The sequence below is a fragment of the Tachypleus tridentatus genome, chromosome 13, assembly GCF_004210375.1.
Source record: "Tachypleus tridentatus isolate NWPU-2018 chromosome 13, ASM421037v1, whole genome shotgun sequence".
NCBI lineage: Eukaryota > Metazoa > Arthropoda > Merostomata > Xiphosura > Limulidae > Tachypleus > Tachypleus tridentatus.
Window position 1 is genome coordinate 198734202 of NC_134837.1, and position 107383 is coordinate 198841584.

A 107383-nucleotide genomic window follows, 5' to 3' on the forward strand; every position below is an offset into this window, starting at 1 on the left:
AACTAGCAGTTTGGAAGACTCAAATGTGCTTTGCAGTGTTCAAAGAGAATGGAAATATAGTCTCCAAATTTATTTTGAATTACAAGGACAACGTGTAACAATTTATACAAAATCCGTTGAAGTGCTTATGGTTCCATATTGTGGATTTGCAAACTAATGTTCATTATCGTCGAAAAAAGCATACACCATTGACTATGAAGCAAAACTACATTTTGTGTTTTCTAGCATTCATTTTTACATCTATCAGGCTGCTTATTTGTAAGTAGAATGAAGTGAACTTCCTCATTTAGAAAGATCCAGACTAGCTGTTAAAATGGCAATATAAAAGCCACGTTGGTACGATCCACGGATCGACAATATTTTAAAACAGAATCTTAAGGTTTGTACATCTTTAACCTAACGAAGTACCAGTTGATGAGGCTAAAGTAAAGCTACATTTATTTATTGTATTTGTTACTAAATTACACAGATCTCAAAGAAAAGACTAAATATCTTTATTTCGGTTATAGGTCTTTTTGTTTTTGAATTTCGCGCAAAATTACTCGAGGATTATCTATGCTAGCCGTCCTTAATTTTGAAGTAATAAACTAGAGGGAAGACAGCTAGTTAACATCACCCACCGTCAACTCTTAGACTACCGTTTTTCCAACAAATAATTAAACTAAAAGTCATATTTTTAAGCCCCCATGACTGAAAAGGAAAGAATGTTTGGAGACGAGATTCGAACTCTTGATCCCAGGTTACCAGTCAAGTGTCCTAACCACCAGGCCTAAAGCAATGATGCCATCATTATCCGGTATTATCATGTGACCCCCTACCCCCAGTACTAACTGCGCCTGACACTGGATTTCTTCGGGGGTTAGATAAAACCTCGAATATAAGAATAAATTATAATAACCGAATTTACAATTTAGTCGGACCCCCGCTTTATTATTTCTTTATGTTTATCTCTTATGAATGAAAACAAACCACCTGGGCCTAACATACAATAAAGTCGGATAGACATTCAAATTTATTACTTGTGTACGACACTTTTCCAAACATCGCCTTAACTGATCAGTGGAAATACACTAGTTTTAAAATAATTTGTTTTGTTGTTAAGCGCGTAAACAAACAATAGTTTATTTATGCTGTGCCTACAACAGGTATCGAAACAGGGTTTTTAGCCTTATAAGCCTAATCACCGAGCCACCAGAGAGCTTCGGAACAGTTGTTTCAACCCTTAACTCCGAGGTTTGAATATCAAATACGTTATGTAAAACACTTTATTGTATAATGTACTTACGTTTTTATATGTCTAAAGTGCGTGTATTAAAATATGTTCATTGATATATTTTATGATACTAGTAATAGTCGGTACAACGATAGGCTTAGCTCCCTAACCGTGCAACTTTTCAATTACATGGAACATCTATTTCTTCACACTAATTAATAGCAATGAAAAAAAAAAACACAAACAAATATATACTTGTAACCTTTCCACTCAACCTGAACCATGCATGTCTTCAGTTAATTCAACCACCAACCGTTTTATTATTATGGTCACGTTGTTGTGAAATTAATGGTGTTCTTGTAAGTATAATCTTCCCCGCAGACAAGCAATTAGTTTAGGCCTACTACGCTAAAATACTAGTCTCATTTCGTCGCAATGAGCCGGAAAATGATTAGAATTTAGTTGGCACTCCGACACAAACAATTTTATCACTAACCACTGAACCTTTGAATTATCTATGTCCATACAGCTTGTATAACAACCTACTCACTTTAAAACCTGTTCAAGAAACCGCAGTGATTGCGGCCCTATGTTCCTTAAGGAATTGAGTGGCAAAATAATAATAATAATATAGCTTGTATTTCATTTATTTATAATTACTCTACTATCAGTTAAGTTCATATAATATACCCGAGTCATAAAGATACAAATGATATACTATCTGCAGTTTTATAGCATCTACACGTCATAAAAGATATGTATTGCATGTGTATATCTTCATTTTTAAGACATCATTTTAAAGGTGAATTTCATTAGTTTCATATGCAGCATTTGAAAAGTAGAAGTTATTACTATAATATCCATTGTTTAAGTTTCTTTAGCAAATTCACACACTTTAGTTATTCTAGAACAATATTTTAAAAAGTACAGGAACGACGTACCAGTCCACTTCAGCCCCACTACACCGCTGCTGATATTGAAGTGGTAGACTGGAGGGAAAACAGAAAATCAACGACGTTTACTGCTAATTCTTATCTCAGTGCATTGTGGAATATGACAGTCGTTCCTATAATGCACATACGACCACAAATTACAAAGCACATTTTGCAGTAACGAGTCATGAACTATGATTCCTCGAATTCACGATTTGAGGAACCTAACCACCAAGTCTCGTCGGCTGTTGGTTTTTCATTTTACTACAAATAATATTTCAACAAACAAACTAACAAAACATTCATCACTTCTGAGTTGAACAGTTTTCTGAGATAAGAGCAATGTAACTAAACATTCGTTTCTCTTTCACTGTTCTTCTTAATATTAAAAATGAAAAAAATTCTCGTCAAGGTGGTGTGACTTTATTGGTTTCGATTTTAAAAAAACTACATATTTGTACTTGTGCAAAACTATGTTTGTCAGGTTCGGTCATTGAAAATTATTATACAATTTTATCAAAAAGTGACTGAACTTTGGAAGGTGTTTAGAGCGGTATTATATCCATCACATGAAATAATAGTCACCCCTAATTTAAGAGCTGCAGAATGAAGAGTATCTGATTAGGTAACAGCACCTACTACCTATGCAGTCTCTCTTAATAAAATGGCGGAAATCACTGTCATCGTTATAACTACCTACAACATATTAAAGACACATGTTATTTCGAATCTTGGAATAACCGATCGTTACTTAGCCTGACATGTTAATCAGTAGACGGCGTATTGCTTGACAGAACATGAAGTTTTTGACCTCTTCTTTAAACCACATTGTATAGATTAGAAGCATCTATCTCTATCTCTACCTTAATTTATCAATATATGCTGAATTTAAAAACAACCGTGTTCTTGGATATTATGCTTGTATTATCATCTAGTGCTAGATTTTGTAACCTTTCGTTTTCCTAAAATATAAACTATCGTATTATGTGAAATCTACAGCTTTTTAATCGTATTAGCATAAGTGAAAATGTGGGGGTAGTAAATATATACAATAAAAAATAGAAAACATATGTAATGTTAAACTGGTTAAGAAGAGTCAAATAATTCTGTTTATTTTACACAGTACCTACAGAAAGACTTAAGTACATTATTTTAACATATTTCGTGTTTATTGGGCCTGGCATGGCCAAGCGCGTAAGGCGTGCGACTCGTAATTCGAGGGTCGCGGGTTCGCGCCCGCGTCGCGTTAAACATGCTCGCCCTCCCAGCTGTGGGGGTGTATAATATGACGGTCAATCCCACTATTCGTTGGTAAAAGAGTAGCCCAAGAGTTGGTGATGACTAGCTGCCTTCCCTCTAGTCTTACACTGCAAAATTAGGGACGGCTAGCACAGATAGCCCTCTAGTAGCTTTGTGCGAAATTCCAAAAAAATCGTGTTTATTGAGAAAGATTAAACGATTACACGAAACAAATAGACCACATGGGAGTACATTGTTGTCACAAAGGCCAATTTATCCAACTGTTTTCCTACTCAGGGAATTCAATTACGGCTAACCGAATTCATACGTACAAAAAGAGAAACTAAAAACAAACAATGAAATTACAAAAAAAAGTTTATTAAATAAACGCGGCAAAATACTTAAAGCAAAAGGACAAGTGTTTATCGTAGATTCGTATAGAAATGATGAGATGTTTGAGAACCCGTTATTAGTATTTCTTAGCAGTTCAAAATTAAACATGCAAGTTAAACCTTAAATAAAAAAAAGAAATTCAGAGAAATCTAAATGAAAAAAATCCAAGTTAAGCTTAGACTTAGTAAAGCTGTTTTCCAAATGCTTAATTTCTAGTTAAACTAAACAAACCGATTCCCTCGAAAGCCAGAATTTGCGACCCTCCAATGTCAGGCTTATACGTAAAATGTTTGAAACGACAGAGTTCTAATTTGTGTGATCAAAAGGCAATACACTGGCTAACGCACAATCAGCATGCTTAATGCTACGGGGTCACGCGACTATTTGAAGCCAAAAAAAAATTAAAAATCTAACGCTTCATCAGAAGAATGCAAACCGTGTATAAACCGTTTAGTGGCTGCGTTATACGTATACACTACTGTCCAAAATCTTTAGGCCACTGAACAAAGAGAAAAAATATGCATTTTTCGTTGTTAGACTCAACCACTTATTTGAGTAGAGCTTCGAAAGATGAAAATAAGAAAAGAGAAAGTAAAAATAAAAAACATTTTTAGCATTTAATAGGGAAAATGTGAACACTATAAAATTAGTTTAAATAATAGCTGGTCAAAAGTTTAAGACCATACTGAAACGAAGCGTTAATCGGTAAACACGTAACGAAATTTAGTCATTTGTGTTCAAGTATTAGCGTTGTCAACATTTTCCATTAACATCTCCTGTGTTACATTGGGTAAAAACATGCCAAAGGCTAAATAGTTGACAGAGTTTGAACGTGGCAGAATTGTCGAGCCGCAAAAGTAAGGTCTCTCTAAATGTGCCATCGCTGATGAGATTGGGGGTAGTAAAACTGTTGTTGCATATTTCTTAAAAGACCCTGAGGGATACGGAACGAGAATTTCAAGTGGTCGGCCAAAAAAAATTTCGACGACGTTGAGCAGGATAATTCGACGGGTTGTTCGGCAAGACACCAGCCGATCTTCGAACCAGATTAAGGCCCTTACGGACGCAGAATGCAGCTCAAGAAAAATAATACGGCATCTACGAAAGAAAGGCTTTAAAATCCGCAAACATCTTCAAAGTCCACGCCTCCTTCCACACCACTGAAGCTCGGTTACATTTTGCTGAGAAGCACCAAACATGGGACGTAGAAAAGTGGACGAAGGTTTTGTTCTCTGATGAGAAATAATTTAACCTGGATGGTCCAGATAGCTTCCAACGTTACTGGAACAATAACGATACCCCACCGGAGACATTTTCTACACGACACAGTAGAGGAGGTCCCATCACGATATAAGGTCTTTCTCCTTCTATGGAACAATGGAGCTTCATGTTATACAGGGGTGTCAAACAGCAGCTGGCTATACTGGCATGTTGGAGAAAGAATCCTTATTGACTGAAGACCCTGGCTTGTGTGAAAATGACTGGATCTTTCAGCAGGACAATGTTGCAATCCACAATGCCCTCAGGATAAAGGACGTTTTTATGGCAAATAACATGATTTTTTTGGACCATCCAGCGTGTTCGCCCGAACTGAAACCCATTGAATATATTTGGAGGTGGATGGCAAGGGAAGTCTATAGAAATGGACGTCAATTCCAAACAGTGTATGATCTTCGTGAAGCCATCTTCACCACTTGGAATAACATTCCAGCCAGCCTTCTGCAAACACTTGTATCGACCATACCAAAGTGAATGTTTGAAGTTATTTGCAATGATGGCTGCGCAACTCACTACTGAGACCTCTTGTTGGGCATTTCCTACCCTGTTTAGGACTTCTTTTTGGTATGGTATTAAACTTTTGATCAACTAGTATTTAAGCTAATTTCATAGTGTTCACATTTTCCCTATTAAATGCTAAAAAGGTTTTTATTTTTTATTTTCCCTTTTCTTATTTTCATCTTTCGAAGCTGTACTTAAATAATTGGTTGAGTCTAACAACGCAAATGCATATTTTTTCTTTATGTTCATTGGCCTTAATATTTTGGCCAGCAGTGTATAAGTACAATGTTTTACATCAAAAAATAGGGTGTTCAACTGAACACCCTCGAACCCTCCTGAGGAGGTGCACGAAAATTCCGTCGAAATACATTTGCTCAAAAAGAACGGTAAACTCCCAAATTAAAAAACAACAACAATAAACTATTAGAGTTTTACAAGTGCGATACTGACAAAGACCTATATTCTTAAAATGTTCTAAAATATGAAGTTTGGTCTTATACATGAAAACAATGCTATACACAAAACTAATTTTCCTCCTGGTTTTACTTTCATCGAGCATTTCGAGTATTTAGTATAACTTCCTGAAGGACATGGCCGACTCTAGATTTTACTCAATTCGCCGATAAAAAACAAAACAAAAAACTATATTTCCAACTGCGTAATCTCTCTTGTAAGAGAGCACAGATAACGATCAGTTACGAAAGCACCGTGTCTTATAATAACATATTTAATAACATATTTAAATGTATAAATATACTTCTGATTGGATTCCAACCTATAGCTATGGAGTAATGTGTTCCAAGTCACTGGAATTACGATAAGAAAGTAAAGAACACCAAAGCAGACAATTTTTTTTCCTACTTCTGAAGAAATCCGAAAGGCAATTTCAGAACAATGGGATCATGTATGCTTTACTCAACCAAAGGAACAGAACTCATATGGATGTGGCCTGGAATTATGAATATTCATTCTCACTTCCCATTTGAGTGAGCAAAGATAATTCCACTAGCCCCTAGAACTATGGAGAAAACATGGAACACAGTGCTAAACCAAGGAACCAGAATGGGACAACTATGTGTTTAGAACTGCGAGGATCTCTCCCATGAACAATCTACAAAATCAATATTAATCAGAAAAATTGTTCATGGATAACTTAATGTCAAATCTGAATCAATGTTACGAGTAGACTCCTGCATAGGCTGGTACCTCTCCTACTAACATCAGAGAAAAACATCCAGAGATCTAGTTAAAAGAGACACCAAGTTCGCCTTCTTTTCAACAATGGACATATTAACTCAAACACCTTAGAGAAAAAGCCTCTGATTTAAGCTTAAAAGTCAAACAATTGTGAGAAGAGGCTTAAATGTTTGGTGTGCTTTTTTGTAGATTATTAAAAATAATGATTGGGGTGTTCAGAACTGTGACAGGATTGGATAGTTATCATGTTCATGTTCGTTGAACGGTGTTTTGGTGTAATAAAAAAGAGCGGTAAGGAGAGACCACATGATATTGACATCATTATTAAATTACTTATTTTCTAATCTCTTACCATGTTACCAATATGTTTGAGTATGATACTGAAAGATGTACAGTTTTCAAGTACCGGATGAAATAAGTGGTAAAAATTTATAGAAACAGACCTAAAGCCAAATTCTGAAGCTAGTAGACTTCGTCAATATTGAAGACCAGACGTTACTAAAACATTTAGGCTAAACAGAATAACAAAACACACTAATACGATTGGTGTCAAAATGTTTCAACCTGTTGTACATGAAAAACAGTAATGTGCTATTATATCACCTACTTTTTTGTTATTTTTCGCGACATACCAAAATTATCAAATGAATAATTTTATAGCTATTAATTATTTATAATATATGATTAAAAGTAATATATTTATTTTAAAAAGAATAAAATAAACTAGTACATTACTTAAGCCTACCTTGTACGTTGTACAAAGAACAAGCAGTATTTTTAATGATATAAATTATTGCATAATAAAATTAAAACCAAATATTTATGGGATTTTGAATCCGTTTTACTTCATCATATAGTAACTTAAATTAATTTAGGAATATGATTAATCTGATGATGTTTTGTCACGTTCTTTATTCTGTTTTGTGTTTTTATAAAGAAGTAAAACTTATAGTGATTAGAGTGCATTTAACAGTTGGATACTGTGGCTGTTAACAAGAGTATAGTCGCAAACTTGACTGTCCCAGATATTCGAACAAATGTTTATATCATACAGAAAAGTTTAGAAATTTTAAAATTCACACCTTAGCTGGGAAATATAACTGACACACACAAAAATATTCGATTGTTTTTCATCATTCGTATGGGTTTAATTTATCCTTCAGAGCTTTCTTATGGAACATTTTTACTGCCAATTTCAGAAGAAGAAAAAATTTATTTTCTGGCCTACTACTACGGATTAGTTATACCATCTCCTTTTATTTCACTTCAGCTTCCACCAGACGTTTCATTTCCATAAACAAGAATAAAAAAAGTTATTCTCTTGAGTTTCTCGTTATGCCTAAAATGAAACTAATGCAAACTTAATTTCTGTTGTTGATATCAATCTACAAAAATGTTAGCTCTAAAATAACGAACTTATAATTTTGTTGCTATGCGTGAAGTTGCACAATGACCTATCTATACAGTACCCACCATAAGATTAAAAACCGGGTTTTAGCGTTATAAGGACATAGACTTACCACTGACGCACTGGGGGACACGAATTTGCAGAAGTCATGGAAATAATCCCAGATAAGAACAAAATGTTACAGTTAAACATAACAAACATCTGAATATATCAAAACTTGAACAGTAAAGAATGAATAAACGAATCAATGAGATATGTGTGCTTCTGCTACAAATTATATCGTTATAAGAATGTAATATACTGCAAAACACACTTGATGTCTTTTCTAATTCAATATGTAGTATCTATTTTGTTTGTTATTTACATAATTTAGTTGCGGTTTCTTGTTTATTAATACCAAATACAAATATGTTCTTAATATCCTTCTAATGAAAATGTGCATAAAGATTTTTTGGTACATGACTAATTTTGTATCGAATAAATTTTTTTCTTGTGAAAAAACTAGAACATTTACAATACAAGTTATTATTTTATAAATATACGGAGTCCATATTCCACATCATTTCATGCCAACGCTGGCTTTCATATTTGTGAGCACCTATTTGTTGATTGGAAAAATAATTCAGTGATAAATTTAACACACAATTATCTGATCTCTGCAACAATTACGGAACAAGCATTTGGCCCGGGATAGCCAGGTAGGTTAAGGCGTTCGACTCGTAATCTGAGGGTCGCGGGTTCGAATCCCGGTCGCACTAAACATGCTTGCCCTTTCAGCCGTGAGGGCGTTATAATGTTACAGTCAATCCCACTATTCGGTGGTAAAAGTGTAGCCCAAGGGTTGGCGGTGGGTGGTGATGACTAGTTGCCTTCCCTCTAGTCTTACACTGCGAAATTAGGGACGGCTAGCACAGACAGCCCTCGAATAGCTTTGTGCGAAATTCAAAAAACAAACCAAACAAACAAGCATCTGGAAGGACAAGTGAAGTGACATCTAATGGCAGAATGAAAGATATAATACTTTGTGTGAAATTAAAACAAACCCACTTTGTTTATTGAAGAAAACCGAGGAAGAGACGATAAGCAAAGTTGATGCAAAAAGGTTAAAGCATGGATGAACTTCAAATTAGGGACGACTAGTGCAGATACCTCTCGTGCACCTTTGCGCGAAATTAAAAAAAAAAAAAACAAATAAAAACAAACCGTGAAAATATTTGTATAGAAGATAAACCAACTCTTTACCAACGAATAGTGGGATTGAAATTCACACTATAACGCTGCCACAAATCAAATGAAAGGGTGATAATATTTGGTGAAGAGATTCCAAATCACAATCTGCAGGTCGTGTCAAAACAAACATATAAATGAAATAATTGTTCATAACGGTATTTCACGATCGAATATATCCTGTCCTATGTATAATCTGTAGCAATAGAAGCTATTGTAATTCAATCATCAAGGTTCATGTAGTTATGAACAATTATGCCATTTCATTTACATGTTTGTTTGTTTTGAATTTCCTCGCAAAACTACACGAGGGCTATCTGCGCTAACCATCCCTAATTTCGCAGTGATACCCTTGGGTTACCCTTTTACTAACGAATAGTGGGATTGACAGAAACTTTATAACGCCCCCATCGCTGATGAAGCTGTTTAAAACAACTGCTGGTAATTTATATATATTTTTACCACACAAGCTGGTGTAATTAAAATATATTATTCTGATATGTTTTCAAACTTTTAACATTCTATTTTCAGCTAAAATCTATAATAAATTGGTAACATATATTACAAAAATGATTCACCACACAGTTATTACAGAACCATGCCCAACATTTGAAAAAAAATACATTTTAATACATATATGTGTATATACATCTCTTTACAAAACTGAAAATTTTACAATGTAACTTAAACAATTGACATATATCTTCAGTCTACCCTTATTATGAATTGTTTGCTGTGATGTTACAGCTGAATAACAAATTACAATGATGTTGTCTGATCGTCAAGGCCATTGCCCAGTATGTGTGACGTAGAATAACCTGGAAGACAATTTTTTTGCAGCACATTGAAAACAAGCATATTTGCTTAGGCCTGCTTTACCAATAAATTCGACAATCTCATCAGTATTCTAGGCAATGTTTGAGTTAAAGTTAGACAGGTTTGTACTTTGTATGTTTATTGGCACGAACACATGATTGTGGGCTGTTATATTTTGAAAAACTTCTAAATATTACTGATATATAAAATGACATCCAAATCTTCAACATGTATTAATTGATCAGATTTGGTAAAAATAAACACAGATGAAGGGAGATTATATGAAAGTTATTTATTGGTGAAATTGTGCAATAGATAAACCGTTGCCCTAAGAAGTGCAAGATATTTTTTTTATTTCTTTTTGAATTTCGCGCAAAGCTATATGAGGGCTATCTGCGCTAGCCGTCCCTAATTTAGCAGTGTAAAACTAGAGGGAAGGCAGCTAGTCATCACCACTCACCGCCAACTCTTGTGGTACTCTTTCATCAACGAATAGTGGGATTACCGTCACATTATAACGTCCCTACGGCTGAAAGGACGAGCATGTTTGGTATGACGGGGATTCGAACCCGTAACCCTCGGATTAGGAGTCAAGTGCCTTAACCACCTAGCCATGCCGGGCCATGTGTAAGAGGTTTACATCTGTTTTCCGAGTCATTTAGTTTCGGGATACAAATGTTGGTCATATTCACTCCTTTGAAAAAAAAAACAACACCCTAACGTGGTGTTAATAATTGTTAAATGTGCAACATACACACACAAGTGATATTTTGCAAAACGAACTAAATAACATCGTAATATGAAATTAAATACGTCATTACAGAACTGAGTAGATACTGTGCGCTATTAAAAATAGAGTTTATAACAAGCAAATAATAACTATACTGAACACGTATTCATTATAATTTGCCCAGAAAAAAACCCAACAAAACAATGAACCAATGGAATTTATAGTATATTTATATTTTATTACACTGCATAGAAATATACTTTTGGTCTTTTAATATACAAAATATGTTTTTTAATGTATAATGATAAAGTTCATGCACCAAATATAGAGGCATTTTAAGAGAAATATGTGTATGATACACATGTGTCTATCTCTTGGAAGCATGTTAGGATCATTGCTGAAATGCAGAAACCTGAGAATGTTCACAAATCATTGCCTTTGCTGTACCATGGAATATGGTACTCAGACCAATATTCATTAATATTTGTCTTTGAGTTTAGTCCCATGTCTCGAATCATTCAAAAAATACTAACAACTCCTGAATAGTAATATCTGTCATTTTTCTAATCTTACTTTTCCTTTTTTTCTTAAGATTTAGATGTGCTCCTCTGTCATGTGCATATCTGTTGGATTCATTACAATCTCATGAATAATTATGACAGGAAAAAAAAGTATAAGAAAATCCAAAACATTTGTACATTGACTCACTCTGTGGGACACAGGTTCACTTCTCTGAAATGGTGGTAATTGCTTCTGTGATACATCACTGTGTTCCTCCCACAATCATATTTCACTGCAAGCTATAGCTCTTTCCTGTGGTAGATCTAATGTGGAGAAGGGTAGAGCACCATCTAGGGATGCAACATTAGTTTGTCCTACTGGTTCTGGTTCATAAGATTGAAATGCCAGATCCTGATCCATCCATGAAACAGAATCAAGTTCTGCTGGCTCAAGGTAAGAGACAAAACCAGGATTACGTACAGTAGTATATCCTGCAATCAGAGACGCAGCTCCTCTGCTAATGCCTTCCATCTCAGAATCCTCTGTGCCCAGAAGCTCTTCATCAGATGGAGAAGACTCTTGATAGATGTACATCATCTCCTCAGACTTGGGTCTTTTCATTTTCTTCCTTTTGGCAAATACCTTAGGAAACATGCCTGCCAACAAAAGCATAATCACTTGTCTAGCAAAAATAATTATTCAAATGCTTTTACACAACAAGATATACATTATAAAATATTATCATTTAATTCTGTAGGGCTTTACAGTTCACAGTGTTCAGTGGTCTAATTTTACAAAATAATGGAAAAACAGTATGGTGTACAACTTCCATTAATAAGTAATATTTTACTGTCAAATCCACTTAAAATCACCTACAACAGAAATACATGAACTCCCTATTTTAGATTTATAATAGAAGCCCACATGCTGCCATTTGTAATATTATATTTGCAGACCCATTGAAATGAAACTGATTTTAATACATTAATCTAGAATTTAAGAAATCTCAAATATTTTGTGTGAAATACAAAGTTTATACAGAAGATATTACTTTCATTACACTTTCCTACTTTTTAAAATACTAAAGAAGTAAAAAGAAAAACTAATTTTTGTTTGAATGTGAATGTTATTTCAGTACTTTTTGAAAGTAATAACATGTAGTTTATCTTTCACATCTAACCATCTGTTGCATTACTTCATTGTTAATTATTAATTGCCATTACACTACAATAACTGGTATAGCTTTTATGTAGATCTTGGAATTTCCCATGAAAGGTAACATGATAAAGTCTCCGTATGAAAAAATATAAACCATTCAGTTTAAACTTAATTGTCCCTTTGTAGAATTAAAACTATAGCGTTCGTATTGACAAATCATAATGTAAGTTTATCCAACAGACTACGTAATATTGAAACAGTCACTTAAAATGATTATCTAGTAAATAGAATAACTCATGTAACTTACTTGCTATTGCAGTTAGTTTTGCTAGAATAAATCTTTGATCAACATAACTATCATAGCTTATGTTAAATGTCCAGGTGAGATTATGCTTACCTTTTACCAAACCTTTATATCGTATTTTGTTTTGTGAAATGCAGAGACTTCTAGAATTAATAAGTATTTCGTTTGCAATGATTTTCAATCCCATACTCCAAGTTCAACAGAATAGCATATTCGCATTATCAGAAATACAGAAATTTCTTCGTTTTCGAAATCTAGAACAGAATTACCCCATAATAAATTCTAATTGTATGTTTTCAATAAAATGAATAAATATAAACTTCATATTTCATCTTAGACATAACGATTAACCTAAAGCCAATTCAAAATTAGAATTTACTATAATTTATAAATTTATTATAAAATCGTATTAAATAACTGTGAAACAATAATCCCATAAGGATTTCACCTAGAAGCTAGAAACGAAAAAAAAATTTATAGAAAAAGAACTTACTTCAAAATCGATGTAAATGTTATTATGTTATACCTTTAAAAATAACGTTTTCTTGTATGTTCCTTTCCTTGGTACTAGCAGTAAGTGATGTAACACTAACAGATCAAGATGACAAGATTAAGTCGAGCAGAATTCATCGACACAACTTCAGAATTCCATCAAAAAACAGAGTTTGTTTGGCGCAAAGTTACACAACAGGCTATCTACAATATTTTCATCACGATAAACCATACTCAACACGTTATTGAGGGTTATAGAGAAGAGAGAAGCATCGAGTAATATTATAGAAATTTCTAACAACAATGTGATCCAGCAGATCCCAGTATACGAAACCATTTTTAAAAACTGGTAAACATTATGAAAAGAGATTAAAATGAACGTGTGGTAAGACTACAGGAGATCAAGAGGTCTTTCGATGAGTGATATAGAACTGATGAAGAAAAAGATGCAGAGGCCCTGTTTTAGCAGGATACGAGTTAACTATAAAAAGTACAAGTTTTTGTAAGGTGGGTATTGCAAGACATGAATGATATGATAAAGTCAGAATTCAACAAGGAGTTGGCTCACGGACAGAATTGGCGTAATCCCAGTAGGATAACAAGGAACAAAGATAGCTAGAACAACATCATGTTAAGTTAATACTCCTGGAATGCTTCCTAAACCTCTTCACAAAAATAGTTTGTTTGTTTCGAATTTCACGCAAAGCTACTCAAGGACTATCTGCGCTAGCCGTCCCTAATTTAGCAGTGTAGGACGAGGGAGAATGCAGCTAGTAATCACCACCCACCGCCAACTCTTGGGCTATATTTTTACAAGTCGCACGCCTTAACACGCTTGGCCATGCAGGGCCCATATCTATTCGGACACCAACTTTATCGATTTCCAGGACAACAGTGATGCATTTTATTATGATCGACTGCTATAAAAATTACGTTATCTTGTGAGAAAGATGTTTCTTCATTCGTTTTATTGTAATACTCTTTCTGCCAGTTATAATTTGATTTATGTTTTGGATGCAAGTTTAGTCTTAGAAAACTTATACAATATTACCGACGTTCTTAATAGTTTTTGTTGTATGTAATAATATAAAGCTGTTTTAATTTCTTTATTGCGCTTTAATTCCATTGTTTTAATATATTTGACAGCCAGATGTCAGGCCAAACAAGCGGTATTTCAAAATGCCGATAAAGAAGAGTGTTTCACGCAGATATTCGAGTACGCGATTAAGATCAATTTTACGTGGTTATGAGAAAAACATAAGGCTTAATAAGCAGTCAGAAATATTGGTTTGTGTTTTTATACTTCAATATCGAAATTTATATGTTATTAAATGTAATTATATCAAATCTTAGTTTTCCTAATAAGTTGGAGTAAAATTGGAATGCCAACGTAAACAATCGGTCATAAATTAACAGTTATATTAAATTACTTAGTATTATGAGTATAGAATATATATATGTGTGTATATATATACATATGCGCGACAGTGAAGTTCTTATGAAATTTGTGATGGATAGATGCATCAAAGATTTAATGGTGACAACGTTAACTGTTATATCTAAAAATATCTTTCGACATTAGAGAAATTTATTATAGTTAAAATAACGTAAAAGTTATTTCCTTATTTTAATTTAGAAGTATCAAGGGATGTAGGTGAAAGTTTGAGATAGGTTTTAAAACGTGTTAAGACAAATACCTCTTTCGTTTCCCACGAACTATCCATGTTGTGATAGTTGTGGTAGAAGTTTATCGGCCAATTTCGGTCAACAACTGCCCACCTCTCCTCAAATTGTTAGAAGTAGTTTTTGAAATATGTATATAGACAAACAAAATAGCTTTTTGTGTATCTGAACACATTTTCAAAATCACCTGTGACACATTGGAGAGTCTCAACTTGACCTACAGAGTAGCTGTCTATCTAAACTGGCACAATGACAGAGAGTTCATAGGGACACAAAATAGGCATTTCTTTTGTACATTTTAAAAGCTACCTCAGACTTTCACTGATTGCTGTAGTAGTAATACCAGTTTGATATCTGTTATTACTGTTAGTATTAGCAAGTTGTTAGATCTGTTGTCAAAAGTCATGCAAAAAATATTTTTAGAACTGTCATTCTGAAATTCATTTACCACCTCAGGATATGATTGTCATGTCCATTGGACATTGAGACATTGTATGTACAATTTTCATTGTGTTGATACATCAACACTTCTATCATTAATTTTATTGTACATAATACTGTTCATATGAGTTTCACATTTAATTCATATTTCTGTTACTTATTCAGTCTTTCAGGTTTTTATTGTCTAGGATCTTCAATAAATTGTTAGTAAGAGTCTAGTTGTAAGGATAATGTTCTCATGGAATTCTAAATATTAGAGAGAAATAACTGTAAGCTTTTGAGGTTAGTTTTAAACTGGTTATTAAGCAAGACTTTTCCATTTGAGAGTTGTTAACTCGTGGAATGGTTTGCCAGACTATGTGGTGTATGCTAATAGATGTTGTGAGTTCTTCTGGTATTATTTTTGGCTGCCCTGCACCATAGTTAATTTTACTGATTATTTATTCAGAAGACTACCCCTTCCTCAAAACTACTATAATGGTATTTCTGGGATATTTTAGTGACAGTTCTGGCATAGTGCACAGGCTAGAATCATTCCATTGGTATTTAATTATGGATTATTATTATACTTTTAGACAAGATTTTTGTCCAGTATTAGTAGCTCGTTGTTAAATTTACAGGTTTACAAATGCTAAAAATTGGGTTTGATACCTGTGGTTGGTAGAGCACAAGAAACCCATTGTGCAGCTAAATATCTTCTGTTTTTCATTTTAAATGCTTGTGTAGGTTTCTGATTTTTTGTATTTGAACAGTTTAACTGCTACTGTGTATTTTAATTTTCAAAAAGCCTTGGATAAAAATCTTTAACTTCTGTCTTTATATTTAGGAAATGACATTAAAAATTTGTTTTTATTTTGCTTTTTGATAACCTGTACTTACATATTAATGGAAATATTTAAATGAAACTACAGTGAAGAAAACATATATTTTTCTCCAGTGTTTATGATAAACAAATCAGAATTAATCTAATAGAGACCAGTAGAAACAGCATTTCCTGTGCCATTTAGTTAGTACTACCTGTTCCCTAGTGGCACAGTGGAATGTTTATGGAGTTACAATGCTAGAAACTCGATTTTGATACATGTAATGGGCAGAATACAGATAGCATTGGATAGCTTTGTGCTTAATTCCAAACAAACAAACAAACTAGTTAGCACTAACTGTAATACATGATAATGTGAAAATAAATTTGGGCAAATGAATAAAATACAGCAAGAAGTGGCTTGTCTTAGTTGACTTTGGCAAATATATTTTGAGACATGGAGAGTGGCTGAATTATTTTGGGAATAAGAGACTGACAGTTGAATGTTCATGAAGTTTCTAAGAAATTAAGATTATAAAAACTTAGTTCACTGGTAGAAAATAAAGAATAGTGATGTATGTGCATTTTATTGACTGATATAATATGTGGTAGATGTGTTTTTTAGAGGTCTAATATGGTATCTTTTTTTCTTTATTTATTTTAGAAATTTAGATACCTGTCTGGATGGTAATAATCTAGTTTTGTTGAAATCAGTATCTTGGGAAAAGATAATTAATGTTTTTTTTTTAGGTGTTTTTGTCATACATTCTTTTCCTACAAACATTGGGAAGAGAAGCCCGAAACCAAGCATTGAGCCAACGTCGGAAAACTGTGACTATGGATCATGTTGAAGAAGTTATACAGGTGTTTATAAAAACTGATTTAGGAAGCATCTAATTTTATTCTTGATGATGTGAAACCCACTTGAAATAAAAATGTATCTCAGAATGGCTGGTATGGGTATTAACACTTTTATTGATAAGCAAAGAACAATGTTTTGATTTTTCTAGGTCATCTTCAGGTTAACCTAGAAAAGTTAAAACGTTGTTCTGTGCTTACCAATAAAAGTGTTAATACCCATACCAGCTGTTCTGTGGTACATTTTCATCTCATTTTATGTTTGTTAAATGTGAATTTTAAACTTTTTACAGAATTACTTTTGGTTGTCAAATATCTGAAATTTGGTAAGCCAGTAGTAAGTTTTGAGCCTGGATCATATTTAACTTAAATAAGAGGCAGGGAAGACCATTCTCTTCTTGCCTTAAAGAGATTTCTAACCCAGTTTTAATTATTTTGTACATTATGCATCGTAAACATGAACAAAACACTTACACATACATGAACTAATTATGTTTGTTTCTATATTATTTAGAATTGTATAAAATTCATGGAAATTTTTTAGTGTTAGTTATCTTGACAACTGAGAATCTAAATTCCTTTGCACTGCTATTTTAATTTAGTGTTTCTTTATGGTATTTCTTTGTTTCTTGGAAATTAAAATGCTGTACTAGTCCTTTCTGTGATTTTTAATTATGGCATCAGTTTTGTTGTTTATAAAGAAAATCATCAAAGCTTCCTATTCACCAAGTCATTTTCCCAGTGCCATAGCGACCTCACATGTACAATTTGGGAAGCTTTGGATATGAAGTTTGAGCACATAATGCTGGATGTTGAGTCTGTTATATGTTTTCTAATACAACAGGACATCTGTATGAAAGCCTTTTTGTGTCTTTTATTTCTTAAGATTTATATGTAGCAATGTATTGCCAGTTTTGAGAAATGCATGTTGTAAATATTAAGTATCTTATATAGATAAATTAACACACAGTGGAAAACTACTTGATTCTTTGAGGCTGTCTCTTCACCCCCATCCTTGGAAAAAGTAAAAACTTCATGAACTATTTCTTTATATTTGAGGAAATAGTATATTTTATTTTCAAATTCTTATATAAAGCATTTGTTTCCATTGCTGTCAGTTGCAAGGCTTTCCACAGACCAGTTACCCTGTTAGAAAAGTAAAACTGTAATAATTGGAGCCCAGCTTGTATTTTACAAATGGTAAACTTGTGCCCTTACGTTCTCAGAACACAACCTAAAGAAATGAGAGTCAGCTTTGGATTCTGATATACTGCTCTTTAATGTTTTGGCATAAATCATAGTACTGTTTGTTCTTATCCTGCATATGTCTTCGAAAATATTTGACAACCCAGTAGACAATTTGATACATTCATAAACCTTAATATAAATACTGATTGTGTATTTATTCTCCTGTATTTGCCTTTTCTTTACTTTTCATGTTTATTTTCTATTTAACAATACTGAAATCTGTGCTTTGTAGATGCTTTAAACTTGTTTGATATCAGTGGATCTAAATATCTCACTGGCATGTGATTCTTGACATAATGGTTGTTCTTGTTTCCATGTTAAATTTTCCTTACAGTTTATTAGTAAATGTTTTGTTTTTAATTTAAACAGTAGACTATGAAAGTTTAAATAAAATTTAATTACCTGTCAGTTTCACATGAAGAATAAGAAGTCTCATTCACACACGTCACCATCTCAGTACAGACTCTTTCCCAAACAACTTTATAGGCTACATCAATAAAAATTTCAACAAAATGTATCTGTTTCAGTGAACTGTTATTTTCCAAAGCTGTGAGTCATATTTATGCTATCATATACAAACTTACAAATCTTGAAGAAATAACCAAAATAGGCTTTCTACAGGTTCACCTTCAATATGTTTATAGACTTCTAGTGAGAATTCAAAATTTATTGAAGTCTAAAGGTTAAATATAGTTCTTTCAACAGTCTTATCATTTATGAATTCTGTTACCTGACATTGTTTTGACTGTTAGAAGACTGGAAGATAGTTTAAGAGGTCACTGATGGACAGCTGAAGCATTGTTTGACATACACAAGTAAATGATGTGGTCCAATCCCCTAATATATTTAAAGTAACTAGTAAAAACAAATTATATACTGTACAAGTGTAGGAGACACTTCAAAAGAAGTTAGTTAAACAGTGAAATTACTGATTTTTATCCACAAATTAAGTGATTGTTTTCATTTCTTGTTTAATTATTACTAACAGAGTTTGGCAATTAATAGAGTATGATAATTGATTTATTCTTGTGGTAATTAATCTATTGATTATATTCAGCTTAATTGATTATTCATATATGATGGTTGGAATAATAAAAAGCATTGATAATTGGAAACAATAATTTTAGTCAGTTGATTGTTTTCATGAGTTGTGAAACTATCTCAAATTAATTGAAATAATAATGAAATTATTTTGATTATTTGGGTAGTTGGAATATTCAGAAATGCTAATTTTGGTTGGTGGTTATTATTGAGATATTAATTTATCATTTTATATGACAGGTATAATCAATGTTTATTAGTAAAAAATTCATCAGTTACCTAATGGACTACTCTCGGAATGCCCAAATTTGTATTAGAAAATCAAATGTTATTCAAGAGCACATACTGTATGTGCTTAAAATCTTTTACACAAGCATTGGAAAATTATGTTAAAGGAAGGATACTGATTTTGTGATGAAGATTTTGCACACTGATTTAAGTCTTAGGGACCCTATGTAAACTTACGCTGGAGAGGATATTGAGAAATATAATTGAGGCTTTTAAGAATGTTAGAGGTTTGGAGTGAAAATTCAGATGACATTTTCATTAAAATCTACAGGCAATAAGACTAGAGAACAAAAAATTAGAATCTAGAAAATGGAAGACTCATTTTACTGACATTTTATAGTGAACTTAATTTAGAAATGAGTGTTTCTTCAGGTGTGGTAGAAGCTGAAACAGCCTGGCCAAGAGGTTAGGGCACTGGATTCGTAATCTGAGGGTTGCAAGTTTGATTCCCTGTCATGCTTGCCCTTTCAGTTTTGGGGATGTCATAAATTGACAGCCATTTTCACTATTTGTGGGTAAAAGAGTAGCCCAAGAGTTGGCAGTGGGTGGCGATGATTAGCTGCCTTCCCTTTAGTCTTACACTGCTTAATTAGGGATGGCTAGCACAAATAACCCTCGTGTAGTTTTGCACAAAATTAAAAAAATAAACAAGAAGCTGAAATATTGAAAGAATTTAAGAGGAAATTGGATAATTATTTTGACATGGGAAGACAGGTTTCTGTACATAGTTTAGAGTAGGGTGGTATTAAAAAATGAGATACACTAAAGAGACCAATAGGGTCTTTGTTATCCCTTCAGCTTCATTATATACAAATATATAATGTTTATGTAAAAATTCAGCGAGATATCGGCTATTGTTTAACTTCATTTTGAGTAGCTAAGGAGTTAGTGTTTGCTGTTAACAATTGAGATAAATTCACTCTAGATTGCAATGTTAAATGGAAACCAAAATGAAAACAATTATACACTTGATATTTATCAGAGTTAGTAAGCTTTTTTCTGGCTGTATTTTGCTGGAAGAGTAATGATCTGGTGTATGTATAATATATTTACTTTTTAATTGAGGCTACCTTTATAAGATAGTTTTATCAGAGTTAGATATGTTTAGAATATGGAAACAGAAATGACTTAGATACTTTTATGGGATTTATGTACGTTTATAATATGGAAACAGAAATTCCTTTTAGTAGAGAATTATATGGGATTTGGACATGTTTTAGAAGATGGAAGTGCATTCTATTTTTTATTGCAGGATTTTATGTAAATGGTTGATGTTTTGCCTAGGTGGTGGTTATACAGTATGAGTGGCACCATGCAATGGATGTTTACTGTAGGTGTTGTGATAGGGCACATGTAATTGTCACACTGTACAGTGAAGTTTTATAAAAAGGGAAGCATTTTGAGTTAACTTAAGATTTGTTTTTTATTATTAAACACCATACAAAGTTTAATATACATTACAACCATGAATTATCTTTGTGAAAAACATTGCAATTACAGTAAGCTTACATTTCCTTATTTCACACACTTTCTAGATTTAATAGAATGAATAAGCTATGTAACGAGTTACATGACATTTACATTTATGGTAGGGATCAGCATGGCCAGATGGTTAAGGCACTGAACTTGTAATCTGAGGGTTGTGGGTTTGAATTCCTGTCACACCAAACATACTCACCCTTTGAGACATGGGGGCATTATAATGTGACGGTCAATCCTGCTTTTTGTTGGTAAAAGAGTAGCCAAAGAGTTGGTGGTGATGACTAGCTGCCTCCTTCCCTCTAGCCTTACACTGCTAAATTAGAGACGGCTAGTGCAGATAGCCCTTGTGTAGCTTTGCGTGAAATTCAGAACAAACCAAATGTTTATGTCCACTTTTAATTTGGTTTTATTTGGTTAATTTTACATTTCTTACTGTAACTGTTGAAGCCTTAACCTGTTTGCTACTTTGTGTAATAACTTGTATTTTTGAATTAATTGAAAAGTTTAAGAGCAGTTTGAAACCAAAACATCAGAGGACAGTTGTTAAAATATATTTCTTTAATAAGAACTCTGTTGTAAATATGTAATCTTGTAAAATGTAAATTTCTTAAGTGAATTCCAAATGTTGTGAGCTACAGCTGGGTAATTAATGGAATTTGCTAATCACTTTATTAATGCATTCATTAACTGGTTGCATTAAATTGATTATTCTCAAACAAGATTTTGAAATGTAGAATAATCAAAGATAGTAATAATTAGAAACACTAATTCCAGTTTATTATTTATGTAACATTGGTCAGTCACAATCTCAATGAAGTGATTACATTACATGATGCTAATTGATGCTCATAGATAATGAATAAATATTTTAACCCTATGATCTTCAACAAAAATTAAAAATGCAATGAGTTTGACATTCTAGCCTAGGTTATTAACTTTGTCAGTTTCAGTATATTTTAAAACTAGTACACAATGTCAGTTTTATAAAATCATCTTAATAAACAAATGACACAAAGTGCATATGGTACCAATTGGCATGTTTTCCCCCTCACCAGACATTTGCATGAACTTTTATATTAGACATGGTCATCCAGAAAACTTGACCAAAGGCTCTTGGTCTGGCCTAATGTGATCATGAGATTTAGTATAAAAATTTGTACATCATAGATGATGGTCCAAGGATTTTTTTTCATTACAGTGTCACTGTTAAAAGTTAGTTGTTGAACTATGTTAATTATATCTGCTGATTTTTAATATCAAGATAAAAATCTGTCTTGCACTATCAGTTTAACCTGATGTTTAATGTGTGAAACTAACTTCAAAACTGTCCTATTACATATGTTTTGGGGATGTGGGAGAAGTTGCTTGCTAAAGAAATACAGAATGAAATATATTCTATGATCTAAAAATGGATTTGAGGGAATTATAAGACATATGTAATTGATTTTACTATTTCTAACATATCTTAACCCATAAAACTACCATTAAACAAGTTTCCTTTTTTAATTAATTTTGTGTAAGAGTAAAAACTTAAATGAAATAGAAAAATGTCATTTAATTTTGTGTTATTTTGGTTCAAAATGTAATTTTTTTATAAACGTATGCAAATATGAAATATTGATAAAGATTACTCACTCACACTGTTGTATGTTGTAAAGTTACTGAAACAGAAACAGTACACTTGATAAAAATAATTCTGTTTTTGTCACAGGAATTTTAAAGTTGCTGTCTAAAATATAAATGTTGAGAAAGAATTGACAGTTTTACTGAAGAAAAATAATTTAAGGCTACCAGACATGAAACAGTTTCTTTTTGAATAATCTACATATTTTGTCAGTAACAAAAATACACACATGGTATGGATTAAGAACAGGCCCAGTGAGAGAGCAAGAGTTTACCCAGGGTGCTGGAGAAGGTAGGGAGATGAATGATTAAGAGAAGTGGGGGTCCATGAAAGCACTAGACACCACCTGATTAATAGATTTAATCTGAGAACACCAGGCCTTTTATGGGTATCTCCCAGTTTCACATAGCTGTACAATAATACTTTAAATAAATTCTTTATCTCCAAAGAGGGTGTAAAGTTCAATTGATAGTTTTTGTAATGATATTTTGGGGTTCTTTGATACTCAGTGTCAGAACCTTTGCCCTTTTTGAGGTACATCAATGACATAGTTGAAGGAATGGATAGTAGGCTGTTTGCTAATGTTTGTAAGGACTTGGATTACTTGGCAAGTAAATGGCAGGAGATTTTTACTTATAATAAATGGCAATATAATGCATGTTGGTATCCTAATTTGAATTATGAGTACAATTTTGATGAGAATAAACTTTAAGTGTTATGGAAGATCAATCTCTTGGGCCATTCAAGCAATATGTTATTACTATTGGCAGGGCAAATAGGATTTTATGGTTTATCTATAGAAATACTGAAAACAAATCTGAAGACATAATTTCACTGTTTAGGCCAAAGTGGGAGAATTGTTTCAGTCTTATAGTGTCCCCTGCTAGTACAGTGGTAAGTCTACGGATTTACAATGCTAAAATCAATATTCGATTCCCCCTGGTGGACTCAGCATATAGCCTGATGTGGCTTTGCTACAAGAAAACACACAGACAGGTGTATGCTACTTACCTCAGGAAGGGCATTGAATTATTGACAAGGGTGCAGAAGAGGGCTAATAGGATGACCATTAGTTGTCATAGCAGGACAGGTTAAGATCTCTGAAATTTTCTTTTTAAACAAAGAAATCTGCTTTAAGTTTTTAATTTGTGGGAAGGCTTTCTAAATATTTGAATAATAACAGCTGACTATGAGTGTTTATTTTGATTTTAAGATTTAATTTATTGGTCAGAATAGTCTAGATGGACAAAGAGGTCTTTTATTGTCCTTAAACAACATGTATGTGTACATTTTAGTTTAAACTTTTCATGTTTTTAATCCTGTAATAATTTTATTAAACATTCTGCATAAAGTAACCAATATATGTAAGTTTTACTAAAGGTTATAGGTGATTTAACAACACATGTATGTGACCTTTTATTAATTTTATTTTTCAGCTCGTCTTAAAAAAAATGAGGGGGTAGCAGTTATAGAACACTACCTGACACCATTAAAGAGAAAGAACAATACACACCCAGAACTTGGATGATAAATGAAACCTACAGTTATATATATTTTTAAACTTTAAGCCACAGGTTCACTTTAAACTGTTCAGTATATAGTTATGAATACCAGAAATAACTATCACAACAGGCATTCTTATAGTGATTTTAAAAAAAATTGTATACTGAAATTTGTTGCACTTTATTTTAATGACTGTTAAATAGAAGATTTCTAATTTGTATATAGTCAGTGGTGTAGTAAAACCACTTAACTGTACAAACTCATTCTCTTTCTATTGTAATATTGTCTTGTGAAATGTTTTAATCCAATCTTTCCTTTGGTTTAATCAAGAAGCCATTGTAAGCAGAGACAGCAAAGAACCAGCATAATAGTGTAAAAACAACAATAATGATGTATTTATAGAGAATTATGTTTAAAACTTTTAAATGTCTTAACTGTAGTTGAAAACATTTATTTAAAAAAGTGGTAATGGTTGGAGATGTACAGGCATGGTAGTGAAAGGTTTTATGTCACAACAAGTAAGACTAAATAAAAAGAATTGGGTAGAAGTGATTTCCTGCATTATTATATACAGTTTTGAGAGCAGTCATATTTGACAAATTACTTGTGTTAATTGTAGTGAATAAAATTATTTCTCAATGACATTTAGAAGCTTTGCACTTCAACTAGACTTACAAGAATCTAACAATTGTTGAAGCACAATTTAAGTATTGTTATTATGTAAATCAATAAAAACATAGTAATGTGACAGGTTTAAATAGCATCTTTATTAGGTTTGGCACGCAACATGGAAAACTAAGTGGTTTGGAAAGCAAGTACGTAGACTAAACCTTTACAATAAAACATGCTAGTTACAGAGAATCTGCCATTTCCCAAGACTTGGAAGGTGACACAGTGGGTGTGGTAACTTCTTTATTACTGGTGGTACCTCAGAGGGAATTAATCATTTTTATTGAATACTCATTCAGAGGGCAAATCTTTTGATGAAAAAATAGTCTCTAACACAAGCTTGTGCTATTAAAAAAACAACAACAACAAAAAGTGTTTCCAACACATTTGTTCTGAAATATCATTAAGGTGAATATTTTCCACACTGGTTAGTATGAAAATATCACAAATACAAAAACGTTTTTTTTCTCTCACAGATTTAAAAGTAAACTGTTTTTAAACACAAAATACAGACTGACAGTGCAGTTTAGTTAGTGTAAAATAAGCTGGTAGATATAATGACAAAAACATTAGGAACTGACCTTCAATATGTATTAATAGTAGAACAGGGAATATTCTGTGGACAAAGCCAAAAATGTTTACTTTGTAAAGTAAGTTTGGAACTCTTTCTTGGTAAAAAAGGTGCAAGTTCAAGTCAGTAAAGTTAACTTACAAGCTAGGAATATTAAAGTGTTTGTGTGTGAAAAATTGTTGAAATAATTCTGGTAACATGTAACAAAAGTAACATGATTGTGATTTGACAAATGTATGATCAAGACTTACTCACTGCTAGATGAAGGAAAAATTTCAAATTTCTGCAGTTTCACAAGTATTGTCTGCTTATATGGATTATTAAAAAAACTTGTTACATATCTTTTCTCCTCTAAACTAGTAAGGCCTCGAACAACCATGCCACATACAAACTTAAGGAACTTGTACTTAACATTATATGGGCATAATTTTAACTTGAAACTACACTTGTATATTAGGCACAAAACAGTGAGTTAATAGGTTCAGAAATGTAATTTACACTCATTTTTAATACATCTATTACTGTTCATCACATCTGACTGATGAGATAATGAAGTAGAAATGTTCGGTTTATTTGAAAATTCTCAGAATTTAAAAGCAATTTTTATGATGTTTAAAAAAAGGGGGAACTGAAAGATTTATTGTATTGATGTAGTAAAATTACAACTTTACTTTGGTGTATTAGTCACAAATATTACACTGGCTAGATTACGTGTCTAGCTTACGAGGTATTAAAAGACATTTTAAAACATCTGAGAAATCAAAAATGTAAATACTAATCTAGTTTATAAGTAGGTTACATAGTAATATACATGGTAGAAGGTATTATACAAGAGGTTTATAATTTGTGCTTTTAACACAAAGTAGTTCTGAACAAACATCTCATGGACATGTCAGAGTTCGTCATTAAACTTATGTGTGTTGTACAGGTGTTCTCCAAAGTCTGTGGCTTCACTGCCAACAAAGGTGTCATGGTGATCCAGTATTTCTTGAATAGATAGTTTTCCATCATTATTATCATCAGATTCTTTGATCAAGTGAACTGCCTCATTTTCAGCCACTTCACTAGAAGTTGTAGATCAGATAGGATGAGAATATGCAAGAAACAAAATCATGTTTTATATATTTAGAAACTAAGTAATTGTTGTTTAAAAACAAATAATTCATCCCATGATGGTTCTACAGAAAATATTTTAGAGGTCAGCAAAAAAACCATGCAGTGTTCGATTACTACCACTTACTATACAGCCAACTACATAAGACATAAAGAGGAGGACACTGATATTATTAAGAATAGAAATTATAAAAATTATGGTTTATTATTAAAACTCATCATGAACTGAACAGATTAAGAACAAACATACAACTAGATTATAAGGATAACAACACTATGTCTTAAGATCTTAGAATATAAAGTGAATAATCTACACCTAGAGGTCAGAAATAATATAAAGCAACTTTATACCCTAGTACTTTTCCTGTGATTTACAGAGAATATAGCAAAAGAAAGGTGACATTTTTCAGATCAATTACTTATTTCTTTTGGAATTAAAATGAACTTTGATTTAAATTAAATGATGTTATTTTGGTTGGAATACCATTAGAAATACACCCCTCTCTCCAGACATCTTAGTGTTTCTCTGACAATCAGAAAAGTATTCTTATACCTAGGTTCTTTAATATTGTTGTCTAGAAGAAATAGACAAGTCATACAGTTTGTCTTACAATTTCACACAGAAGCCAGACTAAACATTTGATTTTTAATTTTTCTTCGAAGTTTAAGTTCAGTTGAACCATAAATGTAAGATTTTCTTTATAATTTTAAAGTAATCTGAGTAATACACAGTGAAGAATGATATTTATGATAAAAACAAGTTTTCTTCTACTGAACATAACATACAAAAGGAAGTTGTATACCCAGCCTATTTAGTCATCCTTCCAGATGCTACGTTTGACTGAATATTAGCAGCTGAACAATTTAAATCAGGCATGTGAAATTTCCATCAGGGTGTGGGTCAGATAACAATTTTTAAATGTTTGTGCAGGCCACACTACATGAAACAAAATCTTAGCTAATAACCCATATTTTAATACTAAATGCCTTTTAAGTTGTTAAATTTATAATGCAACTGAAAAAAAAATCTTTGATTTCTCTACCCCTTTAACAAGTACAAAATGTAAGGTAAATTACCCAGCATATTATCAACCATAATTTTCCTAGTCCTCAATCTTGTTTGTTTACAGAGCCAAACAGAAAATCAGATCCCACACCCATCTATTGCATTCTTTCAGGATTTGTTAATAGTTCCCTCTTACATTTAATACTATATTATTTATAACAAATAGAAAGCCAAAGTTTTTATCTATCACATGATGTATCACATTATGTTTACTATAAAGTTTCTCTTTTACCACAGCTTCATTTCGAAAGGAAAGGTACTGACTAGCTTGTCACATAATTAGCACTGTCTGCTTTTTGCAGTTGTTATTCCATGTTCTTTGGTTCATTCTTTAATTAACAACTACAAATATTATGAAAAAAAATGCTAAAGTCAATACTTGTTTTTTATTTGAATTTTTATTACAATAAAAATAATTAAAATGTAAAAAAATAGGAAACTCTTTAGGTTAGATAAAATAAATAATTAATTAATAAAAAAACAATTGAGTTTGTGGATGTCTTGCATATGCCATACATTTCACATTTGGTTTAAATAATCATAGCTGGTAGAAACAAACAAATTAAAACTTCCTATAAGAAGTAATGAATAAGATATTAACACACAGAAACTCAGTTACTTAATAATGTATAATAATATTAATGATAATAAGTTTGATATTTTTTAAAAGAAACTCAGTTACTGGTAATATTTTGTGTTTGTATACAGAAACCTTATTAAAGTTTTCATTTTTATTAGACTGATTATTTTATGAAATATTTCACTAAATAATTAGTCAACAATAACTAGTTTTATAAAAGTTATTTAATCTTTTGAAATGGATCCAGTATAATATACACAAGTTTGTGTACACAGTTGTACATGTGAAGTATTTCCATTACAACTTTTAGTAGAGACCACAAGTTTTTATGTAGACCAAACTCAATTTTTAGTAAAGTTTTCTTTGTTAAAACATCAAATCTGTTTTGTGTAACTTTTTGTTTTTGTGTGTGTGTCAGAATGACTACATATTATAACATGTCTAAGTAGCTTAAGTCTCATAATTTTATATATTTATTATAATAACAACATCACCTTTCCAGTCATGCCTATCTAAAATTACATAACTTGCACTGATACATTGCATGTGTACTCATGTTACTGTATCCAGTGACCTGTCTTGGCTGTGTTTTAGTGGACATTTTAATTAGTAAACATTATATATTATTACTATTTAGAAATAAGTTATGAAACTTATTTTTGTTAAAATGTAGAATGGATAAAAAAGTAAAGGAAACAATTATCTCTTCTAGCTACGACCTTTGAACTCTGTTGCTAATCTTTTTAAAATTTTGAACATGATTTTAGATTGTTTTGAATTTCACACAAAGCTACACGAGGGTTATCTGCGCTAGCCGTCCCTAATTTAGCAGTGTAAGACTAGAGGGAAGGCAGCTAGTCATCACCACCCACCGCCAACTCTTGGACTACTCTTTTAACTATAAATAGTGGGATTGACTGTCACATTATAACACACCCACGGCTGAAAGGGTGACCATGTTTGGTGCAACAGGGATTCGAACCCGTGACTCTTAAATTACGAGTTGAGTGCCTTAACCACCTGGTTTGAACATGGAGGATACCAAACAAAATTTTTTTAGAGGTTATATATAAACACACACACACACAGTTGAATAACAAAAAAAAAAAAAAAAAACAAACATAAGTGTATTGATACAATAGAATTACATAATTTATTAAGCTTAGTAACTAACTAAACTGTATTTACATCTAAAAAAATGAAATTTAGAGCAGACTAAAGACATAATCTACCTCTTTGAAATCTTGGTTTGAAAAAACATGGTAGTTCATCATGTAGAACATCTTACATATATATATGTCTGTTATAAGTTGTTTTAGACACACTAAGCTTTAATTAGTAACCTGTATTGTGGTGGCGGTGGTGTTTTTGTTGCTTTTTTTAAAATCAGGTGAACAACTAAATAGAATTAGTTATCCACTGCAAATACCTCATCAACAAGCTCTCAAATGATACAGCAGTATGTCTGCAGACTTACAACACTGGCACTGAGTTTTGATACCCATGGTGGGCAGAGCACAGATAGCCCATTGTGTAGCATAGTGCTTAATTACAAACAAAGAAAACCTCACTGACTGTGTAGTGTAACTTGTTAGCACATTAATTTTGATCAGTTTAATTTATTTGTTAACACTCAGAAGTGGTACAGTGTTTGATAAATCTTAGAGCTTGAGGTGACACTATCAACTTCATAAAGATTAGATCAAACAAACATTCAGTTTTTTTATATATATATACAAATTATAGTAGTTTTGAGCATGCCCATTTTCCAAAGTTTTGTCAATTTGATGGTTGAAGCTGCCTTCCCCTTTGCCATCATGTGAAGTTAATGCACTACACAGCTTGCACTTCATGTTAAAATCATTAAACCATTTGTTTAGATAAATACGTCAATTATTCAATAGAAGAACTGATTGAGATATTCATTATCTGACACTTGGCCAAAACAATAATTGTTTCATCTCTACAACTTATACCTTTCACACTGGAAAAATGGCATTGTAAAAATACCTGCACTTAGTTGTAATGTTTATATTTTGAGAAAATGAATGCTCACATTGTGCACAATTTCCTTGTGTCTTGTAAGAAGCTATATTAAGACATCAACAAATTCCAATAAACATTTTATCCAATGGATTGAAAAGGCTTGAGAGATAATGGCAAATATTGTAAAACTTACTCATTGTCTGGTAAGAGCCACTTCAAAACTTCTGCTTTGTCAAGTTTCCCATCATGATTGACGTCATATTCATTCTCAAAATGATCCTTCTCAACTAAATAGCTTTCTGATCCAACAGCTGGAGGTTTACCTGATCCGTCACTGAGAAATTCTTCTAGTGATAAGTAACCATCATTGTTTTTATCTCGTTTTAGCATTGTTTGTTCATACAGGACCTGGCAAAAGAAAATAAAAGTATATCTAAGTATGAATTAATTTTGTATTAATTATAAAATCAGTAACTGACAAATAAAGGTGTTGAACTGTGAATCCAAAGGTCTATAGTTCATTTCTTTTTGTCACAACAGCATGCTGATTTTATTGACATGGATATGATTTGGACTAGTATTAGGTAAAATAGATATTTCAATTACTATACATTCTTTATATACACAGATTATTAATATTTACAAACAAGTTCCTAAATTTAATTTTCTTAAAACATACAAGAGTAAATAAAGAAATAAACACACAACTATCTCTTCTAGTTATGACTTTTTTACTTGATTGCTGCTTGTCATAGGTTGCTAGACCTTAAGAAATTTCACATGTGGAGAATGTGATTTTTTTTTAAAAGGCTTTATACAGGGTATTCAGAAAGTCACTGTGCACTTATATATTTATTAACAGACATGTTTCAATATAGAATACAGGAGGTAAATATGAATGACAATTATAAACAATGTTGAAAGTGACCCCCGTTGGCATCAATACAGGCCTGGACCCTTCTTATTTTGTTTCTAAACACTGCTATCAGTTGCTGGCTTGAAATAGACTGAATAAAATATAATTATAAAACTGCACAGTGATTTTCAAAACACCCTGTATATTTGAATGACCAAAAAATCATAAATTACTATGTTAATACCACAGAATTCTGCTGTAATTCATCGAGGGTAAAAACTAAACTGTATTTGTGTCTAAAAAAAACAAAACGAAATCTCAAACAGGCTAAAGGCTGAACTTATCAGTATGAAGGCTTGTCTCAAAAGAAAGAAGACATTCTGAGCTCTTGATTAATCATTCACATGTAATATATAGAAATGTATACAAGAAACCATTTCCAAAAATGGAAAGAGGCAAGTGGGAGCAACTGTGCTTGATTCACTATGTATTAGTGATAGTTCAGCAAATAGAAAAGACCTTTTAATTTCTATTCTAACTTGTCAGTAGTGGTAATCCAAGTTACTGATCTGTAGAAACTATAGACTATGTATTTTGACATCAGAAACATCTAACTTGAACGAATGCTGCATTTAACATGCCATGCAACTCACAAAAAAACTGATATTTTGGAATCTTTAATATTTGCTTTTAAATTAAGATATTAAATAATGTATAACATGAAAATTTGAGTTATAATCTATAGTTTGATACCAAATTTAAGGAGATAAATTCATAAAATAGCAGTAACATTAAATTTTGACTGCAATCAGCAAACGTGATAACATGATCTTCGACCTGTCGAGATAAGGTTAAGTTGACGTAAAAGATAAGCATGTTCTCAGTACAATGCTAAAATAAAAATACCTGGTACATGTGTTTAAATTCTTCAGGATTGGCAAAGGCAGTAAATTCACTTTTGTCCAAGATACCATCACCATTCAAATCGGCAGCTTTAAACAGTGCTTGATCTTCTTGCATCATCTGGAGAAGAGAGATGAAAGAAAATGGTTTAACAATACTAAGAATGTTTTGAAGTCCACTTGTGATATAATTAGTTTGTTATATGAAATGAATCAATGAAAAAAATGACTTGGGAATTTATTTAACAAATGTTATTTTTCTTTTGAATGGTTTGAATAGAAATGGCAAAATAACAATATCTTTTACATGTTTTAGAATATTCAATGGGACACTTAAAAATATATTAGTAGAGCAAAACAAATAAAAAAATCAAGCTTCAAGAAATTTTAATGGCTAAAAAATATTGATATTTGGCAAACAACGTAAAAAACAAACTTCTATAAGGTTCTACTGCCTCTCCCAGTGACTCGGCAGCAAGTTTGATTCCTGTGGCCATAAAGTAACTGAGTTTACTCTTATGTACTTATCAAGGCCTCCTTTAAATATTTACTGTATCCACCACACCTGAAAGTAACCCATTCTTAAGGCCAACTATTCTGTTAGAAAAGCAGAGCTATCTAAACTTAAGAAGACCCCTAACCTGTCCAAATATGAGTCTGTTAATCCTATAATTCTCACAGTTAAGTACAAAATGATGACTAGAAACCAACAATACCAGTTTTAAACATCAATCAGATCCCCTTCAACTCTGCTTTTCTTTTTTCAAGAAAAAAAAACCAAACAATATCAGAGTTATTAACCTTGTATGACAATTCCAGATACAATCCTATTGTACTTGCTTTGAATTGGAGCTCATCTGATTAACTTGGATACTACATACAAATTCTTAGTTGATATGCTATCCAAATTAGCCATTTATGAGACACCTATTACAAAATATGTCCAGTAAATGATGAATCAGTGCTCCATCTTACCATAAATTATATAAAACTGAAACTTATCAGGTAGGTCTACACATACTAATCATACTGTAGAGGATAAGTGATAGAGGTCACCAATATTACAAAAAAACTTTTAGGTAAAGGCTCTTGCTTAAACATACATGAATACTTTATGATAACCTAACATGCTATTCCTGTTTTGCTACAAACTGTAGCATGTCAAAGCAAAGAAAGTAACATACGAAAACCTACTAGCTTTCAATCACTCACTAAATTACAGAATCTAATTTGATCAGTGTACAAGTGACCCTAACACACACAACTACTGGTAGTTCACAAAACATAGTAGGATCATTATTATACACACAAGAAACATCTTAAAATTAAGTTGATGTGTAAAAGAAATGTTCTAACTACTGGAACTACTTTATACAAAATTATCTGTGCAGTAAAAAATTTGTAATTTATTCTTCCTTTTATTTAGAACACAACAAACACAAAAGTATCACGCTGACACAAGACCTGGTGCTCTTCAGCTGCTTCAAGAGGGTCAGGAACTTCATCATCATCTTCAGGGTCAATTCCAAATGCCTCAGCTATATGTTCTTCCCATGTCACCTTCCCATCTTCATTTTCATCCTCCTCTTCCAGTCGCTCCTCTCCTTCTTCCTCTGTTAACATTCTGAAAGACAATAAGTAAATAGAAGTTTGGATGTGACAGACACCCTGGCTATAAAGTAGATAAAAAAGAAAATTAATATTTTAATAACTAATATTTCAGTGTTAGAAAACCAGTATATTCATACTTTAACAAGATAAATTTATAATGGAAAAGCAAAGCTCTCTTCATTCACCTAATGACACATTAACAACATGACTCTTCAATGTGACCGTTTAGATTTAATGGAAATGAAATATTCATAAAATAGCCTTACTTGAAAGACCTCAGAATCCATTGTACAAGTTCCTTTTTATCAACAAAGCCATCTCCATCTTTGTCCATCTTTTGAACAAGGATACTTAGTCGTTTCTTGGATTCTTCAGGACTTAGGTGGTCATATTCCTCAGCATCGTGACGATTTCCTATTGGACACAAAGTGTTTTAATATTTTGTGCTAGGCCTGGCATGGCCAAGCATGTTAAGGCGTGCGACTCGTAATCTGAGGGTCGCGTGTTTGAATCCCCATCGCACCAAACATGCTCGCCCTTTCAGCCGTGGAGGCATTATAATGTGACAGTCAATCCCACTATTTGTTGGTAAAAGAGTAACCCAAGATTTGGCGGTGGGTGGTGATGACTAGCTGCCTTCCCTCTAGTCTTACACTGCTAAATTAGGGACAGATAGCCCTCGAGTAGCTTTGTGCGAAATTCAAAAACAAACAAAACAAACAATAATATTTTGTGTAAAATGGTGCAATTATGGGACAAAATAATTTTAAAAACTAAGCACTAAAATATGTGGTACATTGCTATGAAGAAAACAAAAGACTTCAGGGTGATTATTAATATACAGGACAACTTTTAAATTAGTTTTTGAATATTCATTTCACAGAAGTGTTTCAATAGGTAAAAGTCTGAAACTGAAATGTAGCAAAAGATAAGTTTATGCATTTGAGTACAAAATATTGGTGAAATAAATATTTTTAAACTATGCATTTAATTTCTCAAACTGTGAGATAGTATCAACGATTAGTTAGACTGTGTGGGAACAATCTTCTAAAGGGCATATAAGCAATGTGTAGATAATTCAGTAAAGCTAAGCTTGTATAGAAACTAAAAATTTCATGCAGTATCTAAAAATAAAGGTGCGATATAAGTATCATAATTGGTGAATTATTAATAAGTGAATCAGTTCAGTGTCAGTCAGTAAATTATTCAGTTATCAAGCTAAACATCGAGTTAATCAGCAAATATGCTACTGGTTAATTAGTGAAAAACATTATTCTAAGTGACTGAAACTATTTTTATGAGTTAAGTATACCATTGGTGTCTTTCTTAAAACGTTGTTTGTCAAGTTAGGCCTACGACAAGTAATAATATCTTGTACCAAACATTAATAAAGAAATAAATTAATCCGTTTTCATTACATAGACTGGAACTAGCATTCATTTTTACCGTAATATAAAACAACAGTAACACGTCACAACGGTATGATGGGGGAAAAAAAAGGTTAATTTTCTTTTAGTTTGGTCAACGCGCTGCAAATGCAAAGTTCTATGTTTGGACACTTCACAAGTGAGTGGTTCTCAATTAATATTTGTACATAAAATACACATAATTTAATATGCTAAAACTTTCATTAATTTTAACTTACCAATAACAGCCTCGTGGTCAAATTCCGAATGATGCACTCCTTCCTTATAATGATCATGATCTCTGGAACTGAACGCTCCATTTTCTTCTCGCTCCCTGTTTAATATTTGGCCTTTCGGTCGAACATGGCTATGAGGTGAAGTATGACCCACTTCTATGCATAGTGTAAAAAGGATAGAGACGTAAATAACATGGCTTAAAGCTAAAGAGACCATGCTAGTTTAGACTGTAGTTTAAACGTCACGTATTTTAGTCTTTTCGGTTTAATCTGAAAGCGATTTACACCTAATAATTTAAATATTTGAAACGCCGAAGCAATGAAACTTTGAAAGTGAACCGAAATACAATATTAATAATGTATTTTTCCAGGTCCTGCACCAAATCCAGAAACGTTGTACTTGTACACTAAGCTTTACGTGCGTGTCCAACGTTGTGTTGGTTCAGTAGTTAAGACTTAGCGACAAAGAAAAATAAAGGAAACCGCCTTTCCGCTGCGTAATATTTCTAATTCTAGCCCTCTCAAAATTCATAGCAAATAACGCGCCATATTTGTCTGCACATAAACACGACTCTGCATTAATAACAGGGATTTTACCCTCTAATACGACATAACAAGTTTGCTTAGAAGTTAAACACCGAGTTGTACAAGATGTATACTTACATATAGAAAGAAAACTACCAAATGTTTGCTATAAAATAATATTACCAAATTATATATAAAGCATTATACTTTCAATCTATTTTGCAATTATGTTGTCTTGAAAGTACAAAACGTTTAAATAAGAGTTAATTGAATTGATTTGTTGATATATCTTACTATATTTAATTAATATAAGTAATACTGAAACAAACATGATCGAAACGTAGCAAAATGTCTTTGTTTTGCAAATAATGAATAATTGTGGTTTAAAATTATACCATTTATATTAATTTTTAATTTATTTTAAACTATTAATATTTTTAAGGTACTAGGCTCACTTGCAAGCCACTTAAGATATGTTTTAAATTTCTATAGGGTTTTAAGTCCTTTATTAATTCATCATGCAATGACCTAAGTTAATTTAGATATGTGAATAATGCTATGACATTTCACCTAACCTGTACAAAAGTTAGTGTGTCTCATGTCGCAATACTCTTGATTTCTCGAAACAAGAGGAATCGTAAAAGCCAAAATACATTTATACAAATAAAATAATTCAATTACTGTCTGTCCATTATGAATTTACTGACGGGTATGAAATGGGCCGTGAAAAGTGGTGGTTCTGTGAAACCTTATGAATGTAGTGAGTGTTGGTATAAGAAGTTTAAAGGAAAGACATTGTGTGAGATCGCCTAGTCTAGAGCCAAGTGCATAAAATTTATCATGAAAGTAAAAATTTAAATTAAATTTTAAGCTTAAATCCTTTCTGAATAAAGTTATTTTTGTTATATCACCAACCAACGTTTTTTAGTCAAAACAAACCTCTTTATTCAACAGAGACTCTAATTTAAGAAATAAACAAATATTTTTCCAGTTTTATTTGTCTGTACATTTCATTTCATACCTTCAGTATATAGACTTTGTTTGTTTGTTTGGGAATTTCGCACAAAGCTACTCGAGGGCTATCTGTGCTAGCCGTCCCTAATTTAGCAGTGTAAGACTAGAGGGAAGGCAGCTAGGCATCACCACCCACCGCCAACTCTTGGGCTACTCTTTTACCAACGAATAGTGGGATTGACCGTAACATTATACGCCCCCACGGCTGGGAGGGCGAGCATGTTTAGCGCGACGCGGGCGCAAACCCGCGACCCTCGAATTACGAGTCGCACGCCTTACGCGCTTGGCCATGCCAGGCCCCCAAAGAAATAATGTTAGGTCTCTCATAATGGTGAATCTTATATAATTTTTTTATAGAGTTTTGAGTCATTTTTAATACACCATACAATAACTTAAATTAATTCAGGTGTGTGAGTAACGTCATGACATTTCGCTTAATCCATTACTCCGTATTATAGAGCGGATAAGCTGTTTAATTATTATAGTATGTATATATAAAAGTTGAAGATTTGATTTCTTTTACAATAAAAAATGAAATTGAAAATAGAACCTGTCGCGTAGAGGCCTAATGCATTCTTTGATTAGCTGTACTTCTTGCCGTGGACTGCAATTTCGCATATTCAAGGCTCGTCAGCGTAGCTTGGGCCGTAAATTGTATTTATAGTTTCATACATATATATATGTGTGTGTGTGTGTCTTGAATTATTAAAAATAATGCATTTTATATTTCAGAACTAACTCGAGAATCCAAAGCGGCAACCTAGCGAAGATCGAGGTTACAAAATGTATTTTCAAGTAAAACCATTTTTACATTTCATATAAAAGAGTTATTAAGTTTCGTTATTCGGTTCAGAGAGATCAGAAAAACTTTTTAGGCGGGGGTTTCTGGTGTTGGCTGCCATTCGTCTGATCAATGGCTTGAGATCATATATAACTATACTTGAATATCAAGGATCTGTGACTTGGTCGTTTATCCTATTGCATATAAGATGTAATTTAGATTGACTTTCATCAAATTGCTTTTCACTAGCCGAAATACACATACTTTACAAATTTGAATAAAATAATTACACTAACATGAAAATTTGACTTTTCTTCTGAATGTTTCCATGGGCAAAATTATTCTGCTTCTTTGGGTCTAATTAAAAAAACTACTTGTTTTCTGGGTATTACATTATGTCATTATTTTATACTGTTGTAAGCTTTATCTTTTTAAATATACCAATACTGTCTATTCTATGTTCTTCAAACTACTTTGCAGAGTGTAGATAGATCTTAACCAAAATTGGTATGAAAGTTCATTAATCCATACGTGGGTTCATACAAATTTTCAGTTTTGTTTTTTTTTTATTGCAGTTGTTTACCCCCAAGTTTGTCCCTTCAAGTGGATCTTCATGAAATTTGACAAGAAGATTTGCTGGGTCCTTTGGGAAATATGTAAAAATTTTCAGTTTTCCATTTTCTATGGGAGTTTTTGCATTTCCGCATATTTTACCACTGCTCTCCCTGTTGACGGATCTTCACCAAATGTGGCAGAAAGCTTATCTATATCACCCGAGACATGACCTATTGACTGTGCAATAAATATGCAAGGTGATTCAGGATTACATTCAGCATTCCCCGTCGCGTCAAACATGCTCGTCCTTTCAGCCGTGGGGGCGTTATAATGTGACGGTCAATCCCACTATTCGTTGGTGAAAGAGTAGCCCAAGAGTTGGCGGTGGGTGGTGATGACTAGCTGCCTTTCCTCTAGTCTTACACTGCTAAATTAGGGACGGCTAGCACAGATAGCCCTCGAGTAGCTTTGTGAGAAATTAAAAAAAAAAAAAAAAATAGAATCTCATTTACTTCTGGACCACCTGGTGCTATTGTACTGAATATTCTTATCATTGGATTTTAACCACATATCACCTAGTACATATATTTCTAAACCTTGTAATTGGATTTCAATTCCGGACCACCAAATAACTTGCAATTTTAGTTTGGGACCTCCTTTCGACTATATTTCTGGTAATTAAGTTTTGAACCTGTACAACCTAGTGACTGTAGTCTTGGACTTCCTAGCTTCAGTTAGTTTCTGAGAAAAAAACAACAAAAAAAAGGAATAACAGGATATGACTATTGGAATTTGAGGAACAAGAATATTTGGCTAATTTCAGTCAAGTGTTTGTTTTTCAGTTTCGCGCAAAGCTACACGAGGATTATCTGCACTAGTTGTCACTAATTTATCAGTGTATCACTAGAGGAAAGACAGCTAGTTATTTAGTTGGTAGCCAACTCTTGGGCTACCAACGAATTGTGAGATTGATCGTAGCATTATAATGTCTTCAAGGCCGAAAGGGCGAGTATGTTTGGTGTGACGGAGACAAATAGTTCAATTTTTTAAAAATGATAATTATTTTAGATACAATTATTTACGAATCTTAAAATATCTTTAAAAACTATATTATATATTTTTGTTTGGCCCGGTGGTTAAGGCTCATAATCTGAGGGTCGCGCAATCTGAGGTAATTTGAATATCACGCAAAGCTACACGAGGGCTATCTGCGCTAGTTTTCCATAGTTTTGCAGTGTAAGACCAGAGGGAAGGCAGTTATTCATTACCACCCACTGCCAACTCTTGGGCTACTTTTTTACCAACGGATAGTAGAATTTACCGTAACATAACGGCTGAAAAAGCGAGCATGTTTGGTGCTACGGGGATTCGAACCCGCTACCCTCGGATTATGAGTCGAGTGAAAGTTGTTATGAAATTAAAATATTGATTCAGTTTTAACTTAAAATTTTTTTGAATTAAGTTATTTTCTGTTATATCACCAACATTTTTAATAAAAACAAACCACTTTATTCAACAAACTCTTAAATTATGAAATCGACATATATTTTTCCAGTTTTATTTGTCTGTATATTTTATTTTAAACTCTACGTCTACAGACTAACAACATTAGGTTATACTTTGTTGTTAAATGACATGACATGAAACCGTTGTTGGAACGTAGTGCTACCAAAACGCACTAACTTTCTTATGTATTAGAAATTGTTAATCTGACTGAATTTTTCCCATAATTATTTGATAAACGATCTTAATTTTGATTGGGCCATAAAGGAATTTACCGACGTTTGATTTCCTCGACTGCTCTTTTCGATCTCTTTGTTGGTCAAGCTTGATTTCACAAAATGTATTTAATTCAGTTAGCTATGACATGTGAGATTAGGGTTTACTATGGGCTAAAGGTGGGTTTTGAAGGGCTGTATGCTAGTGTGTTACCACATTTTGGGTGAAAAACGGGATTTTTTTTTTGCATAAATGCAGTGGCATTCTTTGATCTTTGAACTCTGAAACAGTTTAAATTAGAGTAAAATACTTTTCAGTCACTTGCTAAATATTATTTATTACATAGTAGTGTTTTTAAACCCAAGACAAAAGTTGTTAAAAGCTTATATATTTGAAAAAAAAATGCGCCCAAGTTATATGAAAATATTGAAAAGACATGTTTCTGCATCATCTTTATCATCTCAGCTGGGCAGGTCTTCAAATTTCAATTCTTGTGGTCATGAAATGAATAGTTAGTTTAAGGGGCGGAACACTGCCACGTAATTGGCCTCTGTCAGATGATTCTCCAATATTTAACTTTTGTATAATGATAACCTGTACGTATGGAACTTCCACTAACGTACACAGAAATTGGGGTACTTCATATTTCTCCCAAAAAAAACAAACAAACTTGATTTAGAACACCGCATAGTTATTGATTTAGCCAATGTTTGTTTGCGGCATAATTTTAACCAATAATAAATTATTACTGCTATATCTTACCAGATTCATCATAACAATATATATATATATATATAGTTTTCATATGCCCTCCAGGCAATTTTTTTTGACAAACATATGATCTGCACAACATTTAGAAATATAGTTACTGAGGGCATATAAAGGAAGGTATATAAATAAAACATATTTCAAATTTTCTAGATAGAGCTCAATTGGACTACTGTGTGCAGTTTTGGTTCCCTTATGTTGAAAAGGGTGCAAAGGAAAACCACTAGAATGATTCTTGAAGATATATTGGACAGAGAGTATGTAATCGAAATATTCAAAGTTACTAACAAACTTGGTAAGACTGAACATCAGATTTTTTTATTTTTTTGGGGGGGGAGGGGAAGGGGGAGGGGAAAAAGATGAATTCTGAGACCAGTACAAGAAAAGGCAGTAACTAACTTCCAGATTTGGAAGAGTCAGATACATCTCCAGACTTAAGCCATGCATTTACTTTCTCAAGCACTATAATTAACTACTGTTTCAAGGCTACCTTAGTTTAGTGACTAAAAGTATTTATTTGGTAAATGATATTTGCCAATAAAACTTGAACAGTGTAATGGTACCTTATACAGAAACTTTTATATAATTACTGTCACTGTAAAATCTTTAAAAAATATACAAGTCAAAAATCTGGGACATTGACATATGCTAGCAAATTTTATTGGTTCAATAAACTTGTAGTAAAAAATACAGAACATTCAAGAAATATGTATATCACATCCATGCTTCAGCCATTTACATTAACTTGTGTTAAGTATATTTTATGGTTGGCAAAAATAAGTTTAATTTGTTGCAAACTTCAAAGGGATTGGAATATTACTATTACTGACACACTTCAGTTCAAAAATACACAATAGATCATAATAATATAATTCCTTACAGACCTGAAAATAAGATTCTTTCAGTTCGTTTTGATTTCTAATTAAAATTTCAAGCACTATATCAACAAGTTTCACAAAGACATGAAATGGTCTATCTAATACACTTTGTTTGTCTTTAAAATCAACTGAATTAATATTTGCATACAGTTTTTTATTTTTTGCAATCAGTTAAGTCTGAAGCCCTCTGACTTTTTTGTTCCTTCAACTAATGTTTACCTACAACTATGTTCTGGTAATTTATCTCTAATAATTTCAATACAATTTCAACTTAGAAAGACGTGATAATGAATATTTGCTAACAGTTAAGTTTGAGGAATTTCAGGTGCTGTTAGGTTTCTTTTTTTTTTTTAAATTTCACCTGGTGCCAAATCAATGGTCACCGAATTTTGGGTAAACCTACAGTGGTTTTCATAATGTCATCAGACTTTAAGACGTCCATACCCAAAATATTGTTAGTGTAGTAGTTGTGTATCAAGCACCACAGCCCAGAAGGAAGGCAAATTTGGATTTTAACTCTTCAAAGATTCTATTCCTGGAACTTACTTTATTGTCTATTGGTGTTCCCAACGTATGCAAGATTAGTATACTCACATATAAGAGCAGTAACTTATTCACTGTAAATATTTACACTGCATTATTAAAGCATTTTAACATTTCACTGATTAACTATATCAGTTTTTCATGTTACAAATTCGTTTTTTTCTTTAACAGTTAAAATAATTTAAGGTAGAATTTTTTACACTTACAAATGTTTATGTACATATCCTTGGACCACTATGAAAAATAATTAAAAAAAATTTCATCAGTGTAATATTTTTCCGATCTTTAAGTTAATGATGTTTTACAAGCAGGTCGTGTAACAAATCTCGATTCTTCAGAATGAAATACTTCGATTTAATAAACAGTTGAAACATTTCTAGGCTTCAGCATCCTGCTACGAAAACAAGTTTTCAAAGTTTTGTTCTCATTTAATGGAGCTTTGTTTGTCTTGTTATCCACTATAAGATATTACAATCCAATTCTTACACTACAGGTGATCACATTCAATTTTAAGATCGTTTCTTGTTTTTAGATATTGTTTGTGGAAGCCACAGCTGCTGTTTCATCATTGCCACTTGCAGATGGACTAGAAGTCTGTTCTTCAAATGTAATATTAGCATATATAGGTTGGGGATTTGCACTAAACGTAACTAGGCCATTTGGATTATGACGAATGAATGCATTTTCACCCAGACTATCTGGGTTTTCTTGACTACCTGTTTCCATACAAAAGTTAGAATAAGATAAAACAGAGGCTTCTTTCTCCCGAGGTATGTGGACAGGAACATTTTCTGTGTTCTTAACTGGTCTGGCTTTTTTTCTATAAATATAAGGAACAAATGACAATTTACTATTTCAGTCAGGATGTCAATAAACATTTAGTTTTATTAAGAAATATCTTTCATTGTTGTAAGTTTCTTGACTTTTTGCACAGGCTAAAGTTACAGGCTAAAGAGAATGTAGGTAGTCAACATTACCCACTACTATCTATTAGGCTACTCTTTACCAACGAATAGTGGGATTAACTCACATATTATTATGTTCCTATGACAGAAAGGGCAAATGTTCGGTGACTAGTTTCATTCCTGCCACTAAGTTCACAATTAGTTTCAGATAGCATTGCTGTAATTATAGTAATACATTGAACAATAGGTACCATCTGTGTGGATACTCGAGCACTCCCAAACTTTATTGGTGTAAGTGGTACTGAAAACCTTGAAGGTATGTAAAAACATACACACGGCAGCCACAATCATGTGGAAAAGTTGGAGGTAATGCACTGAACTATGATTAACATTTTAAATTAAATATTAAAATTATGGTTAACTAGGGATCTGCTTCCTGTTGTATAGTTAAAGCTGGTATAATAAAGTATGGAGAGTAAACTGCCTAGCCTGACAAAGTAAGGAAGCTTATTACACATGCATAATAAATACAATTTTCATTGCATTTATTAAGCCTAATGGAAATTTATATTAATCTTACTGTTGCTTTATCCTACTTTAATGTATCACTTTAATGTAACAAACACCAAAACAATTTTGAGATAAGAACTTAATTCCGTTCATGAAATAAAACTGCCTAATTACATCATTAAATATTTTTTATTCTTCTTAGAATTTTAGTCTAAACATTCAAGAATTGTTCACCATAAGTATCTCCCGTAATTTAGTTAACTTTCTTATGAATCTGACGTGTTTGAAGGATTCATAATACATTCATTATATAAAAATATATATACATTTCTTTTCTTATTATGCTCAGAATCTGTAAAATAATTTTCTGTAACATTAGTTAGACAATAACAATCATATTTTACCTTTTGGTTATACATAATATTGATATTTATGGACACATTTCTCAGTATTAGCCCACCTTCTCTTTGTTTTTTACACTATCCAAGGAGCATAAAACTTGTTTTGAATAAAGTAAAATTTAGGAGTTTTGTAAGAACTATTAAGGCTATGTGTGAATAGGCATCCATCATTTTGAGCTGACAGATAGTAAAAAGAGTCAGTGTAACAAGCACTCACCACCAGCTTTTTGGCTATTATTATCTAACTATATGGTTGGATTTGACCATCCCTATTATAATTCACCCATGGTCTCCAGAGTTGTAGTTTGTGTATTAGTGATAGTAAGAATTAATTCTATGATTCACAGTTTAGGCACACTGACTATTAAGTCATATCTTATCAGCTTTTTAGAACAAATGATGGACACTGTTGACTTATTAGTATTACCTCATGAACTGAGAGCAAAATTTTTCTGTTAAATTATATTTGAGTATACGAATCATAATTAAAATAATAAATCATTATACAGGTTTCTCGAAATTAAAATATGTGGAGACAAAGTCTTACAAAAGTATATGTCTATTGGAATATTTGGAATTAATTAATTTTTCATGTGTGCTGATTTTTACTTTGATACTGATACTTACGTTTTGATACAAATCACAACAATAATTACAACCAGCACTAAGAAAGCACCAATGCCAACAGCCACAGCAATTCCTGTTAGAAAGAAAAACCAATGAAACTTCAGTTTCTTTAATTTAAAACGTAAATACCTGTATCTTTAGATATAATTATATTTCTATTTATATAAATATTTGAGTGATTGTCATTAAACAATTACTACTCTTGTTACCAGAACTACAGACTATGTACCAAAGTTAATCATTTTGTAAGAAGGCCATAAACAACAAATAATTCCCAATTTTGACACAAGGATTGCAGACTACTTGTCAAGGCAAATAATAATAATAATAATAATAATCTGAAGTTCAATAATTTGACAATTTGTAAAAAATAATAATGCACAAACTGAAGGAATTAGAAGAGCATATTACTTTTGTATGAACAAACTATTGTACAATCTTCATGTATTTTGGTTTCAAGTAACCTTTTCTTTAGCTTAAATGTATCAATCATATGTATTTTGAACATTTATATAACACTGCAACTTGTTTCTTTTCTTGAAGTTCTCTGAGTATCAACTGCATCACCTCCTATATTTTCTAACAGTAATTGTTAATAACTGAATTAGACTTGAAGTGTACTTAAAAGAATATGTATTAGGTAAGCATCAGTGCTAATTTGAAATTCGTTAATATCAAGTATATTTAAAAAAAAAAAATTAACAAATAGACATCAGCACTAGTTAGAAATTTTATAATATCGAATAAACACTTTTTTGAGTCAATGATTCAGTTCAGTTACTTCATTTCATTAAAGATTCATTATTTCTGAAGATTACAATCACCCCATTATTGTTTTTCTGTTTTCAAAATAGTTACAAACACAGTGACATAACAAGACCATACAATGAAAAATTGTTAGTATATTCAAAAATTAACATATGGTAAATGTTTCAAATTTGCAAATTATTAATAGAAACAGTGTTGCCTACAGTCTACCACAGAAGTTACGAGATACTGACCTACTGTTTTGGACCGGTCAGAATCAAGCTGGCTATCTGAAACTAGTAAAACAAGGTACAGATAAATTTCAGGAAAAAGTGATACATAGGTTGATTTTGTTTATTGTTAACAAAACGAAAAACAGTGTTTAAAAGACATTTTACGAACCACATACATGAGTGAGCAGAACTTGAAATAAGAAACAAGTTTTAAATTCAAGTTATGTGCAACTTATGGACTATAATTTGGAATTTTATGTCAGTAAAGTTAAAACCTGTATTTTGTTGTAATTGATTCATCTGGTGTAGCTTTAATCTTATTGGCACAGCTAGGGGTCAATGTGTGCGACTCATGACCTTTTACATTGTATTATTTAACATGCTAGTATGTATTTGATGTAAGAGTTATCAAGTATTCATTTGACCCTACATTGCTGACTTAAGACAGGTCATGGTACAGGAGGGTAAATACCAGATATAATATATTTTAGAGATTCTAGAGGATAGGACAACTATATCATGTCATGGTACAGGAGGCTAAACATCAAATATAATATATTTTAGAGATTCTAGAGGACAGGACAACTATGTCATGTCATGGTACAGGAGGGTAAGTACCAGGTATAATATATTTTGGAGACTAAGAGGCCAGGACAACTATGTCATGTCAGGACAACTGTATCCCTTAGGACATTCCCCATAATTCAGTGTTTACATACAAGTTTTGGTTGAGATTGTCACAGTAAACTCAGAGGGTTAGGGTGCAAACAAACACACATTCTAGCTTTGTATATAAAATATATATATCTATAAAACTTTTGCCCTTTATAAGTTCAAAATGTGCACGTCTGTAGGAGTCCTAAGTTGTATATACTGGTGAAGATGTACATGTTTGTATGAGTCTTAACTTGTATATATTGTTGAAGATGTATGTGTTTGTATGAGTCTTTGTATAAGACATAGTTAGGTACTTTCCGGCATACCTAGCTTTCTTGTGTACAACTCACTTGTAGAGTGACGTAGTTAGGTACTTTCCGACATACCTAACTTTCTCGTGTACAACTCACTTGTACAGCGATGTAGTTAGGTACTTTCCGACATACCTAGCTTTCTTGTGTACAACTCAATTGTACAGCGATGTAGTTAGGTACTTTCCGACATACCTAGCTTTCTTGTGTACAACTCACTTGTACAGTGACATAGTTAGATACTTTTTACACTCTGGGATATTTGATGAAGTACTCCCTCCCCAAATTTTTTATAATCATAAAATATAAACAATCCTGTTTATGTTAATAAATAGTCCTGTAACTTATCCTACTCATCAGCTCTCCCTAGTTATGCTACTGGACTTGTACATATTACTAAAAGCTTGCTATATTTAGTATAGATGTACATAGTGAAGTCGAAATTATAGTCAACACTTCTTTCTTCTAATACAAAAGTGAGTCCAACTGACTGAGCCTATGCACAATGGGTGAATTAGATGGATGCTTTCAAATATATTGCACAGAATGTGGAATTTTATTTTGATATAGCATAGAAACAATAGAAAAGAAAAAACTGTATAAAAATAAAAATTCAGAAATAAATTTCAGTCAATGTTTAAAGCTGTTTAGCACAAAGCTACATAATTAGCGGGGAAAGGATCCCAGGATTTTAGTGTTGTAAACAGAAGTTTAAAAAGGTATTACTTTTGTTGTATACTGGACAAACTAAGGATCTGTATTATTTTATACTCTGAAGTTTATAGAAATCTTACTTTTATTTAACGTAAGGAAACTTAAAATTAGCTTTTGATTAAAACTAATCTGGCCTAGTTGTAATAGAATATTAGAGTAGTAAGGTGGTTTTAACATAGTTTAATTAAGTTGTTCAGCTACAATTACTTGAGAATGGATATAACAATCCAAATATTTAATAATAATTTGCTTTGCTTTATTTGTGTAAAAAAATAAACAAAGTTGTGACATATAATTGAGTCAATTTTAAGGGTCATAGGGTATGTTCTTGTTATTTATATCTCACCATGGCATATAACATTGAAACAAATTATAGTTACTACAGCACTAACAACCAATTGCTTTTATTTCTATTGAAATTTGTGGATTTTTATGTCTGGTAGTTATTCAGTATAAAGTTGAACATTTGAATCATACACATAAAATATGTAGCAGGCTGTAAACATCATAACATTTAGGTGTGTAATACACAATAATAGAAATAAACAAGTGATATGCATATATGGATCAGAAGCAGCACCTACTGGTAGCTAGATGGTAAATTTATTAATGGTACAAAACATTATTTAAATGTAGAAATGCAGATACGTTGTATGATGTACTAGCGATTTGTATCCAAGTCCTTTGGTTTAAATGGAAAATTTCACCTTGTTTTTGTGATACCTCACAGTTTCTCAATATATGTGTGAGTGTGTGTTTCTTATAGCAAAGCCACATTGGTTTATTTGCTGAGTTCACCAAGGGGAATTGAACCCTTGATTTTAGCATTATAAATTCATAGACTTACAACTATACCAGTGGGGGACTCTCAACATACGATTCTGGAGTATTGTTCAAAATGTCCTGTAACTTCATAATAGTTATTCGGTTGTCGTTTGACCACCTAAGATTTCATACAAGCTCATAAAACCTCATAAATTTCCAAACTGGTACTCTGAGCAGACCAAGTCATAGTTTTGAGAATTTCATTGGTCTCTTTACTATCAAAATGTTGCTTGTAAACTAAGAATCATTGTCTTACTAGAAAATGAATCTTGTTTCCAAGGGAAAGATATGGGATAAGATTACTGCAAATACCTTCATATGCATTATACCGATGTGGAACTTTCTGATTGGTTGGATAACAGCGAGTGACAGTTCTTTGTTGCAGTTCATTTTCATGTGATCTGCATTGTCATTTCTGTTTTTTTCTTCATCACTGTTTCTATAATTATTTTCAGAACTGTATTGTGGAAATATAATATCGAACGGTGCTATGTTCCTGCTACCTGTATGTTATACCTATTACATGTATATGTTTCAATTTTCTTTTTCAGACTTCTCAGTCTGAATGCTAAGATGAAAAACTCTATGAAGTTGAGAGTTTGAGTACTTGATGAGGTACATAAACTGTGTATGGAACAGAATCTTGTAGACAAGATAAAGTTCAGAAACATGAACATATATATACACAGAATAAAAGTACAATATATATATGTTTTACTATTATTCTACATAATATTAAGTAACATGAAAAAAGTAGTTAAATATATGTTAAGTCTTCCAAGATGTTCAAGATAGAAATAATTTAACAATTATAGCAAGACTTACATTCTCCATTTACAAGGTTTTCACTTGGGTCTAGAGTTGGTGGAATATCTGTGGATGACCAAAACAAGTATCCATTATAATCTCTCTTTGTTCCAAATTGTACACAACCTGATGATTTTCATGTAACTTGCAAGCAAGTTATTGTTATATTACTTTAATTATTATTTGTTAAACTTCATCACAGTTTCAGTGTAAGTTTTTGTAAAATGGTTTATCTTATTAGTGTCACAATGTACATCTAGAAAGAATAAATTTATATATTTCTGTGGTGCTTGGTTGCAGTTAGTTATTCTGTAGTTCTAATATAATTGTAGTTTAGACTTTTTTCAAATTATATCTTTATCTAAAATGCTTTTTGTTTATTAAACTTAAAAGTGAATTAGGACAGAATTTATTCATTTTAAGAGCAAATATACAATGTTATTTTAACCTAGATTGCAAGTATAATGTACAAAGAAAATATTCAAAAGGTAAGCACTTTTATTAAATCTTTTATCAATGAAATAAACAGAAACTAGGTGGCCACAAACCACATTCAACTGAGATGATGTGTGCTCTGAATATTTAAGTAAAACCAATCTTAATTTTTTCTTATCTTTGCTATAACTTATACTGTGAGAAAACATGGTGTGCAGAAGTTCTTACAGTATGACTATTTCTGTGTTTTTCCAAGAAATGTCACTTCTCTGTTTCAATGAATAACATAAAGGTGCTTTCAGCAACTGAATAAAAGGCTGCCTTCACTGCACAATTACTCAAAACACCTTTTGTTTAACTCATCAAAATAGATTCCAGTCAACAAGGGAATGGTTTGTTTTCTTAAACTGTTTTAAAGGTGCAATTTACTACTGATTACCTTGCAATGTTACTAATCTTGAAATAACAGAGGAACACAAATTAACAACAGATTAATTAAAACACCCTCGTTCTGTGATGCCAAAGTTAAGTTTTAACTCGTGCTTCTTACAAAAACTTAGATCTCTAACAACACACAGCTGTATGCTAACCTGAATACTACATACTACTTACTAATACATATAGGTTCCTGGCCACTCCAGTTACCAGAAGACAAACAGTGCCTCACAGGGTCTCCTACCATTTTAAACCCTGGCAGACACTTATACTCAACCATTGCTTCATATGTTGTTGTTCCATTCATCAGAAAACCTCTACCGTTGGTCACTATAGTAGGCTGTCCGCAGTCAACCACTGAACAGAATATTAGAGCATATTGTAGCATGATATGTCTAAGAGAGACTATTTTAGAATACTGTTTATTAAAATCTAAAAAGTTCATGATGTAAAGAATTCTTCATATTGAAGTAATTAACATAAATTCATTACCCGAATGGGTGATAAAAGGATAAAATTTCACAATCAAATTCCTTCGACCACTGTAGAGTAAATGGTAGAGATACTCCACACACTGTTACTATTCAAAATATCTCACAATAATTTGTTTTATGAAAATGTTTTGAAATCTGTAGTGTATCAAAATATTAAAAAAAAATATAGAATCATTCATGTATTTGTATTGGAAATGTGTAAACATGCAGTACATATTAATGTATTAATATTAGTAAAATTACCCAAACATGTAGTACATTTTAATATATTAATACAAGTAAAATTATGTAAACATACATTACATATTCACATATTAATATTAGTAAAATTACATAAACATGTAGTACATTTTAATATATTGATACTAGTAAAATTATGTAAATATACAAGGCATATTAATATATTAATACAAGTAACATTTGTAAATATACAGTACGTATCACTATCTTCATACCAGTAATGCTATTTAAATGTTTTCCTTTCAAAAGTTGAAACATTATGGAATACTTGCATGTACAAAATGGAGTCTGTCCTGACCACTGGCCACTCTTAAGACAGGACCGTATATGCTGACCAGTCACCTTGTATCCTTCAATGCATGAATATACAACCATTCTTCCAATAGTAAAAACACTGCCCTCTATCACAGTCATTGTATCCAATGTATTGGGTACACCACATGATATTTCTGAAATGTACAAAAACACCATTTTAAGCTCTTTAGTGTATTATATAGTCTCCTGAGGAATAAGTGATAAATACCTTTGGTATAAAATTAATTTCATGTTGAATCATGTTCATGTGTGGAATGTTTTAGAAGCTTTATGCAAGTTGCATAATGAACATTTCTTCTGTAATATCTTATTACTTCAACCAGTTATATTTGGTGCACCTTATTGTAGATAACAAATACATCAATTTCTGCAGACTGTTAACATAACAATGTTTCTGTGTTTATCAATTAGAAGACTAATAATATATAAACCAACTGTTGAAACACTTAGCATTAAATTCAATTTATATAATAACAAATAAGACACCGATAACTCTCACAAGATCTAGGAAATGTGGTTTAAAAACTTCATTAATTGAAACCCTGTTATGCACTTTTAAATGTTTCATTTAAATAGGTGTGGGTTATATTACATAAACTCTTACACCTGTTTTTAATCAGAAAAATTCACAAAAGCCCATACTTTCCATGCACAATTTCTGTGAGAACACAGTTTGTCGCACTTGTATCTTAGTCATTTCATGTTTTAACCAGTAGTTGCTGGAATATTTGTGTTTTGTTATTTAAACCCTACAAAGTTCACTTACTAATTTATATAGCAGACTACTTCTGTATATATTGAAGACAAGGAATGCTTAAACTTAATTAAAACAATACAAGTTTGACAGCAATCACATATTTCAAAGTAATAATTTGAGCATAAACTTCATCTCAATATTTTAATAAAGCCTTTCCATGAATAACATTCACAGTTTACTTTCCATCTAAAAACAAATAAAGATGTCGATGTGATCCAACCAATGAACACCCTTCATCTCATTGACCATGAGAAAAACACATGGTTGTTTGAGAAACAACTAAGAAAGTTCCATACTTTTATCTTGAATCCCTATAGAATATTCAACTTTGTCTAAAGTGTCAACTTGCTATGGTTGTTGACAGTGAATCTAGACTTTACAAAAAAGAAATCAGGTTAAGTTTAGTTTTGACCCCCTCAGGGCATTCCCTATAATTCAGTGTTTACATACAAGTTTTGGTTAAGATTGTCACAGTAAGCTCAGAAGGGTTAGGGTGCAAACAAACACACATTTTTAGCTTTGTGCGCACACACACACACACATTTGTAAAAGTTTTGCCCTTTATAAGTTGAAAATGTGCATGTCTGTAGAAGTCCTAAGTTGTATATATTAGTGAAGATGTACATGTTTGTATGAGTCTTAACTTGTATATATTGTTGAAGATGTACGTGTTTGTATGAGTCTTTGTATAAGACATAGTTAGGTACTTTCCGGCATACCTAGCTTTCTTGTGTACAACTCACTTGTACAGTGACGTAGTTAGGTACTTTCCGACATACCTAACTTGTATGAGTCTCAACTTGTATATATTGGTGAAGATGCACATGTTTGTATCAGTCCTAAGTTGTATATATTAGTGAAGATGCACATGTTTGTATCAGTCCTAAGTTGTATATATCGGTGAAGATGTACATGTTTGTAGGTTGGTTGGTTGTTTGACATTTATTGGTGTAAATCAACTATACTATCTGTGCCAAACAATCAGTATAAAAGAGAAAAAGTAATCTTGTTATAAAATGTAAAATTGAATCAAAATAAAACTAATCAAACTTCCAAAATCTAGTGAAAAACTTAAGAGTTAAAAAGGCCAATGGCCCTTAAAAATACAACTGAAATAGACAATGTCACTATTACCTACAACACTGTCCAATGTCAGGGGTGAAGGCACGGTAAAAATATGTCTAAAACAATGCCATTGCTCGTGGTCATAACAATAGTATGACAGTAAAACAGGCTATTGTGACTTGTGCCAAAACAACTTCCCCTTTCTGATCTTCATGGAAACAAGACAGCCAAAGAGTAACAGAAGGTTTGATCTGGAAAAGCTTGTTATCATGTTGCTCACTCCAAGTCAACTATCAACTGGCATGACAGTGATAGCACCAAAGTAGATGAACTTAGTTGCAGTGTTGGTAAGCTCAATCCCATGAATACCAAAGTGGCCTGGTATACAGAAAAACTGGAAAGAAGCAGATGACAAAAATAAATGGGCTAGTCAGTTTTGAATATTGACAAGAACAGGCTGAGAACTAATGTGAAGTGAATCCAGAGCCAGCAGAGAGCTAAGCAAGTCAGTATAAATAGTACAACTGGTGTACTGCATAGCTTCTACATGAGCCAAAGCAAGAGAAGTGGTGTACATTTGGCAGTGAACACAGAAACTGTAGTGAGGATCCTGTGTGCAATCACCGAACACAATAAACAATCAGTCATCTGATTTTGAACCATTGCTATAAATGGGAATGGAAGGATGGTTTGAAAAATATTCAGTAAACAGAAGATGGTACTTACAATCAGAAGGATCTGCCTTTCTCAGATGACTTAAAGAAAGGTCACACTTGAGGATGGTAATAAATAATGGTTGGATGGGCTAACCAGTGTAGACAACATCATTCAAGATCAAACACAATTCATCCAGTTGCACCTGGATACATAGGACAAAAGTAACAATGGCAGACTGTCTATTCTGAAAAAGCATGGTCTACTGAGAAAGGAAAACACAACCCCAAGTGGGATGCTGTGGTAAGGATAAGTTTTAAAATATATATTAAAGACAGGTCCAACCAATATACTACTATACCAATTAAAAGTAAGTTTGAGTTCCACCAGTGTAAAGGGGAGATAAAAAAGAATGAGGCAATTACTCTGCCTGTATCTTTATGGCCAAGAAGGTGGGGGATGAAACAGAAGTGTTATATGTCCAGCAAAAGCTTTTGCTGAGAGTTTTCACAATGCTCTGGGCATCAGCAACTTTTTGGCCATCAGAGACCAAGATCAAAAGGAGGACAGAAGAATACTGGCCACTGACCTTCCAAATCTTGTCCTATATGACTGTGGAACTGGTGGCAGAAGAGATACTGGTTGTGAACTTAGTCCAAGATTCCTTTTGGCTCTGATGTCTTACTTGCCAAGCATGTGCATAGGCCTGCTGAAAAGTGATGCAGTTTGAAAGTGTGGGATACCTACGAAAAGTATTCTAGGCTTGTTTTTGAGCCTTCCATGCCATATGGCAGACAAGATTCCACCATACACAAAGATACTGTGGAAAATGTGTTGAGGTTTTAGGAATACATTGAGCAGCTGTCTGAATAATAGAATCAGTTACTGCTGCCATGCAGTTGTCTACTGATGGCTTACATATGACTGTAGAATCATCTTCTGAGAGATAAGTGAAAGAGGGTTACTTGACCTGGTCCAGCTTCCATGAAGGCACCCAGGTCATGTAACACTGACCATGGCCAGTCTCTCTCAAAATTATAGAAAAATGATCACTGCCCCATAAACCACTGTCATCCTCCCTCAAGAGAAATGAGAGAAAAGTGAAGGGGAGCAGATAAAGAGATCAATACCATTGAATGACTAACTAGGTGCACGAATATAAGTATAAGAACCAGTAAGAAAGAGAGAAAGGTTGTGATCCGAGAGCATACACTTTATGAAACACAACCTCCAATCAATATCAGCACCACCCCAGAAGGAGTTATATCCATTAAAATCCCTCAGGATTAAAAAGGGAGATGACAACTGTTCAATGAGAGCATTAAAGTCTGATTGATCACAGGTCTCTTCAGGAGATTGGTAGAAAGAACAATAGTGATGGTATAACCCTAGGAAACATGGATGGCTACAGCTTCCCACGGTGTATCAAGTGGCAAAGACAGGGTGGACACTTGCCGTTTGACCAGAGCGACACTCCTCCATTCACCTGTCCATCACACAACCTGTCATTTCTGTACAAGGAAAACTGGTGAAAGGTAACTGCATCAGCAGGTTTCAGAACATTTCCTGTAAGAAGAGCCACACAGGATAAGAAACAACCAACTCCTCAATGTCATCTAGATTGAAACGAAAACCTTGACAGTTCCACTGTATTAATGTGGCCATTTTTATTTTGGTGAGGAAGTGGATGGAGAACCTTTTGGTTCCTGACAACATCGTTTTTCTTACTAGAAGAAGGTCTTTTGACTTCCATGGATTATGCCCTGGATCAAGTTGGCAGTCTCTGTCAGTAGACATTGAGTATTGCAACTAAAGTTGAGAACGAATAATCGTTCAACATCTTTGGGCCAAAGAAGATGGGCCAAAACGTGTCAGAAGTCAGAGCCGAAGGAAGTGGACCCAAGCAGTCACTGGAATGATTGGTGGGAACAGAGATTGGAATAGACATTGACTCATCTGCTATCTTAACCACAGAGGGCAAAAGATTCTTCACATGGTTGAAGAATGTTGGAGGCACAGAAAGATCTCTCTGTACTTCCACTATAACAGTGGAATGGAGTGCAGCAACATATATCCAAGATGAAGTGGGAGACAGTAATATCCAAGCCTTGGTATATGAAATATTGTTTTTAGTTTTTAAACGTTTCACCTTTTTCTCTTCCATCCATTCAGAGCAAGATCGAAAGTACGAGGGGTATGAACCACTACAGTTAACATAGTGTAGTACCAGTGCACATTTGTAGGCATTGTGGTCTTTGCCACCACAATGAGCATATGTTAAAGATCCACGACAAAAGTTCTTTGAACGTCTGAACTGCTGGCACTGGAAACATTTGAGAGAGTTGGGAATATATGGCCATACCTTATAGTTTAAGTATCCTGCCTTGATAACGGCAAGTAGATGTGACAATGTAAATGTCAAAATAAGTACATTTGTAGGTAGCATTATTTTGTCCTTCTGAGTGGAGATACAGCACACTGCAGAAATGTCTTGGCTGGAGAAAACAGCAAAGATCTCCAACTAGGGAATGTTCTTTAAATCCATCTCAACAATAACTCCTCTTGAGAAATTCAATGGGTATATCCCACATAGCCTTCAATTTCAAGAGGAGTTTCATGTGTTGTGGTAAAGATGTTTCCACCAAGAACTAAGGATTTCTCAGACAGTGAATACAGAATGAGAAATTGAGGTGTTGAGTCAGGCTTTGAAAGTGACTGTTGAACATAGTTGTTCATATGTGGTTGTTTTCCAATAATCAATTTTTTTCATGGATGGGGGTATCCATAATAAAGTAAGTACATTTTAGTTTCCACTGTCCACACCCACCATGGAGCCCAATGAGGGGATGCACTGCAGTGATAAACAAGGATACTGCAGGGACACCAGTGTTTCATGAGCACTATACCCAAACACCAGCATCAGACACAATGTCCACAAAACCTGTTGAGAATGTCCAACACTGGTACTTAGTTAACACTAGCACATGTGGACCAGCCTATGGTCCCTGGGAGGAATGGGGGTTTACCCCAAGGCCGTCCATCTACAAAAATTTGAGGCCAAAGTGGTGTGTTAGGGTTGCCAAGCACGTGAGTGAATCTTTAGATTCCATAGGGGTAAATTTAAAGTAGAGAACCTTCTCTGGGAGGTCCCCTCACCATGCACAGGAATCCACCTTGAGGGGCATGTTTGTAGGAGTACTAACTTGTGCATACTGGTGAAGAGATTATGTTTATAGGAGTCCTTGTATATATTGGTCAAGATGTGCATGTTTGTACAAGTCCTAACTTGTATATATCAGTGAAGATATACAGATCTGTATCAGCCCCATCTTTTATATATTAGTGAAGATGTAGAAATTTCTAGGAGTCTTATACAGTGTTCCCTCAAAGCTGCACAGCCACACAACGACCGGTCAGATGCCATGCACTTCATTACTCTAGCTGTGCACATCCTAAGTAATGGTGAGGAGTCTGAACACATTTACAGCCTTAATAACCCTAGTAGTTGATAGGACTAAAACTCAATAACTAACAGGTGGCATTGCAAAGTGACCTAATGATCCAACAGAGTTGATGGTATGAAAATATCTCCCTCCTCCTAAAATAAACTGTGGTAGCACACATCTGCACATTGCCTTGATACTGGTGCACATAAAAAAACTAATTCTGCACATGGGCTGGAAATATTAGTGGGAAACTTGATCTCATTCTGTCTATATTAAACATTTACATGTATGTATCCATAGCAATCTAACCTTGTCTATTTACACTGATTGAGATACATGTAGGAGTAACTCTATGTATTTATATTGATAAAGGTATATAATGAACATCTCATTCACAGTTTTATAAAAGTTATTGAAAAAACCTTTTACTTTATTCTACGATCTTCAACTGCAGATATATAGAATTATGTTACTTATTTCAACAGCAGGTGTCTAGTTTAACACAAGTTTTTCATAGGTAAATATAATGTATTATGTGATGTAACAAATAAATATAGAATGTAGCTGTAGAGAGGAAAACCTTTGTTGAACTGAGATTTATTCCAAAATCTATTGACAGATAGTATGAAGTATGAAACATACACTTGTGTCATGTTCCTGTTCAGCCATTTCACAGTTTTCTCAATCTAATCCTGCTAGTATGATTTTTTTAGATATTTAAGTTTAATGGTTATCTTTTCCAAAGGTAAATCTGTCTTAATAAACAAGAGAAATGCTTAACACACAAGTGTGGATACTTAAGTTTAAGATTTTCAGTTTAGAATTATACAAAATGTCAAGCTAAGATTAAAAAATATTAAGACACTGAATGAATTACCAAAAAGTAAATAACTTCTGATAGGATGATACTGATGAAATAGAATTTTCAAGTTATTTAATTCATTTATTAATTTAGTTATTAGAAACCAATAGTAAAACATGCTCTTTAAGAGTGTATTTTCTACATGTACTTCATAATAATAAATACATAAATACTAATTGAAACCTTCGAACTAAATAAAATGTTAAAAATATATGTAATCTTTAAAACTGTAGATGCATTGTGGAGTGAATTTGTTAATTTGTATTTTAACATTGTGAAAAATAAATTTTGCAAAGCTACAGTTTACAAAATGTGTTCACAATAACGTAATGAAAGTAAAGAACAATGCTGTTCCATTATAAGACTTTCAAGTAAACAATACAATTCTACAGTAACACTACTGAAATAAGAAATAATATTAGTAACACTGTGAAACAACCCTCTCTCTTTAGTTCTACTAAGAACCAAAAAGTATCTGATTCATGATAAACAGCTGCTTGAAACAATATAATTTTAACACTTAACTGAACAATTATTGTTTCCAATATTTATTAATAAATACTTTTATGAAGAGAATCTTTCCTCTTCCTTTATTTATGTGTCTGTGATGTCAGAAAGTAGGACTAAATTAAGAACAAATATTTGTTTACAGAGAGAAACAACAATTGGCAACTGTAGTAAGATGTGACCAAATAAAGTATATATATTTTAAAGTGAGGTCTCTTGTTTGTGAACAAATAAAAAAGTGGGAAATAAATTTATAATACCACTATGAAATATGAACTGTTAAACCTAACTTTTAGAACTAGATTCTGTACTACTGATACATCTTCCAATATACACTGACCTATACACTGAGGATCTTGTCTACTCCAAGTGCCATTCTCTGAACAAAGTCTGCGACTGGGCCCAACTATTTCATAATTTTCATCGCATTTATATTCTACTGATGCACCGTAGAATGTTGCATTGTTGGATAGCAGCCAGTGACCATGACCCACTGGCATAGGAAGGCCACATTCTATATCTGAAGGGTAGATGGTACAAAGGATGTTAAAACACTGTACACAGAAACATCTAGTGATTTAAAAATACAATAGATATGCTAAATACATTGAGTATTTTTTATTTAACTTAAAAACAAAAATTAATATTGGTAGTTATAATCTCTAATCAATAATGGTCATGATTTAGATATAGCATTAAAATTAAAAATTTCAACTTTTTCTCAATATATGAACAACAATTAAAGTAAAAGTTCATTCCAAATTTGAATTAGAAAGACTTGTTATATTAATTTGTTTTGCAAAACACAAAACCAAATAAGCACAGAAAGACTGATGATAAATCTAACCACATGCCAATTTCTAATCTTCTAACCCCCATCAAACTTTGATTACGTACATCCACATAAAGGTACTTCTCCACTCCAAACCCCTGTCTGCAGACATCTTCGTAATGACACCCCTTTCAGAACGTGGCCTTCTATACAACGGTATTGAGCATTAGATCCTATCTTAAATGAAACAGCTAAAGGACGATCATTACCCGTATAAATAACTGAAGCATTGGGTGGCACTTGTGGAACTGGACAACGGATTTCTGTGTATTAAAAAAAAATTGTTGTAACTAAAATAAAAAAAACATGTTTTAATGAAATCTTATGATTTTAGTACAGTGACACAATTATGTTAACAAAAATACCAATATCTAAATGGTACTGGTCAGAGAAAGTGAACTGTAGCTTTTAAAATTAAAATAGTTAATATAGAAAATTCCTCCCCATTTAATTTAATTCTAATACAGATATCAAATTAAGTCCTATTTTCTTGCCTTCTTGTATCACTGGTCCAGATTTGACACTTGGATGAGTTGTGCATGGTTTTTTTGATAAATATTGGTTCAACACATTGCTCATGGAATAGCATCCATTGTTTTCTTAATTCCAAATGAAGAGTGGTCCCATCCTGGGTCCTTGGTTGAGCACAGTTTCTTCCACATCCTCCCCATAATTCTGCAGGCAAGTGGAATTAACTTTCTTATATAGCTGGGGAGCAAGAGCAAGTGTTCATAATTCCAGACTGAATGAGTTCTGTTTCCTCAGGTTGAGTAATGCCATACACGATCTAGTTATTCTGAGTTTAGGGTGAAGCCTTTTGGATTTTTTTAAGGTTTAGAAGAGGATATGTCAACTTAAGTGTGGCTTGCCTTCTTCTCCTGATTCCAATGGCTTGGAGCTTATTTCTCTGTAGCTACAGATTGGTACCTACTCACAGATATATACAATATGGTCCAAATGCCCAAGCCATTAATAAGGAGTTTAGGAGCCATGGTTCTATACTTCCAATACCTGGCAGTAGGACCTCAGCGATCTGGTTGGGACCTGATCAGTGGTGATGACAGATCTTGTTAAGTTCCACCTCCAGTGCATGATATAGGTTCTGGATGAAGAGCATACCTGTCTTGGATGTACTGTGAGTCCCCCACTATGATGCTAATCTTTTACTTCTTTTGGTATGCCTATGGTCTATGCAGATAGATTTTGTATGGATAATGCCCTCACCAGCAAATCTGTCTTATCAATGTAGGATTCTAGCTGTATGTTTTGAAACTTTGCATTTTCTTAAGTTGAAAATGTATTTCCAATAACACTTTTTTGTTATCATGCTATCCTGCCCTTCTTACCCATTAAAATACCAAAAAACTTCAAAGTGTATCAGTCACAAAAAAGTGACAATATTATCTGAAGGAGGCACTTGTATACAGTACCAGGATAAAGAGCATATTGATGCAGGTGAAGATTGTCATGAGACAGATGTCAACAAGGACAATTAAAGCAGGGAATAAAAGACTGGCATAAGTGAGGAGGTCAGGATTTTTGGAAATACATTTTTAATTTAAGAAAAATGCTAACATCAACTCAGGGTTGTTTTTCTTTGTTGGAAATACAACCCAAAATATAACGAACATACCTTGATTCTGAATACAACAAGAGGATTAAACAATTCGACTTTAGAGGACCACATATGCATGTTTTAACTGTAAGAAATCATATTTGTAAACCAGGGTGAAAATCTAAAAAAATACTCAGCTGGGTAAAGTGAACCTGCTTTTAAAAAAGAAAAAAAACAACAATATCTATGTATGAACATAAAAAATGACAAAGCAGCTCTAATATGTTCCAGTATTAGTACCACCTATAGTTGCTAATATACAACTATATTAAACCATGAAAACCCAGTTTTCTTAAGCAATTCAGAGGCTTATGTAATGACACATTCCTTTATATATAATTGTTAACAAGTTAAGCCAGCATGACTGTATGTTGTGCACCTAGTACACACACTGTATGTTGTGCACCTAGTATAGCTTTCTTCCACACTGAATGTGTTAATCCCCTTGCAAAACTCACTTTCACACAAGCTTTGTGAAAACTTTTGTCTTTACAAAAAAATTACCCTTTTGAAAGAAAGAAGTGACACTGATATACTAGCTAATGTGTTGTAATAAAGGGGTTGTTGGAAAGAACTAAGGGAATCTGTAGTTTATAATAATGCTTGGTAGGTATATCATTATGAAATTATTTCTCTCAAGTCAGTTTAATGTTTGCTATAAATATTAAATAATAGTATGCATTATTTTAAATAAATGGAGTTAAGTGTTTGATAAACAATCCTAATTATTAAATCTGTATTTGTAGAACTCTCCAAACACAGATTTACTTATCATTTATGTTGTAATTTAACATGTCCCAACTAACCTTCACATAAGGGAGTGCTACCACTCCAGTGGCCATCTTCCAGACAAAGACGCACTCTGTCACCAATTAAACGAAATCCAAAACTACAATCATAGGAAATAATACTGTGGAGGAAGGTTGTTTCATTAACGTAGTGAACAACTCCCCGTGGTATGGGTGGAACTCTACCACAGTTGATAACTACAGAGATTAAAAAAGACTGTTAAAAACCAATCTTGCAAAAAATACTAATAAACTTGTAACATATGTAGCTTTAAAACCTGTGTTAAGCAGAACAGAATTAAATTTTACAGTTACATTGTGCTTATGCTTCACATAAGAGAGAAAAACACAACATTATACTGCAAGCATTGTTCCTGAAGGAAATATTTTAGAAATATATACAATGACACTATCAACTTGTTGGAAAACACTGCTAACATATCCATTATATCATAAGCTTAACGTTTTTCTAAGGTATCTGTTATATCGCAAGGGCTAACATTTTTTTAAGGTATTTCTTCTGTTGTAAGTCTTAAATTTTTATAAGGTATTTGTTATGTTGTAAAGCCTAACTTTTTAAAGTACTTGTTACATTGGAAGGTTTCTTAATTTTAAAATTTTATTAATTCTTAAACAGAAGCAAAATGTAAAAAAATACCTTATGGAATGCTTCAAATAAAACTAAAATAAAAAATAAAGCTTACATAAGATTTTACCAAATATTAACAGAAAGAAATTCAGTTATCACTATTATTTTGGGCTAATACACCAAAAAATTTTAATTAAAAACATACAGTGACAAACAGGAGCTTCACCACTCCACCTTCCATTCAGTCCACAGACTCTACGAGAAGATGTGCTAATCATCACGTGACCAGTTTCACAGAAGTAGTCAATGACTGAGTGAACAGTAAGTCCATCTCCTTCCACGTAAGATCCAGGCTGTACGTCTGGTTCTCTACATTCTATTACTGTAAGAGAAAACCAAGAACTGTTACAATGAAAATCCCCGATTTTTTGACTGATAGACACTGGAGTAAGAAACCTGTTATTCTTTAAATCTTCTGCTTGACTCGTTAATGGTTAAATGTTGTAATAGTGAACAGATAAATTTTCTCTACCTTTATACAAAGAAATGGAAAATTAAAACTACTACACTATAAAACCTGTTATTTCTACATAGATAATTACTGCAAACACTGATAAAGCACTTTTTTTAAACAGAGGTAGAGGTTTAATTATCACTAAATGTTGTAATGAATATAATTTTAGGATATGAAATTATTAAAAAGATTAAATAATTGAGAAGACTTATTTAAATTAAACAAGTATTTTTATGTTAAAACTGAACTTTATTAAACAATGTAATGTTTTGTTAAAATAACTTTACACTTTAATTATCTCCATTTAAATATGGTATCAAAATTATAAACTAAAGCAATCACTATTAGTAACACAGTAAGACTTTTTAATGCCTCCAAATGGCACAGAAATATGTTTAGGTTCATTTATGAAGTTATAACGCTAGTAATTGAGTTTCAATATCAATGGTGGGCAGAGCACAGATAGCCCATTGTGTAGATTTGTGCTTAAACTAGAAACAAATAAGCCAAACATAGATCTTTCCATAACGAATAAAACATACATTTATCAAAAATAATTATAACTACACTTAAGGTTCCATTTCCTTACATTTGCATACAGGTTGTTTTCCACTCCACAACTTTGTTTCAAGGCAAGTTCGCACCTCATCCCCAACAAGACTAAAGTTCCGATGACACGTGTATTTAACTTTATTCAAGTATGTCGTAGTTTGGTTTAAGAGCACATGGTCACCATTTGTTAAAGGATCTGGCATACCACAATCAATAACTGTGGATATAATCAGAACTTTAATGTTAGAACAAGTAAAGCTCTCTAAGCAATAAGACTGACACACAGCTTGACAATACCATTATTTTGAACCAGGGAATTATGTTTAATGTACTAGTATTAACCTTTAATCTCAGTGACTTGGGAAGCTGGTTTATTCTCTGCCAAACATCAAATCCAAAAAAAAAGAGTATCAGTAAAGATGTCAGACTGAGTAGCAACAAATCTTTATTAGTATTGTGTATATTGGAAATTCTGAATAAAGGAATGAAGATCTCTATTCTGATAAAGTAATGTGGAGGAACACACCAAAACGTTGTATTCTAGTGGTTTATTTGACTTTTTGTACTCAAAATGTTTTGTAATACTGTTTGAAAAAGCCACAAGAGGTTGCTGTACTGTGAAATATAAAGCTTACAAGCTGTTACAACTTTTTAATGCTACCCCCTATTTTTTAAAAGAAAAAATCAAGTACAAAAAGATTATGAATGAGGGAAAAGTAGTTGGTGCATACGAATATAGAATTAAAGTAATAAAAGACAATTGTTCTAAGGTGAAAGGTGTGCTTTGGAGAACACTGTTTAATTTCCAACAGCATCAGTGAAAAAAATTTTAATAGTATAGGGCTGGACTTAAACTCAAGAAACTTTATAAACATACGAATCAGGTGTTACAAGCAGTGTTTAATTTTTACCACAAAATTAATTATAACACAAGATACTCAATAAATCACCATAATATTGGTTCTTTAATCTTTAGAAAAACAGTAAAAAAGGGACCTGTTTCAAAATTATAATTTTCATGTGTGCAATATTTTGGTAGCATGTGAAAAGGACAGAGAAACAGAAAAAGATTAACTGAATGTAATTTAACCTCATCAGTTTGAATACTAACATCAATTTTGATTACATGTAGATGAAACTTATTTAAATACATTGAAAGAAACAAAGTAACATGCACCTGTTATTTTCTATATACAGAACTAATTCTTTTTTTATAACAACAGTACAAAAAGTTAAAAGAAAGAATCAACACTTCTTTGTACAAGACATGAATTAGTTAACCTGCATTATTAGCCCCTTTGCAATGGTATAACATACACAAGTTTGTCTACACAGTTGCACACATTAAGTATATCCATTATAACTTTTGATACAGCATGTGTAGCTTCATAAAATTTGGTGAAACTTTAGTAAAAATTACGAGTATTTTGTACACAAAAAATCAGATTTTCAATAAATATTTTTACTAAGGAATTGTTGTGAAAATGGAGTCTGTTTGGTTACCAATCTGAGTGCAAAGTGATTTATTGTTATGATTAAAAAACTATTCTTCATCCCCAAAATCTCAAATATTATTTGCATAATCTCTAAAACCTCCTAAAGACATTTCAACTGCTTGTTTTCAGCAAAACTTTATATTTTGTTATTTTCTATACCATATGTAGAGTCTGTTACTTTAAACAACCTCATAACCATCATAACAAATTAGGAAATAAATATAAATTATGCTTTTTTCATGCTAGAACGACTATATAGTATAACATAAAAATACAAATACTTAGTCTAAGTAGCTGAAGTCTCAACACTATATATGAAGATATATATTTATTATTTGTTATTATATTGACCTTCTAGCCATGCTTAGTTAGCACTATATAATTTGCACAGGCACTCAGGTCACCTATCCAGTAATATAAAATTGACCTTTAGTGGACTAGTATTTTGTAATATACAGTTACATTTCAATTGTTATACAGTATATATATCTAAATAGATTATTACTATTTAGAAACAAATAATTAAAAATATTTTTCTTAAAATATAGAACAATAAATCAAGAAGTAAAGCAAAGAACTATCTCTTCTCACTACGATTTTGTACTTGGTGCTGCAGGACATAGGTTGTTAAGCCTTTTAAAATTTCTAACATGGAAGATTTCAAATAAAATTTTGTTTAGGTTTTATATACATACAGTTGAATAACCAAAAAAAAATTATAAATAACAAAATTGTTATCACAAAATTCCATTATAATTTACTAAGATTTATTTAGATTTAATAAAATATGAAAATTGAAGCAGACTAAAGACACAACCTACCTCGTTGAAATCTTGAATTGAAAAAAAGTGAAAGTTTTTTGGTTTTTTTTGAAAGATTAAAATGGCTAGGAAATCCACTCTGGGGGCATTTTAAGCTGTTGATTGGTTATTCACATGTCATATATTGGAGTAAGTGTATGTAATGACCATTTCAAAAAAATTGAAAGAGTTGAACAGGACCACCATGTTTGATTCAGTACTCAAGCCATATGTCAGCAAAATAAAAAGGTATGAGGTTTTTATTTTAATTCTATCTTATCAATATTAGTAATCTGAGTTCCTAATTTCTACAAAACTATTAACTTATTATTTTGACATCACAAATTCTAATTTTAAACAGTGCTGCATTCAACATACCACATGACTTACTAAAATCTATATTTAAATGTTGTTTCTTTTAATATTTACTTTGAAATTAAGAAATTATACTATTAAAGTTTGAATTATAATCTACAATTCGATTCCAAATTTATTGACATAAATTCATAAAATTTTACTTCAATAAATTTTTGAATGCGAGTTAACAAATGTGATGACATGACCTTTGACCCTTGACCTGTTATGAGAGGATTAAATGAGACAGCTAAAATAAAGGATCAGTACTTTTTGTACAAGACATGAGTTAGTTAACCTGTATTGTTAACTAAGATTCTGCAACAGATCACACAAATTTATAGTTTTAAACATACATTTACACTGGGGCTCACTGTCTGTCCACATTCCACCAAGTTCACAATTTCTTGTTTCTTTTCCAATAAGTCTGTAGCCTTTCTCACAACTGTACTTAGCATGACTCCCAGCTGAATGCCCTGTAACCTCCAAGATACTGTTTGCTGGTGTTTTCAGCTGTGGACACTGGTTAACTATAAAAAACATACAAAACTCATCATGACAAATTTAACGTAGCACTTCTGTTTGCACTGTAACACTTTAATAAGTGCAATAAACTTTAGTGCATGTATAATAACCTAAAGTATGCTAACATAATAACATGAAACGACAGTTGTGCTTCAAGTTATTCTCTGAATACAACCCTCGAATAATGTCAACACGTGCTTGTGTGGCAAACAGGTTTTGATACCTATAGATAGTGGGCAAAGCACAGATAGCCCAATGTTTATCTTTTTGCTTAGTTATGAAAAACCAAACAAAGTAATTACTGTTAATGAAGATGGTTTTCATGTGTTTATATATATCAGGTCATATGGAAAGAAAGAAAAAAAAAAGCACAAATAAGCCACTCATTGGAAGAAGTTTCCAGAGCACCTTCATTTACTGTTTGTTACCAATACAGGAACAGCATACAACACCTGTTTTATAGTTTGTGAACTAAAACAATGATGAAGAAACTTAATGTTTAAGCATCATTTGTTGTGCAGGTTTGAACAAAAACTACTTCTACAATAGTATCTTACATTAACTGATGAAACACTGTTGGAATTATTACCAACAATAATTCTAACAGACTAGACACATAAGTAATTGTTCAATATAATCAGTATAAGATTTAATGTGTGGGTGTGTTGGTTTATTATATCAAGTATCTCTTGTTGTTTGGCTACTTTCTTCATTCAAGTATAAATTATTTTGAATGGTTTTTAGTTGTAATCTATATAGTTGGCTTACTTTTAGTCAGGAATTCTTAATTAGATGAAATTAAATAGAGTAAAGTATTATAGTTTATACACAATATAATATTAAATACAGTAACAATGGTATAAGTTGTAACTTCAAGTTAACAATCTACTAAGGTGAGTTGGTTCTTGACAGTAGCAGCATGTGCAGCTCAGGCCATGTAGGCTAAAAGCATGAGCTGTATTTCAGGAGTTCTGTAACAGGGTTCAAAAGAATCATATGTTAACGTCTTGTTTATTTAAATTTCATACAAAGCCACTCAAGGGATGTTTGCATTAGCTGACCCTAACTTAGAAGTAACAGACCAAAGGGAATGCAGCTAATTAACTCAACCCATTATAAATACTTGGGTTAATCTTTTACCAATGAAAAGTTGGATTGAATGTCACATTATCATAATTTCTGTACTACTGTAACGAAGAGCGTAATTGAAGATGGTATGTTAATGTCTAACAAACAAAATTCAAAGTGCCAGCTATGCACTGTTTCTCATACTTATAAAAGACATTTACAAAACACAGTTTACGTTTTCTTCCTTGACAGCCTGGCATGGCCAGGTGGTTAAGGTACTTGAGTCAAAATCCGAGGGTTGCAGGTTCGAATCCCCGTCACACCAAACATGCTTGCCCTTTCAGCCATGGAAACATTATAATGTGATGGACAATCTCACTATTTGTTGGTAAAATAGTAGCCTAAGAGTTGACAGTGGGTGGTGATGACTAGTTGTCTTCCCTCTAGTCTTACATTGCTAAATTAGGGACGGCTAGTGCAGATAGCCCTCAAGTAGTTTTGCATGAAATTCAAAACAAACCAAACAAAGCAATCTTCCTTGGCTTTCCAAGTGTAAAACGTGTGATAGAATAGGAAAATAAAGATAATATTGTTTTATTTTTAGGATTCAGTTACATGTAGATATATTTCAACCTTCATAAAGTTCAAATTTTCTACCTGGTTATATTATTTACCTGATACTTGTGTGAAAAATACACTGCTCAGTGGGTAAACAATAAAGTAAGAAACAAAATAATCATTATATTATAGATGTGATTTGTATTTGTACTTGTGATTTGAAAAACTAAGAAAACATTACAAATATGGTTGATATTACAATAAAACATACTTACTTGACTAGTCATTTTCTAACTTTCATTTGACACCTTTCATTACAATCTGTCACTTTGACTTTTATTCAGTGATACATATTGTACCTTGCTCATGTGTAATGGACTTATAAGTAGAACAACATTTAAATCTGGTGTCTGAATAGAGCAATATGTGTATTTATGAATGTTGATCAAGTAACTGATATTTTCTTAAACAGGCTCATTAAATAAAACCATTTAACTTATTATTTAGAATAATACGGTAAAATACAGATATTGTAACTATCTCATGCTTTATGTAGAAGAAGAAACCAAACTTACGCAGGCACTTTACTTTGTCTCCTTTCCAGTTGCCGCTTCCCAAGCACACATGAATGGCATCACCAGTTAATGTATAGTTCTGATCACAAGTGTACTGTGCTGAGGCATTGAAAGTAGTTCGAGCTTCCAGGTACCTAACCTTTCCATAATCAGTGTCCAATAAAGGTCCACAGTCCACATCTAGGAAAAGCTTAAATGTTATCGCTGCTACACTTAAGAGGATAACATATCAAGTAACCAGAAAAACTATATACATTTTTAAATAAAAATTAAACACTGACAAAACTATAATGAATCAACTGGACTTGTTACAAAATGTTTGTGTGTGTGGGTTCATACACTTGTCCAACATAGAAATTGTAGACAAATATTTCTATGTTTTTTTACAAGAAAATGTTACCATCTTACTAAACTGTGAGTATAAACATCAGTGTAGAAACCAACACACATTCTTTAGGGAAACAGTTTTATAAATCAGTTTACATGACTTGTAATCAAACATAGAAGCTCATGTTTACATTGTTTCTCTTGATTTTATATTTCACTCACAGATTCAAGCTCCCCAGTATACAACAGAAAGTATAATATAAATATAGGGAAGTTTAAATTCTGTACCTATAAATGTCAAACGTTATATATTATTCGTGATTTTAAGATATTACATAAAGAGTATGGGAATAAATCTTCTATTCACTGAACTCTTTAATGTTACATTACTGATGATATGTCAGTACTATTAATGTGACGACAAAATTTTGACTATTTCTGGTTAAAGGCATACAAATATCCTCTAAAAATACGTAATGCAATTAACCTTCCAAAGTAAAAAAAAAAAAAAAAAAAAAGTGTATAAGTTACAGAAACATATATATAACAAACTTAAGACTTACATTTACAAGATGGTGTTACTCCTGTCCAGAAACCATTGGTATCACAGGTCCTTGTTGCTTCACCGACAAGCATGTTTCCTACTGGACATATATATGTAACCTGCTGCCCCACAGTGAAGTTGTTTCCCAGAATGGTGGAGTTTTCCTTCCTATCAGGACTACCACAGTTTGATGGACCTTTATAAACAGACAGACATCATAAACATATAGTAAATTAAACAGTGATATTCTGCTCTATGACTAACTTTTACCTGAACACGAGTTGGAGAATTTTATGAGAAACAACTTAATGAACCCCCAAGTATTTTCTTGATGGTATCAGAAAATATTCATCATATTTTATTTTCTTCGGAGTGGAGCCACGAGTTCTTGGATGAGAAAAAACATACTGTCAACCTAAATTTAAAAAAAACCATGTAACAAAAAAAACAACACAAGTTTCCAATCCTTTACTATAGTTTTGGTTACGTTTATGTTCCCTAATCTTCGCTGTGGTTTTGGTTACGTTGATGTTCTGTAATCTTCGTTGTAGTTTTGGTTACGTTGATGTTCCGTAACCTTGACTGTAATTTTGGTTACGTTGACGTTCCGTAACCTTGACTGTAGTTTTGGTTACGTTGATGTTCCGTAACCTTGACTGTAGTTTTGGTTACGTTGACGTTCCGTAACCTTGACTGTAATTTTGGTTACGTTGACGTTCCGTAACCTTGACTGTAATTTTGATTACGTTGACGTTCCGTAACCTTGACTGTAGTTTTGGTTACGTTGATGTTCCGTAACCTTGACTGCAGTTTTGGTTACGTTGATGTTCTGTAACCTTGACTGTAATTTTGGTTACGCTGTAACCTTAACCTGACTGTAGTTTTGGTTACATTGATGTTCTGTAACCTTGACTGTAATTTTGGTTACGTTGACGTTCCGTAACCTTGACTGTAATTTTGGTTACGTTGACGTTCCGTAACCTTGACTGTAATTTTGGTTATGATGATGTTCCGTAACCTTGACTGCAGTTTTGGTTACATTGATGTTCCGTAACCTTGACTGTACTTTTGGTTACGTTGATGTTCTGTAACCTTGACTGTACTTTTGGTTACATTGATGTTCTGTAACCTTGACTGTACTTTTGGTTACGTTGATGTTCTGTAACCTTGACTGTAGTTTTGGTTATGTTTATGATCCATAACCTTCACTGTAATTTTGGTTACATTGATGTTCTGTAACCTTAACTGTACTTTTTGCAACCTGTCATAACTCAGCAGCAGTGTTACATACTTTAACACTGCAACCTGTTGTAACTCGGCAGCAGTGTTGCATGCTTAACATGGCAATTTCTCATAAATTAGCAGCAGTGCTGTATTCATAATGCTACTTTACCAATGCTAAATGAAAAACAAGAAATGTAATGATGTTTTCAGTTTTACATTTCATAGACATTTATCAAGGTAACAGTGAATAAAATTACTTACTGTACTGACAAATCCACGGTAAGTAATCAAGATCACAAGTAACATCATTCCACATCCACTTCCTTCCACCATCCAACACAACACAGTTCTGTTGACCATTATAGTTATTGGGCTGGTCAGGAGCCCACAGAAAATCCACTACTGCTTGATCTATTTGTGGAAAACAACATAAAACTGTTAGATCTATTTGATTTGAGATTTTCCTTGGAACTGATATATCATATACATTTTTTTTTCAGAGTTTGGAAAAAATTTTCTATCAGCTACATATTAAAATCTAAATTTTTTATTATTACTCAAAAAAGTTAACTAGGACAGTACTGTGCAAGTGTTAGGACAAGAGAATATTTGGTCATTATTTTCATTTTATGAGGCTAATTCCTCCTTGCTATTACAAAATTTTAATTTCAACATTGGTAATGTTTAACTGATCCCTGTTGAAAATTGAATGAACCAGGATGAGAATATTTATCAATCTTTAGAGTTCCCACATACTTGTGCCAAGGTCATGTCGTAAGGGTTATATTTGAATCAATATACTAATCAAATTTAGGATCTGAAATAACTGTCATGGTACCCCATGCAGTGTCTTAATTATGCAGATAAAAAGCAAACAATGATATAGCATATGGTACTGGTATATGCTAGAAGAAATTAATTTATTAGAACTCCACAAATAAACCTTGATAAAAAAGTGTTTATCTCTATAAATTAAGCTGTGTTGTCATGCCACAGCCCAAAAGAACATCTAGAATTGTAAGTAGAGCAGATAATTCACACAAAAGCTTTAAGTGATGCTGGTTGGACTCTTCAACAAATCACTGCAGACTTGAAGTACTCCCCAAATGCTGTCAAGTACACCATACATTGTGAAACAGAGACAGATAAATATGTAAACAGATGTGTAAGAGACAGAACACCTAAACTCAATGATAATGATGTTAATTATCTTTGTTTATACAGCATTCAGGACAGAAGGAAGACTGTTACTGATCTCAAGCACGAGATAAACAACCATGTACCAGATGATAGAACAGTGTCTAGATCTACAGTGTCCAAAAGATTCAACAAGAATGGAAAGATTGGTTGTATATTAGTTAATAAACCTTTACTTCAATCTTTAAAATTGTTAAGAGACTGAAACTTGCTGAAAAAGTACAAAAAACTGGATTGTTTATGATTGGAAAGGGATGTTATGGATGGATAAGTTCAAGTCTGAAATACTTGGTTCAAAGTGTATGTTATACATCTGACAGAAGAAAGGTGAAAGATACTTACCTCAATGCATAGCACCTACCATGAAGCATGGGGAGGCAGTGTGATAGTTCGAAGGTGTTTTTCCCCTGAGATGATGGGAGATATTTGCAAAATATATTAAATAATGAACCAGTGCAAGTACCATCAGATACTAATCCATAATGGTGTAACCAGTGGTTTGTGTATTATTGGTAAAGGATTCTACTACCAAGAAGATAATGACTCCAAACACTCATCTGACCTATGCAGAAATTACTTATGAAAGAAGTTGTTGGAGTCATTCATATTAAGTAATGTCCCCCAAAGAGCCCCAGTTGAGCAGGTCTGTGATTTGATGGATTAAAAACTTGACACATCAAAAGTTACTTCCAAAGAAGCTTTATGGGAGTGTATTAGAGACATTTGGAGTAAAATTCCAAAGGACAATTTGACTAAATGTGTTGCAACAATGTCTAAAAAAGTACCTGTATTTACTAAAGCAAAAGGGGGACATGAAAGATATTAATTGTTTGCTGAACTCAAGCACTTCCACTGAGTTTCTGTTGTACTAAATACAAAGATTAATAACATTTTGATTTTCACTTGTGATTTACCTTCCATTGTTTTGTGAAAGTAGTTCAAAATCTAATGTTTGACTTTATCCAAACACTTTTGCAGACTATTGCATCTGAATATCTGTATTTCAATAAATTTCAACAAATCACCTATAAGAACACTGATCAAACATTATTGTTGTTACCTATCAAAATAATTATTTCACATCAGTAGAGACTAGAGGCATGTTCAACCACTAGTATGGTCTTAAACAGATTGTTTATTCATTGAATTAATTATCATTTTATCATCATTGTGAACAAAAGTGCTATAATTACACAGATTAATGATACTATGTAATCAGTTTTTAGTATTCTTGAAAATGCAAAAGGAAAATAAAACAACAAAGTTGCTATTAAATATCTTGAAAATTGCATATTTTTTATTTAAAAAAACTCATGTAAGCACACTGGAAATTGACTGAAGGAAAAATAAAAATACTTTGTTATGATACTCACTGTTGACCCAGTGCCATTTCTGAGACACTACCCCAGGCTCCCTCTGAGCTCCAAACCATACCAATTTGGATTTTAACTTGTCTTTCAGCCTCTCCAGCTCAGACGACAAGAATCTGTGGGTTACATTACTTATGGATTGGACAATCCACCCTCCATGCTCTTGGCAGGATCGATCTGCATCTCCAAAAGTCCCACCCTTTCCACCTTGAAACTCGTAACAGGTATGACTGAATGTTGTAAGTTTCAAGGATTCCAAGTGATTGCCACATCTCTGAGCAGAAAACTCTTAATAAACCAATCATAATAAAAATGTTATATTCAGCTGGTTGGTTTTTAAAAACGTTTATTCATACTTATATTCTCCTAGAAAACTTTAAACACATCTGCAATAAAAATAAATTTAATTTCCATTTTACAGATGAGCAACATCTTTCATCTCACTACACATTTTACAAAACCACTGTTCTTCCTACATTACTAGAAGCTTAACTAACTCACTGATAAAAACATCTGTTACATTACTCAGAGGTTCAATTAATGCATCACACAGAAACATCTACCATGTGACTCAGATTCAACTAATGCATCACAGAAAAGACTACCAAGTGACTCCCAGATTTAACTAATGCATCACAGAAATGTCTGCCATGTAATGCACATATTTAAGTAATGCCTTACACAAAAACATCTACCATGTGACTTGCAGATTTAACTAACTGACTGACATAAACATCTTCTACGACTTAATGTGGCATAAGAAATATGTACCACATCATTCATATCTACAAAATTAGTACAGCAATAAAGAACTTGTATATAATTTATACTCCATATTTCCAGATCAGAGTTGTGTTCATCAATTTGTTTTTTACTCAAAATGATTCTTTTTTATATTCTATTGACTGAAGACACTGTGAATTTCTGCAGAACAATTAATCTAGTATAGTATGTACTTACATTAATGCATGCTTGCATTTATATATTTCACCAGTATCCTTCCCTTATGATAATATTAAATAGATAAAAAATTTTCAGAATAAAAACAAAACTCAGAAGCTGACTCACCCTGTGTTGAAAAAACCATGACCTCACACAGCGAAAGAGAACCTTCAATACCCACCATCTGAACATAAACATATCGACCATTAATAGGGTAAGCACACTCAAAGTCTTTAGTAGTGCCATCTTCTGCAAAAAAACAAAATCAAACAGTAATGAAATAAACAAATACCCCCCCCCCCCAAATACAACTGTATTTGTATTTATCTAAGGATCAAATCTGTCTCTTATAACAAAGCAGCATGACTGGTCACAAAACTTCAAGACAATAGCAGAATTTATACTTGAGATACTGAGTAATAGGTAGCACAATCAAATTGTTGGTTTAGCTAGATTTGAATCTTTTGACATGAGATACAATAAAGTTAGGGGAAATAAACAGAATAAGGATGCATGAATTTAATATGGTTCTAAAACACCTTCACTTACCAATATTAATAATACTCCACACAATGGATACCATGACCCTTTTGATTTAACAAATTAAGCATAGTATCCTTAGAATTTGCAACTCAAAATTGATGTTTTTTTCTTTCAAAGTAGAGAATCAAGTTTTTAAAAGTTAATACTTAGCTATCCCCTAGTGTTGTTCCCCTTGTTTACGGAATGAAAGAAATGAAACTGGTTGTCAAATGTCCGATTTTTGAGAATATGCACCGTTGAAAAATTTGAGAAGTTACCTTTAACTTCTTAAAACTTGAAAGTTGGTTATTCCTACTTTTATCACATAAAAGGAAATTTCAAATGTTAATTTGTCTCTCTGGATATTTGGAAAAAGTACATTTGATAATTTACTAATGACATATTTATATTAGACTGTTCTCATGGAAACTGTATTAAACCCTGAACTATGAGTGTTATTAATTAATAAAAGCTAGCACAATTTCCACTTGGTCAGGTTTATTGCAGAGGACATAACTTACAGATTTCCTTGGCTCTGAATGCTAATTTTAAAAGAATAACTCTGCTATCACATTACACGTGGTTCTTGATGTTTTTTAAAAAAATGGAGAATCAAAATAACAGATAGATAAAAATAATAAAAATCCAGTAATTAAAATATTTTGGCCTTAGCTACTAGTTTCCTTGGTGACACTACAGAGCTGTTTTGGATCTCAGTTTATTAGTTACTAATAACAATATATAGTTGTTGTAGGCCTTTTTAACTAGTTACCTTGGTGACGCTACAGAGCTGCTTTGAGCTTTGGATGCTAAACTGGTGATGAATACTTACCAATCGTTCCTGGATACCACGCACACAAACGGTTTTCCTGGATGACTGAGCTGTTTCCAACTCTGATCTCTAAATTGTGTAAGGGTTGATGACCTACAATAATAAAAAAAAATCAGATAAATAATTTCTCAAAATATAACATTGGCAATTTAAAGATTTAATTGAAAGAGTAAAGAATAAAACACATACGTCTTAAACAGTATGTTATTCATTCAATAAAAAGTTATAATTCTTTATTTTCTTATATTACCAATGATTTTTTAAAATTTATTTTTAGTTTAGAAAACATATACCGATTTCGTAATATACTTTACTTCTAGATACATTAATTGAAAATATGTCAGATTAAACTATTTTAATAATTCTTCTGTCTAGCAAAAGTAATCATTTTGTAACGGACTAGAAGAAAAACGAAATATTTTCATTTACCACAGCATCCTCTTGTGAAAATTCTCACAACTCTCACTTCATATCCTTGTAATAAGTCTACTTGCCACCAGGGAGAGTTGCCTTGCTTTGTTTCTGTACAGAACTTGTCTTCGTGATATATTGTCGTATCTCCATCATTAGCGTTTTCGGGTTTTCCACCTCTCGAAGTGCTAGACTGGTTAGCAGGTTTTCCAGAGGCGACATTAATGGCTGTTTAGAAATGGAAATTTAATTAGTTTTAAAAGTTTATTCTTGACTTTCTTCCAATAAATTAACTGTTATGTGTACTTATTATTTTATAATTGTTATTTCATAAATATCTGTTCGACCATTTAACAAGAACAAAATATTTTATGATTTTATTTTTTATTAAAAATTAATTGTTTTTGTTATAATTGTAGAATACCATCTTAGAAAGTTTGCTACTTAGAGCGAAACTAAAAAAAAAATCAACCTATTAGTCAGCACATCTAGTCAAATATATTCTTCTTACATTCTTAATTGTTTCATTAGTTGGAGGCCCAGCATGGCCAAGCGTGTTAAGGCGTTCGACTCGTCAGCCGAGGGTCGCGTGTTCGAATACCCGTCGCACCAAACATGCTCACCCTTTTAGCCGTGGGGGTGTTATAAAGTTACGGTCAATCCAACTACTCGTTGGTAAAAGAGTAGCTCAAGAGTTGGCGGTCGGTGCTGCCTTCCCTCTAGTCTTACACTGCTAAATTAGGGACAGCTAGCGCAGATAGCCCTCGAGTAGCTTTGCGCGAAATTCAAAACAAAAAAACAATTCATTAGTTGGATTCCCTCGCGTAAATGAGACTTATGGCTGTAAAGCCAAAAAATTATATTATCTTGCAACATTCGACCAGATTAGGAAATTTAGGCTAGTCGTAAATACATATATTTAATTAATAAGAGAATCTCCGCAATAAAATAATAATAAATTTAGATATGACGAACATTCTAACTAATACTGTTAATTAAAGTAACGTAAAATAAATAACAGAGTATATTTTACTTATGGAATGCACAAACACAAATGTTAGTTTCAATTACTGTCACAGATTTAATTGATGATGTTAAGAAAAAAATACGTAGATTGAAACAAACAGTTAAATTCAAAAACCTTATAAACCGAACACTTTCGAAAGGTGAACATTTGTTCATTAGGGGCCAACAGTTTGCCTATGATATAAAATGTCTACCATACGAAAGCAATCACGTGTTTTGTCATAATTTTGATACTTTTCTGTTTTTGTTAAATTATAATAATAATAAGGTCATTAATGATGACCCTACGTACCGCAGAATGGGACTTCGCCTTTCCATGTTCCATCTGGCGAACAAACACGACGAGCTTCCCTGCAAGATCCAATATCAGTAAGTATCACACAATAAAACTTTGACTATAGGTATATCACGTTTTTTAAGGTTTCGAAATTTCACTTTTCCTTACATATCATCTGTCAGTTTCTAGCCATTAACAAAGAGCAAACCAATTTCTGAGTATGAAATATTTGTAAAATATTACGCATTTTACTTGTCAAAACTTGAGAAAGACCGCCAAATGTGAAAAAACAGTTAGAATTAAGGTAAAAAAATAAAAATTTCAGTGTTTAACAGTCTTAATCTTCTAAATAAAGGTTCTAACAAGTTCCAAGGACATTAACTTCCGTTATGATGATTCTCAACAAATAGATGTGGAATTATATTGTTTCACGTTTCTGAATGTTATTGTTTTCATAACTAGTATTGTTATTAAAATTCAGGAGAACGTCGAGTTATGAGTGGAGAGAGGATAATTAGGCAAATTATTCTTTTTATGTAGATAACTTAAATGTTTGCGTCACTTAAGGGCAATTCTCTAATGGTTGGTGGTGGCAAAGCTGTTATCACAATATATTTTAATCTAACAGTTCTCTCCCGTTAGTACAGCGGTATGTCTACGGTTTACAATGCATGTAGCCCGATGTGGCTTTGCTATACCAAAACAACCAATCTAATAGTTGTATTTATTTTTTAAATATATACAAACACAACTGTTATTCATTAGTAAAACTATACAATGAGTTCTGATTAGACATTAGGGATTCGATCATTGAAACTTCCAAATTGTAAGATAACTTGGTTAAAAAACTTGCATCTTTTTAACCCTCTCCGTTTCAGTGAAGAAACGTGTTTTCTGCAACCTTTAGAAACAATCGATTTTTTTACCATCTCCGTTTAAAAGTACTTAAGGTAGTTATTTTCGGAAGCTCATTATAAGCAATTCAGGGGAAAAAAATTACCAGCAGTGACCTCGGAAATCACAACATAGTAATAGTGGTGGTAATGTTAATGGTATAGGGACTAATTTTTTTCAGGATATGTTTTGGAAGACTCATTGACGAATCGCTTTTTAAAAACTATTTATACAAGGCGAAATATGGCACAATAAAACTGTCATTAGTATATAACTGTATAATGCTTTTAAACAGATCACAACTAGGGATTATTAATTTAATTATTTTCTTGACAGGTATTGAGACTGTATGGTTTACTGGGTGGTTCACGTGAGTGATTATGGAATGGCTCTTTTGAAAACGTAAGATAATTCCTATTTCTATCGAGATATCCTGTTTACTCGATTCATTTTTACATTCATACTACTACGTTTAGCAGAACGACTTTAAATTTTGCATATACGCTATTAACCTTCTAAAGAGATATATAAACGAAGAAATACATTATAAAAATTATGAGGGGCTCAAATTGGGCGATTAAGGGTGTAAGGAAACTCCTGAAGATATCCAATACGTTTTAGGGGCTATCTATACTGGATTGTGCTTTAGGGACTCTAGAATCAATCAAGTTTTATAGACTGTATAGACTTGACGGGTTGTAGGGACCGTTTAGAACAGAACCATGGATCTGTTTGTTTGTTTTTAGAATTTCGCACAAAGCTACTCGAGGGCTATCTGTGCTAGCCGTCCCTAATTTAGCAGTGTAAGACTAGAGGGAAGGCAGCTAGTCATCACCACCCACCGCCAACTCTTGGGCTACTCTTTTACCAACGAATAGTGGGATTGACCGTCACATTATACACCCCCACGGCTGGGAGGGCGAGCATGTTCAGCGCGACGCGGGCACGAACCCGCGACCCTCGGATTACGAGTCGCACGCCTTACGCGCTTGGCCATGCCAGGCCACCATGGATCTACATATATATAAGTAAGCACTTGTAAGCTTAGTTGTTTGGCATTTATTGACACAAAGCAACTCGGCTACCTGCGCCAAATAACCGGTAAAAAATCCCTGCATAACGTAAAAAAATTAATAACAATAAATCAAAACCATAGCCCAAAGTCAGATAAAAACTTAAACAGAATTAAGAAGGATAATAGACCTTAAAAATTAGAAACACAACTGAGGTGAACAGTGTCATTGGCGATTGTGACACTGTCCAACGTCAGGAGTGAAGTCGTCGTAAAATCGTGTAAAATGGCGACGTCGCGTGTCTTAACAACGTTAGGACAGTAACATGTATGCTCTTGTGATTTGAGTGTCACACAGACCACACATTGGCGCATCAGTCCCAGATAAAAGAAAATGATAAGTGAAAAACTATTGGTTGGTTGGCATTTTATGGTGCAAACCAACTAGGATATCGGTGTCAAACAATCGGTGAAAAAATAAAATATCAGTTAAATTATTATTAAAGTGTAAAAGAAAGTTAATTTAAAACAATGTTCCAACATCGGACAAAAACTTAAATAGACTTATAAAGTCCAATGGCTCGAAACGAATTAAAAACATTTGTAAGCTGGACAGTGTTACCATCTACAATGACACTGTTCAACGTCAGGGGTGAACCCGTGGTTAAAACTTGTCTGAAATTGTGCTAACGCTCACGGACATAACGGCTATACGACAGTAAAATGTGAGTTATTGCAACTTGAGCGTCACACAGACCACACATTGGTGTATCTGTCCCAGATAAAAGAAAATGATGAGTTAAAAAACTGTAACCCATGCTTAGCCTGGTTAGGACAACTTCCTCCTTCCGATCCTTACGGAAACAAGACGGCAAAAGTCTAACTGAAAGTCATCTCTCAAATTATGTCCGATTTTAGGTTCATAAAGAGAAGAAGGATTTCAAACGCTTTTAATGTTATTTACTCAATAATGTATGTTCCGTTATTATCAATTACTTCCTGCCAAAGATTCACAATGCCACTTCTATAAAAACCTTGGGGTTTGGAGGAGAAGAATGTAGAGAGGATAGTTTTGACATCTTCATGTATTACAAGCTCTTCTCCATCAAGATAGTTCTGTAAACTTCGGAATAGATGATAATTAGATGGGGCAAGGTCTGGGGAATAAGGAGGATATGGAAGTTTTTCCCCGTCTAGTTCTTCAATCTTTGCAGATGTGATTCTTGCTCTACGGGGCCGTACATTATCCTGGTGTAACAAAACACCTTTACGATTGATCAAACCAGGCCTCTTTTCTTTCAGTGCAACATTCAAGCGCTCTAAATGTTGACAATAGAAGTCTGATGTAATCGTTACATCGAGTGGCAGCAACTCAAAATGGGTTACATCAACAATATCCCACCAGACGCTTAACAAGACTTTCCTAGGGTGGCAGTCCATTTTGGGCTGTGCTTCAGCCAGTTTACTTGCACTGAGCCATTGTCTGCGGTGCTTAACATTTTTATAACATATCCATTTTTCACCTCCAGCCACTAACCTGTCCAAAAAGGTGAGTTATGTTCACTAGAGTTCTAAGGTTGACTTCTGTCAAATCATGGAGGACCCATTTTCCAAGTTTTGACACCTTTCTAAGCTGTTGCAGATGACGGTGAACTGTTGAATTGGTTGAATTAAGCATCTGTGCTAGTTCTTCAACTGTTACAGCCCAATCTTCATCAAGTGCAGCCAGCAGCAAGTCATCATTAAACTCAACAAGACAACCTGAACGTGGTGCATTACTTGAGTTATAGTTACCTGATCTGAACTTCTGAAACCACCTTCGACATTTTCTTTAATTAAGAGACTCTGCACCATAAAAACCTTGAATGTTTTATGCAATTCTGCTGCACTATTGCATTTTTAAACTAATAAAGCATTATATGCCTAACGTGCTCCTCAGACACATCCACCTTCATAAGGGTTTATTTGATTAATGATCTGAAGAAATTCCTTTTATTTGTCTGAACATTTTTATATACATCCTATTACATATTTAAGCCATTAAAGCTTTCTATAAAGACAAAAATGATTATGCATTTTCTGTATTAAATTTTCAGACATTACTTATGGAATGACCTGATAGAAGGTTAGTTCTGGAAAAGCTTGTTATCACGTTGTTCGTTCCAAGTCGATTGCCAACTGGCGCAGAGCCGAGCCTTGAATACATGTATGGAACAGTTATGACAGTGATAGCACCAGAGCAGACAGACTTAGCTGTGGTGTCAGCGAACTCGTTCCCGCGATTACCAACATGGCCTGGCATCCAGAAGAACTGGAAAGAAGAGAATGATAAAAATAAATGGGCTAGTAGGTTTTGAATATTGACGAGAGCCAGAAGGGAGCTAAACAAGTCAGTATAAATAGTACAATTCATGTACCGCATAGCTTATACATGATTCAGAGTAAGAGAAATGGCGTACAATTTGGCATTGATCACAGAAACTATAGAGGGGATCTTGTGTGTAACCACGAAACCACAACATATCATGGCAGAGATCAGACTCACTTGATGTTGAACCATCTATATAAATGAGAATGAAAGAGTGGTTAGAAAAATGTTTTGCGAATGAAAAGACGGTAATTCTAGTCAGGAGTACCTGCATTTCTCCAAGAACGCAAATAAAGATCATAGGTGATAATGGTAATAAGCCATGGTGGGGTGGGCTGACCAGTAGAGATAGTAACGTCATCCAAGGAAAGACCCAATTCAGCTAGTTGTACCTAGATACAAAGGCCAAAAGGAACAATGGAAGACTGTCTATTCTGAAAAAGTGTGGCTCACTGCGGAAGGAAAACACAATCTCAGGTGGGATGCTGTGGTAAAGATCAAAGTTTTGAAGTATACAGTTTTGGAGTATATAATTGCAAATGGTGGAGGTGTAGAGGAGGTTCCTGAGAGCCAATGTACAAACTCTGGACTGGAGAAGTGTGGAAATCCTCCGTGCAAAGATGAAGCCCAGATAGTGAGTGAGGTCCAACATCTTTAAGGCCGAGATCCTGGCAGAGCCATAGACCAGAGACCCATAGTCTAGATTTGGTTAAATGAGAGCACAGTAGATTTTTAGCATTGAACATCGATCTGCTCCCCAATAAATGGAAGGGAGGACACAGAGGATGTTCAGTGCCTTTGTGCTCTTGATGCATAGCTGCTTGATGTGTGGAATGAAAGTCAGCCTAGGTCAAATATAAGTTCCAAGAACTTTGCCTCAGGGACCACAGGAAGCACAACTTCAATGAGACAGAGCTTGGGACTGGAGCAAATACCTCGTTGGTGACAAAGATGCTAGCAAATGATTTTATAGAGAGAAGAAGTAAAACTGTTTGCTGTGTTCCACTTTAGTAAATGACGAGGGCAGTGTGTAGGTGCCATTCAACAAACCTCATGCTCGATGATTGATACGATATGCTCAATTCGTCGACGTAGAGACCATTTGCATCTGTAGGGTGGAGTTCTCCTGTGATGGCATTAATTTTTATACTGAAATGTGTGACACTCAAGACACAGCCTTGAAAGACTTTAAGTTCCTGTCAGAAAGAATGGAAAAGTGTCGAATCACACAAACTAAGAATCGCTGGTTCTTTAAGAATATTTGATAAAAATGAGCAAATGGCTACGAGTAGAGGTGTCGCAAAATATCATGCCCCCATGTAGTATCACAAGTCTTCTCAAGAAAAAAATACAGAAACAAGATTTTGTCACTTGATAAAGTTTTCCCTGATTGACGTTTCAAGTGGAATCAGGTGGCCTACAGTGGAGTACCCACACTGGGTGGGCGAGAAGAAGTTGTTTCAGTCGAGAACCAAACAAGACAAACATTATCTATCCTCTCTGATATCTTATAGTTACAGCTTGTCAAAGCAATTGAATGGTAGTTTGAAGGAATTTTGGAATCTTTCCCAGGCTCAGAAAAAGGGATGACAATAGCCTGGCACCAATCATCAGAAAAAGCATTCTCCTACCAGATCTGGCTAAAACAACCAGAAGAATAGCAAGAGAGGCAGAAGGGAGAGATGGTGCAGCATCTCATAGTGAATATCATCAGGTCCCGACTGATATACTGCCAGACTGATGAAGAGCAAGCTTGAGTTCTACCTGTGTAAAGGGGCAATTATAGTCATATAAATGATCAGTTCAAAAGGAAAGAGTTGATCGTTCTGCCCGAGTCTTAATTGCTAAAAAGGTGGAGGATGATGCAGATGTGCTTGATGCACAAGAAAAGCTTTTGCCGAGAGAATAGGTTATGCTCTTGGCATCAGCAACTTCCTGGCCATTGATGAGCAAGATTGGAAATCCTGTCCCATATGAATTTGGAACTAGTGGTAGAAGAAATGCCAACTGTGTATTTAATCCAAGATTCCTTCTGGCTTTGATATCTTATCTGTCGAGCATTTGCACGTGCTCTCTGAAAAGCCATGTAATTTAAAAGCGTGGGATACCTATAAAAGGTGAGCAGGATTCCATCTTGGATGAGGACACCGTGAAAATGTGTCGAGGTTTTAGGAATACATTGAGTAGCTGTCTGGATAATACAATCAATCACTGTTACCATGCAATCATCTACTGATGGCTTACAGATGACAGCAGGATCAAGTTCCGAGAGAACAGTGAAAGAGGACCAATTGGCCTGGTTCATCTTCCACTCAGGCACGCGGTTTGGGTGGCATTAATAAGAGCCAGTCTCTATCAAAGTGATAGTAAAATTATCACTACCCCATGGGTCACTGTCAACCCTTGAAGAAAAGTAAGAGAAAGTGAAGGGGAGCAGCTACATAGATCAATACCAGACTGACTAGGTGCATGAAAATAAGTATAAGAACTAGTATTGAAGAGAGAAAGGTTGTGAACCAAGAGCATACACTTTACGGAATGACCCCTTCCATCAATATCAGGACCACCTCAGAAGAGATTATGTCCATTAAAATCTCCCAGGATTAAAAAGGGAAACGGTAACTGTTAAATGAGACATTAAGTCTGGCTGATCATAGGTCTCTTCAGGAGCCAGGAAGAGAGAACAAATAGTAATGGTATGACCCAAGGAAACACAGATGGCTACGGCCTCCAAGGGTATATCAAGTGATAAATACAGGGTGGGCACATGCTTATCAACCAGAAGTGCCACTTCTCTATGCATTTGTCCATTATCCAAACTATCATTTCTGTACGAAGAAAACTGCCAAAAGGTGATTGCATTGATAGGTTTCAAAAACGTTTTCTGTAAGCCGAGACACACAGGATGATAAGAATCAATTTATTCCTTAATGTCATCTACATTTGAAGGAAAACCTCGACATTTCCACTGTATCAATATGGCCATTTTTATTTAGATGTAGAATCTTTCGATTTACGATTAAGTCGTTTTTCTTTATTAGAAGGAGATTTTTCAACCTCCATAGATTCTGCCCTGGGTCAAGTAGTCAGGTTTCTGTTGGCGGACAAAGATTCCAGCAACTGCAGGCTTGAAAAAATAATCGTTCTGCATCTCGGGGTCAGATAATAAGATTGACCCAAAGAAACGCCAGAATCTGGAGCCAAAGGATGTGGATTAAGGGGACCACTGGAAGGAGTGGTGAGGACAGAGATGGAAGTAGACATTGACTTGTCAATTCTCTTAATAACGGAAGGTGAAAAGACTCTTCAGGTGATTTGAAAACGACTCTGCTGAAGGTAAGGAGAGATCTGTGTGCACTCCCACTGTAGCAGTGAAATGGAGTGTAGTAACATATGTCCTAGATGGAGTGAGAGACAATAATTTCCAAGCCTCTGAGTTAATAGTGTGGTTCCAGTTCGTACTTGTAAGCGTCGTGGTCTTTGTCACCAGAACGACCACATGTTAAAGAACCACGACATGATGTCTTTACGTGACCGAACTGCTGATACTAGAAACATCTGATAGGGTTGGGAATGTATGGCTGTACTTTACAGTTCAGATAACCTGCCTTTACTATGACAGGTGGACATAGTGATGTAAGCGTCAAAATCAGAACATTGGTAGTCAGCATAATTCCATGTTTGTGACTGGAGAGTCGGAGCAATGCGAAAACAAAATTAAAATATTCAGAAAAAGAAGATAATTTATGATTTTAATCAAATACAGTTAGCTGTTATGAAACGTTTTACACTGGGAAAAGTTGTGGTGCTAACCCATCTTCGAACTACTGATTGGGTTTTGGTATTAGTATTTCTCGATATTATTAGTAAATGCAGTTGGATTTTGGTTTAATTATACAGAATAAGACTGTACTGAACTTTAAACTGCTCTTAAGTGAACATTTTGAATATTCACGTTTTGAATTAGCATACTTTCAGAGCTCTTCACGGAAATGACACTAGGTGTATGTATATTTGTATGTACCTTATTCAAAAACGCGATGACAAGATACATGTCCCTCCCCACAAGAAAAAAGAAAAATTAAAATATTTTTATCATCGAAAACAATCTGTGTCTTCAATTATGCATCAATGTAATAGCATATGAACACATTTGGAATTATTAGCAGGCATAGTTCAGGTGCTTGTGCCTGTAATAATATTTTGAACCAGACTATATGTATATATTCATCGTCTGCAGCTGATTATAGGAAGGCAGTTATTCGGTAATATAATAAGATAAATAGTTAGATATATAACTATAAATAAACCTAAATAATTTAGCAGCAAAATATTGCATAAGATGAGAAAGGTGGAATAAATAAAAGGATAAGGTTCTGAAATTGGTGTTTAGTGCGAATTAATACATTTGAAAATATTACCTTCAGAAGATAACACACAGTAACAAAATCATATATGAAATTATTCCTCGGAATAATATAGTGACGTAAAGGTAGCATGATTTTACTTTCAAAAGATAACTTACAGTAGGAAGATGTTACTTGGGTTTACTTTATAAACACGATACACCGTGAGAAAGGTGTTATATGAGTTTACTTTTTGAGATTGTTAATCAAATTGATGCCTGGTTTCATTTTTAGTAACACATTAAATTTAAGAATTATACCAAGTAGGCAGTGAGTGTTGTGCCCACACTCATAAGATAGTACATTATGTCTTTCTGAGGAGCAAACAAGAGGAATTCGTTTTTGTTCTTGTTTTATCGAGGGCACCAGCAGAAGGAAGGAAGGGAACTGGAGAGAAACGTTGGCTATTCAAATAATTTCAGCTTATAATTTTTAAACTTTGCAAATAAAATTCCAGTACTTGTTAAACAACTTAGAGCTATATATCTTAATTTATTGCAACCGAAGTTCAGTAAATACGGTAGTTTAAGTTTCTGAATACTTGATATTAAATACGTTAAAGACAATGAAAAACAACAAAACTTTGCATTGGCCTAAATCTCACTTAAACTACCGTATTTTACGCCTTGTAAGACGTTACATGGTGGAGGACACACCCTAATTTTGTGAAGACAGTTCTAAGAAAAATTTTTTTTTCTTAGCTTTCACTTTTTTTCAACCTACTGAGTAAATACAGTCAAATACATATTTTTACAGTATAGTGACAATATTAGTAAAATTGAATGTTTTATGCTATTGAAAATACTTGTAATTGGTAAGTGGTAAAATTACGATCTGTATGAGAGGCCGTTTTGAGTAGACCCTAAATTAATCTGTTGCCTTAATCCATTACTTTTGTCTTGGAAGACGCATAGGAATTTTTCAAGGTGTTTTTAAAAGAAAAGATGGGTCTTACAAGACGTAAAATACGGTAATTAATAAAAAGTACTGGAAAAATACAGTTTATTACACGAAAGTTTATGTTTTTTTATCTTTAGTCGTAAACGCAGTTTTGTAAAGTATTCTATCGTTGACAGCTTATTTTGGATTATTTGGTGACTTAAATAAAGTTCATTCCACGTTACAATATGAGATATTTCTTCAATAAATGGTTTCTACTGACATGTTTCTAAGCCTACTTTCTAAAATAAACTTTTCAGCATAAACTTCATAACTAAATATAGGCCAAACTTCAAATACATTTCAACATAAATCTCGAGACATATATATCCGATTTAAATAATTTTTTTTTACAGATTAATACATAACTCACCGTGTAACTGAAGAGAACAGATGTAATAATAGCTTTCATTGAGCAATTTTTCTAACATTGAACTGACTGGCACTGATGCCTAACTCATCACTGATTATTCATATTTATACCGTTTTCTTACAAAGTCAAGAACTTGAAGTTATTGTGATAACTAGTTATGTCTAGCAAGCATCTAAGTTAGATATATTATTAACCAGTAATCTTAACATTCGAAATATAAGTGAATTGCCTGCAGTGGCTTAGCTATAAGGTGGGCACAGCACTAACAGCACATTGTATAGCTTTGCACTTAACAGAAAAAAAATACAAAATCAACAACAATAAATAAATAACGCAACTGAGTTAAGACTTAATAGAACTGGTAGAAGAAGTACGTTTGTAAGAATAACCTTTGGTTAATTAAATATATATATTACTTTGTGCCACCTGTCAACTTCGAGATAATTTACACTTCATTAATTATTTGAAACCCTTAATAAGAAGTTAATTTTCGGTTTGCCGCTAGGTTGCAATTTCTTATAATGATTTCTAAATTCAACATAATATAGAGTCAATAGGTGACCTAGGTCTTTACACAATTCCAAGCATTATTTAAAACTATATCAATTACAGTAATATGTTAGTTCTTAAAAATAGTCACTATATGAAAAATCTAAACCATTAAACACAAAACTAAACATTTGTGGCGACGTGTTTAAGCAAGTAACTTTGACTTTTATTTCTGTCAAGAATGATAAAAGATAAAAGTTAGCGCTTAATAAGCTGAATAGAATAAATAATCACACCTCCTTGATTGTGTGGCCTAAGTTTCTGAATACTTGATACTAAATATATTAAAGACAATGAACAACTAATTGACACGGAAATCAGTTTTCCAATATGTGTGCTTCATCTAGTGTAAATTAACAGAAAGAACGTCGTTATTTATTACTAACTATATCTACAAATGACCCAGGATGACCAAGCGTGTTAAGGCGTGCGACTTGTAATCTGAGGGTCGCGGGTTCGCATCCCCGTCGCGCCAAACACGCTCGCGCTTTCAGCCGTGGGGACGTTATAATGTGACGATTAATCCCATTATTCGTTGGTAAAAGAGTAGCTCAAGAGTTGGCGGTGGGTGGTGATGACTAGCTACCTTCCCTCTAGTCTTACACTGCTAAATTAGGGACAGATAGCCCTCGAGTAGCTTTATGCGAAATTAAAAAAAACAAACATATCTACAAATACAGAGAAAATCATATTTATGAAAAAGAAATGAATAGATAACAACCTTTGGGATATGACTAAAATTTGGCATTTAGTTTAAAATTTGTGGAAATAAGTAACTGAAAATATTGTCGTTTAGTGAAAAGCAACCCATTGTAGAAGTTAATAGGCGTTTAACAATGAACTATACAATTTTATAAACTAGTGCTTATTTGGAGCACGATAAAACATCTACCGCGTATCTGCGACAAACTGTAAGGAAAAATCAAGACTTTTGTGTTCGTTTAACTGTTTCTAACGGGAAAGTCGTGTGACAACAGCTCAATTTTGTTTGTTTGTTTTGGAATTTCGCACATAGCTACTCGAGGGTTATCTGTGCTAGCCGTCCCTAATTTAGCAGTGTAAGACTAGAGACAAGGCAGCTAGTCATCACCACCCACCGCCAACTCTTGGGATACTCTTTTACCAACGAATAGTGAGATTGACCATAACTTTATAACGCCCCCACGGCTGAAAGGGCGAGTATGTTTGGCGCGACCGGGATCCGAACCCGCGACCCTCAGATTACGAGTCGCACGCCTTAACACGCTTGGCCATGCCGGGCCGCACAGCTCAATTTACAAACAGTTAAAATTTATTTTTATTTTTTCAGTGATTAGGTATTGACGAACAACTTTATTTTCATTCACTGTAGTTAAAAATATTAATTTTCTTCTTAATTTATTGGAAATACTCTAATTAATTTCGAGTTATTTTGAGAAGAACCACACAGATGATTTTGCTTAGTTTATATAGTTATAACGAGCAGTGGTGGGATTGAGCCCGTTCGCATCGGTTCGTAAGAACATGTTCTTACTGGTTCTTAGCCATCTGATGCTAAATGTACAATGTATCGACTGTCACTATGGGAATTCAGGTTAACAAAAACGCTGTTCTCTGCTTTATTAGTAAAAGTGTTAATATCCGTACCAGCCGTTCTGAAATACATTTTTACTTCAAGTAGGTTTCTCATCATCACGAAAATCTTTATTTAAATGTGTAGGCATATTCTATTTTTACTTGTTGACTTAACCGACTGTTAGGATTGAGAGGAATGGTGTCTTTATCACAGCACGATAATCAAAATCACGATAACAATGATATCACAGTGGCAAGGTCTTAGTGTGGTATCTCACAATCTATTGATTACCGTTGTTAACAATCATTCTCATTATACGAGGTCTGTTCAAAAAATACGCGGACTGTTTGAATTGCGCGGCTCCAGTTGGTTCCAAGGAATCCGCTTGGTGTCGCTAGGTTCGCACAGATCAGCTGATTACGATGCCATTTCCCGATTGCAGATATCTTCATTTGTGTATTAGCTACGCGATTTTAAGTGAAGTGCGATTTTTTTCGTCTGGCGGATTTCAGAATGAATGACCTGAAGGAGCAACGACTTACTGTGAAATTTTGTGTTAAACTTGGAAAATTTGTGACTGAAACATGGCTTAACACGGCTTACGGTGATGTTGCTATGAAGCGTATGGCATGTTTCAAGTGGCATGAACGTTTGATGGATGGTCGACAGTCCATTGAAGATGATGAGCGTCCTGGACGTCCTTCCACGTCAACTGACGACCCACACGTCGACAAAATCAACACCCTGGTGCGGGCAAATCGACGTCTGACTGTCAGGGAGCTTGCTGAAGAGTGTGGGATATAAGTTGGATCTTGTTACGAGATTTTGACCGAAAAATTGAAGATGCACCGCGTTGCTGCAAAATTTGTGCTACGCCTGATGACGGACGAACAAAAAGCCCATCGCGTCCTGGTTTGTCAGGAACTGCTTGATCGTTCAGAAGAAGATGAAAACTTCTTGTCAAGGATCATAACAGGTAATGAATCATGGGTTTATGGTTATGACATTGAAACGAAGGTCCAATCGTCCCAGTGGATGTGTGAAACATTCCCAGACCCAAAAAAGCTCACCAAGTTCGATCCAAGGTCAAGGTGATGCTGACAGTTTTCTTCGATGCTAAGGGTGTTGTTCACCACGAGTACCTCCCCGAAGGCTCGACAGTCAACTGGACTTACTACATTGAAGTTCTGAAACGTCTGAGGGACGCCATCCGTCGCAAAAGGCCAGAAATGTGGAGGAGTGGCGACTGGTTTTTCCATCACGACAACGCTCCAGCCCATTCAGCCCTCAGAAATCGTGAATTTTTGGCCAAACACTCGATCACTGTTCTTCCCCACCCCCCTACTCACCTGACCTTGCTCCTTGCGATTTTTTCTTGTTCCCCAAACTCAAAAGACCCTTGAAAGGAAGAAGATTTGAGACGATTCCCGAGATTAAGGCAAATGCGACGAAGGAGCTGGAGGACATTACAAAAGAAGCGTACCAGGACTGTTTCAACAAGTGGAAACACCGTTGGGATAAGTGTGTGCGTTGGGGAGGAGAGTACTTTGAAGGGGTCACAGACCTGTAACTTCTAAATAAAGTACATTTTGTTTTATGACGTCAGTCCGCGTATTTTTTGAACAGACCTCGTACATATTTAAAGGGGATAAATCCCTTCTTATCCTAACTTTATAGAATTCTGTACCCATTCCTTAAAACGAGTATCTCCTCTATCCAGGTGAGCATGACATAGAACTTCAGCGTGAAGTATATGTAAACGTCATAATAGTTGTACCAAGTAATCTTTGTGTTATGAAGAAGGTTAGCATAAGCTTACACATTTCTACATCTGGTTTGCAAGTATGTTAAAGCTATCTTTAATACACCTCTGTGAAGATGTAGAAAAAATGTACCTTTATATATGTATATATCTTATATTTTCATTGTGACACCAAGGAATTTTGCATCGTTCACCCAAGGGCAGGATGTAGTGTAGGTGTTACCGTGGAAGAGAATCACAAAAGGTGGTTCTACATGTTGGCGTTTAGCCCAGTTGATTCACTATGATGATACTTTATGACGGGTGAGTAGTTATTAGCCATGGTCCAGTGCAGTTAAACACAACAAAAAACGTCAGGAGGTACGCGCTAGTAAAATGTGATTTCCTTGATCGCACGCAAGTGGTGGTAATGACCGGTAGGTGCCAGTGAAGAATAGAAGTAAGGGTCATTAGGCTGAAAGTTCTGAAAAATGGTTAGGGCAAACAAAGATACTCGTCTGTGGTGTGATCACATTCTTACAATAATTTTTAGACAGTATACCTACCAAATCAGCATTAACTAGCAAGTAGCGATAAAACTATCTTAGCTATTGGCCTATTCCTAGAAAAACCGTCTCTGAATGGTGCGTATGAAAATGGCGAATAAATTAGACGATCAAAGATTGAAACACTCTACAAATAGAAACCAGCGATACATAAGTATATAGTTCGCGCAAGATTGTAAGAAAACAATGTTTCAACCACAATATAACAATGATTGCAATGTAAACAATATGTCTTACAAATCATAATTGGCTCAGCATGGCAAGATGATGACTAGCTGCCTTCCCTCCAGTCTTATACTGCTAAATTAGGGACGGCTAGCGCAGATAGCTCTCGTGTAGATTTGCGCGAAATAAAAAACAAACAAACTAACTAAAGCAGTAGAATTTCGATTTTTATTATTTCTTTTAATTATTAAGTGTCAACGATTCCAAGAATACCTTTTCTTTTTTACATGGTGCACTGGCTCACCGGTTTTTAAACTGGTACTAACCATCTGGACAAGACTAAATATTACAATGAGACAAATACTGAGACCTACTTATTTGAAAGACGAATATGAAATTAACTAATAATTTTGTTTTGAGAACTCATAAAAGTCATTACGTAATCTAACTATAGTATATACACCAAAACATACATTAGGATTAAAATATTATCTTGAGATATTTTAAGATAATAATTTAAATTCCCATTTTAAATTCGTTAGTATGGAACAGAAATTACAAGCACAAAATAGTGTAAGAATCTGAGTACGGAAATATTGAATTGAAGTACTGTGAGAATTTGAGTACAGAAACATTGAGTTAAAATAGTGTAAGAACCTGAGTACAGAAACATTGAGTTGAAACGGTGTAAGAATCTAAGTACAGAAACACTGAGTGTGAATATTTTTGTTCATTGTTGTTGACAGATTTATCTTATTACCAATTAAAAATAGATTCAAAATGGAGAACATATTTAACTTCAAAATGCCACACATATCTAAATAAACTTTTATTCCATTTTAAAAATTCTTTACACATGAGAATTTTTCAAAATACCAGTCAGAAAAAGACCCATTGGAAGATGAAGGTTAAGAGGGAGACAAAGTTTCAAACAAGCAGTTAAAAATAGAGAAACAACGCTAGAGGAATGCTTAGGAACAATAATTATATCCAATCAGTGACAGAGTTTTGTGGTTAGTGCATCTGACAGGAAAAGATGAAGAATTTTATGAAATTACTTTAAAATTTTATCTACACACTACAGGAAGAGTAATGTGTTGTTTGTCAATAGAAATTAGAATGACATCATATAATTGACGCTTAACGCTGCAATTTGTTCTGTCGTGACGTCAGTAAAATGTGCGCATGTCGTGAATCACGAGAAGGATTATGTATACTGTACGCTACAACATAGCATGACATATACACTTTAAAAGCAAGAAATCAAGATATTTGTCTCTCTTAATTTTGGTTTTATTTACTTTTGAACCAGAACACTTTACTGGACCCCGTGGAAGTACGTCTGGTGGTATTTATTAAAAATGATTTAAAAAACATTCATGAAGTCCTAACTTCTATTTTTCATAATGAATTTATTTCTGAAACTTTTAGAAACTGAAAGTCTAAATTTGTAAATGTAGACGAACTTAGGAATGAAGTTAGGTTATACTGTTTGTTTGTTATTAAGCACAAAGTTTCACAGTGGGCTATCTATACCTTATCTATCACGGATATCGAAACCCTCGTTATAAGCCCTCAGAATCACCAGGAAGTTTTCGAGAAAAAAATAAACGATTAATTAGTAAAATCGAAGTAACCTATTTAGCAGAATTTCGTCCTTTTATAAATTTTTCGCAATTCTTTGTACCACTGACGATGATCTAATTTCGTGTTTCGTTTTACCAGTGCACTCATTTATGATGACTCAGTGAATATATACTTTGTATAGCAAGTTAATAATGTATTGACGTGTATATTAGAAAACATGTTAATGATTTTAATTTGTACTTTTAAATTATATTGTAAGGAGTGGAATACTGGCTTACTAATCAGACAGGACCTATCAACCATTACCAATCTCTGATCAAATATAAAACAGCTTCTATTTGCTCTTAACGAAAATTTTCCAACTTCTTGCTCACTAATTACCATGAAACTTTCATGAGGTTTTTGAGTTTGTGTCAAGGGGTTCCTAAAACCCCTTTACTTAATTCGTTTTCTCATTTTTTAGTGTGTTTTTTTCTGCTACTGTTTTACTGATGACTTTCCCAACTCTGATCGCCAGGAGACTTTCAGGGGTTTCAGAATCATAATAAGATCTTATATAATATATTGGAAAAGCTCACCAGGAGGAGCAAACATTAAGGAAAATTTATTTCAGTGTTAAGGAGACCTAATGACACATAGCACACATGCATACCGTTTCGCCATTCCTGTAAAGTTAAAGAAATGAACGACGTGGATAGCATGATACCTTTGCTATTATGCTTGAAACATAAGTTGGAATTAATTTCCTGAATAGTGAAAACGTCGGTAAATTTTTGTTTTGGTTTGTTTTTTAACTTCAAACACACAGGTATACCACTTTTCGGTCCGGAATGGCCAGGTAGTTATAGTACCTGACTCGCGTAATCTGAGGGTCGCGGGTTCGAATCCCCATCAATCAAATATGCTTACCCTATCAGCTGTGGGGGCGTTATATTGCGAAAGTCAGTCCCACTATTCTTTGGTAAAAGAGTAGTCCAAGAGTTGATGATGGGTGATGATGATTAGCTGCCTTTCCTGCTAAATTACGGACGGCTAGTGCTGATAGCCCTCTTGTAGCTTTGCGCGAAATTCAAAAACCAAACCTACTTAGTGCCATATAAAAGGAAACAATGAGTTAAAAACCAATGGCTATGAGTAGGCTACACAGGACAACGTGTTCTCTAAGATCCTTGTAGAAACTAGACGGTAAAACAAATAAACAAAAGGTTTGATCTGGAAAAAGTTTGTTATGAAGTTACTCAAGACAAATCGACTGTCAATTGGCGCAAAGCTGTGCCTGATTATAGGACCATCGTCCTCTTACAGGCTTGATAGAGCTCTGACAACGCATGCGCAGATGGACTCAGCTGTGGTGTCAGCAAGCTCGTTCCCATGAATACCGACGTGCCCCGGTATCCAGAAAAACAGATAAAAGTAGATGAAGAAGAGAAATGAGCCAGTCCAGTCGGTTTTGAATATCGACGAAAACAAGGTGTAAATTAACGTGAAGCGATTCCACCACCAATAGAGAGCTGAGAGAGTTGCTGTAAAGACCATTGTTAGTGTAGTAGTACTTATCTTCTGTATGATTCAGGGCAAGAGGGATGGCATATAACTCGGCAGTGAACACAGGAACTGTAGAAGGAGACAGAAACTATCAGTTTAAATCATATGTTAATATTCCCAAAGAAAGGTTGCATTGACAAAAGTAGCCCTTATTCGAGCAAACAATAACAACAATTTTAATTCGCGACTTTTAAAATGTGCGCTGCACACCGGTAGTTAAAATCAGTGATTGATTTTGACCACTAAATATTTTACTTTACGTTCCCTTGTTAAACATAAAATAAAATTCAATACAAACACTCCTAAAACTCTAAACCCAGACAATAAAATTTAAAATGAAATCTTACCGTAAATCCTTTATAATCTTAGGACTGAAATTAAGCATCTCAAAATAAAATTATAAGAACCTTACCTAGACGATAAAAAAATACTTTAATGAACTTAACGAAATACTGTCTGCAATCTTACCCAAATAATTCATAGCCATCGTCACAGATGTAGGTGGCAAATGAACCGGGAGTCATATCCTTCTGAGACAATGAAACTTTGGAATATAAAGAAACTGCCGGGAGAGGGCACTGTATCGCTGCTACAGGAATATAAATTTATTTTTATTATTGCATTAGGACTAATAAGAACAAAGATATCACCCAATGTACACTGAATTAAATCGTACTTTTTATACAGTTTTTTTTATTAATCTTTCACTAGAATTAAGTTCAAAAAATGGCAAATAAAAATAAAGCAGGAACTTAAATATTAAATGTAATATTGCTAGATATCTAACCATTTTGTTTTGCGTAACCACCTCTTCAATCGCAACAAATTACCCATAATAACTATATAATAACTGTACTTTTTGAGTTTTGAAAATCCTCATTTTTTATCATTTATTGTTATATTATACCTATGATTTATAAGATATAAATTATTCTTCGAGAAAAATTTGCCGGATATTCATTTCTGTACACTTCATGTCTCTTTTATGAAAAATGCTGATGAAGAAAATAGGCTACTAGAATCGAATACAAGTCTTTATAGTTAGCTATATTTCCACGTAATTCTTACCTCGTATTTTTGTTGAATTAATAAACAAATGGAGCAGCTTAATTACGTTATTTATGCAAACGATGTTTTGACAAAATGGTTTGGTTTGAATTTCGCCCACAGCTACATGAGGGCTGTCTGGGCGGACCGTCTCAAATTTAGCAGTGAAAGACTAGAGGAAAATCCCTACCAATTAATTACCAATCAATAATAGATAAATAATAAATATTACAGTTAAAACCTCATCGTATATAAAATTTGTTTGCAAATACAACCTTCCACTATCTATTGAAACACTGAATTAAAAACAAACAAACAAGCAAAAAGTAAAGAAAAACTTTTTTTTAAGGAAGTAAGTGTAAAGATGGATAATATGAATCCTCAAAAACAGTGTAAACAAGATAGTATGGATAGCGTTTGTGTCATCCCTTGTTTGTATTGTTGGGGTTGGTATTATCCATTCGTATGTTTACTTCCTATTTTTGAAAAGTGTTTTCTTTACTTGTATGTATTGAAATGTCCTTTCTCACCAACTGACAAGTCGGACACCACATGGGCATGTGGTTAAGGCGCTAGATTCGTAATCTGAAGGTCGCGGGTTCGGATCCCTGTCGCACCACATATGCTCGCCCTTTCAGCCGTGAGGGCGTTATAAAGTTACAGTCAATACTATTGGTAATACAGTCGTCGTCACAACTGTAAGTAGTGAAATAACTGTTAATACTATTGTTAAGTTTCCTGCTTAAACCTTAAAGTTTGAGGTCTAACTATGGACATTCAGTGGCTTTAGTGGAAGAAACTCATCGCAAATCACTGTTAAATCTTTGTGATGATCGATTTATCTTTTTCTTTAAATCCCTGATAGGGATCTAAGTGATAATTAATGATTTTCAGAAACCATTCTGTCACTTTTTGCTTTGCTTGTGTAGAGGGGGAGTTAAGTGAACCGAAATATTGATAACAAGTGAGATAGAAAATTACTTGAAAGAGAAAGTGCAGAAGGGGGAAGACAAAAAGAAATCAGTATGAGGAAGCCCTGTAATGATAGGATTTGCTTTTAGGGCTATAGCTAAAAGGCAAGAAATAAATGGCTTGAGATTGTAGAATATTGTTGAAACATATAATTTTCTTTATTGATTAAATTTTGATATCAAGTGAGCTTCCTCCGTCGTTCGCCTTAGAAGAGATTTTGTTAAGTCATTGAAAATCTATAAAAATACGAAGTTTTATCAGAATTATCTAGGAATATGAATAAATGGATTTTCATACCGTACCTGCAACTTCAACACCCAGGCTACAAAGACCGCAGAGCACAGTAATTCGTATTACTACAACACTAACAGGATACGTGTAATGTTATCTCGCATAGATCACATAAGTTTGTTTGTTTTTTTCTTATTAATGACAGAATATTTGAATTAGGTACGATACACTTCGAAAAAGACTATCGGCCTTAATACTCTTATTGATGCGGTGATAATGTCCTGTTATTAGCTTTACTCCATTTGACTGTGTTATTTACAAGTTCCCATTTAACTAGCATGTGGCTGAATTAATTCTCTTAATCAAAAAAGAAATTAATTAGAGATTTTGAAACATATTTATTTATCCGCATATAAAGAAACAAGTTCAAATAACAATTTACTTTTGAAAAGTTATTTCTATAATTAATTTTCCTACTGACAATTTGTCCTTAAAATTAGAGATTTTATCTTGTTTTCAATTGCTTTAAGATCACCATTCTCATTTCCATTTGTATACTATTTACTGTCACGTTTATAGAACCTTACAAAAAGTTCCTTTATAGAGAGCTACTATCTCCGATCATCCTTGAGGCACGCTTTATTTCTACCCAAGTATTATGATATATATATATATATATACACACACGAGAGAAATGCTTTGAAAATACCAGGCCTATAATATCCTTTCCGTTAGGGATTAAAAAGTTTAGGCAAGTCTAACATCTATGGTCATGTTGTATTAGTACTAAGCTACCTCATTTTACGCCAAGTGAAACATTATGTCTGTGATCCTTCTTTTCTGGCGCCACTTTCGCTATTGTATTGAAACAAAACCGCTTTTGTTTTCATGTGAAGTCAGAAAATGTATAAGTTTGTGTGAAGGTGATTTTTCATAGTGTTCGTGAATGCCTTACGCGGTAGAAATTACTGGATTAGCCTGCTTAGCTGTACTTTATTATCTGTAGAATCTACGTATAACTTAGGTAGGCCCGATTTTAAGATTTTTGTTACATGGCAGGGGGAAATATGACAGTGTAATTAGGTATAGTACACCAAGCTAATCTTGCAGTTGATGGTTCGTGAAACATATTGTTAATGCCACGTTATTAATTTTAAGTCATATCAAACATAATACAAAAATATATACTTCTTAAGTGGATTTTTATTGTACTGAATATGACAAAACCTAAGAAGTGATTAGTTCATTATCATTTAATGTTAGTGCGTAAGTATATGTGCATGAAATAATTAACAGTTATGTTTTCAGGGTGCTACATGTTTGTTATATCAGTGGCTCAGAGGTATGTCTACGGACTTAGAACGCTAAAAAGCTGATTTCGATACCCGTAGTGGGCAGAGCCCAGATAGTCCATTGTGGAGCTTTGTGCTTAATTCAAAACAACAACATGTTTTTTTGTATCTATTTAAGCTATTTTTGGTCTCCTTAACTGCTTCTAATGTAAGTCGCTATTTATCTTCGTATTGGTAGTAATGTACACATATACAAAAACCGGTAATTATTTTTTATATTAAGCCAAAAGTTATGTTCAGACTATTTCATGTCTTTTGCATTATTGTAAATAAAGTGTAAAGATTTTCTTTCATTATATAAAACTCTCATCCTTTTACAACTAAAATATCAGAATGCGTTTTAGTATTAAACCTATCAAAGATTTCACCAATTTTAAGAGCGTGTATTTCAGAAAAACTGACTTTACGAACGAAATAAGTCCATAATTGTTCACCTCTTTGGAGGAAGTGTGGGTGACATGAATATTAATTAGGGCCTTGTTATTCTTCAGCCTTAATTTTCAAGTATTCATATATATTTACAATCATTTTATCACTATAATGAAAAAGACTTGGGCTAATAGAATTTCTATTCGGGCTAGTGTATTTTCCTTACTTACAGGTGAAAATCATATAAAAATGTCTCATTTTGATTAACAAGTGGATAGAAGTTGACTATACAAAGGTTGATGTAGTTGTGATATAACTGTATAAAGAAAGAAAAATAACTGTTCAAAGAAATGGAAATTTGTGTGATTGGTTTCATTATTGTTTCAAAAATTAGAAAGATTGCTTCAGCCAGTAAAACTTGTAGGTAAAACAAATCACGTAATTTATTTTGTTTGTGTAAGTACGTTTAGATTGGTAAATGGTCATTTAATAAGTTGTACCAGTAGACGCTTGTCGTGTTATAGCACTTCGTTTATAGGAAAGTGTTAGAGGGCGCAGTGTGATAATTTGAAAGTCAAATCGCAAGGCATTAGTTCATATATCAAATGTTTAATATTTGTGAAACACAATACCCAATAATTACACGTGGAAGTATCACCAGTCTATATTTATTTGAGTTCATATATATATATATCATGTCGAAGGCTTATACCAGAGCCATGTTGTCTTTTTTTTCTTTTGTGGGAATACAGAGTACTTAGCGCCCTTTAATTAGTTAATTAGTTAGTTAGTTTTGGAATTTCGCACAAAGCTACTCGAGGGCTATCTGTGCTAGCCGTCCCTAATTTAGCAGTGTAAGACTAGAGGGAAGGCAGCTAGTCATCACCACCCACCGCCATCTCTTGGGCTACTCGTTTACCAACGAATAGTGGGATTGACCGTTACATTATAACGCCCCCACAGCTGGGAGGGCGAGCATGTTTGGCGCGACTCTGGCGCGAACCCGCGATCCTCAGATTACGAAGCGCACGCCTTAACGCGCTAGGCCATGCCAGGCCTGACTTGCAGGACTTGCAAGGCTAAAATCTGGGACACAGCAGATAGCTCAAAGCGTCTTTGCTATAAAGCGAGGATATCAACAACAACAAAATCATTGCAAATATCTTTCGGGTGATATTTTTACGACGTAAAAATCACATACTTGTCAAAGTTCACTCATCTGTTTGGTATAAAACTTTCTAAGGGCGATAAAAGTAATTGTCATTTGTCTACTAAGTAAAGGATGTCTAAAAAGTCACAAATTAATTATGAATCGACATTTCTCACGAAAGTGCGAATTTCAGTGAAGAAAAGATGACGTAACGGCCTAATCTATTCTTGGATTCGCTAAAGGACTAAAACAAAAACACGGAGTGCTTCGTAATCTCATATTCTACCGCCATCTAGACACATCGATTTAAAGAAAGCAACAAAGAAAAAACAATCAAAAACACCACAGTATTCGATTTTTACTAAGTTATACTCGATAAAAGCTATATAATTACCAGAATCCTCAAACCTGTGTACAAAACCTGTATCGATGAAGGGTTTAGGGTGATGTAATTTTTAATAAATGTATTTTCTATGAAGGTACAAATTATTGGATATCTTAACGCTATAGTGAAGTCCTTATTAATTTTGTCCTCTTACGAACGGTAAGAATTTTTTCGCATTGAAATATCTTTTACATATTTAATTGAGGTGTTTATCATACATGAATATATATTTAAGAAGCAGTTGGATATTTGAAAACGCTGTCCTTTGTGGTGCAGGTGTAAATGGTATGCCATCTGATCACTTATGAGCGGAAGCCTAGAATAGTTATCTATTATTACGTATAAAGATGTGTATAAACTCTATACAGTTTTTATGTCTGGTTGGTTGTTAGGCATTTATTGGCAAAAAGCAATTGGGTTATCTGCGCCGTTTTAGTGTTTGAGAAGGATTAAAAGTGAGACATAAACAAAATGTGCATGTTTTTTCTTCTTCAGTTTACAAAGTCTTTAACATAAATCCTTTTGATATAAATGCACAAATTATGTTTTTAAATGTTTTAAATCGAATTTGTGCTCTACAAGTAGACCACTTTGGTAGATTGGAAATATGGATTTTCAGTAGAACTTGATGCACACATTTGAATGTACATAAATATTTATTATAATTTTGTTAGTTTTTAAAATTTAAAATGCTAACTGAAGAAAACACAAGCTCAGAGAAATGTTTTATGTTTCACCACACGTTTAGGTTCACGACTTTGTCTAGGGTCTTTGAACATCAGAGGTTACAAAAGCTAATTTGAAAAATCCTCGACAAAGGTGTAAGTCGTATCGTGAAGTAAAATGAAATAAAAATTCACTGAAGTTGTTATTGTTTTCTTGAATATACTAATTTCATTTAATCTGGTTAATACAAGATTAGACGGGATACACCCTATAGACTGATACCTATGCTGTTTCCAAAAGTACGCAAACTGGCTGATGGGTTATACATTTATTTCATTCATGTGGTCCACACAACTAACCTTACCTATAAACTGAAACTACTTGTCTACACAACAAACCATAAACATAAACTGAAGCTACTTGTCTACTAAACAAACATTACATATAAACAGAAGCTACTAGTCTACACAATTAGCTATACATATAAACTGAAGCTACTTGTCTACACAATTAGCTATACATATAAACTGAAGCTACTTGTCTACAAAAAAACCATACATGTAATCCGCTGCTACATTGCTTGTCGCGAAACAAGCTTCATGACTGTAAAGTTCCTGAAAATAATTTCATTAATGTTGAGACAGTTGACGACTCTATTTCCTGTATAATTTTTTTTATTCCAAGTCACCACAAAGTTTTTTTTTTACCTCAGGTAACTTTCACGATTAAACGTTCGAGATATACCGTTATGAATTAAAAATAAATGATTCATACAAACACATTGATATATATATATAACGATTATAAAATTTCCAAATAATTATATTTTCTCGTTTACACATGTAAAAAAACATAAACGAACAAAGAGTGGGCTATAGAAAAGGGCAACTCTTGTTAACGGAATTTTTGTTTTCATTTCTGAACTTATAATAACTTGAATATTTTTGACATTAAGCTCATAGAGTAAACTAAACCAACGGGATTAGTTTTGTGGATTGTTTATTTTGAAAAGAAAAGAAAACTGGGTCGGAGTGATGTTATTCACCGTACCAGTAGTATCGGAGTAATGACCAATAGTTATTAAACCACATTTAGTTAAACTGGATTGAGTAAGTTATATTAAACGATTATTTATAAGCAAACCAATAAGTCATGTGACAACCACAGTTGATACAAAGGAACAGATTTATCGTAACTACGTTTTCGCACTGTTTGGCCTTTTATATAAAATATGATGTTATCAGAAAATGATCGCTTCTGTGAAGGATGTGTCAAGTCAAGATTAAAATATTTATTCACTCAAATCATAATAACGTGTTCAGATTGGGAATGTAGAATTTTCAAGACTGGGAAATCCCTTGTACTTAATGGCATTGCAAAACGAAGAATATAGATCAACTTGGGACACCGGAACAATCCAAAAGGTACTTAGAACAAGACATACTTCAGCTGTAGCAACAGGTCAGAACCCACGAACACAGAGGTGCGTGGCAAAAGCCTCAGGCAGTAGTGTCAACATAGTCGAAAAGTATTTCCCTTTGGCTTCACAAACCACGTGCTTTTTTTTCGATATCCGTTCAACTGGCGCGTACCTGAGGACGTTGAGAAGGAAATGGGTACTAATACTATTCAATAGGTAAGATACTGGTCAAGTCAACTGACGTAGCGCTTATGGATTTCTGTACAATTAATTGACTGTTGGAACGTGCGGTAGGAAAGTGTCGTCTTAGTATACTAGAAGGTTGACGAAAAATGTAGAAATGGTGTGTACGCTGCAAGAATGTTGGTATGATGCACAGTTGACAGACAGAGCATGACTGGATGTGGTGAGGCTTGAAAATTATATTAATATAACGTATTCAGCCGTTATAGTAATAATTCTCAACGGATCTAATATATTTGTCTTTATATGAAACCACTGGTTACATACTACAACGAGTCTCTTCGATCACTGTTCCTGGTTGTGTCAACGTTTAACTGAAATTAGTTATATCTGTACTATTGTTTCACTACACATTTATTTGCCTTGGATTCGATCCAGAGATCTATCGCACGATAGACGATTGTTGAACCGAAATAAAAGGACTAGCGTATGTCATTATTCAAACTAGTTTATTCTTTTCCGCCCACAAACAAAGCTCATCCTTGGGCCCAATGTTGGATGGTACTAATGTGGTATATTTTTCTGCTATATATACTTCCTTGTTTCGGTTTATAATTCCAGGCCTCTCTTATGCTAGACGAGTGCTCGACCAACCAAGCATTATATCTATATTGTAAACCTTTTCTGACATAATAATTTTGGAAGTCGAATTATACTTATTAAGAACAGGGAAGAAAGAATCACATTTCATAAGATGCAATAAAGAACCGTGTAGGGAATAAAACTAAAGAAATGTACCACAGATTAGTGGTTGCTCGTGACAACAGATCAAAACAGCGATAATAATATTTAAAACACTTTTGTACCGTCCTTTAAGGAAAATATGCTAATTATTACTACTTATTGTGATGTACAGCCACGAAAATCACCAGTCTATAACCCACGCTCTTCTAGCTTAAGGCATTTGTACTATAATAATATGTGCGTTACGTACCCGCCTCATTTTGACGCAGTATCCTGCATGCTCAAGAAAGACAGCAGTTCGAGACAAGAAATTTGACATGTGTTTTGTTATACTTCTTTAGGTTCTTTAGAGGCTGAGAGTAGTAAAGACTGTAAATACAAGACAGGATAACTCAAGGTTGTCACTGCTCATTTTATTTAATAGAGTAAGTACAACAGTGGGAATGTCGATAGCGCGATGTCTCACGGAAGGAACACAGTCACAAGTTGTAAAATGAACCTTAACAATTTGATTTTAATATTACAATACAATAAAACTTTCAAAAGACGATTGTTTATCATGAACAGTTAATCAAATATTAAATTGTTAGTAAAGAAATGAGGGAAATTATTTTCGGACACCAAACAGAGAAGATAACGTTTTGTTCTCCCCGTGTAGGATGACTGTTATGTCTCGGGTATTTTGGAAATTAAAACGATGAAATTTTATAAAATTGAATGTTTCGAGTGGATTACAAATGTAAACGTTTGTTTTTAGAAGCTTTTTGATACCTATCTGCTCGGGCAGATACGCTAAACATCAATAAATAACTAGAAACATATCGTATAATACTCCCTCCCGCTCATTGTTGCCCCCTAATAACCGGAAACTGACTTGTTTTTTTTCTTGAGTCGCTTGAATCTTTTAATACCGCATGTTAAGTAGGCAATTGTTCTATATTTTTGAGGTGGGGTGGAGCTTGTTTTTGCTTGTTTTATTTTTTACTTTCTTTACAAGCCCGGCATGGCCAGGTGGTTAAGGCACTCGACTCACCAAATATCCTCGCCCTTTCAGCTGTGGGGGCGTTATAACGTGACGGTCAATCCCACTATTCGTCGGTAAAAGAGTAGTCCAAGAGTTGACGGTGTGTAGTAATGACTAACTGCCTTCCATCTAGTCTTACACTGCTAAATTAGGGACGGCTAACCCTCGTGTAGCTTTGTGCGAAATTCAAAACTAACCAAACTTCATTTACAACTTAATATAATCTTAATATTGGTTTTTGTTTCCTTGAAATAACAGTAAAACAACTATACAACTCGCTTGTGTCTCTTCCACTGTCTTTAAGATAAAGTAACTTAGTAATGACATTCACCTACATGAAGTTGTGGTAACTGTGCAGTTTTTGCTGGGTGTGTTTGAAGTACAGAATATGCCTGGCCTATTTTACAAGTTAATATCGTTTATGTTCCTGATTTCATTCGGTATCACTGTGTATTGCTCGAGCCTTTACACCTTCTATTCAGTCTGACTGTTTTTCTAAACTGAATGACAATTGTATCCAATAAAATAAAAAAATATACGTGATAACTTATCACGTTAACGAAACTTACGAAGTTCGTTACCATAAATCGATATAGTTGAATAGTTATACATGGAATAATTAGTGTATACAACTTGTACTGAAAATCTCTTCCCTGTAACACCCAGTTTTTGTCTCCTAATCTTATTCAGCAATTTCTCCAGCGCACGGCTTGTCATACACAGAAAGTCAATGAACAGGAAACCAGGTGCAACGCGATACGTATCTATTCAACTGATTAAACCACGGAGATGTAATTTCGAAAGTAATCACTGAATCTCTGGTGTAGACTGGTTGGGTTGAGTAAAGAAACAGAAGAATAACCAAGGAAACTTCTTGATAAAATAGATATCCACAGTTTTTGAAATTCCTCCATCTGTCTTATACCTATCTAATCATTTCGTATTTTTTCTTGCGATCACAATTTTATTTTATAAAGAAATTGTTGGAAAGGAAACGAACAAATTTCCTTCGGTCTCAAATTATCTGATGTCTCGTGTAGAGAGAGAACCTGTAGACATTACAATATTTTATTTCTTGTTTCTTAAGCGTTATGGGGCATTGCAGCCATCTTGAGTTTTTTATTTCACTTGTGATTCAGAAGTTCTAGTGATCATTCATGTGCTTGTCACTGAAACAGTTGCTATAGATAGCAAAGTGACGAACAGTATTAAAATATCTCCAAATCTGCCGACAATGAAACACTAAATGCTCTGATCATTAGGGTTAATGTAACTGTACGTCAAAGCCACATAAGATAGATGGAGAAAAAATGCCAGATTAATGAAATAGTCTCTTATATATTTCGCCCCCCGCTAGTACAATGGTATGTCTCCGGATTTACAACACTAGAATCAGGGATTCGATTCCCCTTGGTGGGCTCAGCAGATAGCCCAATGTGGCTTTGCTAAAAGAAAACCCACACTCTTATATATTTTTGCCATTAATTTAGAGGGAGTAAGTGTAATTTTTAATTGTTACAAAACTCAGTTTCATGTGTATAACTATTCCTATAGTTTACGATTTATCCTCAGTGGCTCAACGGTAAGTCGGTTGGCCTATAATGCTAAAAATAGGTTTCGATATTCGTGAATGGTAGAGCGCAGATAGTCCATTGATAGCTTCACGTTTTACGACGAACAAAAACTGACATAGTTTGATAATAAGATAGCTAAAAAATAATTGAGAAAATTGAATTTATGTTTTCCGATTTATCGGTTTTGGTTGTTTGTTTTGTTTATGACTAAACAACTAAAACAATCTACTTTTGTCTACTTTTGAACTGCCAACCAAAATAAGCCAGCCGACAGCACTAGCCGCCAACTTTAAGGCCACTCTTTATTAATGGATTGACCATCATAATATAATGCCTCCATGTCTGAAAGGGTGGGCATTCGTCGTATTATGCTGGGATTAACAGTGTGATTCTATGTTTCAAACATGCACAAAAATCAGCCTTTGTGATTGGATATCATGAAGTGGTCATCATTTTAGATATTATAATCAACTGTGACACATAATACACATTTTTTAAAAATCCTGTCTGACAGTTATTGAGACAAGTGTCAGTGTCACAATAAAATCATTTCCACGTGATCTTAGTTTACAACCGTTGTAACAATATAAAACTTGAAACTTCTGAACTACAAACATAACATAGAAAATCAAATTAGGGGCGAGGTTTAAGAATAAGAAGGTATACACATGGTTTGTATCGGTGTAAATAAATTATATCGTGTAGAATTAATTAATTATATCTTTAAAGTTCTAATTAGATTGTTTCCTTAATGTAAACTGTATAGTTTCTGATTTCTTAACTCACTGTGGCACTATGTCCTATTAGTGAGGTCAGTCGCACGAACACTTTTTTAAAACTGTCGTTACCACTAGCTCTTTCTATTATCTAGATGTGTAAAAATAGAAATTATTACTCCATTTTTAGTGTAACAGTCGAATGTAAAGAAATACCTTGACTACATGTATGCCATTACTTCACGTAAATAAAGAAATAAGCTATTATATGTAAAGTAAGAAGTGTACCATCTGACCAGTCGACTCTTCTGTTCAAACTGTTTAACACTTGACATACTCAGGCGGTGCAAAGCATACTCACAAAAATCTTGCTAGAAATATTTATTTTATATACTTTTCTAAAATTTCAAATGATACGATTAAATCATTTAACAAAATCGCTTGTTTTGCACGATTCATAACTCAACACTCTACAAAAGAAAGAGGAAAGTTATTAGAAGATAAAATGACAGTAAAATAGGTCATTCTACAGATTTAGAAGTTAAGGCACTTGACTCGTAATCCGAGGGTAGCGGGTTCGAATCCTAGTAACATCAAACATGCTCGCCCTTTGAGCAGTGGAGGCATTAAAATGTGAGGGTCAATCCCACTATTCGTTGGTAAAAGAGTAGCCCAAGATTTGGGTGTGGGTGGGGATGACTAGCTGCCTTCCTTCAAGTCTTATACTACTAAATTAGGGACGGTTGGAATAGATAGCCCTTGTTTGGCTTTGCACGAAATTCAAAACACGAGATTCAGAAGTTTAGAAGGCTTAGCAAACCCGGACT

At 33.5% G+C, this 107383-nt stretch overlaps 3 protein-coding genes across 3 annotated transcripts; 1 reads left to right on the plus strand and 2 right to left on the minus strand.

The window, feature by feature from the left end:
* Window positions 1-14540: 14540 nt before the first annotated feature.
* On the plus strand, window positions 14541-24909 carry LOC143237179 (centromere protein W-like). The gene is made up of 3 exons (XM_076476156.1): window positions 14541-14676; window positions 17066-17179; window positions 24293-24909. The coding sequence occupies exons 1-3, from the start codon at window positions 14569-14571 to the stop codon at window positions 24317-24319; spliced, it is 249 nt and encodes an 82-aa protein (XP_076332271.1). The 5' UTR covers window positions 14541-14568; the 3' UTR covers window positions 24320-24909.
* Window positions 24910-25104: 195 nt separating this feature from the next.
* Window positions 25105-36040, minus strand: LOC143237178 (reticulocalbin-2-like). Its single transcript, XM_076476155.1, has 6 exons — window positions 35359-36040; window positions 33980-34127; window positions 33567-33726; window positions 32107-32223; window positions 30538-30752; window positions 25105-26663 (listed from the first exon to the last, which is right to left on the minus strand). Exons 1-6 carry the CDS (start codon window positions 35570-35572, stop codon window positions 26492-26494), a joined length of 1026 nt encoding a protein of 341 aa, XP_076332270.1. The 5' UTR covers window positions 35573-36040; the 3' UTR covers window positions 25105-26491.
* Window positions 36041-41363: 5323 nt separating this feature from the next.
* LOC143237181 (CUB and sushi domain-containing protein 1-like) lies at window positions 41364-95307 on the minus strand. Its single transcript, XM_076476157.1, has 21 exons — window positions 95192-95307; window positions 77039-77097; window positions 75739-75948; window positions 75310-75402; window positions 74082-74204; window positions 73017-73301; window positions 70708-70857; window positions 69242-69418; window positions 68352-68531; window positions 65982-66155; window positions 63013-63192; window positions 62115-62291; window positions 61339-61518; window positions 58983-59180; window positions 58426-58605; window positions 50752-50928; window positions 49923-50102; window positions 48894-48941; window positions 45583-45624; window positions 44582-44654; window positions 41364-42958 (listed from the first exon to the last, which is right to left on the minus strand). Exons 1-21 carry the CDS (start codon window positions 95245-95247, stop codon window positions 42667-42669), a joined length of 3234 nt encoding a protein of 1077 aa, XP_076332272.1. The 5' UTR covers window positions 95248-95307; the 3' UTR covers window positions 41364-42666.
* Between the last annotated feature and the right edge of the window lie 12076 nt (window positions 95308-107383).

Coding starts and splice junctions, on each gene's coding strand:
- LOC143237178 (XM_076476155.1), bottom strand. CDS start 35,572: ATGGTCTCTTTAGCTTTAAGCCATGTTATTTACGTCTCTATCCTTTTT. Junction 34,128..35,358: donor TGACCACGAGGCTGTTATTG/GTAAGTTAAAAT, acceptor TGTGTCCAATAG/GAAATCGTCACGATGCTGAG. Junction 26,664..30,537: donor TGGCTCTTACCAGACAATGA/GTAAGTTTTACA, acceptor TACAACTTCTAG/TGAAGTGGCTGAAAATGAGG.
- LOC143237179 (XM_076476156.1), top strand. CDS start 14,569: ATGCCGATAAAGAAGAGTGTTTCACGCAGATATTCGAGTACGCGATTA. Junction 14,677..17,065: donor ATAAGCAGTCAGAAATATTG/GTTTGTGTTTTT, acceptor TTTTTTTTTTAG/GTGTTTTTGTCATACATTCT. Junction 17,180..24,292: donor ATGTTGAAGAAGTTATACAG/GTGTTTATAAAA, acceptor TTTATTTTTCAG/CTCGTCTTAAAAAAAATGAG.
- LOC143237181 (XM_076476157.1), bottom strand. CDS start 95,247: ATGACTCCCGGTTCATTTGCCACCTACATCTGTGACGATGGCTATGAA. Junction 73,302..74,081: donor CATGGTTTTTTCAACACAGG/GTGAGTCAGCTT, acceptor TGGTTTATTAAG/AGTTTTCTGCTCAGAGATGT. Junction 42,959..44,581: donor GTTGTGATTTGTATCAAAAC/GTAAGTATCAGT, acceptor TTATATTTATAG/AAAAAAAGCCAGACCAGTTA.